The sequence below is a fragment of the Psittacula echo genome (assembly GCF_963264785.1).
Source record: "Psittacula echo genome assembly, chromosome: 2".
Lineage (NCBI taxonomy): Eukaryota > Metazoa > Chordata > Aves > Psittaciformes > Psittacidae > Psittacula > Psittacula echo.
In genome coordinates, this window is record NC_137737.1 from 141,685,873 (window position 1) to 141,830,051 (window position 144,179).

At 39.5% G+C, this 144,179-nt stretch overlaps 3 protein-coding genes across 4 annotated transcripts; 2 read left to right on the forward strand and 1 right to left on the reverse strand.

Annotated features, from left to right (window-relative positions):
* Positions 1-30,781: 30,781 nt before the first annotated feature.
* On the forward strand, positions 30,782-74,481 carry OXR1 (oxidation resistance 1; the record flags this gene model as incomplete). The annotated part of the gene is made up of 9 exons (XM_080611722.1): positions 30,782-30,935; positions 42,031-42,113; positions 49,919-50,026; positions 51,232-51,351; positions 55,805-55,957; positions 63,844-64,028; positions 65,793-66,586; positions 70,844-71,012; positions 74,140-74,481. 9 exons carry the CDS (start codon positions 30,782-30,784, stop codon positions 74,327-74,329), a joined length of 1,956 nt encoding a protein of 651 aa, XP_080467848.1. The 3' UTR covers positions 74,330-74,481.
* An 11,125-nt stretch (positions 74,482-85,606) lies between these two features.
* LOC308218088 (oxidation resistance protein 1-like) lies at positions 85,607-103,737 on the forward strand (the record flags this gene model as incomplete). 2 transcript variants are annotated; one of them, XM_080611723.1, is made up of 7 exons in its annotated part: positions 85,607-85,672; positions 93,710-93,790; positions 97,074-97,199; positions 99,315-99,467; positions 101,799-101,894; positions 102,464-102,537; positions 103,302-103,737. In XM_080611723.1, the coding sequence occupies 7 exons, from the start codon at positions 85,607-85,609 to the stop codon at positions 103,435-103,437; spliced, it is 732 nt and encodes a 243-aa protein (XP_080467849.1). In that variant the 3' UTR covers positions 103,438-103,737. The 2 variants fall into 2 exon arrangements, with proteins under 2 accessions (XP_080467849.1, XP_080467850.1); XM_080611724.1 differs by lacking the exon at positions 93,710-93,790.
* Positions 103,738-110,344: 6,607 nt separating this feature from the next.
* Positions 110,345-115,759, reverse strand: ABRA (actin binding Rho activating protein; the record flags this gene model as incomplete). The annotated part of the gene is made up of 2 exons (XM_080609586.1): positions 110,345-110,822; positions 115,008-115,759. 2 exons carry the CDS (start codon positions 115,757-115,759, stop codon positions 110,345-110,347), a joined length of 1,230 nt encoding a protein of 409 aa, XP_080465712.1.
* Between the last annotated feature and the right edge of the window lie 28,420 nt (positions 115,760-144,179).

The window sequence follows — 144,179 nt, forward strand, 5'->3', positions numbered from 1 at the left end:
TTGTAGTTTTAGGTTTTGCAGCTAGAAAGAAGCTTAACCTATATAACCTTTTCAAAAGTAAATCCTTTCCTTCTAGCTTTTGTTTTGTTTTGTTTTCTGTTTTCCTTCAAGAGTCTTTAGAGGTACATGGCACATCAGTGCTTTTTGTCTGGGAGAAAATGCTAACCTAGCAAACAGGAAAAACTTACAACAGGGACATGGACCAGCTGGTTCCAGCAGGTTGGAGTTGTGCAAATGAGATATATGCAGCACTTGAGTGGTGGCCTGTGACTTTTCTTATATGTTGATTTAGACGGATTAGTCTAAAGTGTACAAGATGTAAGGTGAATATATAATATAAAAACTCTTAAGTCTTCCATGTTCTTCCTGCTTAGGCAATGAAATGAGAATCAGAAATATATATGGAAGAGAATGTTTTGATCTATTTATAATCATTGCTGTCTCGACAACTAGCTTTATAAAAGGAATATTTTTTGGCTTTTTTTTTTTTTTTTTTTTTCTAAATGGAAGAAAAGGTTGACTCCTGGGCTAGTTGCTAAAGACAGGAACCGGGGTAGCATACGTGTAATCCATGAAGCTGATACCGCAATGTCTGTGAATGATAGTGGAGTGTAAGCAGGAAGCAGATTTTGGCATTCAACACAGGGCTAAAATATGAGTAGGCTGCTAACTTGGTGCACATACAGGGTATGCAGGCTTGTTTGGGAGAAAAGAGAAAAAAAACTCAGACTTGTATCTCTTTCTGAAGACTCTTGTATTTCGAAATATGTCAGAAATGTGTGTGGCTCTGCTACTTTCTGGGACAAGTTTGCCGTGGTTCAGGTGAGAGATGCATGCATTTTAAATTACTAGAGCCCTCAGAACAGATTTAAGAGGAATTTAGACACTGCATTAAGCCTCTTCAAAGAAGTGCGTAACTCCCGTTCCCTTTAAAGCTTCTGGTTGAAATCCTGGCCCCAGTAAAATGTATAGAAAAATTCTGTAGATCTCATGAAATTAGGATTCCAACTTCAGAGTTTCATCTTGTCCCTTTCAAAGTGAATGAGTAATGCTGTTGATTAGGGTGAGATCAAGAATGAGTCACTAACCCTCTGTAGTCACTAATGGTAAAATTAGATGATACCCTTTCAGGACTTTTTAGGAACTTTTTCACACGAACTTCAAAGAAATGTTGATAAATGTCTATATAAATAACCTTGGTAGCATCAGAAGGGATGAGTTTTCTGCCCTCAGGAAAGTGTATGGCATATATGACACATTTTTTACTAACCAGAATGTATATTTTTTGAGGCTGTTTATTGGGTTTTGATTTTTTTTTTTTTTTTTTTTTTTTTAAATGGGGCATCAGCTGGTTATTGAAGACTAATTAGAAGAAATTTGTCGGCATTTGTGGATTTGTTCCTTCCATGATTCAGGACATAAGCCTGCTTTGTTCTTTCTCTTTTCCCCTCTCTCTTTAATGAAGTGTTTCTTAATAAACTACTAATTAAAATCTTCTTCTTCCATATTTGATGATTGTTAATTTGGGACAGAATGCCCTCTTACTGAACCTATTTCTGTCATGAGTCCATCTTGCAAACAGATTGGCCAACAGGGTGTGTCTAGATCGAAAGTGTATCTTTGCACATCAGTGCACACGCATGTGCCTGGGCAGGCCAGGATAAAGGGTCAGTGTCCAACATCCAGGAGGTTCCCAACACCAAGTCCTGGGCACTTGCAGCGCCAGAAGGTTCCCTGCACTGATGTGGTCTTCAGGTGTTTGAAAGTTTCTGCTCCAAGAGCCAAGACTCTGCTGGCCTGACACTTTTTGGTAAGGTGCAGAAAGGAATTTATATGCTCATAGCAGTGCTTGGAGTTGACTCATTGCATTGGCACTGGTGCTGGAATAATCTACTTCTGCAAGGAGAAACAAACATATCATTTCCAGAAAAAAGAACAGGACTGGGTCTTGTTTAGGTGTCCAATTAGTGTGGCTGGGTTTACTTACGGCTGGTGTGACTTACACTTGGGCAGCCAAAGAGAAATAACATATTTAACATGGAAAAAGTTTCTCTAGCCCTGATTTGATGAGCTGAACCATTACTTGGATTTGGAGTGCTTACTTGTTGGAGATCCTGAGTTTTGATTATTCCTGACTTGCATCCAGGAGTAAGTACATTTGTGTTGGAGAGATTTCTTTCCATTAAGCAGCTGAGCTTTCAGAATGTTCATCATACTCAGATGCTGATCACACTCAAATTTAAATACAACAAGCAGAGAGTGTGTGTCTGTGACAACCCATTTACATGAGTGCACATAGTTTTCCTCCCTATTTCTTCCTGGAAGGCCTGACGTGCTGTCAGCACAGGGAGGATGCAGGGATTATCCCCCTGTGGTCACAGTTTGGATGAAAGGTGAGAGGAACCTGCCCTTCACTTCTATTTTCAAAGAGCCAAACCTGTGCCCCCCATTACATGGTTGATACCTGCCTGGCGGTGAGGGAGGATGAGCCTCTGGTGTCGGGCTGCCCCTCCTGCCATGAATAATTTTCCACCACTCAGGTCTTTCACATAAAAAGGAAGGGAAAAGAGAAATAATTTCTTTTAAATTCTAAATCTTACATTTTCCTGATGGGTTAGCACTAGCAGGGTGCTGCTGTAGTGCAGCTTTCAGTGTTTTCATTGGCTGCAGCAACAAAATAAAACTGTGATTTTTTTTCTTCCTGCATAATGCAAGTTTTAGACTTTGGTTTTCAGGGTAGATAAAATATGTTGACAGTAAGTTGGAAGCTTTATTAATACTGAATAATTCCTCACTGTGCAAACTCAATCTTTTCCTTTTGTTGCTCAACCCCAGCCTTCAGCTCATCAGATTAACAAAGAATTTCAATGTTTTACAAAATGGGAAGGGAATTAGATAACTCTGCAATGATGCACTGAGTGAGCCTACAAAAGTCATTTCTGCCTTGCTCTTCTGCTTGCATTTCTGTTTTGTGAAGGCAGGAGGTGGACAGAGAGTCTGCTTTATATTGCAAAATGGGTAAACAATCCTAACACTATCAAACCTAGACAACCCTCAAAATAGTCACAATTAAAGAAAAAATGTGGTGGCTCCAGCTGTACAAACTTTACAAATCAAGACTGATACAAGGAATCTTGGGATGCTGACTGCAATCCTACCTTGTAAATTCTCAGAAGAATTTCTTTTCTCAGTTCAGTGAATTGAGTAAAATGTTTCTGTAATACTTCCATTTCTGAAGTATGGACACAAATACTGATGTAAACCAGGGTCTCCCTCAAAGGAGGCCTCCTTGGACTTTTAATCTTTCTTCATGCTCCCATACCACAGTCTTTTTGTTGTTTGTTTTCCTCAGAGGTTGCCCCAGAGCATCTCCCTCAAGCAAGGTCCTGCTCTTATCTTCTCACTACTGCCCTTTGGCTTTCCTTTGCTTGTACCCCCAGATGGGCTTTTCCTCTCTCAGATATGTTGTGGCTGCCAACCCACAGGCAGGAGAGGAGCCCCCCAGCCCCTTATTTTTCCTTTGTGCCTATGCTATACTTATGGCAGTCTCATGTCTTGTTCTTGTGCCTGCTCAGGACAGATGAGTGGATCAGTCTGCTGCCACTTTCCTCTTCAGGCCTGCCTGCCAGGTGGCTTTCTCTGTTGCAGGAGCCCCAGAGGATAAAATGTGGCTCTTGAATGTGACTTAAGTTGATCACTGCTTATAAAAATATGACTCAAGAGTGTCATAAGGGTTGTATTTATCACAGATCTAACTTTAGGGAAGTGAAGTGGTAGGAAGAAGTTTGGTGTCCATCAGCTGAGTGTAGCAGTTGCTGTATTTTACAGGGAAGCTTCCTCTGCAAAGAGTTCCTTAGGAAAATAGGAGGAATATCCTGGGTCACTCGACTGTAAAACCCTCTGCTCCTGTGGGTATACGGATTTAAGTTACCATTTCTGAAAAGCCTGGGTGATTGCATTTGGGATTCACCTTCAGTGACAGAGGTGGATGCATAGTGATACTTGTGTAAAATTTCAGTGGAGATTAATTAAAGGAAATTCAGGCAAGTCCAAGTTTGCGTGTGATGCTGGTCTTGTCTACCTCCTCAGTCTACAGATGGTAGATACTTCTACAGCAAATAATCTGTAGATACAGTTGGCAATCAGGCTCAGTCCTAGCAGGCGGCATATGTAGCCTCTCAGTTTCTCAATTAATGTAGACATATTGCAAAAGACTAATTCAGTATCTCTTTAAAACATCTTCTGTTTCACTGCTAGCTGCTAGTTGTTGGGTAGATCTCAGTTCTTCAGTGGCTCCAGCTATATTGCTCATCACCCATTCCTCACCTCACATGTGCACTGAGGTGCTCACAGCTTCAATCACTGCTGTCTCCCTCTGGGGACGTGGTGGTGGGGCAGGTTCTTCCTCACTGCATGTTCCATAGGGTGTCAGTGGGGATCCTTGACGGGGTGCTGGTGGCTCTGCACACAGGCAGCTTTTCCACTCAGCCACTTTTTCTTGCTGTGAGCATTCCCTCTTTGAGCCTTTTGCTTCCTCTCATGTACCACCTGAAATACAAGCTGATGGGTACTTTTGTTGTGACTCTCCCAAGGCATAAAAAGGCACTCAGTGATGGTGACACCATCAGGGATTCTGCTTATGGGGTGCTGGTTGCCATCCACTGCTGCTGTTCCCTGTTACAAGACACCAGTGGGGGCAGATTTCTGCTTGTGTAGATGATGCAAGCTCTTTTTAAAATGAGTTTTTCCATTATCCCTTTGTATTTGTTAGTAATTGAAGTTTGCCTAATTTAGATTAGACTGTTTCTCAATTTCTCAATTATCCTAAATTTTTGTAGCAGCAACAGTAGTATTGACGTGCAGTGTGGTTAAAGCCCGAAGGGATGTGAATGCTGAGTAAGAATATGACTTTCCTTTCGCATTTCCAGGGTTTGAACTCTGCCCTCTACTTCTTTCTTTGATGTCCTGCCAGATTATTTCTGATGCTACTTCCTGACTTGTCTGGTGATTCTTAGTGTACTGCTTTGCTGTACTTCACTGGAGACATTGTTATTTTAGGAGAATCATGGCCCTTCAGATTAGTCATTTAGAATGTACCGGAGAGACATATGTTTATGTGTGCGTGTATATATATATATATACTGGTATTTATATTTTTAACTTTAACTTCGAAAGCCATGCAGAAAAAAACCTGAAAAAACCAGTGTTTTGTGATAGGCATAGAGAATGAATCATTAGAAGAAGAAATTATCACCTTTTTCACTCTGGGAAGTAAACAGATACATGAAGGCAATATAACTTACCAGAGAAATGGTATGGGTCATCACATGAGATGGTGATGAGGTGCGTTCAGGCGAGGTTGGTTCTGATCAAAACAGTGCTGAACACTTTAGGATTCAGTAAGATTCTGTTATCATTTATAATTCTCCCAAATTTCTATATGACTACATCTTTCCAACCTCTGTCCCTTGCTTCTGCTACTGTATGAGCTGGTAAATCCTAGTTAGGAATGGGTCTGTTCTGGTGGTGTCTGCTTCTCTCCAGAAAGCAAGTCAGTCAGTGCAGAATCAAGCCAAAGATGTCTATGGCAAAAATTGGTTCAGATCAACTGTACAAGAATCTGAGCATAATTCAATACAAATAGGGTCAGTACACAAGAAATAGGTGACTCTGTAAGTAGTGTCTCTGTTTTAGCAAGTCTGTGTTTTACCAATTAAGGCGCAGGTAAGAACTAGAGCACTTAGGTTGCACCCTGCTCCTCTGCTCAGAGCCTTCTCCTTTACCAGGGCATCATCATCTTCACTTGGGCTTCTTCATCTTCACTGCCTTGTACCCATCCCTTCCAACATGTATCTGGGTGCCTCAGGCTGGTGCCTGGTCCCCGCTCTGGGTCTGAGGGAAGGATGGGCCCACTGCAGGGTTCCTTGTCAGTAGGCACCCAGTGCCTCAGCCATTAGCTCTGCTTCAGCATTACCTCTGCCTGCTACACTGGTGCTGGCAGCACACCCATGATTACAAGGAAACTGCTACACTGAAAATACTTGTACCATAAATAAGAGGTTTACTACATTATGCTGGACCCTGGAAAGAAACAAAAGATCGTTCCTCTAAGGACAGGGAATTGCTTGAAAGAGTCCAGCGCAGAGCCACAAAGATGATTAAGGGAGTGGAACATCTCCCTTATGAGGAGAGGCTGAGGGAGCTGGGTCTCTTTAGCTTGGAGAAGAGGAGACTGAGGGGTGACCTCATCAATGTTTACAAATATGTAAAGGGTGAGTGTCAGGATGATGGAGCTAGGCTTTTCTCAGTGATGTCCAGTGATAGGACAAGGGGTAATGGGTGTAAACTGGAGCATAAGAGGTTCCATGTGAACATCAGGAAAAACTACTGTGAGAGTGACAGAGCACGGGAACAGGTTGCCCAGGGGGGTTGTGGAGTCTCCTACGTTGGAGATATTCAAGGCCCGGCTGGACAAGTTCCTGTGTGATGTACTCTAGGTTACCCTGCTCTTGCAGGGGGGTTGGACTAGATGATCTTTTGAGGTCCCTTCCAACCCTCGGGATTCTGTGATTCTGTGAATAAAGAAACAGGACAACACTATTTTTTTGCTGTGATTTTATACTGCAGGATGCAAAGATTATAAAAAATAATTTGATTTACTTTAGCTGAAACAAAAGAGCTGTGTGGAAAATTTCAGACATTTGAATGTAATTTATCATTCAGTCGTAAGTGGGCAGGAGAGCTGCAAGTTTCTCTTCAGTAAAATTGTAAGGAAGTGGCTGCCTTTAAAATCAAGGACCTTTTTGGCTGAAGGAAGACAACATTATGCATCTCTTATTAAAAAGTTGAACTCTGCTTTATGGATGTTGGTGTCTAAATGAGCCTGAACATGTTTTATCTTTAAAAAATTGGGAAATCATTCAATAAGTGCACATAAAAGCAGTTTGCAGCCTGCCCTGCCAAAGAGTCAGCAAGTCCACTGACAACAGTTTTAATGGTCTTTTAGTAAAGATCGAGCAACACTGTGACTGTTCTATTATTGTGGTGGTTTTGATTGGTAAAGAGAACAAGACAACACCAGCTCAGTACTGCTAACTCCATTCTCTGTTTTGTTTCTGTTTTTCATCTGACTCAGCACTTGTTGGATTTCCAAGATACAAAATAAATTCTTTACCAATAACTTTGTGAACATATATGTAAGAAAATCTGTTATTACCTTGATTCTCACAGAAAGGAACACTAACTTTGCTGTTGAGTGAACTTGCTTACTGTGAAAATGAAAACTTACTTTCTGATTAGTAACTCTTAGAAGTTTGTTGAAACTGTGGAGAGGGAATTGGTGCTGATTCATGAAACTGCAGTTGATTCACTGACGTATTTGGTGCAGGAAGGTGGGGGCAGGATAAATACATACAGCCTTTGGCTAGAGCAAACCAGAGTTTCTGCATGCTGCTGGTAGAATTTACCCAGCTGTGAGAAGAGGGAATGAACATTACATGGGGTTGCATTTTTTTTGTGTGCATAATTTACCACCTTTCCTTATTCATGGAGCTGTGATGGTGCAGTCCATGATGCTGCATTTGCTTTAGTGGAATTTTGCTTCAGCCCATGGCCCATATCCTTGGGAGTTCACTGCAGACCAATGTGCTGGGATATTAGAACTTAATGGACTATAGACGGTTTTCTGAAATGTAAACTCCATTAAAGGATATTGAGTTCTTTGGAAAATTATTTTCCTTACATGAAGAAAAGTTTGACTTTTTGGTTTTGTTCCACAGGCACCTATATTTGGGGAAAACAGGCTCGTCCTTTGCATAGTGCATGCAACCAGGAGATATGTTTGTAGCAGACTTAGTTTCTTGTCAGACTTGCTGCTGTTATTTCCTTTCCGCATCAGCCATGCAAACTGGGTAACAAGAGTTAAATTTAGAATATCAAACAGGGAATTAAGTAGCATAAATACCTGCAGAAGAACTCCATTTAAATGTGCTAAATTGATTAGTTCTGATATAATTGTAAATCAATACTTTCAAATCCCAAAGCATGTGATGTTTGCTGGAGCACAGAGCAGAGTGTTGTATATGCCCTGCCTTTTCAGAAATGCTTTGAGATGAACCACATCTACATGTTAATGTGTCACAGTTCAGTATGAACTTTGGAAACACACATGATGAAAAATAAGTTCCTACAAATCACACATTCTACCAGCTAGCTTCTTGTTCAGGCCATGTATTCTGAAGAGCATGTTAGGAATCTCTTGTTACGGTGCCTTGAGCCCACTTGGTGAGTCTTGCAGTAAAGGAAACATTTTCTTGTTATCACGCCTGCTTTACATGTGATACCCTGTTTTGTCTATGATTCATCACCAGTATCAAGATCAGCCTCGTGGCCTCTACAGAAGGCCCACCTTTCCCCCAAAGAAATCACAGGTTTCTGGCAGCATTTGGCCATGATCATCAGAGGAGCCATCCAAAGAAAACCATACTCTGTATTTTTAGCATCAGCCTCCAAGAAAGACTGAAGTAATGAGTCCTCTGAACAGCCTGCCAGAGAGGCCCTGTTCCCAGCCTTGCCAAGCATGTGTGGCTAGTGCAGGACATCTGTCCCAGCTCAAGACCAGGCTCTGCTAGGGCTGGCTTTCAGGATAGTCCAACACAAGCTGAAGAAACTTTATTTTAACCACCTCAGCTAAAACTGACTCAAGGAGAGAAGTTCGGGCCATTTCGTTTGTTTTTTTTTCCAAGACCCCTCCTACACACAGAGGTTTGTGAGCCCTGAGGGAGCACAGTGGGGGTCATGGTATTTTGTGGGTCACTACATTGGAGCACCCTGAGGCACGTTTTTATCCCAGCTTGCAGGTGAGTATCCAGTGGAGAGTGTTGCAAAGGATCGGCAGTCCTCAGGTCTAAGTTAGCCCCTTACGCCTGTTGGGATTTTCTTCTAGCACTATTGAGAGCCCAGGCTTATGTATGATTGTATGACGATGTATGATGTACTGTTAGGGTGGTGAGGCAGTGGAATGGGTTGCCCAGGGAGGTTGTGAATGCTCCATCCTTGGTGGTGTTCAAGGCCAGGTTGGATGAGGCCTTGGGTGGCATGGTTTAGTGTGAGGTGTCCCTGGCCATGGCAGGGGGGTTGGAACTAGATGATCTTAAGGTCCTTTCCAACCCTAACTATTCTATGATTCTATTCTATGATTCTATGATTCTATTCTATGATTCTATGATTCTATGATGTGGATGCTCAGGGACTGTGGCCTTGAAAAGTGCTTTTACATGTCACTGTGCTGATGTGGGTGAAGATGTAGACATAAAACACATCAGAAGTGGAAAGCTGGGAATAACCTGGAGCCAATCAAAATAACAAAAGACAGTTTACAAAGTTAGACAAAATGCTAAGGACAGAAACTCATAGATTAAATAATGGTTTTGAGGTAGGTTTGGTTTCGACTTTGGTTTTGGTTTGGTTTGGTTTTTTCCTCTGAAGGAAACTGGAGGAACAGAAAGGATCAGAGCAGTAGCTATAGTGCTTTAGCTGCTCCCAGCTGGTGAGTGGCTTTTTAGGAGCATTTCCAGCAAGCATACTTCAGAACAGTGAGTCGATTACTGCTGACTGGGACTCTTAATGAATCAGCCTTAGAATAGTAGAGATTCAGCCATCTCTAGAGGTGATTTAGAATTTAACCCTATTTTTGTAAAGTGTCTAAACACAGTTAATTTCTATAAAAGTAATTATGGTAACCAGAGCTTGCTTTGGGACTGTGCTCCAGGATTTCAGGAATATCTCTGGAATTTCAGAGTTTTATGTAGAAATTTCATCTGCTGTATAAAGCTGGTAGCTATGAATGGAAAAAAAAAAATATTGAAATACATATTTCCAGAATTCCAGGCACTACAAAAGATTAGCAGAACAGTTTAGTGTTCAAAATATTTTATTTAAATATTCAGAAACAATCTGCTATAGGAAAAAAGATATTAAAATATGAATCTGCATGAGTGTATAACCACCTTACCATTGATTATTACGATATTCATTTATAAGAGTGTCCTGGGTTCAGCAGCAGCAGTCAGTTTTTCTCCTTCTTAGTAGCTGTTGCAGCACTGTGTTTTTGACTTTCAGCCTGGGAACGGAGCTGATAACAGCGATGTTTAGACTGACCAAGGATTTTGTGAGTCTCATGCTCTGCCAGGGAGGAGGAGAAGGTGGGAGGAAGCAGGGACAGGACACCTGACCCAAACTAGCCAAAGAGGTATTCCATACCATAGCACGTCATGCCTAGGATGTAGAACGGAGAGTTCCCGGAAGGGCTGGATCATGGCAGGGTGGGGGTGAGGTACCGGTCGGTGAGCGGTTGTATTCTCTTCCTTGTTAATTCCTTTATCATTATTACTATTAGTGGTAGCAGCAGTGATTTGTGTTACACCTTAGTTATTAAACTGTTCTTATCTCAACCCGTGGGAGTTGCATTCTTTTGATTCTCCTCCTCGTCCCTCCAGAAGCGGAGGGAAGAAAGGTGGGGGGGGGGGGGGAAGTGGACTGCGTGGTTCTGATTTACGGCCTGGGCTTAAACCACGACAGTTCTTTTTGGCGCCCAACGTGGGGCTTGAAGGGTTGAGATAACAACAGATCTGACCAAGGCACAATGCTGATTTATGGGCTCTCAAAGTTGTTTCTCTTGATATCACAGTTTCAGTATGCTGTAGCTTACTTAGAGCTGGTATTTGCTGTGTTAGTGTTTATGAAGTGTGGGCCTTGGGCTAAGGTTCTTGTTTCATTGTATTTTATGGTAATGGCTTGTAATGCGAGCGGGCTCCGGCAGCAGGGCGGGATGGACGTGGCCGTGGACTTGTACCTGCCCGTCCCGCTGCTCTTCACTGTCCTGGCCCTCGTCCTCGCGTCCGTCTTTGTGAGGCTGCGGGGAGCTGAGGGGGAGCGGCCCCGGGAGCCGGCGGCGGCCGAAGCGGCCCGGGAGAGGGGCCCCTGGGACCAAGCGGCGGCGGGAGCGGGGCCGGAGGCCGGGAAGGAGGCGGCTGCCGAGCAGCGGGAGGAGGCGGCGGAGGAGCCGAGCCCCACGGCCAAGCCCAGCCCCGTGGCGGCCGAGAGCATTCCCCAGCAGCAGCCCAGCCAGCCCCGTGAGTCTGAGCCGCAGGAGGATGCAGGAGACCCCGCAGCATTTCCCAGCAAGGCAGAGGAGGAAGATCTGGACTCAGAAAAAGGGAAGCTGGTGGTGAGAGAGCCTTCGAGCATAGCAGCATCATTTGAGAGTTCTGAAGGGTTTGAATGGCCTTTGGGTACCCTTGGAACCTGCCTGCTGATTGTGATGGGGATCACCATGTTGGCACACACACAGAGTGTGTTTTACCCACGGCCATTTTGTCTGATCTCGAAAGTTAAGCAGAGTCAGGTTTGGGTCTTATCTGGGTTTAGACAATACAGGGGGACCGAGAGGTTTTCCCCAAGGCTGGACAGTCATGAGTGTCACGGTGTGTGGGACAGTATGGGCGAGTATCTAATCCACTGGGCCCCTCCAGTGCTTTGGAAGCATCGGAGATGGAAGGCAGCTGTGTGGAGTCCCCAACGACAAGTTGCAGAGACTGCTGCAGGGGAGGGTGAATTATTTTGAGCCTGATGGGCCCATGACACTTCAGGCCATCAGGGCAGAGATGCAACATAGAGATGGACTCATGATCGAGGGGTGGACTTAGCAATGGGCCTCTCCTGCTCTGAAAGACTGTTACAAGAGATGGAGCCCACCATCATGGACCGAATGAACTCAGCAGCTTTATAGGGATTGGTCCGTGCACTAAGATAAGAGTGCACTGAGATGAAAGTGATGGTATATTGAAAATGTGGGATCTGAGCATGACGTGAATGGTATGGAATAAGGGGTGGATACTGTCCTGGGTTCAGCAGTAGCAGTCAGTTTTTCTCCTTCTTAGTAGCTGTTGCAGCACTGTGTTTTTGACTTTCAGCCTGGGAACGGAGCTGATAACAGCGATGTTTAGACTGACCAAGGACTTTGTGAGTCTCATGCTCTGCCAGGGAGGAGGAGAAGGTGGGAGGAAGCAGGGACAGGACACCTGACCCAAACTAGCCAAAGAGGTATTCCATACCATAGCACGTCATGCCTAGGATGTAGAACTGAGAGTTCCCGGAAGGGCTGGATCATGGCAGGGTGGGGGTGAGGTACCGGTTGGTGAGCGCTTGTATTCTCTTCCCTTGTTATTTCCTTTATCATTATCATTATTAGTGGTAGCAGTAGTGATTTGTGTTATACCTTAGTTATTAAACTGTTCTTCTCTCAACCCGTGGGAGCTGCATTCTTTTGATTCTCCTCCCCGTCCCTCCAGGAGCGGAGGGAAGAAAGGTGGGGGGGGAAGTAGACTGCGTGGTTCTGATTTACGGCCTGGGCTTAAACCACGACAAAGAGATACCTAAAATGGCAAAGAAGATCTTGGGGCAAAAGGAGGCATTACTGAATGACTGTTTACTTTTTTTAATTATAAGCAGCAATGTTGGAAACATCTTCTAAATGTTTTTCTTCCTTTCCCAGGAGGGAATGTTTATTTTGTTCCCTAAACAACGGGAGGTTGTGAATGCTCCATCCTTGGCGGTGTTCAAGGCCAGGTTGGATGAGGCCTTGGGTGACATGGTTTAGTGTGGGGTGTCCCTGCCCATGGCAGGGGGGTTGGAATTAGATGATCTTAAGGTCCTTTCCAACCCTAACTATTCTATGATTCTATGATTCTATATGTTTCATTATTTTGTTCCATTCCAGTATGTGCAAGTTTCCCTTAAAAATGATTGTGATGTCTATATACATTATATTTACCAGACACCTCTAATCTAGAATAGTCTGTGGTGGATTACCGTAGAACCACAGGATAGTGTTGGTTGCAGAGGACCTTTAAAGGTCATCTAGTCCAGCCCCGTTCATCTAGGGACATTTTCAATTTCTTCGGCATCTGGCAGCAGGTCTGAGTGTGAGCTTAGTGCCATCTATTAGAAAGAACTCTTTGCAAAAGCAGCATTTTCAAATGTGAAATCTTAACTGTACGGACATATTAACTCGAAATTATTTTCCTTGGTAAGACAGCAAGAGCAAGAAAGATAATGTAATTATTTAAGTTCAGCCAGGTCCAGCTTTCTAACATGAAGTTTCAACTACAAGTTGCTGTTTCTCATTCCTCTCCACGTCAAAGCAGTAAATTTTCACTGGAGAGTTATTCAATTTACCTTCAAAGGATTAAAATATATCTTAGGGTTTATTGAGGCAGCTTTTTAAAAAACAAAACCACCACTTTTGCAATTTACTGAATCACCGAGAATGAGGGTATCAGGTTTGTAAATATGAATTAAGGATTACAGTGCTACTGGTAATGTCACAAATAGTTGCAAGCATATAATCTCTCCAGAAAATGTAGTTTTATTGCAATATGTAATTAGAAAAGTTGTATTTGTGGCTTTGAATTGCTCACCTCTCTATAGATTTATTACTTCAGCTCTGTATTCTTATGGTTTGCATTTTACATCTCTAAGATGTTTGGATTTAATCAGAATGTCAACAGTGTTACGTTCTGTCACAGAAGAAAGACTGAGGCTGAATTTTAATATTGGAGGTGTGGCTAGTTAATGAAATTGATGTGTTTGCTGGAACATCCACTTGAGATTCCCTTGAAAGCAAGCCCAGAGCTAAAATTTCCAAGACAACTTGTAATACTCTCAGCCAAAGACTCACCAAGTGGGCTCAAGGCACCGTAACAAGAGATTTCTAACATGCTCTTCAGAATACATGGCCTGAACAAGAAGCTAGCTGGTAGAATGTGTGATTTGTAGGAACTTATTTTTCATCATGTGTGTTTCCAAAGTTCATACTGAACTGTGACACATTAACATGTAGATGTGGTTCATCTCAAAGCATTTCTGAAAAGGCAGGGCATATACAACACTCTGCTCTGTGTTCCAGTACATCTGTTTTAATTGAAAGCCATATTTTGAAAGGGAAAATTAGTTACTTTGTGATTTTGTACACTTTCTAATATTGTTCAGTGGTTCTGTAAAGAGTAAGATTTCCAGGTAGGAAGTCTGCAGTTTGTTTATTATCATACATGAAAACACTTTGTCACTTACAGTTTGCTGCTGATTTCTTGCTGTGATAGTTTTATCAGTTACTAGAAAAATCACGTTCTCTCCCCAGCACACCATAAAAGCGTGTGCAATGCCACCTTTTCACTGAGCGCACCATCTTTTCATTACAGAACAAGCCCACTGAACATCTGAAAACTTAATTTAGACAAGTGCAATGGCACTAGTTTAAATATTTCGTATGTTTTATATAAGTGAAACTGCAAAAGAGGAAAAAAAAAGAGACTTCTGGGGAATGTAAATTACTAAGGTACAACTGAATGAATCACACGCTACTTTGCTGTAAGTAACGAAGTGGCTCACAGGGTCATTCAACTGAAATTTACTTCTTTTCTTCCCCTCCTAAAAACAGTATTACTACATGTAACAGAGAGTAAATGTAACAAGCAGTGTCTCAGGTAAATTTGGTTGTGGTTGAGTGTCTATCTGTATGACAGAAAGGAGGAACAGCATCATCTGCAAACAGTTTGAAGATCATCCCTATGGATCTACTTGCAGATAGCCTTAGACTAATATTTGGATTTTCTAGTTGAAGTAGTTCTGGAAAACAAAAGGCAAAACCCATACAAAGTACTTTCAAACACTAGAGATCAGCCCAAAGATCCTTATATTAAAGAAATCCAACTCTCTGTATTATATATGTAGATGGCAATAACGTATCTTTTCTATGGAGTGCCTTTGACTCACAGCAGGGCTGACCGGCCAGCATGGTTACACTTTCATTGCCTCAGAACGCATGCAAAATTTTGGTGACATGTTTTAGTGCAAGGTGTCCCTGTCCATGTCAGGGGGGTTGGAACGAGATGATCTGAAGTGTTTGACACTAAGTCTAAAAAAATGTTAGAAAGTCTGTTAATTTAAAGGGGAGTGACAGAGAATGTAGTGGTACTAATATCTGCTTACATGAATGTTTTTGTTAAGACAAGGGAAGAATTTATTTGAGGGGAGGAAAGGACAATATTGCTTTGCAATAAACCATAGCTGCTCTGCTTTTTAGTATTTATAAGAATTTTTACCCTCAAATGATGCAAAATGTCTTTTTGAAATGCAAGAGGCATGGCAGACCACAAAATGGAGCAAGATTTCCTTATCTTCAACATGCCACGGCAGTCTGCCCTCTAAGACTTGTGTGATTGTGCAAGCTGCACACAATTTCTGTTCCTAATTCTTTTTCTTTTTAGGGTAATAATGCTGATACTTGAAGAAATATTTTGCTATTCAAATCAATGGAAAAGCATTTAAACAGTCAAAACACTGCAATGGATATCAAGTATGTATAATATATTGTGTTTCCCAGCACAGAATGTTGTCTGGTCTAGCCATGCTGTGATGCTGGTTTGTTGACTGAGACACCATTGTCCTGAGTCAGACAACCAGTTTGCAAAATGGAAAGACAGCTTCCTCATCCAGGCCATTTGGTCGTAGTGTGTCATAGGCAGCACTTAATTGTGGTGACCACAGACCATTACGTTGCTCCTGAAATCCTTGTTTATATCACCACTAAAGGCTTACTCTCCTCTGCTACTTCATTCAGTAAAAATCTTTTCTAAGCATCTGCCAAATCACTCATCCAGGGCCCTGCAGCACTTGCAAGCTTGTTTTGCAGGCTTACGTGCAATCCATGTAGGAGGAATGGGCAATATTTGTGGTACCAGCAAGTCCTTGTGTCATCCAGTCTCAATAACTTTGGAAAGTGAATGCTTGTTCTCCCTGATGTCATCATGCCCTATAAAAGTAATATTAAATGTGAAGTCTGTTGAGAAATAGTGAATTGTAGTGTGCTGTCTACAAGTCCTAATTGACCTCAACATTTCTGATCTCATAAGTAAACACTGCATTCATGAAAAACATATAAAGCACACTTCATAAAATCAGACTTTTTGCTGTCCTGTTTTCTACCTGCTGGCTTTAAAAAGTAAAGGCAAAACACTAGTCTTCACAGAAAATAAGGAGAGGCAATAGTATTCAGTGTAAAACTTACTATACTTCTCATTTGAAAGAATACTGTTTATCTGTGACTTATAAAAACAGAATACATTTGATACGAAAAGAATAATAGGCTGAAATAAAATATTTCATGTCAGAAATGGTGTTGAGTTTGATGTCCTTATGAAGAGAATGCTGAACACAAATTACATAGTAAAAAGCCTGGACACTTTATGTTACTGAGGCTAAAAGAATTCTTTAGAGGAGCATACCTTAATTTAAGAGCTGCTCGTAACATACAAATGGAAAATGTGCACCATGTGAAAACAGCATTTATATTTATTAAGGCTTCTGTCAGTTGAATTTCATAAGCAACAGAGGAAATACAGTGCCCTTAAAAATACAAATGAAGTCTAATAGTCAAATAAGGCAGTACATACAAAACAGAATAATCATGTAGAATATTCTTAATCTAGAGACATGGGAAGCATGGAGAATAATAAGAATTTAAAATATTTGTTGGTGAGTGACTGTTATGCATCTACCAAATTGCACCTACGATGTCTGCATTCACCTTTGAAGCAAAATCATTAGAATGATTTGGGCATCAGAAAATCATGATGACTTTAATTTGCAGGAATCTGCTTAGCATATTAATTTTTGGGACAAATGGTTTGTTTTATATGTGTGCATTTTAAAGATCTGAATTCAATCTCAATGCCAAACAAATACAAATTCTCTGCCTCCCCTCACTTTTCCTAGAAGTGTTGAAAGCAGAAGTCAGAATAATGATGGTATTTATTAACATACCTTATTCATTCTGACAATTCACTATCTGATTCCTGTGTTCTCCTGTAGGATCTGCAAGGGGTAGTTCTATGCTGTAACCCCGGTTGCACTGCACTGCTGAGCTATCAGAAAAATACTCTAAAACCCTAGCCAGTACTCTCCATATATCCCATACTGTCCCATTAGCAAAAAGTGTGTCAAGAGAGAAAACGTAGTAACAGTCAGAGAGGTAATGTAAAATGTGGCCTTCTACCAGTTGATACAGCTGATAGTTGAACCAAACCCAGAGAAAGTAAACCATAGTGCACAGGCAATTTCTTGAAATGCTGAGCAATCAGAACACCTGAGTGTTGGAAGCTTAAGTCACAAGTGATCAGAGCTGTTTGGCACGGCCCTCAGGTTTCTCTCTGCTTGGGCATGGAACACAATTTGGGGGAAAAAACTGTGGTCATGCTCATAGTCTCTGTGCTTAGCCAAAGAAGGCAAAGTAACAGCTCCTAGTGCTTTGCACAGTGCATCAATAGCAGGAGTATCTCCCCTCTGACTTGTGTTTTAAACTTATTTTAGCTCCATCTTGTACATTTTGCAAGCAGGAATTTTGTAGCCTATTACAGACCTGATTCTGATGCATCTGTAAGCCTTTGGTAAGCAAATCTTGGGTATTGCTGCTGCTGTCTTCTGGTAAAGTATCATACTCTGTTTGCTAAGTCATACATGAGTAGACATTACACTTGATAGATTGTTTCCAGGTTCATTTTATAAAAAAAATGAAATACCAGGTTACAGGCTTTTCTCAGAAACACTCTTTGTGAGCCACTTCATCTCCCAATCATAATAGCTGTTCCATTCCTGACAATAACTTTGCATGACAATCAAGTATTATTTTGGACTACAAAATAAATAAATAAATATGATCTCTTTTCCTAAAAGCTGTGCATTCTGAAGATTCACGTTAATTTTTGAAAACCAAAGAATACCTTATCCTGTGCCTGCATGTGGAAGCACAGCGCTGTTGTGCCAACTATTTGTATTAGAGAGTGTGTAGTGGCATCTGCAGAGCCAGGGTGTGGGCAGGCTCCTCGCCCTGCCTGCCAGCAAGCTCTGCAGCGCAGCTGAGCCAGCACAGAGGGACGTTTATTGTGCTAAATCCAAAGCTGTGGTAGGGCACATTCTCTGCCCTTTCAGAGTCACAGTTTGCTTCCCAGGCCAGTCTACAGCCAGTGTAACATACCCAGGATGTCTGGTGGTCGTCATTCAGTTCTTTTTTCTACATTTGCTTTCCTTTGTAGAGCACAACATCAGAGCTCTTAATGCTTAGACATTTGAGAATTTCCTGACAATCCATTTGGATTCTTTTCCATGCAGGTTCCTGACTTTGTCACCCCACAAATGTTCATGACTCTTCCTTAAATGCGGTCACCAACACCAGCAGTTGGTGAGATGTCTGATTTTCTGGATAAGACAACTGATATGGAGAAGCCACATCAACTCCTGTTCACTTCAAGAGATCAAAACAGGGAGTGAAATGAAGGCAAAGTAATAACTTTTCTCCATTTGTGCTTCAAGATCTGTAGCAATTGAGGTGTCTTATATCTCCGAGTCCCCAGACCTGTTCTTCTGAGCTAGCTCAGTCTGTAGAGGTCACCCCCTTCACACTGCAAATGACCCAAGAACTTGTGGAGGACTTCACCTGGTCCCAGAACAAAGGGACCAAAGAGATGTGTCATGCCAAGTCCTAACATCAGAATGGCCAGGCAGGACAAGGCATAGGTAGTGTTTTACTCACATCCAGCCTAGTGTCCTATTTCCCACAGCAGCCAGCAGCAGGTGGCAATTAGGGAAAGAATACTTAAGAGGACAAGTACGTAAAGACGCCTTGCTGGTATTTCCTCTGAGCTTCAGGCAGTTGGTGGCACAGGGACTTCTACAAAGCAGAGTATGTATCTGCATTCTTGTGCTTAATGGGTCTTGATGAACTCTATGAACTTTTCTGATTGCTTTCTGAAGCATTCATAGTTTTGGTTTACAGAAAATCCTGTGGTAATGAATTCTGTGATTCAGTTATCATAGAACCATAGAATGGTTAGGGTTGGAGAGGACCTTAAGATCATCTAGTTCCAATGCTTCCTTTTCTTTAAATCTTATTAGTAATTTCATTAGGTGCCCCTACTTCTCTTATCATGACAGTGAATAGTTTTTCTTTGATCTATTTTCTACTTACCCACATCATATTTTTTTCTCTGCTTTCCTAGCAAGAAGCAGCTTAATGCTTTTGCTGCTCTTTTCTGTAAAATGTCTGGATACATTGCATCTTTTGTTTTTTGAGACAGGGTGTCCAGCTACTGATTCCAGCTACTGCACCAGCTATTAAGAAGGAGAAAAAATGACTGCTACTGCTGAACAGCGTGACCAGCAGTACTCTATATTCATGACAAGAATTTGAAGAGTAGTGTAACTATATTTTTCTAATAATTCATATTTATTTGGCTTTTCAGGTATCTGTTGACTGACATCTTCATATATCTCTTTACTGGATGGTAATAGCTCATTTAAAGCTCATCACTATGTATATGTATAAACATAGTCATGCACTCAGGAAAGCTTGTCTTTACTCTGCATTTATAAACAGTGAATTTCACCTGCCTTTTTTTTTTTATGATCTGTATTATGGAACAATTTTTAACTTTTTTTTCCACTAGATTTGACTTTCCCACATAATTTTGTATCATCAGCAAACTCCAGCATCTTCTTGTTCTCCCCTTTTAGACTAATAATCCAGGAAGTTGAAAAGCATTAATTTCTGTTGGGCTGCACTGATAATCATTCTTCCTCTGTTGTGAAATCTGATTCTTGCTTGTGTACTTTAAAATATATGAACTGATGAGTCCTCTCATCCTACAACAGCTTCATTTCCTTGGTGAGGGACTTGAAAAAGCTATCTGAAAATATAAGTACACTGCTATAAACTGATTATTCTTATCCATACACTTACTGACTCCTTCAAAGAACTACAGATTTACAAATGAAGACTTAACAGTTTTGTTGATACTTTGCTATTTTACTTATCCCGATGTCCTCTAATTCTATTATTAACAATTTAATTCCTTCATGAAGTCTTTAGTAACACCGGAGGTCCTTTACTGCCACAGAATGTAGCAAGGCTTTCTGTGCAAAAAACCCCAAAGTTACGGGGGATATAAAACAAGTCTAAAACATTAAAGTGTTTTTTTTTCAAATTGCTTTCAGGCTCCTAATAAAGATTACATTTAATTACAGCAATTAAGAATCTCTCAGCACTACTGAACTTTAAAATGAACAGCTGTAATTTTGGTGCGTGAAGAGACAGATGAGAAAGACCACAACAGCATATTTAATACTCTATATTTAAGAAGAACTGAATCTTTATAATCAATAAGTAGTATGGTAGATTACTAATAAAAATTAAGCAATCGCATTTTATGCAGAGTGAGACTTACTTATGTGGCCCTGGTTTCCTGCAACAGCATCAACATCTCAGCACTCAACACCACTACCTTATTTCTGCACCAGTTCACCCAGCCCAGCTGATTAGCTGGACCAATCACTGCAACTTCTGGAACAAAAATGAGACAGTTGCACTACACTACAGTTAGGGTATTGTGCTACTATCAGATTTTGTGCTACATCAGATTTGTATGAACTTGAGAGGCAAATTCCATCATTATTCAAATATCTGATTTTTTCCCTTTGTATTTTGTAAGAAAACAGATCAAAGCTAAACAATAGGGTTTTTTTATCCCTTCTATTCTAATCATCACCTTTCCATTTGTCGTGGTTTAAGCCCAGGCCGTAAATTAGAACCACGCAGTCTACTTCCCCCCCCCCCAACCCTTTCTTCCCCCTGCTCCTGGAGGGAAGAATTTCAACTCCCACGGGCTGAGATAAGAACAGTCCCATAACTAAGGTATAACACAAATCACTACTGCTACCACCAATAATAATAATGATAAGGGAAATAACAAGGGAAGAGAATACAACATCTCACCAACCGATACCTCGCCCCAGCCCAGCAGTGATCTAGCCCTTCCGGGTAACAATCAGTTACCTCCTGGGCATGACGTGCTGTGGTATGGAATACCTCTTTGGCTAGTTTGGGTCAGGTGTCCTGTCTCTGCTTCCTCCCAGCTTCACCTCCTCCCTGGCAGAGCATGAGGCTCACAAAGTCCTAGGTCAGGCTAAATATTTGAGCAGTAACTAAAAACATCGGTGTTATCAGCTCTGTTCCCAGGCCGAAAGTCAAAAACACAGCGCTGCACCAGCTACTAAGAAGGAGAAAAAATGACTGCTGCTGCTGAACCCAGGACACCATTCACCAAGGTTTGTTGGCCTGACTAAGGTTTATGGCTAAACCAGTATGCTCTATATATTTCCAACCTGGAACTGGTATAATTCATTAACATTAGGACCAATATTTGGGAGAAATAAGCTTCTGACTTATATAAAACATAGCAACCTGTTTCCTTGATGACAAGCATGTCACTAGTGCTTCACACTTAACCACTGTCAGCCAAATCACCTACCAATTCTGAGTCTTGATCCTGAAGCACTGGAGTAAAAAAACTTGACAGATAACCATTAATTACCCATCACTTGTGTTTCTTTGGGATTTTATATACAGTATGTGTACACAGTATTTCATTCTCAGATGAAATACGAGGAAGATTGGAAGATATGCCATTAAGCATTTTAAATGAGGCCTACAGAAGAGCCCATCTAAACACATAGAAGGAAATTAATCAGAAAGGCAAACAGGATCTTTAAAGCTGTGTATGTGCATGGGTTCTCAATGGTGTGTATACAGCATTGCAGCTAAATGTGGCTGAATGCAAGAGAGACAACAGACTTCAAATCATTTCTGGGGATAACTGACAGTAATCAAAGACAGAGAGAGAGGTGAAAGTTAAGCTGCTAAATCTCAGGGTGAAAACTAGTGTGTAGATGATACAGTTTCTTAATTCAGAAATAATATAGTAATGGACAGCTTTCAAATGATTTTACTAGGTAGAAGTGATGTATTTGATTTTTTAGGATAAATTGTAGTAATTATCCCCAAAAGGACAGAGTGAGTAACCATCCACAGGTTTTCTGCATGATACTATGGGAGCAAATGAATCAGGCATATGTTTCTGATGTGGTGCCAGTGGGGGAGGGAGGGAGACAGAGACCAGATGTTCCTTAAGAAGCAAGATTTAACATTAAAGAAAAAGCAGAACTTACTCCGAATAAGATCAACATACTCCCTCTCGGTTTTCATTCAAAAGAAAATTTCAGGAATGTCCTGCACAGATTTAGATGGCTCGGGAAAAGGTATGTAGAAAAGGCTTTCATACACTTACTTTACTTAAGGAGAACAAGCACAAAACAGGTAGCAAGGGATGGAACAGAATTCACTTTCCTTTTTTAACTAATCCTTAATCCTAGAATGCACTGCCTAAGCAGGAGTAAATAAAATAGAAAATTAGTAATCCTTGTCACAAGAATAGAATTGCAACCAGAAGGATCAGCTGTTGCCATTAGCTTTATTCTGGCTCCTGATAAAATTCTGATCATATTTTTGACCCATTTATCTATAAAATACCACTGTACTTCAGATGGCATTCCTACTTAGAACTGGCATTGTGTGGCTGCTCATCAGCTGTCCTTAAGTCTGCTTTTCCCAGATGTCTGAGAAAAATCACTTTGTTTGAATCCATTAAAGGGATCCTTGTATCTTAGATATCTTCATGTCTAAAGGTTACAATGAAAACTCATAACCTGTAGCTAAAAGCCATGATGAACTGGAAAATGATTTGATGCCAACTGAACACAGTGGGAGCATGTGAGAAGCAGTCGATTATGTCTTCAAACAGACTGAACCTTTAGTATCATACAGAGTCACTTCAAGTGAGCTTTCCCCCCCCAAGACAGGACTAAGGCTTTCTAAAGTATGTGGATCTTGCTATAACTATGAGAAATACCCACAAGTCGTAAGTCATGGTCATGAGGTGGCAAGATACTGATCAAAACCAGACGTTTTTTGTTTTAATGAACTGTATCAATGCTTTGATTTGAAATGTCAATTGTGATATGATTGCTTAGTATTCAGAAATGGTATATGGCGGAACTGAATTTTAACAACTCTATCCTACCAGAGGGACATTCTATTTTATTATGAACCAGTCTGGCAATGTAAAAAGGTCTATTGTGAATTGGAATCCAGTTCTATTTTTTCTGAGCAAGTATAAGTAACCTTCTTACAGGGATACAGTACATTAACAACATGATAAGCATTTAATGACTGTAAAGGAAAAAATAGTTACAGTTATAAAGCAAAAAGGAAAAAAAGTCAAGACCGTTTGCTTTAGATTTAAATACCTGAGGAATAATAAATTTTCTGATCACCTTTTGTAAGCAATTATTTATTATTTGCATAATTTATACCTCTGTGGAGGACGGGATTAGTTAGTAAATACTACGGAGTCATCAGTTTATACTGTCAGTGTTTTCCACATCGAGTTTCAAAACACATGATGAAAGAACAAAATGTCAATGAGATGATGAAATTAAGATGGAGACATCTGTGTCTACTGAAAATTAACTTTGTTCAGCTAGTGTTTTATACCTAGTGAGCATCCTTAAACTGCACAGGCATCTGTATATGCATGCACACACATGCATACCTCTTAGGGTCCAAATTAATTTTCATAGAATTTCCTGAACAGAAGAGAACATTCTGTTTATAAGAAGCCACTACTGACCAAATAAGTATGAACTGAAGACCTGGAGGTCATTTCATGTTTATTTGATAAGGCAGTCTATATAGAGAGCTTTGTAATTGCAGTTGAAACTAAAGTTCTGCCATAAACATGGAAAAGTCCCAGTATGATACTCTTTTGTCTTCAAGGCCATTATTTGAAAATTTCTGTGTTGGTATCTTTGATATTTAACAAATGCTGACATGATATGTTATTGTAGAATGTGCCATATAGTCATCTAACCGTAAATATACTTTTTTGGGAAAAAATACAGATTTAGCTTTAGAATACACATTTTTCTAATGTTAATTCTGACACAGCTTTTTTTAAAAAAACTTATAGCATCAGTGACAGTTGGATAGTGACTCTGGGATATATTTTTTCAGAGATGTGTAACTGCAGGCAGCAAAGGTTATTATTTGCTTGAATACTTGAAAATTCAGACCATATGCAGCTGAAATTTGGTGCTTCCAAGTGTCAAAAAATTATGGCATGCTTTTGATATCTGATCTAATTATTCTGCAGGATGCAGTTAAGTGTATTTATGGAGTAAGATACACTCACTCACTTCTATTCAGTTTCATACGCTTAGTATGCATTTTTGTAACTATGCTGTGTGTGCCAGTACAGGACACTTGTGAATCAATTAACATTTATTTTTTTCCTGTTTTCAGTAATGTCCTAGATTGGATTGTACATTTTATTTGTATGGTATTCCTATATTTACTCTCCAATTTAAAGTGTGGTATGAAGAGTTTTGGAATCTGGCTAGAAAAGCAAAAATTGCTTTATCCTCAAAGGTGACAAGGATTTGTTGGGCTCTCCCAAATATAGTCTGACTTGGATTAGGTTAGGTACCAACCTAACAAACAAAAACATTTATGTAACTGTAACCTGTATCAGAACATACAAAGCACAAACAGGTCAGATGTTGCAGTGACATCTGACAGCAGTGGCTTGTCCTCCTGAAACTTTAGATTTGATGTGACATAAAATAAACACAGGAAATGTTACGGTACTCAAATATTATGAAATTAAACCTAAGGAACAGCCTTTAGGACTGCATGTTTCAATGCTTAAATGCATTGTAAGGGGCAGCTGAGATGCCCCAGGTCCAAATGTTCTCAGCCTGGAGAAACGTAATGTCTAGTTGTGGTACCTTTCTACAGCTTCCACAAAAGGAAATGGAAGATTTATTGAGCCAGATTTGAAATATTAATAAAGTAGGAATTTGATTCAGTTTCCTACTGAGAAAGCAGCTCCCCTAAAACAGCTGCTGTAGTGGCTTCCTGTCTCAGTGTTATTTCACAAATAATCAGATACAAAACATAAGCTATACTTGAAGTATCCCAGCCCAGAGCCAAGGACTCCAAATTCCCTTGGTGCCCGTGTTTATTCTGTCTTGTCCCTTCAATGTGACATTTTCTGCTGGACAGTGAACAGCATCAACGGTCAAGACAGAGGCTGGCCCCATTTCATTCTAATCTTACAGGGAGCAGCTTAGTGAAAACAGAATTATATCCCTACCTGGTGAAGTCTGAAATTCCAGGTTTAGCATTCCTGAGGCTAGTATGCAGATGACAGCTTCCTTCTTGCCGAGTGTCTAATCTGAAAAGAGGATGTGGTATTGTGAAACCTGTACGGACAGACACATGTAAGCCACAGTTTTCTCTGAAGAACCTGCTTTAAACAGGCTCATTGACTCAGTCACCTACTGGTTATCTCTTTTCAACTTCTCTCAAATATATAGTGACACTGAATTGCCCTTTGGAACTATTTGGACCTTCTTAATCACAAAAATAGATTTGTGCCACCATTTTTACTTCTAGAACTGTGTACTTCCATACTTCATCATGCAAATTTGTGGGTTCATACAGAAATATGCCTGAGAATGTGGGAGTTCTGCATGCCTCAGTTCTAGTCTCTCTTTCAAGGGCTGCATGTGCATTCTGCATTGTAATTAATTTTCACTGAAACAGCACGGAAAACAGACTGCAGTTTGGTTTTCTGTGTCTTAGAAGTTTCTCTTTTTCACTAGGAAAAAACAATTCCTGGATTATTTTACATTACTAAAAATAGGTTTCATTAAAAATTGAGGGAGGGGATAGGCTTTTATGAGCGTTCTAATTCAAATCCCTATTTTAGCCACTCATTATGGGTTTTGCAACCACATAAATGGTGAGGTCTTGACCAGACATGGTAATTTAGACTACTTAACAAAGGCGTACAGCATCCTTCTAGCATCACCTGAGAGAGTTGATGCCTGCAGAATGAGTAAGGAGGCTTAAATGAGGCATTTGGTTCAGACTGTCAAAATTACATACTTGTGTATAAGTCGCTTATATAGAAATGAACACTGACTGATTGACAAATGACTGAAATCAAGATTCTCACCTTAGAAAGCATATGCAAACCTTGTTTCTCACAAAATTAAATAGGGGGTTTGTGTTAGTGCCTGATGTACTTCTGCTGACTGTTTGGGGTAGTGCTGGAAATTTGGCAAGATGAATTGCAAGAAGCCCACATCCTGTACAACTGGCCAAGGCCTAAGGAAGCTTGCACAGCATCTCCTGGCATTCTGCCTGCATTAGCTGCTGCAATTTGCACTTGTTTTCATAAGCAACAAATCTGTCCCTAAAGAAATTATAGGTCAGCACCACTTGCTGTGTTTTTATCTTTTTTTCCTCTCCTTTGAAATATTCTATATATATTCTTTCCTTATTTTGTTGTGTTTTTTCTTCTTTTTGACAACTGATCCCTGTTCTCCCTTCCCTACACCACCTGTTCTTTTAGAATGCAGCTCAAGCAGCTCTCCCCCTGCTCTGGTTTGGTACTTTGGGATCTAGCTACAAGACCAGGTTGTGCCTTTATATACAGCAGCAGATTAGCATAACATGTTATTAAGTGTTGCATCATAAATGCAGATATATTCTGTCAGACATTTCTGTAGCTACTGAAAATGGATTTGTGTGTAATACAAGGAAGGCATCTCCATTTGTGCCACAGTTGCACTGTCAGTTTGAGCTAACATAGACTGGCCCTGAAGACAAATAGGCTGGCTTGCACTTTCCTCCCTTCCTGTCCTCTCGTCCAGCCACTTCTGCTCTTCTGTTTCTTTGCAGGTTGTGCTTCCACAGGTGTTTACAAACTAAAGTTTAATTAGCTTTGTCTAAACTAGAAGATGCTCTTAAATGGATCACCTTTACTGCAGGTTCACCAACATGCTAAATGAATGTTTGTGCTCATACTGATAGCACAGGAACAGGCACAAGCTCTGGAACTCCCAACATAAGAAGAACACAGATGTGTTAGAGTGAGTCCAGAGGAGGCCACAAAGATTATCAGAGGTCTGGAGCTCCTCTCCTGTGAAGACAGGCTGAGAGAGTTGGGGTTGTTCAGCCTGGAGAAGAGAAGGCTTGAGGGACCTTAGAGTAGCTTCCAGTGTCTACAGGGAGCCTACAAGAAATCTGGAGAGGACTTTTTACAACAGCATGTAGGACAAGGGGTAATTGCTTTAAACTGACAGACGGGAGATTTAGATTAGATATTAGGGAAAAAAAAAAAAATTACTATGAGGATGGTGAGGCGCTGGCACAGGTTTCCCAGGGAAGCTGTGGCTGCCCCATCCCTGGCAGTGTTCAAGGTCAGGTTGGACGGGGCTTTGAGCAACCTGGTCTAGTAGAAGGTGTCCCTGCCCATGGCAGCAGGGGTGCAACTAGATGAGCTTTAAGGTCCCTTCCAACCCAAACCATGCCATGATTATATGAAGAGCAGGTGAGGCCAGCTCCTTCTTTTGGAGGGCCAGTTTTAAGTGATTGACTTACAAGCTCTGTGATATCAGTGATGCTAGTTTCTGCACCTGGTATCACAGGCCAGAAAATAAACCCAGGAGAGATCCTTGTTGTGCATTCAGAGATCAAACAGAAACACTAGCCCACCCCTCAGTGAAGTCCTCGTTGTTTCTAGACACTGAGCACATAAAGGCAGCAACAGTCAAGTTTCTATAAAGGTGTTCAAGATCAGTGTAAGTGTGTAGAACATATTTACATTTGGTTTCGTTCTATGGCAAAAGGGACACTCATTGCTTATGTATGTAGTATTTACATCTTTACTATCCATGAAGAAGTTGAGAAATGTTGCAAAGCTTTTCAGAGGGAAATGTGGCCTATAATCTTAAATCCCAGTATATTAGATGTTATGAATAACATGGGATTAAGCCTTTCAGACTGGACATCTTTGTCAAAAATCTTGCTATCATAGGCATGGCACAACAAAGTAGAAACAGTATCTTAAAGCCCACAATAGTACTACTGAATTTTTGTGTTGAAGAGGCCTACTGAAGTAGTATAGCTCTGACTGTATTCTTCACAATGTAATAACAATGTACTATTAATAATTGTATTACCTTAATGCCTTGAAATTTTATCAGTAGTCAATGAGTGTCTCTGATCTTAAAGAGTACTATTATCTTTTCTGAACACAGATACCTAAATCTTGTTTTTACAGTTAAGGCAGTTCAATTGAAGGATTTGTTCTTTTTAAGTAAAAACATTGCTAAATGGATGCTTTTGAGTATGGGCAATGATTTTAATGAAAATTGTATTGCAGTAGGTGATTGTTTTATACTTCAGTTAGACTACCTGTGAACAAAGCAGATGAAGACAGGTAAAATGTAACTAATTCATAGTTATCAAAATAGTTACCTTGAATGCTTCAGAATGTTAGCTGAATCTGAATCTGTAGCTTCTATCATTGCTATATAACAATAAACATAGCCTCAGGGGCCAGGGGAGGTTTAGATTGGATATTAGGAAAAATTTCTTCCCCCAAAGGGTTGTCAAGCACTGGAACAGGCTGCCCAGGGAAGTGGTTGAATCACCATTTCTGGAAGTATTTAAAAGACGCGTAGATGTGGCACTTTGGGACATGGTATAGTGGTAGACTTGGCAGTGCTGGGTTAAAGGTTGGACTCAGTGATCTTAAAGGTCTTTCCAACCTAAACAATTCTATGATTCTATAACACAGGATTGGAAGAGAAAGAAAAAACCCAGAACTATTTCAAACCACAGAGGAAATACGTGCAATCGGTATAGAGAGGTGTGTATGTGGCTAGAATTCTGATGGACAAGCTAGCTCAAAGTTTCAAAAGCACAGAGCACAACCTTTGTAAACTAATGCCCAGTTTAAAAATGTAGGTCAATTTTGCCTAAAATAGGATCAACAGGTCTAAAGACCAACCATAGCTTCTCCACAGCAGAAACACTGTAATGAAATGAAAACTAATTACAGTGTTTAGGGCAAGACAGATCTGGTAGGCAGAATAGTTTATATACCAAACATCGAGTGGTACTTAGACCATGCAGTGACTCTGATTTATTCATTGCTCCTGGAACAGATAGATTACATACCCATTTCTATTGGCAGGTCTTGGGGGGAGAGAGGGAGGGAAAGCTAATTCTGCTGAAAATTTCTTCTTCTGTTTCAGAGAAAACATTTTATTTTGGGAAAAAAAAAAAAAGTGTTGAGCATCATTATCTCCTGAGCAGGAACTGATTTAAGTAGTAGAAAGGTTGATTTCAGTGTACTGTTTACATCAAGTAACCCTCAGAAATAAGCGCTCCAAAATGCTGACGTTAAACTGATTTAATTGAGCAGCTGCTACAAGTGAATAGGAGTTGAGATAGCTCAGCACTTTGTTCCTCTGTTCTGCATGTACACAATAGATTTGGCTCTACAAAAGCATTTTTTATTAAACAATACTTTCATTTGCAGCTAAATGCAGTATATAATTGCATCATTCTCTGTTTAGAATATAAGCACATTATAGTTCTGTTTGTCAGGTCTATGGCACAGGTATTAAATATAACGATATGGCTGTTCTTCCAGCCTCAATACTTGCTAGAACACACATTGTAAAGCAGATTTTAATAACAGATTCGAAGTCTTAGGTATTTCTTTCTGTGTTAAAAGGCTGGATCATGCTCTAACTGGTCTTGTTTCTCCAAACCTTAGAAGTCCCAAGAACTGCGAGGACAAAAAATGCGAGGGCACAAATGAACACCACAAACCAAACGTCTTTTTAAAAAAGAAAGAAACATTTGTGTATCTAGTAGGTTCTGCAGGAAGGCTGAACTGACATAGTCAGTTCAAAGGTTGAGTCAGGTATCAACATGGGCAAATACTCTTAAGGAGAGCAGGGAGACACGGGCTGGCCTAGCACAGCAAGGAGAGTGTCATCCCAGATGACAGGAAACTGAGAGCGTGAGGGATGAAAACAGAACAGCAAAACCAGACAGTGTCACTCACAGCTGGTCTTGTTTTACAGTTACAGTGGTAAAAATCTTAGTATCAAAAACTGGGAGAAGACTTAAAAGATGCCTTGACTCTTGATTTCCATGGTTCTTAGTAAAGGAAAGCTGGAACATAAAAGTTACAAAGTTAATAGAAAGCTTTGCAGCACATGCTTGTTAAGCAGTGAGCTTTCACAAAACATAACTATAAAATCCCAAACTGGAGGTAAGTTCATGAAGATGTACAGGTGGCCGTCAGCCTGCCTGAGACTGAAAGGCAGCGATGTCCCAAGTGGTCACACAGTCGGTGAGGAGATCCAGGTGCCCACCCGTCCTGACCTCGGGCCTCACACCTAACAGCCCTGCCCACGACGGGCCATCTTCCTGCAGCAGCAGAGCAGTTCGGAAGGCCGCTTCCTCGCTCCGCCGGCCTGTATTAAAAACAATGACTAGCTGGAAAGCTATGAGGCTGCTGTGGAGGCGCCTCCGCCTTAGGAGCCGCTGTCCCTCCGCCGGAGGGCGGCCTCACACGCACAGCCCCGCACCGCGACACCCGGCCCCACGTGGCGTCAGCGGATATGCTCTGGCCCCGGCAGAGGCCCCTGCTCCGGGTCCTGCCCCGGGCAGGCGAGGGGAGCAAGGGTGGCCTCAGGCCCCCGTGGCCTCGGCTGTCGCGGCCCCCTCCCCACGCGGCTACCAGGTCGCAACCGTCCGCGCCCAGCGCCGCCGGGGGCGGTGCGGCCCCTTTAAATGGAGGCGGGGCCAAGCTCCAAAGTTTGCCCAAGTAGTGGAGTGGGGCTGGCGGAGCTGCGTGTCCGGCCCGGCAATGGGGTGCCGCGGCCGTTAATAGCTGGCGCCATGGACTACCTCACCACCTTCACCGGCAAGGGCGGCCGCCTCCTGCGCGGCACTGCCAGCCGCCTCTGGGGCGTCGTGCCTGGCGGCTTCCGCCAGGTCCGCTTCCAGGACGGCCGGAGCCGAGGGGCACAGAGTCCCGCCGAGCCGGCGCCAGGTACCGGCTGGGAAGGGGGGGGGGGGGGCCGGCGCCGTCCACGGCCGGTCAGGAGCCTCCCCGGTAACAGGTTCGGCTTTTCAGCCCCTCCGAGCTTTCCTGGAGAGGAGCGATCTCTGGGAGAAGCGCGAATGGGAGCAGGAGGGGGAGAGGAGAGGACCACTTCCCCAGCGGGGAGCGGCCCGCGTGGCCGGGAGACTTGCAGCGGGCTCTGGGCCTCCCTCTGGCGACGGGGCTGCGCCGAGGCAGCTGTGAGCGGTGGCTGAGGGAGGAGGCGGCGGTCGAACACCGCCAAGGTGGGGGGAGCGGTACGTGGGCCACGGCCTGTCCCGCTGCGGGCTCGGGGCTCCTGCATGTGCCCGGTGGCTGCCTGAGCGGAGCCTGCGCCCCGAAGGAGTGGTGGCACAGGACGGGTAGAGTACAAAAGCCAGCCTTGCTCTTGCTGTACGTCTTCCTGATTTCACGACAGTCCTGTTTCACTTACTTTCATTACCTGCTGCCTTCCCACACACACTTTCCCCTGGTACTGTTACTGAGCCGGGTGAGGGAAGGTGACTGAAACACAAGCTCCCTGGAGTGAGAGCTCTGTTGTACGAGGTGGTGTCTGGCTCCTGTGTGCTACTGAAGAACAGGCAGTAGTACTTTGGAAGTAGGTTTGGTGATGGTAAGGGCAGAAGTAAAGTGCTGCCTGGCTTTCAGTGGTCCAACAGGACAGTCAGGAGACTTTGTCCTGTGCTTGAGAGCAAGAGGCCTTTGGGCTGTAAGTATGGATATTGTAATGTACTCATCTGAAGTGAGCACTCAGGTTGGCAAGCAATACCATGAGAACTGGAGGGTGGACAGCGAATGTACGCAGACTGTATGCAGAAGAGGACTGGTCCATAAGGACTCTAGGGAGGTAATGCTACTGTTTGGAAATTAAAAACAAACCATAATGCAGCTTGTAAAAGTGGCATGGCCTTAGGACTGGTTGGAAAGAGTGTAAAGTTAAATTTGTGAAAGTACTTTATAAAAATATCAAGAACTGTATACAATGAATAGTAAATCTTGCCCTTTTTTCCATTTCAGGAAGCTCTGTGCTGAGTGGTTGATTGCATATTTATCATAGTCTGTAGGTAAGGTTGAAGTCAGGTCTCTACTGAAAAGTATTATTAAAGACAATAAAATTTCTTAATTCCTTCCATGTAGAAGAGTAAAATAGTTTTTTCCTCAAGAGATACAAAATCTGTTACTTTAGTAGACAAGACAGTAGGAATTCTCATGCAGCCTGTCAGATGTAGATGATGTCTCCTTGTGTGCCTTAAATCACACTTCTTGCACAGAAGAATAATAGATAACTACCTATATTTACAGTACCTCTTTCTTTATTCGGTGTCCCTCTTCCCCAAGACATACAGGGAGAGAAAGAGGCAGTAAGTTGGTTTTCAGCAGTGAAATTAAGTACTTTGAGTAAGGCCTGTACAAATTGTTAAAGGCTTGTTGACAAAGATTGCTTATGTTCTTTTGCAGAAGTGAAATATCAGTAAAACTCTTAAGCATCTGCTGGCCTTTTAATTATTACAAGGCCATGTGTTCAGCTGTTGGTCTGAAGAGTCTGCTGTGATAAGTGTGATTTCTTGAAGCAAAAAGATCTCTATGATTCTTCTTCCCCTCTTGCCCTGGGACAAAGGATCAACTTAGACTGTTAACAATCTTTTGGCTTTTCCCTGGCTTTGAGCAGGAACAGTATTTCCTCAGATACTTTTATAATGTAGTACTTAAGATTTGTGTTAATGAAATATGGCTGCAGTTCCGGAAAGAGTGTAGGTTTCTGTGTATATATAATTCGATGTGCCTTTTTGACAGAACCATGCTGAGGGGTTTTCCTCACCTAGGCAAAGCACATTGTGCAAGGCAATTAGATCTTGACTGCCCCATTCTGTCTTCTCCTTCACAGGGTCAGTTACGGGCAGAAAAAAATACTTGTGACTGTAGGATTCTTCTTTGGCAAATGTTTTGCTGGCTTCTACAAGCTGCCTGTACCCTGGTAATGAGTGCTGTAGAAGTTTGTAACAATAATTAGGATACTTCAGTTGAAATCCAAACTGTTTTAATTAGAGATGGGTCCCCTGACATTAACTAAAACCTTAATGGCAAATCCCAGCTACTCCGAATGTTCAATCTCTGTGTGTGGTGTTCAGGATCCAGGCCTAATTTTTACTCTAGCTTTTTTCTCCCCACTTAAGACTTTCAGAAAAATCTTGTCAGTGTTCATTGTTCTTGCATGGTTCAGTTTTGACTATGCTTTACTTCTTAAAAGAACAGTTTTTCACAAATACCTTAAAGCCCTGTTTCCACATTTCTGAAACAAAACAACTGGGTTTATTCATACTGTATTGTAGAAGTGAAATTAATTCTCTTTTTTTTCATGTAATATTTGTAGATTTAAGTTCTACTGTTTTCTTGCTTGTCTTTCTAAACAGTTGAGCAGCTCTACAAGGATTCCAAGTCCAGGAGGCAAGTCTGTTCAAATGCTGTACCTTAAATCACTGTTCTGAGCCTGTGTACTACTTTGGGTATGTGCAGAACGGTTTATAGTATTTCTTCGTAGGGAGAAGGAGGAGAAGCTGGGAGACTGAGTAGTGCCACAGGAGGCTGTAAACCTGTTTAACCAGTTTACATTGCTTGTGTCAGCAGCCAAGTCAGTGAAATAACTTTAGGAAGGTGTTTTATCTGTTAATGATTGTGGTGGAGGATAAAAATGCAAGGAGAACCAGAAATTCTGGAGAAACTATCTGACTTTAGTAAAAGTGCTACCAACGATTTCAGTGTAAAATTCCTTAACAAAAAAAAAAAAAGGATGAACAAGCAAACAAAAAACCCAACCCAGAACAGCAAAACAGCCTTGTGGGCTTTGAAATACTTCTGAAGGTAGTCTCTTGATAATTTCTAGAAAGAGCTAGCATGTATGTATGCATAGATTCACCTGGAATGAAATGTAGCTTTCTTGTTTATTGATAATATTGTAGATGTTAGCATATCGAAGTTGCATGCATTTTTATTTGCTTGAAGATGCAAGTGAGGTGTTAGAGACTGTGTGATTGAGGGTTATCTTTGCTGCAGAATTAACTTGAATGTTCAGTTTAATTTGAGTCTCGTGTTATACAAGCCTCTTAAATGAGCCAACAGCATGTCTCAGTTTATTGTGCTGTTTGTGTTGTCTGCTTTGAAAGAGGGACTGTGGCCAGCAGTAAGGGACATGTGTTTTCTTCTTTTCAGTGACACTGCTGGGGCCATACTATGAATATGCACTTTGGTTTGGTGTACCATTGTTAGAGAATGCTTCTGAGAAACTGTAGAGGTTCCATGTTTAGGGGCATATGACCCGTGAGGAGGGATTGAGGGAGCTGGGCTTTAACCTTGCAAAGAGAAGACCATGGTGGATTAGAGGCAATCTAATCATGGCTGCTGCCCCTTCTTTTCTCTTCTCTTACTCCTGAGAAGAGAGTAGGTCATGAATTTCAGCTTGGGAGGTCTTGGGGATAACAGAGTAAACTTCACATAGGGTAGTGGTCCATCCCTGGCACAGCGTACAGTTTTAAGTTGACCTAATTTGATGGTGACAGTATTGCTGTTTAAGACTGGAGGCTGAAGTAGATGTACTCAAGATGTTTTTCTAGATAACACTTGGATTCTGTGAGGATATGCTTCCATGCCTGGAGTCTCATTCTTCTTCCCTCCTAAGCATTTTCATTTCGCTTCTGTCTGCAGTCACTTCATAGAGGGAGAAAATATACTGCACAGCCAATCTTGACTTCCTGCAGTATGTCTCTCAAAAAGTACAGAAGTTAAAGAAATGAAAACCAGTCATTCAGAACTACTTGCTCAGAGAATCCTCTTGACCAGTCTGTCGTACAAATTGTTCTAGCTGCCTGCTATTAAAGAATTTTTGTTGTTTTTCAGGCTCAACTTGATCAGTTCTGAACTGTGTGGCCTGTGGGTTTATTTATTTCTGTTTTTCCTATCAATTTTTGAATTGACCAGTAAGATAACCATACACAGTATATCTGTTAAGCCTTGTGGCTTGTCAGTCCTCTGTACTATGATGAAGGCAGCAGCAGTGCATTTGAAAGATAAATGTGTAGGGCCAAGTTACGGTACTTCTGTCAAGTCCTCCTGTAAAAGTTAGTATCTTCTAAAAGTCTGTCTCAGAATAAAGCAGACATAAGAATAAGGTAAGTGATTTCTTCACTTCATCCTTACTCAGTACTTTATTTTCAAGAAATTAAGAGGTGTATGATAAAGTATGAGAGAGGCTTTAAACTGGAGAGACAAATTTCTGCAAGTTTTCTTGTACATACTGTTCCTGATGAAGCACATGTGAAATGTACTAGCACCCTTTACAAAAATGCTAATGCTTCACTTTCATGTCTGAAAATACTTCAGTGGGTACAGGCATAAGAAGCAAATGTAGTCTTGGAATGTATCGGGCTGGTGACTCAGTCATCTTGTGATATGTTAATGTATGCACAATCTTCTGACTTATGCGCTACTAGTATATAGAGGTGCTTGACTATTCCCTTGGTGCATGTGATGCTAAATGATATTTTACTTCATGTTATGGTTTGTACTGCTACATCTTGCTCTGTTGGGTTTTTTTATTGTTGTTTTGGTTTGGTTTTGGGTTGGGGTTTTTTGGGCGTTTTTTCCCTCCAAGCTTTGGGACTTTTTCTGCAGCCTTTGTTCTTGATTGTGCTTCTGAGTTTGTTTGCTGATGAACAATTGAACTGGTTTCAAAACTAGTCCATTGGGAACTCATTAATAGACCCCTCCATTATGCTAGTTTCTATTTCACTCTCCCCTCTACTGAATTTTTGACATAGTTTACAATTCTTGGTCTGCTCTTGCTGTTCAATGGGATTCTTATGTATCAAATGTTTTACTGAAGTTCCGTTTATAGGAGCTCCAATTACCTGCCAGGTTAGTTTATAATCTAAATATGGTTTATTCTAGTAATCTAGTGTCCTTTGCTTGCATTTTTGTTTTAATGCATCATATTTCATTCATGTCTTATTTTTTCCGGTTAATTTCCATTTCTAGCATTAAAACAGTTTTGAAGCTGATGCTTTATGACATCCCGCATGCACGTGGCTGCTTTTCAAGTTACTACGTGTATGAATGATAAATTTCTGTGTGTCAGTAAGCAATGGACCTCATTGTGTTACGTGTGTGGATCTTCCTCGGGCTCGGTTTGGTGGTGGCCTCGTGCATCTGCATTGCCTGCCAGAAGAATGTGAGAGGAGTCATAGTTATTGATAACTGATATTGCAAGCAAGATGGTTGAGTCCCGCATAAAGCAGGGAAGGCAATGTTCTCAGGTTAGGTTCTCAGTGCTTCATCAGCTGGGCCTTGAAAATGTCCAAGAATGGAAACTGTAAAACTGCTCTGGGCAATTAGATTTTTACCTTTTGTCCAGTCAGAAGCTCTTCTGTTGGTCTGTTATGTCTGTTGTCTTTTGTTCTTCCATGGTATATTGCTGAAGAGCCTGGTTCTGTTGTCTTGATATCTGTGTGGAAGTTGGCTAGAAGGTATGGGAGGGCTTTTTCAGCAGAGCTACTCCCTGGCCAGGCGGTGGCACCCTGTACAGCACAAAGGCTCTTCCTTCCCATGCGGAGAAGTGTTCTGCTGAATTTCATAAGGTTCCTGTCAGCTTGATCCTCCATCCTCTCCAGGTCCACCTGCATGGTAATCCTGCCCTCAAGTCTGTTGACTGGGCCCCCTAGTTTGATGTTATTTGCAAACAAATATGTAAAATGCAGTAAACTTATAAAATGATTAAACTGTATACATGCATATTCCAGATGGAACAAGAAAGGAGGCTTACTGTTAGGGGGAATCACAAAAAGAATTTGAATCGGTGCTGAATCTGTTGCAGGAAAACTATTTTGATGTGTTGAGGTGCTGATGCAGTATTAACGAGGTCTTGGATGCATTTAGGTTGGGATTTTGGTTGAGCATCATGTGGAGAGCAGTGATAAGGATCAAGAGTGTTGAGAGCATGACTGTCAGAAAGTGAATTACAAATAAGTAGCAGTTGCTTAGCAAGAGGACATTAAAGGGGGCATTGTTTATGATGCCTTGGTCTGAAAACCTACCATTTTGGCTAGAAAACTGCAGGCTGTGAGGATCTTGTAGGCTACTATTAAGGCCTCTTTATTTCTGATTCTTAAGACACTGGAAGATAACTGAGAATATTTCAGTAATTAGCATAAGCATATCTATCTGCAGGAGAGGGAGGAGGATCAATGAGACAGTCCCTCTACTGAGATGTAGCTCCTGCTGTTAGAAAGCCCATGTCACCAGGCCTTGTAGAATATGAAGATTTACTACGTTAATCTTTTTTGTTTATATTAAAAGAAGTTAAAGATCTAATGGCTGTTAAGCAGAACTAATCTTATAAAGATATAATATGTGTGCCTCCTCTGTTTTAGCAATTAGAAACTTGCTTCATGTGCTGCTAAGTAGCAGTGTATTTGCAAATATTTTTAAAAAGAGACTGCTTTTCCTTGCTTTTTTATGACTCAGTTTTTAAAAATCTTTATCCCATATGTGCTGCATGGGTTGGGTGGGTTTTTTTTTAAGATCCTGTGAAAACTCTGTCCTAGACAAGCACTTAACAAGGTTACCATCTCTGCCTTTTTCCTAACACGTGTAAATCTAATGTATAACTTGCAGTTCTTGTTGGGGGATAAGAAAGGGAATAAATCATCTTTCTCATCTAGATCATATTAAGCTCAGTTATTACTTACAAACAATTGGCATTGTGTTGACTTTTCCAGCTACTTGCTTTATCTCGGAGGATACCTGTTTGATATATCAATTTATTCATCTGGAAAAAGTGATCCTTGTAATTGCTGTTAACATAGAAAAGAATGGAAAATCAAAAGCTGAGAAGCATTGCAAGGTATTTTGAGTTTTAAGTTTATCATGCAGAAAAATAGTAGGGTAAAGGAAAATTTAATACATTCCTGCTCTATGCAGAGCTTGAAGATACTCCTAAACAGTTCTTAGCATGTATTATTGCATTGTTAGTCACAGTACAAATCTTGAGTTCTCTTTATCAGCTCTTATTGCCAGAAGGATGTGCTATAGAAGCACCAGCAAACAGAAAAATGAAGGTCTACCATTCACCTCAGGTGACATGCTAAGAAATTAGAAATGTCACTCTTGTCATGTCAGTTTGAACTAGCAGTGCCACAGGAATATTTCCAGCCATCCAAAATTCAATGGCATAAGACCATATAGAGGCTGTTAGTTGATACTCCTCCACAAATATTGGAATTTAACTTCAGTTGTCTTCAAATTTCTGTTGAATAATGCCACTGACTGTTACATATTCTAAGGCAAAAGATGCCTTATTTATAAACTGTATGTTCCCAAAACCCCTTTTCCTCTCTTGTATGTTAGAACAGTTCGTCCGTCTCTCTGGTTATGCTGATTATATGTAACCATTCTTATGCTACAGTTGTTTAATTTTGAATTTCTGCATGCGTTCATTATGAAATTATGACTAAATATTGGTCCCGTGTCATTTTGAACACTACCTTCTGTGTATTTCTAGTTATAGTCTTTTAAATCCTAGACAGTAGAAATATTTTTTTGTCATTTGTGGATCTGGTATGTACTTTTTCACTTCAGCGTTTCAAAATGCTGTGAAGGCCCAGTCCTGCAAAATGGTAGTTCAGAATTAAAGTATCCACCCTGATTTTATGGAAGGTCTGGTCTTGTTCCTCTCTGAAACAGCCCAGCTAGACATCTGATAACCTAGCACCACAGATCCCATGTCCAACAAGTTACTGGTGACTCTTGAGGTTGTGTGCAGCTTGTTCAGTGGTGTCAGGTTTTTCTTGTAGTCTGAGTACATCAGCCTTTGGTAGTCTCTGCTGGCAGACGAGATAATGATTGTGTGTAACCTAATGAGATGAGCTTTGTGCAGCAGTTGCCATCAGGAAATGAGTAAAATGAAAGGATGACACTGATTCTTGTTGATGTTGAGGTCTTTTCAGACCACTGCTTCTTATGCTGTATCCACTTCTGCATGCTCCCTAGAATACTAGGAGAACAAGAATGGCTGAAAGATGTGTTTACATATCTCTCAAAAATAAATACCCATCTCATTCAGTGAGAAGTAGTTGGAGGCTTTGCAGTATGCCATCAACGAGGCTGAATTCATGTCTCTGCTACTGTGACTTATTTTCACAGTTGAAAGGCCTCCTAGTTTTGTTTCTAAGGTGTTAGGTGAAATGGATGTTTTCTGTAGGAACTGGCAGCTCAAGCACTCAGCCTGTGAACAAAGGTGTGGGCTTTGACAGCTGTGGCCAGTACTGTCAAAGCCCTGGTTTGTAATTGTCTGTACAAAAGCCCTAGTTTTTGCTTCAGCCCTGCCTGCCTCCAGCTCTTCTTGACTTGGGGGGCTTTTTTCAATAGGTTATGAAACACCTGAATCTGTATCCATATAGTGAAGGCGAAGTAATGCTACCACAGAGGGAAGGAATGAAAGTGGGCACTGATGGGAAGGGTGGGAATTAGTCTTAGGTAGGGGAGGGGATAACATGAAATAAAAGTAACAACCTACAATAAACTGCAACTAATAAGCTCCTGGTGAATTTGTGGTAGAAGTTCCTCTGGCATCTGCTTTCCTCCAGGGTGCCTCCAACAGGGACCTTCCTTTCCCACCCCTTCCCCCTGGTTGTTCTTACTTTCCTGAAGTTGAGAGTGCCCTGAAGTCTAAAGCAGCAGGTCCTCCTGCCCTGAAGAACAAATAGCTTTCCTTCCTTTTTTATTTCTGGCATAAGAAACAGAAGTGGTTATTTGTGCAAGCCTTTATTCTACTGCTCAGTTACTGGAGAAGTTAACTTACCTTGACTTCTTGATTGGCACCTGTCTGCAGACATTTTAGATACTTATACGTGAACTAACAAGAGGAAAAAGGAAGCTTAAATTTCAGTTAGGAAAGAAAATGAACAGATACAAACAACATTGGGCTATATATGGGTGAAGTGTGTATATACATTTGTAGTATAGGGCTTCTCTGTTTCTATCGGGGGGGAAGGGTGGGCCAGCAGCAGTGCAAGAAGATGCTTGTTTTACAGTAGGGATGCTCCATGTATAATTAAGGCATATATGGAATTCTGGATGAGGTCCATCGTTTTTCAACTACATTCTTTGACTTTTGCTTAGGAGTATGTGAACTAGACTGCTGTTGCAAGTAAATGATTAGGCTACTGGCAAAACTTTGATATGAGATGAAAAATTTGGAAGAGCTACAGTCAAGCAGTTGTTTCAGTTTTTCAGTAGCTTCCGGGGGGGGGGGGGGGGGGGGGCATCTGTTGTTGCAGTCAGGTACAGACTTCAGTAGCAAAATATTTGATGTGGAAGAGGAGAATATTGGCTACTGTTAAGTCTACACACAAACTTAGAGTGATGCCATTCATTACTGAGTTGGCTTAATTTCCTCTAGAGATGTTACTTGTGCCTTTAAAAGCTACTAATATAAACAGAAATTAATGTTTCATTTATGTAACTTTTTAAAAGCTGCAATAAGTAAATAAGGGAAGAAATAGCTTTTAATGCTTTGAATGAAGACAGGAGGCGGAGTTACAGTACCTCAGTATTCAGAATTTAAAAATTGTAGAAATTTTTTAAAGTAGGTTTAGGGTCTTGACTGTCATTCATAGCTATATTACCATAAGTAATATAATCTATAAATGAATTTTTATCTTGTAGGTATAGGAACATTCTCCATCAGACTTTTTTCAAGATATAAAAAAAGTAGAATTAGTCAAATATTTATTCCCTTATATAAAAAAATACCCCAGGAGAGTACTTACGTTGAGTCTGCTAGAAATCACTTTTATTGTTGTCCTTTGCAGATTGCCCTATTGTAGCAATTGTAAGATGTTTCTCTCCCTCTTTCTTGGCAGTGCAGAACTTCCTATATAATTTGTTTGGGGGTTTTTGTCTGGTTTTGGTTTGGTCCGTCACCCACCCCACGCTGTATCTTGATAGTTTCAGCTGTCCATGAAGAACTTTGGGAGGGGATATATGAAATTCATGCCAGTATTTGTCAGTTTTGTAAGGTTTGTTTCTTCTATTAATTTGTTTTGAAATATTTGACTAAATATATTCAGTTATGGTAGCAAAAATTTTAATGTATCATAATGGGAGTATAACTAATCCCATTGTGGCTGGAAAACATATATCTCATGTAAATATTTTGGGCTCCTTAATAGCAGGTATTTAACTATTTAAGGTGGAGTCTTTGTGACAGAGACCTAATTTAAGAGATCAATTTCAAAAATTAATGTGTATATAATTGGATGTCAAAATCCCCACTTTTTTCTGGAGATGTAAAATTAAAGGCTTTATGTTGAATCATGTAAGTACACTGTTGCATTGTGTTTATCATAAGTATCAAGCCAATTAGTATAAAAAGGTAGAGTATGGTTCAGGCATGTGAAATGGAAGTCATCAAAATACAATGCCCCAGTAAAAAGAACAGTTCTTAACTTGTGATGTTTATTTATTTAGAATCTATATTGTATATGTACAGGCTGTATGTATTTGCTATGACCAGGATAACTCTGAAGTTAAACACTAGCGTTGTTTTATACAAAAGCTTTAAATGCTCTGTTCTTACCAAACAGTGACAAAAAATCTGCACTGATTAGATCAAATATACAGGAACTCTAGATCACCCCTGTTCTGGACAAAAGCAGGATGGGAGTGATATAGCATCTATTAAACCCAGTAGTCCAGAAACATTGCTTGCCTGTTGGGGTCAATCTCCTATTTAGTCCTCCTTCATCAATAGCTTCCTGGAGAGCAGTTAGTTGATTCCTAGTTATCAGTGGTTTGTATTGGTCAAATCCTTAAAGCACTGCAGAGGAATGAAGTTCCTATTACAGCAGCCGGTTGTCTGTTAGACAGAGTCACCGGGAGCAAGCTGTTTAACTGGTGAATTAGATGTCTGCCCACGGGGCTGTAGTCAGCAGCCTGTGACAGTACTGAGAGAGTAAAATGAATTTAACACGCACATTGCCTCAATTTTTTTCAGACACTGGCCAGAAGAAGACCCCAGACAAGAAAGATGGGCGGCGAATGTCTTTTCAAAAGCCTAGAGGGACTATTGAATATTCTGTAAGTTACTGTTTTATTGTTAGAATGTCATTGCATAGCAAGTACAGACTTAGTTTCATTACAAAATATAAGCAAAACAATCATTTGCATTACCTTTTAAGCTTAGAATTGTATGTATCTAATAGCTTGTTTTGACAGGTGTTAAATTGGAAATTAGCTAATAGTAGCTAAGTAATGGGTTTGGGGTTTGGTTTTTTGTTTGTTTTTGTTTTTTCTTCAAAAAACAAGCTAATCGGTCTGATCATTCACTTTTAGGTAACTCGTTAGAAACAGTAAATAACAATTATAAAATCGTGCAAGTTCCCTGCCTTCAGCATTATTAATAAACTGTTGATATCAGGAGAAATAACAGAATGAAGTTGGGGGGGAGCTATATCTTGATACTGACCTTCTGGCATTCTAATGATTTTTGTAGATCTATGCCTTCTACTGCACAAATCTGTTTCTGCAGCAGTATCTGAAAATGGAGCCTTTCTGTGCCTGTTCTGTTCTTGAAATGACCCTCAAACTATGCTGCAGTCAGCTTTTCACATTTGTGGTTACTAAGGGAAACTAAAGTGAGAAGTATCTGTCATGTTATATACTGGAAATATAATTAAGCCTATAAATAACATTTATAGGGTTGACATGAAAATAAGTAAGTCTGTAACAGTTAGCTTTGAGTGCTTTAGAAGCTGGACAGGATAAAGTAAAACTGAGAACTTCTTTATAAAAGATCTTTACTTGACCTCTTGGTGTTCTCTTATTCCAAGAGTAAGATACGGGAGAGACTTAACTCTTAATCTGGCATTAAGCCAAGCTGTAATATGGCTTAACTATGGTGCAAGAATGGTGTGAATAATCATTTTGAGAGGGGCAGAGGATTTGTGTATTGGAGCTAGAAGCATGTAGTGTGGTTTATATTGGGAATTTTAATATAATCCTAACCTATACAGAAGACTTCCTTGAAACTGAAATCCAAAAAATTCTGCTGCTTAGATTCTAGCAGCTGAAGAATGGTTAAGTAAATGTGACTGTTGTTTCTGTTACGTTAACCCTATTTTGTCTGAAATTATTGGAAAAAATGCTAAGGTGTAACTGTAAAATTGGGGTTCCTATTCAGGCAGTAAATCCCTCAAGTTTTCTCTTGCCACCATGCATATGCTTTTACCTTGGTATGTAACATTCCAGGAAAAGCTAAAGCACCAAGCTTTCCTTCTTAAAATCAGTATATTTGTGTCAAGTTGCCATGTACTTCTGCAGATTTTTGTGTTCCAGTAGGTGGGGTTTTGGTTGCAAAAATAACTTTTTTAGTACATACTGAAGTATGCATCACTTCCTGGTGAGACGAAAAGGCAATTCACAAGAATCGAAGACTTTTTGTCATGAAACTTGGTCCAGTTCTAAAGGAGCCTGTTGCGTGTGTGGAGCATGCTGCATTTCAGCTACACTAATGCTCTGTTTTGTCTGGTCTTGGTCATTTCACTCATGAAGTGCTTAAGTAACATAAATTTTCAGAGCTTCGGTTATATGTTGCGCACATATGTTTTAATAAAATACACAGCTCTAACCTTAAGAAACTGAAATTATGTTCACTAGGTCTAAGAGAGGTCTGGTAACTATTGTGATACTTTGGTACAGTTATTATTTATGACTTTAGTACATGTAGAGAATTATTTATGTCTGATTTCTGCCTTAGTCTGCTACCTCTCAAAGCAACAGCACATACACGTGTATGTCTGCATGTGTTGCTGCTCTGAGAAGCAGAAGAATAAAGGCAGACATCAGACACACACACAAACATGAGTATTCTTGAAGTTAGTGGGCTTCTACTTTATTTTGTGGGTTTGTTTTTGTGTTTGGGAGGGATGTACTTTTTAATTAATGTGTTTAGTTTTTCCAGTGGTTACATGGTTTTAGGAGGGAAGGGTTTATTTGTATCCTGAAGTTTGGAGCAAGATGGCATCTCACTGATGCAGGCTACGGATTTTTAATGTGAAATAGACTTCCCACCAGAATTTTTTTAAAAAATAATATTACATTGGGGATAAATAAACAATCAAATGCATTTTGTCTTTAACTGCTTTTTGGCCTCAGCTTTAATATTAAAGATTTTATTCTGAAAACATAAAAACTTTGAACTACTGTTCTGTAAGAAGTGCCAGCAAGAAGATGTCAACAGATGTGGTATGAAGTGAAGGAAGCAAGTCCTAAGCTGCCTCTAAAGGATACAGAAAAGTGGTTTATTTTCACTGTTACTGTCTAGACTGTGAACAAATATTTTTTTTTAAGTTAATATAGTTTCTCATTTTCTGCATGTCAGTCAACAGATAGATGCAAATTTGTATTATCTGTTATTTCAGAATTCACAGTCAGTTCTCCAGGCGAATTGTTACCCCCTTTTTCCTCACCTCTCCTTCTAGTCTTCCCACGTCTTCAATTTTGTTAGCTCCTTTTAATCCTCTTAAATTATTGTTCTGTTGGTTTCTGGTTCTTGGACAACTAGCCTTGAAATTCTTTTAAAAAAATTATTTGTGTACTCTGGTTTGTGGGTAGTCAATGTCTGACTTTTAATGGAAGAATGAGTGAACTCCAGTTGTTAAGATGCAGTGACAAAAAAGTTCATTAAAATGTCAATAGAGGGATTTGGTTTTAAATAATTTTTTTAAATAACTTTGCCAGTTGCTAATCTAACAGAAGTGGAGGCAGTTTGAACCATGGTCAGTGGTGATTCTGAAGCTGTTTCTCTACTGGTGCACACAAGCACACCTGTCAAATCTGGGTGGAAAAGTAGTGCTCTGTTAACAAAAAAGGGATAATGAGGTGTAACTCTGCTCAAGTAGGAACACAGTGATTTGAAAAGAGTGTTCAATTTGAGATTCTGTTGGAGAAGAAAGATGGAAGCTATGGATGTTAAGCGGCTCTTTCTGTATCTAGTCGTATCTATTAAAAATTATTTTAGTTAACTTAGGATTTTAGACTTATTTGTATACATATGTAAGTGACTATGGTAGGAGTAGCTAGGTAGTAAGGTCTTGCGTGTCTTGTCTCTGCGTAAGAGTTCATGACTAGAAGCTCTTGCTATTGAGTGTAGGAAACTACTTAATATTCTAAGAAGCTCTTTTTTCAACAGCAGTTGCTGTACAAAGCAGTTTGTGTATGTTAACACAATCCTGAATAAGTGATTCTTGTTTTCTTTTTACATTTTCATTAATCAGTATCTTTCAGTCTTTATATTCAAGTCAGTACACTGAAGGAAGCAAAGCGAATGCATGGTATGTACTGAACCACTTCAAGACACCAGCTGGCCAGCTCGAGTCTATTTTGAGTTGTTTCAGGGAATAAAATAGTGTTTTCACATGTCTTGTGGTGGTTTAGAGGTTTACTTGTATTGGAACAAATCTTACCATTCTCTTAAAATCATGAAACAATGCGGTCACTGTTCATCATTCATGACCCCCCTTTCATCTCAAAAGGGGAAATAATCATATGAAGATTCAGCATAGTGCTTTAATATTTGAACATTTACAAAGTTCATTTATTTATTATGACTTTTGCCCTCTCTTCCAGTATTGAATCGATGAGGAAAAACTGATTGGAAAAGCTGGGGGGTGGCTGTGGTATATGGTGGCATGTTTTTAAATTGATAATTCTTAAGCTGTGCTTTTCCACAAAATTATTTTTTCAGCTTTTGGCTGTTCAGATTTTTTTTTTTTTTTTTTTAAATGTCAGAAACCCTGAGAATTGGAAAATAAGGAGATACTTCAGGAAGTCTTTATTACGTGTACAGTTGCTTTGTTTTAAGAAGGTATCAGTGCTGGTCTCCGAAAATCCCGTGTAGTGCAGAGATTTGCTTGTGCAAATTTTACAGCCAAATAAGAAAAAGAAGCTTATATTTGCCATTCTTGTGCTCCTGATTGTGAGATAAAACCTTCAGCTGCCAAGAGATCTCACCAGATGGTTTTCTTTCTGAAGGCTGAAAAGAGTGAACGCACTGTTGAAGTGCTTAAGCTTTATGGGTTTTAATTGGATGCTTTTAATATATTTTATACTGTGGCATGAGTTACTCTTAAATGTCTCAATCATTAAGTGATACCTAAGGAATACCTACGTAGCAGCTAATGTACTCCAACATTCATGTAAGAGCAAACTTTGGATTTGGGCAAGGCTTTTGCATCTCACTTTACAGTTTGTTTTAGGAGACCTTCTGAACTATCATAGAACTGTAGAATAGTTTGGGTTGGAAAGGACCTTAAAGCTCATCTAGTTCCAACCACCTGCTGTGGGCAGGGACACCTTCCACTTGACCAGGTTGCTCAAAGTCTCTCCCAACCTGGCCTTGAACACTTCTGTGGATGAGGCAGCCACAGCTTCTCTGGAAAACCTGTTCTAGTGTCTTGCCACCCTCACAGGGAAGAACTTCTTCCTTGTATCTAATCTAAATCTCCCATCTGTCAGTTTAAAACCTTGTCCTATCCTTACATGCCCTTGTGAAAAGTCCCTCTCCAGATTTCTTGTAGGCCCCTTTAGGTACTGGAAGGCTGCTGTAAGGTCTCCCCTGAGCCTTCTCTTTAGGCTGAACAAGCCCAACTCTCTCAGCCTGTCTTCATAGGAGAGGTGCTCCAGCCCTCTGAGCATCTTTATGGCCCTCAAGCTTCTAATGGGGACACCACTGTTCCTTATTTTGGTTGCAAATTTTGATATCTGTGCAACAAGTAGTACATTTCTGGTCAGGTTATGGTTCTAATTTAATTTCTGCTTTAGAACCAATTAAAAGTGACATATGAGAATATTCTTATTTTTTGCATATATACATGATCATACCGTACTGAATTAATAAGAGCTACTACAATAGAGTCATATCTCAAATACTGCTGGAGAGAGATGCTTGCTGCTTTATTTAGCTTAATGGCTTCCTATCTAAAGAATTGTTATAGAATTGGAAAATTATCTAAAATAAGCTAATTGCCATGTTTTTGGCCGTACCCTGTCTTTTTGCTTGAGTGAATCTAGGCTGACAAACGCACCTTTATAAAATGACAATGAACTCTGTATGGCAGGAAATTCTTCAACTCTTATGAACCTTAATTATGCTAGTATCCCAAATTGCCCTCTGTTTCTATCTGTTGAACTGTAATAGCGTTTGAAATACATTGTTTGTAGCTGATATTTTTTTTGCAGGACAATGCATTTGTCTTTGTATCTGTCAGTGTCCTGGGTTCAGCAGTAGCAGTCATTTTTTCTCCTTCTTAGTAGCTAGCGCAGTGCTGTGTTTTTGGCTTTTGTCCTGGGAACAACGCTGATAACACCGATGTTTTTAGTTGCTGATCAAATGTTTAGTCTGACCAAGGACTTTCTGAGTCTCATGCTCTGCCAGGGAAGAGGGAAAGCCAGGAGGAAGCAGAGACAGGACACCTGACCCAAACTAGCCAAAGAGATATTCCGTACCACAGCATGTCATGCCCAGTATGTAAACTGAGAGTTACCCGGAAGGGCTAGTTCACTGCTGGGTCGGCCTAGATAGGTCGGCGAGTGGTATTGTGTTTTCTTCCCTTGTTATTTCCCTTATCATTATTATTATTGGTGGTAGCAGTAGTGATTTGTGTTGTACCTTAGTTACTGGACTGTTCTTATCTCAACCCGTGGGAGTTACATTATTTCAATTCTCCTTCCCATCCCTCTGGGAGCAGGGGGAAGAAGAGGGGGGGGGAGTAGACTCCGTGGTTTTGATTTAGGGCCTGGACTTAAACCACGACGGTCAGTTACACTTAGTTATTCCTGTACTGTTGACATGTGTTCCCCAATATGACATAACTTTGAAAAGTTAATAAAAAGAGAGCATTTATTTTACAGAATTCTTTTGGGATGACCAGTCTGTTCAGTGTTAAGCTTTGAAACATTTAAGTGGGAATGTGTTTTGAGGAGCAATTATTAAACTTTTTATATTCTACTTTTGCATTGCAGCCAATAGGAACTGTATTTGCCAGCTATTCTCACAATGCAAATAAAATGTTTAAATATTTCATCACTCAATATTAACTACCACTCTAACCTGTAGATGCATATTTTTTCATTCTGGCAAAATGTTTGCTGCTTCTGTGAAAAATAAACGTGCCTTGTTATAGTCTACCGAGAGCAAAATGTATAATGCTGATTAGTTACATGGAATGTATTAATTCAACTGGTACAGTCCACCACAGAGTACAGTTGCAGGCAGGCTAGCCCAATGTATGTTTTATTACTTACCTCCACTGTAGCATGGTTATGAAAGCAGAGTGGTTTAGTCTTTTGGTTTCAAACTCTGCCTTTTTCTCTGTAACTATGTAAGGCCAAGGTCCACTCTTGGGGCAAGCACTACAAATTCAGTGTATGCTCCAAGACTTTTCCTTTCCTTCATTCCCTTCACCCTAGCCTCAGTTCTGTTTTCTGCCCCAGTTTAATCATTCAAACAGAAGTAGAGGATATCTGTTGTTTAATTCTAGTAACAGTTGACAAGGCATACAAGGCATGGTGCTACACATTTTTGTTAAGGAAGTGAATGGAGAGCAGAAGATACCCAGTGGGTATGCAGAGTCAGCTAATGATATCCACTGGCTTTTGCTATGAAGAAAAATGTGTGTTTGACTTTAACTCCCACCATTCCCTACTTTTTCCCGTGAAAATTAAGTAGAGGGAATTTAAAAGAGAAAGCAGTCTTTTCTGTAATTATCAAATGAAGTTAGTTAAGAGAACAGCCTGAAAATAGGAGGAAAATTTAAACCTGTGAGTAAATAGTCTAATACTTGCTACTTACATAGTGTGGAAGGTGTATAGCTTCTGCAGATGTAATTAGAAGGACACCTGGGAAGACATTTAAGGCAGGAGACAATGGAATTTTTAATTTTCTAGCTGTGCTACATGTTTTGCATCACAAGCATAGTTTTGCTCGTATTGGTTCATCTTCTGTTATTTTCCCTGGTACAGTGTTCATGAAGCCCTATGCATTGTGCAATCAACTTATTTTGGTTGTACGCTACCTTGTCATATCCCTGTTCTCAATGCCTCCTGAGAATTCTTTATTCTGAAATATTCTCTGTGAGTAAAACTTTCTTCTGTTGGTTCATACTGAATGCATTTTAGAAAATGAGGGTGAAAATAACTTGGAAAAAACCCTGTCTTTACTTGGGAATCACCTACTCAAAATGCTTATGCTCCATCTGCTATCAGCCTACTTGACCTGTTTTGCTTCAGTACTTTTGCTTTTTATCTCAGTGAAGGTTTTTACTTGAAAGTCAGGTTAACAGAAGCTTATTTCAATAGGAAGAGACTGTGTTTGCATTTAGAGATTGATTCAGCTTTTCTGTAAGTGAAAATCTGAGGTTTTGGGGAATGAAGGGTTCTGTGTAACCAGGCAATTGTGCATTGGTCCAGTGGTACCCAGAAATGAATTTATAGACCTGAAGTTCTGGTGCAGTAGCTGAGCCTACAGCTCAGTATGTGTGACTGACACTTCTGGCCACGAGGAAGCATAGTAGGAAGGCAGGTGTCTTGTGGCAGTATCCTCATGGTCAGGGGTAGGTATATTTCTGGGAGTTTAGTTTCTTGTGGGGTTTTGTAGTTCAGTTTTGTGATTGTTTGGGGTGGGTTTTATTGTTCATTTTTCTTATTTGTTTGGTTTTGGTTTTATTTTTGGTTTTTTTTTGGGGGGCGGGGTAGGGGATGACAGTTGTGAAGACTTGCAGTTCATCAAAATCCTGGTAAATCTACACATGATAAAATTTGTAAGCCACTATTTGAGCTAACTTCTTACAGGTTTGTTTTTCCTTTTGTTTTCCCAATTGATACAGGTGGAATCAAGAGATACTTTAAACACTATTGCCTTGAAATTTGATACAACACCCAATGAGCTGGTTCAGTTAAATAAGCTCTTCTCCAGAGCAGTCGTTCCTGGACAGGTATTACACTATACATGTTATTTATCTAACAAAGATTGGTTTTCTGTTGTTTCTAATCTCTACCAGAGGAAGTGTTAAACTGCTTCTATTACTGGTTTTCCTATTGGCTTTGTAAAAGAGTTTTTCATTTTTCTCTAGGTTGTGAATTCCTTATGCCTATTAACTGCCTAGAAGGGGAGCGTCTCATGAAGCTACCTGTCTCTCTTAAATAAGATCAGAGGACTTTTAAAACTAAATATGCTTAATGGCATAATATAATTTGAATACAAGCTAAATTGTTACTTTAAATATAGGAGGCTGTTTACCAACTTGAAAGACAAATTCAGGCTACAACTTACAAACAGCATTCCTGACTGCATACTACTGCCTGCAATTCTATTTTAATAAACTGAATAATGTTTCTGTTCCAGTCTGAAAACTTGCTGTCTTTACCAGTAGTATATGAACTTTCATTCACTTCTTAGAGGTCACTATTGCTTATATCTTTTTCATTTCCTTCTTTTGGCTTAATTTTTCACTTGTCTTTGAAAGTCAGGCCTGGAATCAAGTGAAAACTATTGGCCATTTGATATTAGACCTTTATTTGAAAACATCCAGTGTTTATTTCTGATTGCTGCAAAACTGTCTAGGTAGCTTGAAAGCCTACCATGTCCAAAGTAATGTATGTAAGGAGGGTGAATAACTACAGTTGTTTTGGGTTAATTTTTTTTTTTTTTTTTTTTGTTTGAGGATTTTGGTTTGCTTTGCTTTTGTGTTGTGTGTCCCGTCCCATCCCCTCCCCCGTCCTCTCCCCTTCAGTGATAAGAGCTGTTTCTTGGTTACTCAAATAGCACAGAAATAATGAGAGAAATAATAGGGCAGGTCTTCCATGAACACTGTATTGGGTGTTTCTGTGCAGCTATATACTTCTAATGCTGTCTATGTGAACTCTTTCCTCTATTGTAACTATAAAATCAATCTTTAATGACTAAAAATCAATCTTATCTCAAGATAACTGTTTTAAAAAACTTTAAAAGCTAAAATTTAGTAGTATTTGGTGTGATGTGTATTCCCTCAACTCATAATTTTTGTTACAATTAGTGGGAACAGGAATGGTTTTGTATAGCTTATTTTGAGAAAACATAGGAAATACATACCTGAACTGCTGGGAAATCTAAAGTAAAGCTGAAAGCGTAACTTCTAACTACGTTATATTTTCTTTATAGATTTTGTATGTTCCTGACCCAGACTACATTTCTAGTGTGGACAGCTCCCCCTCTCTAAGTCCTATAAGTCCCCTATCACCTACATCTTCCGAAGCAGAGCTTGAGAAGGCTACAGTAAATGTAGGTATACCTGTTGTCCTTAAAATTAATTTTCCCTTACAAGAGAAATGTTACAGGTGCTATGCTTTCTTCTTATACTATTCTTTCATTCTGGGGAGAAAGTATTTAACGACACTAAGTTGAAAAGTAAAATAGTACCTTTTTAGAAGTAAATATAAGCTTTTAGTCTTTGTAAATGACAGTTTTCTATGTGAAAACTGCTTTGAAGGCAAGCTATTTCTAGCAAATTACTATCCTTGCAGACTGAAGTCTTTAGTACTAGTTCCTGTTGCATTTCTGTATTTGTTACTTTTTCAGAACTAGTTAAACATTTGTCTCTAATCTTACTGACTTTCTGTAGCAGTGATACATGGGCAAGAATACTCAAATAGCTGAAAGAAAAGGGCTCCCCTGCTTCCTTTAGCAGTGCAGGAGGGAGTTCTCTGATTTCATTTAGAAAATAAAGTAAATGGAGAGGGAGGGAAGCCAGTTTCAGTGAAAGGCTTATTCAGTAGTTCTACCTTTGTGGATTTTTTTTTTTTTTTTTTTTTTTTTTTCTTATACTAGAATTATTTAGCCATCAGAGCTGCTCTGTATTTCAGCTTGAATGTAGATTCTTAGGTAGCAGCTAGCTTTGTATAAGTATGTCTTTCCAGGAACACTGACTTGCTGTCAACAGAATTCTATGGGGAGGACTCCAAGCAGGAAATGCAGTGTTGGAGCCTGAGCTTCTCTGCAGTTTGTGCAATTATGACCTTATCCAGGTGTTTCTTTACCTGTTACTACTATTCTTTTCCCAGATACTGTCTTTTCTCTCAAAACCCAAGCTTTCTTCATAGTGCTCAGTCAAGCTGTCAAATGTCTACTCCAGCAGACTACTCCGGCCTAGTATTCCTGTTCTCATAATATGTCTGCTGTCATTTGTGTTGAATAATTTCTTTTATGTGTTATGGCAGACTGAATGTGCTGTAGCACAGTAAACAGACTAGTCTGCAAGAACACATTTGTCTGTATCAGTCTTGGAGTAACTGTAAATGTTAGAATAGACCTTACCCATATAGCCTATGTCATGAGAAGTTAGTTGATGGAAAATAGTTTTTCTACTAGAAATCAGAGCTCTTCCTACAATGCACTAGATCCTGTATCAGAAAAATATCTTATGCTTCCTCTTGTGCATTATTTTGTATATGCTTTTTTGCATATAGTAGGTAAGGAGGCTTGATTGTGCAACCATACCTGTAATTTATCTGAAACTTTGACTGTATGCATATAATAGATAAAAGCTTGAAAGTGTAGTAGAAACCAACTAGATTAAGATCTTTTAGAGGTTAGAATCTTCTATGCAAAAGGTTTTGTCTAGTGTCGGCAGTTCAATGTTAGGAACAATTTGGGTGTTACATGTTTAACTGACACACTGTGGTGTTGCAAAACTATTTTGTGCACATCGTTACATTTTGTGGATTACTACAAGAAGTTCTTAAATGCTTCAGGGAAAGTAAAACATGAGCAATGTGACAAGATAAAATAAAGTGATTATGGAAGTTTCTGTTTCTGAGGTCTTTCAAAATACATGGAAGGAAGGAAAGGATATTTGTAGATACAGTTTGTCAAAAGAAAGCAAAGAATGGAAATCACTTGCATTTATCAGTGTGAACTCAACGTGTGTTTGGGTTTGCTTTTCAAACAGTCTTTCTAGGAACACAAAAGGTGCTCAACTTCTATTTGAGCAGTTAAGGCTGGAAAGTTTTGTTCTTAATCATAGCACCTGTTTGCTGTGTTTCTCTTCTCTCTTGGCTTACTGCTGTCATTATGAATGAGAGCATACATTCTCTTATCTTCTGAATTGATAATCTGTCATCTTAGACTCTCCTTCAATTTTGACTCCAGATGTACAGTTTAAATTTAAGCCCATTTCAAGGTAAAGAGGCTATATTATGCTACCTGCATAATATAAAAGGTCCTCTGTGCTATGGTCATTTAAACTGATGCATTCTTGCTAGAAACGGAATAAGATGGCTAATGAATAACTGAACCTGTGTTGTGGTAAGATAGTATATAATAATTTCTATGTTCCTTTGTTTCTGTTTTATCACACACTAGAGTAGCTTAACACAACCATATTGCTAAATACAAACCAGCATGTGGCTAATGTAAGACCTGCATTGCCCTGTTAAATTTTTGGAGATTTTTTTTACATTGCTACTGCCTATAAAACTTAAAAATCCACTTCAAAATAATATGTAGTGACAAGGGAGTCATCATTAAATTTGAAAGTCTGCCACGAGTGTTATTCCTGTTGTATATTGCATGGCAATATAAATGAGAAAGAGATGGCTTCTTCACAGTGGACTTGGATATCAGCTGAGGATTCCTGTAGCCACTTGTTATGTGAGTCACGAAGATGACCACATAACTTTTAGGAGAAAGGCGTATATAGAATGATAAATCATTTCCTGGAAGTTCAGTTTTTAGCTTTTCCAGCAAAGTTCAAGTCAATGTTCTCTAAGATGCTTTGGATTTTTTGCTTTCTAACTCAAATTGTAAGATGCAAACAAAGGCTACATTAGTGCCAGAGATGAACTGAAAAAAACCTGTGTATAATGTTCCTGAATGTGATTAAAGGTATTTAACTTCAGTCTGTACTAGTGAACAGAACTGAACAGAAAAGCAGAAAACAAAAGGGAACATAGACGTTCACATTTTTAACAAGTAGTAATATTTTATTAGTAACTAAAAGTAGCAATTATGTATGAAATGGGAGTCTTTAGATGTTGGTTAAGCTCCAAGACAGGGTTGCTGTGACTATAAAATAGGATTTGGCGCAGTCTGTCTACTGTACGTATAGCTTTTATTTCACTGTGTGTCCTGTCCGTTGTAAGGTTCCATATTCGCTACTTTGGATGTACTGTTAGACAGCAACATAAGTAAATCTTCCTATTGTCTGCCCAGGAATGTCACTGTCCCAAAGTAACCTTGTTACATACTGGGGAAATCTGAACTGAATGGGTAGACTACAAGATGGGCTGGAAGAATTAGCTGTATCTTTGGGCTCAAAGGTGATTCAGCATTTGTGTGTGTGTAGCTGGTTATTTTTGTTGTTTGTTTTCTGTGATGGTGGACAATTGCAAATCCTTAGGGTCCATATTGGGCTAATAGTGTTGATAATCTGCTCATCAGTAACCTGAATAATGGGACACAGGACAAAACACACTGTCAGCAAGCTCGGGGTGAGGAGGAGGGGGGAACAAAAATTAGGGAAAGTGGGCAGTACACTGGAGGGAAGGGCAAAGGCTGCTCATCAGAGGGGCAAGAGTCTGGAGAGATGACGTAACAGAAATCTCATGAAATGCAACAACAGCCAAGACCTGCCTGGGACAGAAAGAACCTCGTGTAGCAGTACAGGGTAAGGATTGGCTAGCAGAGATTGAGGAGTAGTGTCCTGGTGGAGATGTTGAACAGTGTTCAGTTGTGATAGTAAAGGCTGGTCATATGCCAGGTGGCAGATGAAAGAGGAATGCCAACAGGTTGAGGGAAATGGTTGTTCTGTCTGCGGGGATGGTGAAGCTGCATTTGCAGTATTGTGTCCACTTCTGGCACCTCCAGTACAAGGTAAAGATTGACATGCTGGAGACAGCCCAGCGGAGAGCCATTAAGAGATCAGGGAATAGAAACATCAGGCACAAGGATTGCTGAGAGTTGGGGCGGTTTTAGTCTGGAGAAGAAAATACTAATGGACAGCCTCATTTCTGTGTATGTACTACCTGACAGGCGAGAGAGGAGTTTGGGGTCTTCTAGAGGTTTGTAATAAAACAGTGGGCAGCAACAGCTTCAAGTTGCTGCAGAAGAGGTCCTGGTTAAATGACAGGAAAATATTTTTCACAGTGAGGGTGGTTAAACACTGGAGCAGGTTCCTTGGAGAGGCTGTAGGATCTCTAGCCTTGAAGACTTAAACTCAACTGGAAAGGCTATGAGCAGCATGATGTAATGTAATATACGCTTAGGCCCGCTTTGAATACAAGGTTGGACTTGCTGACCTTGCAACAAAGTAGTGAGTAATATTATGGAAGGTAAACAGAGGATGTTCAGTAGAACTTCTGTTGAAGTTAGAAAATAACCTTTTCTGCTAACTTCTGCTCAAATCTTGCATGTGACACTGGGCAGCTTCTTTATGTGAGCTCTAATCATTGTTTTGCTTATTCCCAAGTTGGTTCTGAATACCTCTGTCCATTTGCATTTCTTACGGGCTTCTTGAGCTGTGCTTTGTTAATTGCATAAACTGTCAGATCAAAGCAGTCCTTTAAACTGCAGTGGATCTGGACCCTATTTTTACATTTTCTTTATGTCAAATCAAAATAAGAAAAATTACACAACAAAATCTCTTGAAGTTAATATTGAAAAAGACAGGTTGATAAGTTTGTTTGGTTTTGTGTTTTGTTTTTTTTTGTTTTTTTTTTTTTTTAATATTCCCTTACAGGATCCAGATGGAGTCCAACAGAAAGAGTCAGCTGCTTCACCAGCGCACCCCTGTGTTCGTCCTACAAGAGTGGTATCGTCCACCTCTGAAGAGGAGGAAGCATTTACAGAGAAATTTCTAAAAATCAATTGCAAGTACATCACTAATGGCAAGGTATTTAAACATTCAGGTTTTACTGTTACTGTATGGGATGTAAAAGTAAAGTACACTTAAACCAGAAACAATGAGTGAAATTTAGTTACTGATAGGTAGATGGATTGTCTTATATGCATATGTATGTTTATATAAGCATACTTTTTTTTTTTAAATCAGTTTTTCCTTTGGATTCTCAGACCACTTGTTTCTTAGATGTGATGCAAACAGTTAGCAAGTGATTAACCTGTGACAAACTTCCCTGTAGCCATCCTGTTAAATGATTCTCTTGTGATAAGACCATGAGATCTGTTTGTTCCTTAGGTTCGTATCTCTCATAAGTAATTCTCTTTACTTACAGTGGAGAAGAACATGGCTTAAAGTATAAGGAAATAGGTAGTTGGGTGGCTTCACTTCCATTTTCCTGAAGCAGAACACCATGAGCAGAATTAGCTTCTAATTCTGTAAACAAACACTTCTGTATTTGGTGTAGTCTAGTAGAAATCTTGATTTTACTTTGAAGCAGTAGTTACAGATCGGAGTAGTATCATTTCACAAATGCCTTCAGATAATTCACTTCCATTCAGCTTATAGGTGCACAAGTTTTGCACAGATTTTCAGGGGCAGAGATAATGTCAAAAGATGTTACCTCAGAATGCTTTAAGAAAACACAAAATGTATTCCTCTCCCACCCCACAGAAAAGTGAATGACTATTAGGCACTTTAATCAGGCAAAATCATGCCTTCACTCAAGCTGAATGAATGCAAAGAAACAAAGTACTTGTAGTACTTCCTCCTTCACCTGAAGTTTAGGTACATATATAGGAATAAGGCTGAATCTGTTGCTCAGCAGTAGGTTTGCAGGTAAGTTATGCTAATGATAAAACTGATTAATCTCCTCCAGCTCTTTTTTTTTTTTTTTTTTTCTCTGATGGGAGAGACTGCAGATCTGTATGAGTCTAGACTTGAAGCCTTTTGACAGTAGATGTATATTGGCAAAAGCTGTGTGTTAGAAGTTGATGAGACAAGTACTGGAGAAGCTCTGTTTGTAACTTTGTTCTAGTTTGCAGTTAATTTGCTTCACTCCTTGCAAGAAGTCCTTAGGTGACTTTTTTGACATTGATCCTAGACAAGTCATTACTTACCAGTTTTAAGTGCTCTGACACAGAAGAGTTAAGCACCGTGAGCCTCTGTTAGAGACTGGCTGTACTGGAAAAATCTAGGGTTAAAATTTGCTGTATATTATTTATGTGCTGTTCCTCATCAGAATATTATGGGAAATGTTTGCAGCATCTGTCTTTGGCTTGCATCTTTACACCTGATTTTCAGAGCTTCAAGGAAAATTCTGTTTAAAGAGTTGTAACCCACTGCAGTATCAGCCCATACTTGGGGAGATAGGGAGAGGAATGAATGCTAACATGCTCAGATTGGAGTGCCAGATTTCATAAGTTTAGCATTTAATTTAGCTGTTGTCACATGTGATAGGAATGTCCTTTGGCATGTCATCTTATCCTCTCCTTGATACATTTCCTGATGATGCAAGATGATAAATCTTCAAAGATTTTTCTGGAGAAAGGCTAACAGATTCATCCTCTGCTTCCCACTCTAGAAATGATTTTGAAGGTCATAGTTAACTGTCTTAAAGGGCTTCAGGTGTGAAATCTCAGTCATCTGATGCTTGTAAACTGCAATCTAGTGAAAGCCTGTCTTTCAATGTGATTGATTTCACACGTGAAAGGGTTTGCATTCGGTTAAGACAGTCTAATTTCTTCTCACTTTTCAAGACTGCTTATTCTGTCTGTGTGTGGAGTTGGTGTTAGTCATTCATGTGAATTCTTTGACAGCCGTATAGGAATTCTCTGAGAGGCAGTGGCTGGAACTTGGAAATACTTTGTCTATTACAGTATTTGCTTTCTGTTACCTGTTGAAGGGTACTGTTAGAAGTAGGGTATTGGGCATGGTTAAAAAGAGGGTGGTGTCAATATGCCACACCCTGGTCAGATAATAAATCAGTGTAGCCAGTGTGCTGCAGAGCAACACCTTCACTCACCATTTATTGCGTATGTAGGCATGCCCTTGCAGTCACACAGTTTGCTTCCTTTGTGAAAAGGTGTGCTGCTGGGTTTTTTTAATTCATAGAATCATAGAATAGTTAGGGTTGGAAAGGACCTTAAGATCATCTAGTTCCAACCCCCCTGCCATGGGCAGGGACACCCCACACTAAACCATGCCACCCAAGGCCTCATCCAACCTGGCCTTGAACACTGCCAAGGATGGAGCATTCACAACCTCCCTGGGCAACCCATTCCAGTGCCTCACCACCCTCTCAGTAAAGAATTTCTTCCTTAGATCCAATCTAAACTTCCCCTGTTCAAGTTTGAACCCGTTACCCCTTGTCCTGTCACTACAGTCCCTGATGAATAGTCCCTCCCCAGCATCCTTGTAGGCCCCCTTCAGATACTGGAAGGCTGCTATGAGGTCTCCACGCAGCCTTCTCTTCTCCAGGCTGAACAGCCCCAACTTTCTCAGCCTGTCTCCATACAGGAGGTGCTCCACTCTCCTGATCATCCTCGTGGCCCTCCTCTGGACTTGTTCCAACAGTTCCATGTCCTTTTGATGTTGAGGACACCAGAACTGCACACAATATTCCAAGTGAGGTCTCACGAGAGCAGAGTAGAGGGGCAGGATCACCTCCTTTGACCTGCTGGTCACGCTCCTTTTGATGCAGCCCAGGATAGGGTTGGCTTTCTGGGCTGTGAGGGCACACTGAAGCCGGCTCATGTTCATTTTCTCATCGACCAATACCCCCAAGTCCTTCTCTGCAGGGCTGCTCTGAATCTCTTCTCTGCCCAACCTGTAGCTGTGCCTGGGATTGCTCCCACCCAGGTGTAGGACCTTGCCCTTGGCATGGTTAAACTTCATAAGGTTGGCATCAGCCCACCTCACAAGCGTGTCAAGGTCCCTCTGGATGGCATCCCTTCCCTCCGGCATATCAACCGAACCACACAGCTTGGTGTCATCGGCAAACTTGCTGAGGGTGCACTCAATCCCACTGTCCATGTCACCGACAAAGATGTTGAACAAGACCGGTCCCAACACCGATCCCTGAGGGACACCACTCGTTACCGGTCTCCAGCTGGACATCGAGCCATTGACCACAACTCTTTGCGTGCGGCCATCCAGCCAGTTCTTTATCCACCGAGTGGTCCACCCATCACTTGATGTCTCTCCAATTTAGAGACAAGGATGTCGTGTGGGACAGTGTCGAACGCTTTGCACAAGTCCAGGTAGATGATGTCAACTGCTCTGCCCCTGTCCATCAGTTCCGTAGCCCCATTATAGAAGGCCACCAAATTGGTCAGGCAGGATTTCCCCTTAGTGAAGCCATGCTGGCTGTCACCAACCACCTCCTTGTTTTTCATGTGCCTTAGCATGTCTTCCAGGAGAATCTGCTCCCAAGAGTTTGCCAGGCACAGAGGTGAGACTGAGTGGTCTGTAATTCCCCGGGTCATCCATTTTCCCCTTCTTGAAAATGGGGGTTATATTTCCCTTCTTCCAGTTGTCGGGAACTTCACCTGACTGCCACGGTTTTTCAAATATGATGGCCAGTGGCTTAGCAACTTCATTCGCCAGCTCCTTCAGGACCCGTGGATGGATTTCATCAGGTCCCATGGACTTGTGCACGTTCAGGCTCTTAAGATGGTCTTGAACCAGATCCTCTCCTACAGTGGGCCCAAGGTCTTCATTCTCACAGTCCCTGTGTCTGCCTTCCAAGACTTGGGTGGTGCGGTCAGAGCCTTTGCCAGTGAAGACTGAGGCAAAGAAGTCATTAAGAACCTCAGCCTTCTCCAAATCCTGGGTAGCCAGTTCTCCTGATAGCTTCCGAAGGGGACCTACGTTCTCCCTAGTCTATCTTTTACTCACTAAGTACCTATAGAATCTCTTCCTATTATCCTTAACATCCCTAGCCAAGTTCAATTCTAACTGGGCCTTAGCCTTCCTCACCTGGTCCCTAGCTTCCCGAACAGCATCCCTGTATTCTTCCCAGGCCGCCTGTCCCTGCTTCCACCTTCTATATGCTTCTTTTTTCCCTTGAATTTTCCTGAGCAGCTCCTTATCCATCCAAGGAGGTCTCCTGGCCCTCCTGCTGCACTTTCTTCTTGTTGGGATGCAACACTCCTGAGCTTGCAGTAGGTGATCCTTGAATATCAACCAGGATTCTTGGGCTCCCCTGCCCTCTAGGGCTGTATCCCGTGGAACCTTACTAAGCAGGTTCCTGAAGAGTCCAAAGTCTGCTCTCTTGAAGTCCAGGGCAGTGAGCTTGCTGCACGCTCTTCTCACTGTCCTGAGGATCTGGAACTTGACCATCTCATGATCGCTGCAACCAAGGCTGCCCTGGAGCATCGCATTTCCAACGAGCCCTTCCCTGCTGGTGAGCACGAGGTCAAGCATGTCACCTCTCCTTGTCGGCTCCTCTATTACTTGCAGAAGGAAGTTGTCTTCCACACAATCGAGGAACCTCCTGGATTGCTTGTGCCGGGCCGTACCTTCACTCCAACAGATGTCAGGGTGGTTGAAGTCCCCCATGAGAACAAGGGTCTGTGAGTGTGAGGCTGTTCCTATCTGTCTATAGAGTGCTTCATCCACAGATTCCTCTTGATCAGGTGGTCTGTAACAGATCCCCACAGTAATGTCCCCCATCGCTGCTCTCCCTTTAACCTCAACCCACAAACTCTCTGTCGACTGCTCACCTGTCCCCAGACAGAGTTCCATACTCTCCAGCCTATCCCTAACATAAATACTAACTCCGCTTCCCCGTCTGCCAGGCCTGTCTTTTCTATAGAGCCTGTAACCTTCCATTCCAACACTCCAGTCGTGTGTTCTGACACTCCAGTTGTAGGAGCCATCCCACCATGTTTCTGTGATGCCTACTATATCATACTCCCGTAGTCGTGCACACATCTCTAATTCCTCTTGTTTGTTTCCCATGCTATGGGTGTTTTTACAGAGGCATCTGAGCCAAACTCCAAATGAACTGTTTGTTGGAGGCAGAAAAATGTATCTGAAACAGGCTACTTGATTGAAACTGAAGCTAATACAGAAGCTTTGAAATTATTTACTCATTCTTATTTTTGCTAATTTACTTACCCTGTTTTGAAAAGTAGCAGGTGAAGGAAAATTACTAAGGTTTTAAAATACAGCCACCAAAAAAAGCCAACCTGGAAACATGAGCACAAAAAGTACACCTGGTTCATGAAGTGAAAAGGAGGACACTGGCAAGGTTCAAAATTTCTACAAGGTGTGGGGGGGAGGGAAAAGAATTAATTATTATTATGATAAAAGCACAGTCAGATGTGCCCTGGAAAAAGACTACTGTCTTGGATATGATAACATTTCTTTAAGATATTACTAAGCCTGGCCTGTGAGGTTTGTGAGGGGTAAGTTGGTGTATTCTGAATTGTTGAAAATGAGGCTGAAGCATGATAACTGAAATGAGAAGATGTGCAGCTGGTTCTTCATACATGTTATTCTGATGTTGTGATTCTCCAGTGTTCAGATAAGCAATGTAAAATTGACCTAGGAAACTTACTGTACTCTGCAATAAAATATCCTTTAATTGATTTTTTGACCTGGACTAACAGCTGAAGTAGTCTAACTTACTTTTGAGAGGTCAGATAAAGCATTGGACCTTGTTGATGTGAATGATATATCAGTAGTGACAGCTCATGCCTTGGTAAGAAAATGGCATCTCTTTATTGCCTCACGAGCTTTAGGACTTCCTGTATACTTAATTTGTTAAGGAAGGTTCATAAAATAGTGAATATGTGAAGACAGGATCTTTGTTTGGAAATTGAGTTATCTAATGAGCTTGATTACTGATTGTTTCTACTTAGTAATACATAATTTTAGAAGTTGGTATTGAACTCTTAAATCCTTTGGCTAGAGCAGTCATACAGCCTTACCTTTTTCTCATGTCTCTCTCCAGCCTGACTGTTGTTGATGAAACATGTGGTCAGTGAAAGAGTAGAAGAAGTATTTCAGTTGGAAGGGACCTACAGTGATAATATAGTCCAACGGCCATCAAGGCTGTGGCCTTGACTTTTCTGGGTCAGATGCAGAGAGCATTGATAAAATACTTTCATGTGGAGTCATTAATGAAAGACTTCAGATCTAGAAATGCTGCTGCTTTTTTTCACGTTATGTACTGAATTACAGAAGTAATATTTCTTTAAGGAGAAGCAGTGTTCTTCTGAGTAGACTTATAGACTTCTGAAGTCATGTTAAATTTATTTTCTAGACTACAGTGGATATAATAACCAAATTTAGACTTCTGTTGACAGTCATTCTCTTGAAATCTTTTGGACACCTTGAAAGTCTGTTTCCACAGTACATGCTGGGAAAGAAATGCCAGTCACAGTTTTGTTTCAGTGTCTTAAAGACCTTGGATTTCTGTAAATAAGTTCTGCTGATTTCGACAACTGTAAGCATATGCTTTTTACTCTAAAAGGCATGTATAAAACCAGACAAGGCACTGAACAACTAACAGGACTTAAAAGCAGCTTAAGAATGTGTACCTGAGACTGTTTTCATTTTTCCATAATGGCAATACAGTTGGTCATTACTGTAGGCTTTAATACTATTTTTGGTTTGTTTTTTATAACTTGGGAATTGCCTGCTGAGTATGTCATCGTTGTTTTTCTACTGTGAAGGTCATCAACCATCATAATGCTGGGAACAAATATCTGGAATTGGGGATTGTAGTTGTATTTCACACAGTTCTGATATGTTGTCTTAAAACAAAACTGAAAACAATCAATCACCTCCCTGATACACAATGGTTGTAATCACTGTGAACATTTTTTCACACAAAGCAACTCTTGTGATTGTTGCACAGGATTTTTGAATGTCTTTCTGAAGTTGTACAGTCCTTAGGATTCAAGATCTGTGACTGAAGGTTCACTATCATTCTGCTTACAGCTAGACTTCTTCCAGTTCATAGTTTTAGCTCAAACTCTACCATTGAGACAGTTTAATTAATTTTTTAGCAGGCAGCTGGTGTTGTGTTTGCATGTGTTTCTAATGCTTAAGAAAAAAGGGAGAAAAGTTCCATGTATAGTAAATTATCTTGGTACCTGTATTGTGTAAAACCTACAGCTTATGGTATGAGTATCAACTTTCTTTAAATGTTTTGATACTAGAAGCTTAAAATCTACTTGTATTCATGTACTGCAGCTATGATGAAATCCATGTAAAGCTGCATCTTGGTGCTGCCACATCTTTAAAAATCTTCAATATTTTTAATCTAGTTGTATTCTATAAGTATGCTTCTCCAATCAGTCAACAGTCCGTTAAGTTAGAATGACTTGTATTGCATACTACTGTTGCTTTTGTGTAAAGATGAACGATTTTTGAAGATTGTTCTTTTCTTGTTCTTTAATTAAATAGTAGCAAGTGAGAGGAGTGAAAGGTCAGGATTTAGGCAATGCTTGAAGTTTATAAGTTATTTGTAAAACTAGTAATAAGCCCTGTGGCTAAATGGGAAGGGTGTATGTTTACCTCGGAGGAGCTGCCTAGCATATCCTTTAGGGTGCAGGGGTTTTTGGTTTAGTGGTTTTTGGGTTTTTTTAGTGTGTATTTTTGGGTTTTGTTGTTTGGGGTTTCTTTTACTCAACCTAGATGTTAAGTAGCTGCAAGGACCAAAACTGTTCTTTTGGAAAAGTAGGTGCAATTAACTTGTTTCCTCAGAAAAATGGTTATGCTTTTCTAGATGACTGAAAAACACAAGGAACTGTACTAAGTTGCTTAAATATAAAAATGCTTTACAAACATGTTTCTTCTACAAAAAATGGAGAATAAGCGGAAATACAAAGGAGAAAAATTACCACGTATTTTCCCTCTCATTTTAGGGCACGGTCAATGGTGTGCTGCTAGTGACGCCAAATAATATAATGTTTGATCCTCATAAAATGGATCCTCTGGTCCAAGAGAACGGCTGTGAAGAGTATGGCATCATGTGTCCAATGGAAGAAGTAATGTCAGCTGCCCTGTATAAGGAAATTGTGGACAGCAAAATTAAGGATTCATTAAGCATGTAAGATAGAATAGTATTTGTAAAACTTTGAGTAAATATGAGCAGTAGCCATATTACTGATCGTGCAAAACTAGCAAAAATGTATTTTCTTCTGTTTTCTGTTTTAAGAACATCATTGAGGATTGACTTGGAAAGATCCATGAGAACTTGCTTCACCTGAAGTTCTCACATTTTATATTCTGTATAGAATATATCTTCTTCTATATACACAGATTCTAATTTCCTCCAATAGTCTCCTTTAAAAATACTATATAGCAAGAAATACTACACCACTTCGTCTGCCCCATCCCCACTATGAAAATGGGAACAGATGTGTTTGATCCCTCAGTAATTTAAAGACACATGAATAGGAAAATCTAACTTAAACAGCTTTAGGTGCAAATCTTTATTGTTCACAATTTCTCACGTGCTGCTTAAACTCCTGTTGCTCTTAAAAATGATTGTGAGACTCATTTTCTAAGATGTATGTGTATTTTTATGGCATTAGGAGTACAATTTTTTTCCCTTTTTGGGTAAGACAGGAACTGCATGTTTGCCTTCGGGTATAGCTTGTTAGAGGTGGACAGGGTGAGTCTGGGTCACTGATGTTTAGTATAGTAGGCATTTAAAACCGACTTTAAACAGCTTTATGAAAAACCTTTGTTCCATTCGGTCAGTTGCCTAATTTTTATACTGTCTTCAGAAATAGAATGAACTCTTAACATTAAAGCCAAAAAGGATTAAAAAAAACCAAATCATGCCACATTTACCTGTCGCAGCTCATAAAGCACAGATATTTGCAAACTGCCTTGATCGTCTAACTGCAGGGAAGTGGACTTTTTTTAAACAAGGTAGGGTTGGCTGTATATATGAGAGAGTAAAGCTTGTTTGCCTGATATGTAAATTTTAGAGTTGCATTTTTTAAGTGAGGTATAAAGATACTCGGTGCTCTTCTAAAACTCATACAATTTCTGATTAGCTTATTTTGAAAGGCAGGTTTTAATAAGATTATGTTGAGGAAAATAAGTTCTTTTATGCTTGCTTTTTTTCTTACACTATTTATCAACATCTGATGTCTGCTCTTTAAATCATTCAGTTGTACCAAGTAGTTTGGGATTTATTTTGCCTAACAGTGGTATCCTCAAAGATAGGTACCTGACTGGAGAAGACACTGATCACTGGTTTAGGTATTTCGCATGGGTGAAATGGTAAGATCTGCCTTAATGTGTTCCTGTTGTTCTGCGTTGACTAGCTTGGTTAAGGTTAGACCAGATAGATGGTTTTTGCCATTCCGTTCTTATCAGAGAGCTAGGGGTCAACTTCATGATAGGGTGGGACAGACCTGTACAATTGTACTGGCCTTTTTGGTCAGCAGAGCTTAAAGGATTGTGGATGGTTTTGACCTTTAAAGGTTATGGTTCTATGTAGCTTTTTGTTGTTCTTTTCCTCTGTTGTTTTAGTGTTTTCTTGAACTTTATACTTCAGGCATCTCAAACAATCTTGTTAGCTTCATGGAAAGCCCTGTGAAAGTAACATAATGAATTTGGGAAGTCTTATCTATGTCATGCTGGTAAAAGGTCTGCCATAAGTTTGCTCTTACAAGAACATATTTTATGCTTGTTTCTTATTGTTGACGCTGCGGCTTAAGGTTGCTTAAGGGTTGTTTTATTAAGAGCACTTTTAGGGTTGGTTGTTTTTTTTTTTAAGCATTAAACAAAACTTAGTAAAGAAAAGAGCTTGATGTAAAAGGCACCTGCTATAAGGACATTCTTTTTTGCTCAACAGAGATGTAGAACAGCTGTCTCTAAGGGAACATTGCCATTCCAAGAAAGGTGCAAAGAGCAATACAGATGAAATGGATTCCAGGATTCAGGATACAGGCAATGACAGTGCTAGTACTGCCCCAAGGAGCACAGAGGAGTCTCTTTCAGAAGATGTCTTCACAGAATCAGAACTCTCTCCAATACGTGAGGAACTTGTATCATCAGATGAGCTTCGACAAGACAAATCTTCTGGAGCTTCATCAGAATCTGTCCAAACAATAAACCAGACTAGTGCTGAATGTTTAACAGTCATTTCAGACTCAAATGAAGCTGCCAGTGACTTAAAACCCAGTGTGGAAACGGTTGCGAATGTTAAACAGTTTGATACCCGCAGCTTAGGTTTAGAGAGAGCTGAAATGTCTAGAAAGGGGGGAAAAGAACTTGGTGAAAATATTGCAGATGTCCTCCCGCAGTCTTTACAAAGATCACACAGTACCAAAGAGCATGACAAAGAGACAGAAGTGGGCAACAGTCAAGATTCCTCACTAGGAAAAGAACCACAAGGAGAGAGTAAGACAGGAGAGGAATGTCAGCATTGTGAAGATACCACAGACTCTCAAAAGAAAGAGACAACTAATAAAGAGAAAGTAGCGAGAGAGCAAACTCAAGACTCAGAGACAGAAGTTGAGGAACTCCGCAAACTGTGGAAGACCCACACTATGCAACAAACAAAACAACAAAGAGAGAACATGCAACAGGGTTCACAAAAACAAACTAGTCAGAAAACTGGGACTGCAGGAGATGGGCAATTGGAAGGTGAGTCAGTATCTATGGATACACTCTTAACCTTCAGATTTGCAATGTGTCCCCCTCTAACTCATAATAATTTTATTGGGTTTCATTCTGTAGAATACATCTTCCTTCATATTGCTTATATTTCTCATTGGTTTGAAGATATGTTAAGGTATGTTACTTTATATAAACCAGTGGGGAAAAATATTGCTCAGGAAACTGAGAATGTGGATACATTTGTTACTGTCATTTTTCCTCACTGAAATTATATTTATTATCATATTAAAGCACAGTATCTTTGTAAGAGAGATATAAATGAGCTTCTAAATTTGATCCATGATGCATTGGTCACTGTAGAGCTCAGAATTAACAATGTTCTTTAGCAATCAGTTGGCTGCCACTTAAATTTTTACCCTAGTATACCTGTGTATGAATGAATTTCAGAGACTGAATTTCATCTTACTTATAGCATGCCTACCTTGTGGTTATGATTTATGTGAGCAACGAACACTAAAATCGTAATATTCCAGAATTTTGTTCACTTGCATCTTGTCACTCTTTCATGCTGACTAGAACAAGGTTAAGCATACAGAAAGACGTTTTTCAGGACAAATAACAGCTAGATTGTAAAAAACTAATGCTATAAATATGAGGAACAGCTAGGATTATTTCTTGAGTACCTGCGCTGCTCTGCAAAAATCAGGTGTTAGTTGGAAGTTATCTTGAAAGTCTGTTGAAGTTAATTAATACGAAAAATGTGTTTTTTCTTTAAGTAACTGAAAGATGTTTCTGTATTTGTGATTTTTGCTTTTAAAAAAAAACATAGGTCACTTTTTGATGCCTTAACATCTTTACTAATGAAAATAAACCAGTTGTTTTAATTGTGCACTATTTTGGGGGCTAGAAAGAAAACATAGTCTATTTGTAACAGGCATTATAGATATATGAAGTACATTTGAAGGTAAAGTTCATTATGTTAACTTAAAAGTTGAGATTGTGTTGAAGAGAAAGGTATATTCTGCATTTGACAGAAATTCATCTTACATTTCAGAGTTCTTTGCCACAATTGCTGCTTTTCTTCCAATTGAATATTATTTGTAGTTCAGTTGTATTATATCATTTATTTTGTCAGTTTCTAAAAGATTCTGTGATTGAGTGACTGCAGGTTTTTCATGTGGTCAGTACAGTGACAGACTATATATGTGTATAGTCAGAAGAGTACGTGCATGCAGAGGCGTGCTGACCAGAAATCTGCACATGGTGATACACCCTTGCTGAAGGTTGTGGGGGCAGAATAAAAAAAAAAAAAAAAAAGTGAAGCACAGGTTACATTTTTGGAGGTTTGCGCCAATGATTTCAGTCCAGTTTCAGCTGGAATTGTATGCTGTTCTTGCATGTTGTATTAGTGGAATGCAAATAAAATGGTAAATTACGGGTTATTTCCTGATCTAGATAGATTTGGTGAAGCTTCTACTGCCATTGTCTACAGGCAAGTTTAAATAGAGCATATGTAAAAGCATAGATCTATTGCTTAACTCTTGAAGGTCATCAAAGACTAAATATGACAGATCTGCTAACTAGTAGGTGACTGAAAACACTGTCAAAATTGAAACACTGCAAACACTTTTTAATATCCTGTCTATTAGACTAAAACTCGGAAGTAGTCATACTATGAGATTTGTATCATTAAGTTACCTAGATCATTGTTTTATCTTCTTCATACAGCAAGGACTTTGAATTTCTTTGCTCTTGTGGGAGTTTTAAGTATCTAGGCTTTGGGGAACTACCATTTCTTAATCTTCGCAGAGCTTAAATGTTTGACTTTGGAATTAATGGTCTATTTGTTCTAAATGCTGAACTGGTGATGCAGTGCAAATTGAGAACAAGAGTAGACTAGCTAAAAAGGTCTCCCTTGGTTTTTTGGGGGTTTTCTTTGGTGGGTTTTTTTTTTTCTTTTTTTTTTAATTATTGTCAAGGACTCTCTTATATTCTCTTCTATTTTTACAGACACTTATGTCAACCACTGGACTGCAGTAAAAGCTAGATGTAGTTGATAATTTGAAGAAATTGGTAGCTTTGTGTGTGTATAAACAAGCTGGAATCTCATTGATGGTAACATGTATATTTGCTGCTTAGCTGCATATTGGCAGAGATATAAAACAGAAAGGCATGAGAAACACAATAGCCATTAGTAAAATACTTTTTAATGGTAAATTGTGTAAGAAATTAACAAAAATATATTGGAGAACACATGAAAAAAGAGCATCTTAAGTAGCCCTTTTGAGATTTGAGGGTAGGACTTAATTGTTTTCATTCTCTGCTAGTCGGAAATATCATCTCACTCATTTGTCTTTTTTAACGTATTCAAGTTCAAATCCAATTTCTCTGAGCTCTAGGTCAGAGGAGTTCTAAACTGCTGCATCTAAAGGATCAAAATCCCAAATATCAGATAAGTTCCAGAGTAATTCTCTAACACTGCCATGAAGTTCATGTGCCAGTCCAATGAAATAAGTGTTTTGTTTATCTAGGGTTCTTTTGGGGATTGTTTTTAGTCTGATAATTTACCATTGAATTTTGTCCTGGTTTAGCAACAGCAGTCAGTTTTTCTCCTTCTTAGTAGCTGGTCCAGCGCTGTGGTTTTGACTTTCAGCCTGGGAATAATACTGATAAAGCCGATGTTTTTGGTTGCTGGTCAGAATGTTTACCCTGACCAAGGACTTTGTGAGTCTCATGCTCTGCCAGGGAGGAGGAGAAGCTGGGAGGAAGCAGGGACAGGACACCTGACCCAAACTAGCCAAAGAGGTATTCCATACCATAGCACATCATGCCCAGAATGTAGAAGGGGGAGTCCCCGGAAGGGCTGGATCACTGCGAGGTCGGGGTGAGGTATCGGTATCGGTCTGTGAGTGGTGAGGTAGCAGTCGGTGAGCGGTTGTATTCTCTTCCCTTGTTATTTCCTTTATCATTATTATTATTAGTGGTAGCAGTAGTGATTTGTGTTATACCTTAGTTATTAAACTGTTCTTATCTCAACCCGTGGGAGTTGCATTCTTTTGATTCTCCTCCCCGTCCCTCCAGGAGTGGAGGGAAGAAAAGTGTGGGGGGGGAAGTAGACTGCATGGTTCTAATTTACGGCCTGGGCTTAAACCACAACAAGTTTACAGAGTTAAAAGATACTTCCAAATCATACATATTCTGACTATTTTACTATCCTGTGTACCACAGGCATCATTCTAAAATGTGCAACTGCACATTTATTTACTGGGGGAAAGAAATTATTTTGTGCAACACTGTTGTTCTCTAAACTTTATTATAAAAATCTGATTGAGAAAACATTCAGGAGAGATGATCCTAGATCAAGGTGATGTTTTCTGTACTTAGTGTATCTATAGTCTGCATAGACACTAAAGGAGAACTTCAATTGTAAAGAAAAGATGAGTGTCCTAGAAAACTGGAATATATCTGTATGTACATGTAACACCAGAGGTAGGATAAATTCTTTGTTGTCATAGCTGATCATAACTCTTAAGTTTACATTTTCCTTCCTTGCTTTAAGAAGTCTCTTGTGGCTGGAGCTCATGTTCTAGGATTTGGGTAATTAATCTAGTAAAGAAACTGTTTTTGAGAAGCCTTCTTCCTTTACCTGGTGCTGACTTGAAAATCCAGACCCTGAGTTTAATTGTGTAATTCTATTAGTTCAATTAAATACACTGCCGGAGGTAAAAATCCCATACCACAGCATCCAATATACTTTATCTTGAAGTGATGTTCATACCTTTGAAGTGTTTGATATAGCTAATAAATTAAAATTATCTCAACCCCCAATTAGTAGTGCCAGAGCTTTTCTTTTTTTAAATGAAAAGTAACTAATGTACAGCTTTGCCATTTGTGAATCAAGACTAAGTACTTATTTAACGTAGTGTCTTTTGCCATGTATATGGAATATCTTTTTAACACCGGGGGAGTTGTCTGGTTCAGTGTTGAGGGATATGCATGGAGAATACCTTCTGAAATACTTTTAAGCATGGATGAAAGGCTTGTATCTGGGATTGGAAGCAGAAGTGAACGTTAGAATTATTTGAATGTGTTGTACTCTGAAGTTAGTTCTGCTGATGCAAGTTAATGTCACAAAAAAAGGGCAGGTAATTATTACTACCTGTGTTACCTCATCTCATATTCCTAACTTATAATATGTCATGTATACCTGTATTGCCTAATACAAAACAGGCTAATGTTTTTGGTTTGTACCTTGTGGATAGCTTACTTTTTCTTTACTAATAGGTTCTTCTCACACAAAAGAAAAAAGACGACATCGGTCTCACAAGTTTCTGTGTCTCAGGGTTGGAAAACCCATGAGAAAAACATTTGTTTCGCAAGCAAGTGCATCAATGCAACAGTATGCACAGAGGGATAAAAAACACGAGTACTGGTTTGCTGTTCCACAAGAAAGGTAAGAAGAAGGCAGACTATAAAAATTAGCACTTTCCGATAGGTCTTTGTGCTTTTTTACCCTGCACCATTTAGCATTCTTCACTGACTGTGTCTATAAAGCAACACAAAAAAAAGGCCAACAACTGAGCGTATTGATGTTTGGCTTGTATGTAACACTGGAATATCTCATTCCAATATAGAAGCGTTACATGTAGGTTCAGCTGGTAGTTTCTCACAGTATTACGTAAGACTCTGTGTTTGTAGCATATAAATGATGAAAGATTCAAGTAAGTGGTGTATGATGAAGGAAGTGAGTTCTGCAACAAAGTTTTTATTGTCATTATCTGTGCTTCCCATTATTTGGAAACTTTCTAAAAATTCTCTCTACTTCTTCAAGCTCTGAGTTCAGAAGAGCTAGCTGGGGTTCCTTTGTCTTATCTTTCTATATGGAACATAAAACTTTTCCAGGAAGCAGTTTAAACACGTATGTCGGAAAAATGTCTAAACTTGTTGCAGTGATTCAAAGACATGAGGTGTCTGTGTTCACTCACTGGTAAAATCTTGAATTCTGAAATAATCTTTGCTTCTAGGAAATTGTGACTTCTTTTCAAGTTGAATGTGATTTTTGGGGGTGTTGGAGATCATTGCATCCTTGTCAGAAGAGGGGGGGGGAAAGAAAGAAACAAAGCTATCAGATATCAGCTTGTATAAATACCTACACACAATGATCAAGTCACTTTTCCATCTTTTCTTTTGAGCTGAATGGCATAGAATGTCCAGTTGGGGCACTGCAGTTGAGGACAGATATGGATCAATTGGAGAGAGTCCAGAGGAAAGCAGCAAGACTAATTAATGCCTAGAAAGTGTAACATATAAAGAAAATTAGAAGTAAGTGGGGTTCTTTCATCTAAAGGAGCAAAGGTTGATGACAAACATAAAATCATTTCATACTTTAAAGTTGGCTGCAACAAGAAAGACAGTAGGTGTTGGGTTTGGGGATTTCTGTATTCACTGTGAATGGAGATGTGTAATGGACTGAAATTACATAAAAATATTTGAATTTTCCAACAAGGACATGTGAGTCTGGTAGTGCATCACTAACTTGCTTTTAAATACCACTACCCCTAAGTGGCAGAGATTATGCAGTTTCTTGAGACAAATGTCTGTCACACGAATTCTGGTATAGTTAATCCTGTCTGGGCCAGGTGAGCTCTTGTGGTTACAGTCAACTCAAATTTGCTTGTTCTTTTCATTTCGTATTTAATTTGAATACAGCTAAATGTTCCTATGACAGTGATGTTTAGATCAGCTGATTAAAATGGTTACTGTCTCTTTGGTTCATTTACTAATGCAGCAGAACAAATACTTATTTTCAGTATAAAGCAGGACTTATCATCTATCTCAGAAGAAACAGTTCTTTAGTTTACAGTCTTTATCTGATCTTGGAAATTGCTCCACCTATGCAGGGTCTCTCTCTCTAACTGTTTAGAGAATTAGTAATCTGTTCTTTATCAATCCAATATGTGTCCTAAATTTTTGTATACAAAATGTCCCATGTGTGGTAGTAGGGTGTTTGTTTTCTTAATTCAGTGTTACTCTTGAGTGCTACTCTGCATTGGTCAAAATGTTTAGCGTTAACTCAGTTGTATTTCTTATCTAGTGGTAAGAAAGAGGGGAAACAAAAAGTAGTTGTCTGCCAAACCTGCATCATTTCAGTGTTCTTAATCTCAGATGAGCCAGTCTGGGAAGGAGTGTCTTTGAGTTCCTTAAACATCAAGTTTTAGTTACTTTAACTGCTATAATATAGACTGTTTCAAGTTCTTAAAGTTAATTTTCCTACTTGTAAGATCTTTTTAAAATCTATCTTGTTCAGTGTCTGAGAAGTCTGCAGCTTCTTGTTCCGACTTTGTCATAGAACTTATCTAGCCTTATGCATCTGAAATGTTTTATTCTCTTTTACTGTCTTTTTCCTTTCATCAGTGTTATTCAGGAACTTTAATTTTAACAGAGGTGACTTTGAATAACTGACCCTGTTCAGAGACTTATTACATGTGTTTGTGCTGCACCCTTTAACAGAGGCACATGAAAATTATAGCTGCAGTTTTGAGTGATTTTGCTGCTCTCTATCTCCTGCTATTCTTCCAGTATTCAGTTTTACAAGGATTTAGTAAGGGGGGTGGAAAGTACTGTTCTGCATGCTGATGAGTGTGTAGATTCACTATAAATGTCTCTGAAGAGAGACATAAGGAATATTCAAACTCTTGGTAACCAGAGTCATAAAGCTCTGGCTCTGAAGCTGTCTTTTCCATGATGAAGAGGTATTAGTGGATTCATTGCATGTCCTTTTTCTAAATGCTCCATCTGTCCACCTACAGGAAATGCTTAAACAGTATAGACTGACATTTATTAGGTTTATAAATTACTTTTAGGTTTGTAAATTACTTTCTTCTGGGCGTTCTCTTCTTCCAAAATGGAGAACTGTGCCATTTGTGGCAGATAACTTAAAAAGAAGTAACTTTGAATCTTGGTACTTGCTACAGCTAGTATAGTCTGGAGTTTATGATCTAGATTTGATATATATATATATATATATATTATTTCTGCTATCTGTAGTAATTTTGAATTTGTATTATCTTGGCTACATGTCTTGGAAGTGTTCAGCTCTTCTTCAGGGGTGGGGGAAAAAAACCATGCAGACACCTTTAAATTCCAGTTTGTTCATGTTTCGGTTTTTTGTTGGTTTTTTTTCCACATAGTTCTTTTTAAATTTTTAAAATCTCAAGTGTTTTATTCTGGAAGCTACTACAGTTGCAAGCAGAATTTTCCCAACATTTCAGAAGTACTTGAAGGATTATACTTGTGTATGAAAGCACAGCTAGTCAATTGCCAACTTGTTTCCTTGTGTTTCCTCCAGTGTTGTCTTTGTTTTTAATTACATGAAGCTAAAACAAGAAACAAACAAACAAACAAAAAAAAAACCCTAGCATTTTAAATATTATTAAATATGTCTCTAATACCTAGTAAAACTTGAAATAGTAAGTATTTTTCATTTTAACCTTAAATACTTCATAACTATTAGGCATGACCCAAAACATCAAAAACTTACCTTACTTATTCTTTTCTGTATCATTACTTGACTTCTCTAGGACAGATCACTTGTATGTCTTCTTTATCCAGTGGAGTCCAGAGATATATGCAGAAGATACTGGGGAATCTCTTCGAGAACCTGGATTTATAGTGGTAAAAAAGAAGGAAGAACCTGAAACTAGTGAAGAATCTGCTACTGAAGATGCTGCTAAAGAGTGGGAGGTAAGGAAGAACAGTGTCAAAGACTAGTTTTATTTTTTTTTTAATACTTTCATAGGAATATACTAAAAGTGTTAAATACTTTCCATTAAGATAAACAAAGCAGTGTGCTTATTAGGCTGCTTACTATGATCATGACTGTTTAATTTATGTCATCCTAATGCTTTGCTCTAACATCAGGGCAACATTTCACAATTACAAGTCATTTTGTATGGAGCAAATTGTAACTTAAATCTCAGAGTTAAAAAGATTGAGAGTACAGCAAAGAAGTTTTAACTCTGATGAAACAGACTTAGTTTTCAGTCAAGTAAACTGACAGTGTTCTGATACTTATCATCCCTGCTTCATAAGTCTCAAAACAGGGGTGAGAAAAAAGAGAAAAAGCAATCTGTTAATGACATTTTTTTGCCAATAATCCAGTAATTAACTTCTCAGTTATAACTTCTTTATACATTAAGATGCTGTTGCATGGATTTTAGTAATATATTGTAACTGGAACTTTTCTCTATTTTTATAACCAACACACTTCTCCCATGTGAATCTGTGTCCACTGTGTTTATATGGACACATCTTTACATGTCTACATGGTTTTGTTTTGTAGTGTACATACAGTTAAAGCACTTGTAGTCTTGTGCATTCAAGTGTCAGTCAAAGTTTGATTCTTGTCACATATATTGTAGAAGTAACTCATCAGCACTGTTTAACTTGAGTCTTGGGAATTGCTCTCTCTGACTGTAAGACTGATTTCCTGGCCACCCCCACCTCCTGTTTTCTTCCATTCCTCCCACCTTGCCCCACAGTGGAGCATGTTGAAATTAAGGAAGTCTGTGTTTTATGTAAAGTGTAAAAGGAATTTTAAAAAGCTGCAGTAGTCTAACTATGAGTAATAGTGTTCTTGGCTCCAAAAGTCAGAATCATATTAGAACTCTGACCTCAAACTTCTCGCTTACTTAGCCAAAATATTAGGCTGTGGCTACAAAACGCTAATTCTGCAGTTCAGTGATTTTTGCATGGAGGATTTTTGCTTTGAGACATTGACATTAGTATCATAAAAACATGTCTTTTTAGACTTCATACTGAAGTATTTTGAACAGCAATGTATTTTGGTGGCATTGTATTTTGATGCTGACTCTTGCTCAAAGCCTTTACAAGTATCTGATGTTTTAAAACTTGGCCTTTTGGAACACAGAAACTGCTGGCAAGTGATCAATATAAGGTTTAAGGCACAGTATGTCTCCCTTTTAATGAGCTCTTAAATGACTTTGCACCTTAATATAATTACAGAATAATTTCCACAGAAAATAGACCAAAATTTTTTCAGGACTAGATGTTGTAACTTTTTAGGAGTTATTTCTGAAGAAGGTACAGGCAGTCCATTTCTTACATATATTAAAATCTGTAAGATATTTACTACAGAGTGAGGTCAGGCTGTAAGCCTTTATTTAGGTCTCCTTTGGAAGCAATTGTAGAACACATATTTAAAAAGTACTTCCATATGTGTTATGTGAAAATTATATCAAGTTTGTTTCTCTTAAGATTATAAAATAATAATGTTCTAGATTTAGAAGTTAAAGTGATTAGTGAGGTGGATAAGTTTTTTAAAAGATGTTATGCAAGTGTAAGAGAGATGCTAATGTGGTTTTCTGTGCGTTTTAACTGAGTAATGTGGCTTCTTATGACTGACTCTTAGCACAAATCTGGAAGCTATTAAAAACTTTTTACTCAGAAATGTTTGATAGTACCAGATGGTTCAACCTGTCATTACATACAACTTCAGTTTAGTGACTTTTTAACATGCTAGAAAGTATCAGTACATACAGGGAATTGTAACTGTTGTCATAGCCATTATTCCCGTTGAATTTTGGTCATTATGTTGGGTCAGTATATTTCCTTCTTTTAAAGCAAGAAGCTTTTTCTCTGTCAGCTCTCGATCCAGATGTAAAATAATTAAAGATAGAAAGTGAGCAGTATCATCGAAGCCTTCTTGTGGCTATTGGGATGAAAAATAGGTTGCTGCCTTCAGAACACAGTGATGGGAAAACTCTCGGTGGAAAGGAAATGTAAAGCAAAATCTTGTTGCACAAAGTCATCAAGATCTACTGAAAGAGGAAGCTGGTAGAATAGCTTTCTCTTCCGAAAAGTGTTCTCTCAGCTATAAGTGTACAGTATCTTAAAACTGGAGAAACAGGGAAGAGATTTCATCATATAATTGTAGAATCAACTAGGTTGGAGAAGAAATTTAAGATCTTAAAGTCCAACAATTACCCTAGAACTGCCAAGACCACCACTAAACCTTATCACTAAGGGCTTTATCTACACATTTTTTGAACACTTCGGGAACAGCAATTCCACCACTTCCCTGGGCAGCCTGTTCTAATGCTTGACAAGTCTTTCAATGAAGAAATATTTCCTAAAATCCAACCTAAATCTCCCCTGGCACAACTTGAGGTCATTTCCTCTCATCTCATTGCTTTTTACTTTGGAGAAGAGACTGACCCCTACCTCACTACATATATAAGCTCGTTTCTTGTAGCTGTAGAGAGTCATAAGGTCCCTGCTGAGCCTTCTCTTCTCCACACTCAACAGCCCCAGTTCCCTTAGCTGTTCCTCATAGATGTGGTACTCCGAGTCAGCTTTTTATTCTTTATTAGTCCTTTCTTAATATGTTCAGCTGCAGATTTTTATCAAGACACTTTAAGGAAGTACTGTGCTTTTTTTAGTGGAAAAGGAATTACAGGAAGAGGAACAAGCAAAAGCAAGGATTAGTAACATATGAAACAAGTAGTGGGGATTGGTTTGTAGTTTTCTTAAATGCTTCACTGAGTAGGCCTGAACTCTTACTCTGAACCTAGTCCAGGTTTTCATCTGCATATGCTTTCTTTATCTACCTGTATAGAGTAGTCCATTTCCCATCAGCCTTCTTCCTGAAGTAGTCCAGTAAATGTAACCGTAACTGATCTAGTAGCAAAGAGATCAAGACCCCTACCATCATACTAAACAATAGTTTGATCAAACACTGCACTGTATGAAGTGTCAAAAAAAGAACCAAAAAACAGCCAACAACCAGGGAATCCCTTAGCAGATCCTTTTTTATGGTATGCTACACACTTTATAGATAGATAACTGACTCATTAGAAATAACCGTGAATCTACTACTGTCTAATATTACCATCAGTAAAGGTGGCTGATTCATAGTAGTCAGTGACCTAAGAGTTTAAAATAAGGTCTGTGCAGGGTATCTCGTAGCTCCTGTTGCTGCCGATGTTCTTCAGTATCTGACTTTCTGAGAGGCCTCTGCCACTCTCATTAGCAAAGTTGTCTAAAAAGTATACTTTTTCACTTAAGATCGATCCATTCTCTGATGTCCACTAGACATGAATAGACAAGACTTTAATGTATTATGTAAGAAATGAAACTGTGCTGCTAGCTTCTTATTTCTCATACCTTTTTTTACCTTCTTTACTAAAGTGAATGGGCATGCACTAGGGAAGAGGGTGTTTTGGGTTGTGTGTGGGTATAAAAGTACATTTATCATGATACTCTTTTCCTTGGTATGTAAGTTCAGATGGGCGTTCAAGTGCTAATGGCTTTCTTTATCTGTTAGCACAATTAATTAATACTGTTTAGAAATCTGTGTTGATAAACAGCTGCTTTTTCCCAAGCATATTCTGTACTTGCATTTAGACATAGTAAGATTTGACAGTAAGCTAATTGTTTCTGTTGTGCAGAGCCTCAGAAGCAACTTCTCTCAGTACTTTTGTGGTCTGATTTTGTTTCTTTAAGTTCAAGTTGCTTTTAGAAAAGAAGTGTTGTTGATATTCCCTGTGAAGGATGAATGTTGTTCCATTGCATATATGTTGTGTATTTTAAAAAGATAAAACCAACCAACCAAGAAACCCCAACAGATCAGAGCGCAAATTGCGAATCAGACTTGGTCACAGAACAACTTGAAGAAAGATTAGAAGAGCTACCAGTGCATTATTTTTTATGATCTTTCTTGCAGGCTCTTTAACTTTTTTAGTTCCGGGGGGGTGGTGGGGGTGGGAAATCCTATTTTCCTAAAATGGATTGTAAAACTTTGATGGGATTGCTGTTGCTATCTGAAGTGTGGCAGTTGGCATTTTGAAGTTGGCCACTTGAGAGAAAAAAAAGACATGGAAAACAAGGGCTCATGTAAAATGCCCCCCATATAGGGGATCTAGTGTAGAGTTAAATGAGGTAAATCAACTTTCCACTGAACTTACGTGCACAGAAAGTGTGCTGATAAGATCAAATAGTTTTCTGCACAAGTTGGCATGCACATGTAAATAATTTAAGATTTTTAGAGAACCAGTTTATCATATCTGGGGGGTAAGGACAATGGAAACTAATTTTACAAGCAAGGTTTATACAGTTCTAGTAATGCTAGGTGCAAAGGAAGTTGTTGTGCTCTAACAATTTAGCACAGGGAGGAGAGCATTAGAGGGGAAATAATGGAAATGACTACTTTTGTAGGAAACATAATCCATAAAGGAGAAATGACACAATTTGTGCTTTCCCGTGTGAGTTTTATCATAAGAATTTTGCACCTTATATTGGTATCTAAAGGACTAATTGGTATCTTGGGGGATGAAGGGGAGATGGAAAAGAAATTAAGAGATCAGAATTCCTTACTTAGTGCTTTCAGATGGTCTGTGAAGCTAATTCTCAAAGTTAATGACATAACTTGAAAAATATTCTTTAAGTAGTTAACTTTTTCAATGGGAAGCTGGAAAACTGGAATGCTCCATTGTGTTGATTGTATGTATATAAATGCGGTTTTCTGTTACATGCAGAAACATAGCTTATTGACATAGACTGTTCACTTAGCTTTAGATTCCTGATTTGAATCTAGAACATCCAAAACAATATCTGTGTAAGGTACTGCAGCTGTTAAGTGTCTTTGTCACCATGCAATGCTGGAAATACAGGATTTATGCTGATGTATCCAATCTCTGGTCATTGGACAGAGTATAGATGAAAAAAAAAAAAAGGAAAGAAGATGCATAAAATGCAGTTACTGAGTGTGGCCACAGCTAAATGTTTCAGAGATGTTAAGGAAATTTCATCTTGGGCACTTGTGAAGAAATCAGTTAAGGAAATTGGTTCCTATTTAAACCTGAAGTCTGGTAAGGAAGCAGAAATAATTGCTCTGTACTAGAATAACTCATATAATTATTTGAAGTACTGGTTCTTTCTCTTCCCCTCCTTCCCCTGTCATTTGGTTGTATTTATTACTATTATTCAGGATTAAGTCATACTTGAGGTTCACACAAATCTAAATACTCATCCACAAGATGTTTGAAAACAGGAAATTTCTTGTCTTAGGACCTGCAAGCTGGTCCTAAAGTAGTTGGAAGCTCACCTGTTCTATTGTTTCCATTAGCTTGTCAGTTGTTTGAAAAATACAGAAGTTTGGTTTCAGTTAAAGTTGTCTAGAAGTTAACTTCCAAAATGAAGCATGAGTTGATATATATTTGCAGACTTTTTTTTTTTTTTCCCAGATTCACTGGATCATGTTCTGGACTTATATTTCATAATCATTACCTTTGGTTTTGGATATTTGATTTCTATAGAAAACAAATACTTCTGAAAATGAAACAGGAGGAAGAAAAACTTTATATTGAGTATGGCAGAGCGCTGGAACAGGCTGCCCAGGGAGGTTGTGGAGTCTCTGTCTCTGGAGACATTCAAAACCCACCTGGAGTAAACCTGCTTTAGATGGCCCAGCCTTGACAGGGGGTTGGACTAGATGATCTCCAGAGGTCCCTTCCCACCCTAATGATTCTTTGAAAAGCAATACTTTGTAGTAACTCAACTGTGTCAGACTGATGAGTTTCAGTTGGAACTTGAGACAGCTTGAAAATCTTTCCTAGATAAAGGCATTAGTTGCAAATGAAGTTCTGCCTTCCAGAATTGGTGTTTGAGTTGGACACTCAACATTTCAACATAAACAAAACTAACTTCTGGAATATCTTGAAATTCTTTTTATGTATGTTTGTAAAAAGATGAAGGTCACAAAGAGTGATTATGTCTCCTGGTCAGGTAACATCTGAAGAAGGTTTTTCAAGATTGAGTACTTGACATAGCTCAAGTTCTTTATTGGATCTGGACTGTAATCTACAACATCTCTTTATTAAAATGGGCTTTTCAGTTTCAGTATACACTGCTGTATTAACTTTTTTGTGTGTGTTCTTAATGATGTTTTTTTTCTGCAAATCTTCTACTCACTACTGTATACTTCAGTGCTTGAATGCTTAGTGAAATGGCTGCTTGTTGTGTCTTACACTTGAAAATGTCATATAGCATTATGATCATACCACAAGCTGAATAATAACTGAATCAGCAGAGAGAAGAGGAAGCCTGGAAGTTGTAGGCTTCATGAATGAAACAGTGCACACGCTGTGTAAAGATGCACTGCATTAAGAGTGCTCAGAATAAGATTTTCCAATCCATTTTTTTTCAGTATGTTTTTTAAAAGATTGTCTGTTTATAATGGATATACAAGCTAGATTATTGCTTGGCTTTTGCATTGTGGTTGTCTGTTAAGAACTGGGATGCGTCACTGTATGTGTTACTATGCATTAACAAGCATGTTTAACATGCCTTTGTACTGGAGGATGAGAGACTTTTGAATTTCAGGAGTCACATGCAATACTAGAAATGTTTCTGTTAAACTTCCTGTGATTGAAGAGAGAGGCTCTGGTGCCCATTAAGATAATGCAGTGCCCTTTGTAGAGACAGGTACCTTTCGTTCTGGCTTTTGGTATTAACTTGAGCAAATACTGACTTTCTCAACTTCATGCGTGGGTATTTCTTGCTTTGCTGTCTTTATTTATTCTACTTACTCTATTTATAACTTGTAAGTGAAAATTCATATGTTTTCACTACTTGGAACTGTCCTGTAATTGGAATCATGATTGTAAAATTGGAATTTATGGTTATTTTGTGTATCTAATAGGAAGAACTGGGGCAGTCTCCCTGCTATGAGCTGAAGCAGAACCGTTCAACTATAAAAAGCTTGTGCTTTTGAGACCCTGAATGGCTTTTGGTGTATCTTTGAAAATCCTGAAGAAAATTTTGTGGATGGAAAATGCTAACTTCCCGTAAATTGTTGAAAGGAAACAAATATGATGTCTCTAATTTGACATCCTTCCTTATGGAAACATTATCAGCCAACTAAGAAGCTGTGCCAGTCCCAATGTACAGGATACCACAGGTGGTGGCTTTTGTAGTGCTCAGGGTGTTTCTTGTAGGAGTAAAGGGAGAAGAGATCAGACCTCAGTTAGCTGTAATATTATGTTAGTTTCACCTGCAACAACTCATACCAAGAACCCATTCTTCTAAAAGTCAAAGTAGTAATGTAACCAGTACCTTTTATTTCTTTACTGCATTCTAACTTCATTGCTCCTAAATCTGCCACTCTTTTCTAGTCATCTGAAGTGCTTTTTGCACCAAATAGAACTTGTCTGCCTTTTACTAAAGATAAACCAGACCTTAATTCAGCTAATTTTTGTATGCCATATAATATCAAAATGTCAAACTGCTTTTCAGCTACTGGGATTCCTTCCAATGATGACAGGTTAGGTGACCTGAGCATCTAAGTTGGGTGTCTTCATGAATTTAAAGTTCTTGGCGGCTTACATCCTAAAACTGTAATACAAGGAGTAAATATACAGATGTACATCTCTTATCAGAGCTGTAAAATGCTATTCTAAATTTAAAAACATTCTAAGACTGTAGCAGTTATATATCTAGAGTTGGTTTCTGCCTTATTATACTAATGTGTATTGAAACTATGCTATTTTAAACGTTACTTGAGGCAGCTTTCAGAGATTTTTGGGGAGTGCTTTGGTGATGGGAGTTCTTTATTATCTGTGCCTGTTAGATATAATTAAATAGCAGACTTATCTTTTTAAAAATACATTCTGACAAGTATAGACATGCTGCTCAGAGAGTAACTGATGTCATTGCTTATTGATTTGTTTGTTCCCAGGCAAACCACTGCAACAGTATAAAAACAAGATTTCTTCTTGTCAGTCAAAAATGCAAATGCTGTATGAATTTCACTGAGGCACTGGAGTTATACAATCTGGTTCCTGTGATTTGTTTTCCTTCAATTTAGTGAAATTGAAGAAGCAGCACTGAAAATTGAGTATTAAATCTTCACTTCATGCGTAGGCCTTTATAGATAATCTCAGGACATGCTTGGGGATGCTTGCCTTCAGTGCATCACATTTCTGACTTTTCACCTCAAAATCTGGTCACCCACATCGGTATTTCCTGTGGAATCAACAGTAATGTATGAATAAACTGAGTAATTGTGTCCCAGCCCCCAATATCTCTCTGGGCTAACCTCCCTCCCTTAGGAGGGGAAGAGCAGGGGAAATAAATTACTATTTACTAATCTAATGCTGCTTAAAAAGCATGCATATTAAATACAGGGATTGTAGAATTCAGCATCACAAAGTTTCTATTGCTGTGATATCAGGACACTGTATGAATTCCTAGGTGAAACGTAATAATGCCATCTAATCAAACTACAAATATGTTCTTTCACACTCAGCATCCAGTCTTTCTACTGAGGTTTCAAGATAGTTGATCAGGTTCAGAGTTTTGAGATCTTGTCAGCTGATACTTTAAATCTGGGATGACAAAAGGTGTAAAGGTAAAGTGGAAATAAGACATTTCATAAGTTGTACCTGTATTTGTTGGCACTCTCATTTTTCTCTGCTGCTGCTTTTAATATTTTTCAAGACAGATTAATTTATTAAAAAAAAGTTGCAGATAATTACTAAAAGGACTATGGCGTTCTGCCTTGAACATTGGTTGTGTACAGATATTGAGCTTGGTAGCAAGCTAACAATGACATTAGCAAGATTATCATTCAGTGTAATGAGATACATTTTGTTTTGCTCTGTTTGTTTAGATAGCAAATGGGTGGATGCTCTGAAGTGTTTGAGCTGTTCTGCATGTGTGTCAGGTTGGAGCTGGTACTCCTGTCTAGAATCTTTTAATTAAGAACTTTTATGGCAAGGCATATATCAATTAGCAACAAGACAGGAGTTTCTGATTCAAATTAACAGATCAGTAGTATAACCCACAAATGCACAAAAAGGGCAATTTATTCTATTTATCCTAATAAAGGGATGCTCCTAGGGTCAAGTTTCTTGTGTGGGCTTCTTCCTCTGGTTAATAGAAATATATCTTTCGCAAGAGGTCAGTCACAAGAAAGTGCTGTTTCCGCTTTCAGACTGCACAGATCACTGCTGGTGCTCAGGCTGTCCTGTGCTGCTTGTCCCACACACCTGCGCTGGGCAGACATCCCCAGCCGCAGAGCCAGGGACTGGCTGGTGGGCTGGCTGCTGCAGGAAGCCTGAGCATCAGAACAGGCAGACGGGGGGGCTGATACAGGGGGTTACGAGTGCATTTACTCCAATGAACTTTACCTCTGTAATTGGGTGAAAAAGTGAGTTGCTGGATGTAACAATGAAGTTTATTGCTCTCTGCTTTTCAGCAAGTCTTATAAATCTTTTTGAGAAGCTGTGGGAGGAGCCAGTTTTATTTAGAGGAAAGCTAATATCCTCCAAGTAAGTTGTTTGGATTGTTTAATTTTGAATGTTCTAGAATAAATAATAAAGTGTAGTGACTTAGATTCTTTATTTCCTCCCCAGTTTTGGAGAAACACTGTGTTGGCTAGTATTAGGGAGGAATTTGTTCTGAGGGGGGAAAGAAAGTGGGAGGAGGAGACTGCTGAAATAGCTTATGGGGGGAGTTAGTTATGTGGCTAGCTTTTGCTTTATGGCTTAGAAGTTGCATGTCCAGAGATAGTTTGGAATAGTTTTTCTGCATACTATCCATTCCTTTAAGGTTTGCCAGACTTCCGTGAGAAGGGAGGGAAAGGCTGTAGCTTGTATTTTTTTTTTTTTCATATTGATTGTAGTTCTCATTTGAAGCAGTTTTAAGGCTCTCCATTTTCTGTTCTTGTTTTTCCTCTGTATTAGCTAGCTTGTTATTAAAAAAAAAAACCCAAACAAGTAAATGGGTTTGAATTGTACACTCTTGACTGTGTATCTAGTGTGTTACTGTATATTTGAGTTTCCTGAATCCCAGCTTCCAATGTCCCAGTGATAAAAATGTTCTTACTTGCCACCTTAATAATTCTCGTAACTTAGAACAAATAGAGTTTTAGTGTTATCAGCTCCTGAGAAAGGTTTTACTGAAAAGAAAAACACTATCCATATAAATTATATTGTCAGATACTAACACAAGGTGAGGAGTTCCAGTGCACAGTCTGCAGTATAGTTTTAAGTAAAGTTCTGGCACTGCTTTTCTCTGCTTGTGCTTTTAGATCATGGTGCAACAACATGAGTGAGCAATGTTCTAATGTTGTTGTGATGCTGCCTGCCGCAGCCCTGGCCTATTTTATACTTCTACACAGCACTCAGAATGCTAGGGGTTTTTTAAGGGGGAAGTTCAGGAGGGAAAAAGTCTCTTAAGCACCACTACAAGGAAATTCTCAAAGGGCTGGTATGCGTATTACTTCTGCACATGCCTGTTTAAACAAACGTTCTTCCTCAAGAAAAAAAAAAATTAAATCATGATTCCAAACATACTTTATTGCTGGGACTGGCATTTAACCCATAGAACAAGCTTAGCTTATAGACAAAAGGATTCATTTTCTTCTCTCAGCTTACAAACCTGAAAATGCTGTGAGGCTGATCTTTAAAATGAAGCATTCAGGAACTGAATATTTTTTTTTTAAGACCACTTCACTGACCACTGTTTTAACTGGTTCTGGACTCTGAGAAGTAACTGACAGGGTTTATATACAGTTCTCAATGTAAACTTTAATATTAGAATGCAAATTTGTTACCATTAGAACTTGTTTATGAACAGTGTAACAAAATATTGCAAGCACTTCTTGGGGATTTTTTTCTGTATTATTAATATTTTATAAGAAAAATTAATTTGTTCTGTACCTTTAAATACGTTAGCCTTTTTAACCAACTCGTGCTCTGCAACCACACTTGAATACAGGGAACCTTTCTTCTTCTGTACCGTCATCGTTTGCGATCCATCCCCCTACTGTACACTCCTTCATTTGTTCCCTGCCATGTCAGTCAAATGTGTGCATCTAGCAAACTATCCTGTCGCCGTGGTGGGGCTCTGCCTGTGTCTGGAACTGGCAGCAGGTACAGAGAACAGAAAATGCTTTCAAACAGCCTTGAATGATCTTTCTTTTTATTATTATTTCTTTTTTAGTCTCAGTTTATTTTTAGAAGGCAAATGTCTCACCTCTGGTATGGAAAGAAGGGAAGAAAGCACCAGCCAGTTAATCATAAATATGCTCTGGTAATCTTCAGTGTAGTGTGTTCATTTCTGTTATTGCATTCTTGTAATGTTTTGTGGTGGAGAGGCAGTTTCTGGAAGTTTAAATTTTGAATGTGTAAACAGGATGGCAAGTCACAAATTTTCATTATTCTCAGGTGCATAACCTAATTGCTGATGTTCTGCTGGCATTAGATAAGAGAAACTACTGAGCATTAAGGGGTTCAGCAGTTTTAGGGTGGTTTGGTTTTGGTTGGTTGTTTTCCTTTGGAGTCATGTGCTTCCCTAATACAAAATATTGTTTATAGCTAAATACCCTGAACAGTAACAGTAGTTTCGCATTGGGATTTAATTAGAAAAGTGTAAATCTCCTGAGTTACCATTTGTTTATACCTTCTCGGAGGTCATTCAACCATGTGCAGGTCTCATGGTAACTCTAAATTGATGGAGCTGAGTATGCTGTAGTCTTACTCTCATTTATAAGGAAAGGGGGGGCATTACCACTGGGCTTACAGTATATTAGATTTATTGAGAGTAGCTGTGGTGGTTTTATCAGTTTTTCCCAAAAAGACTTAAATGTAGTACTACGTAAAAGAAATAGTTCTGACTGAGACTTGCAAAACAGTAACATCCTGGAGATAGTGAGAAAGTGATTTTGACAGTATACTTGTATTTTTACCAGCTGGCAGATCTAAATAATGTTTTTCATTCAGACAACCTGTGACAGGCTTTTTACCACCTTTTTAAGAGTTGCAGATGTCTGGGTTTGGTATAGTCTCCTTTTAGAGGTGCTATTGACTTTTATTGATTTTAATCTTTATTTGTAGCCAGGTTACTTGCAGAATATGAAATTGTCATGTGGCAACAACTGGTTCTGTAAAGGTGCGTTGGTAGCAAAGTATTTTTAACATAATAGGCTATTAATTTTCCTCTGTGGCAGTGGAATGTAGCACAGAGAAGTAATTCTTCAATTTACTCAAACGTAATTTGAGCATACCCTGTAGCAGTGTAAAAGGTATCTGAAGTTTAATAAGAATTTGTTCTTAGCTATGTAGATATACCTTGCCCAGCTAATGAAAAAAGTGTAGTATCCCTTGTTATAATAATTTCCTGTAGGATCAACAGTTCATTTTATCCAAGGTCCAACTATGCTAATAAAAGCAATAATTATCAGCACTTAAGTAGAGGTTGAACTGATGAAAACATGGGAATATTTTTTTTGCTGTGGGAGAGGTAGAGAACAAGTTATTTTAATGTGTAAACCAAGTCAAATCATAAAAAGGGGTATACAAGTATCTACAGATGGGAATATTTTTTAAATGTTGCCATATTGACAAGACATTCTCTGTTCTTGAGGTTGGGGGTGTTTTCTTCAATGAATGATCAGGAAGTTAATGTGCAACCTTACAGAAAAGAGGGAAGGAGTATTGGTACCCTTCTGTGTTATGGAAGACAAAGTGAGAAGCAAATTAAAGAGACTGGCAGCATATATTAAGTACAGGTTTTTGATGAAATCTTTTATTAGTGGTTGTTCTGAAATTTGGATGAAAACCCATCTGACAAGAAACAATATAATTGCTGAAACAAATAGAGTGATATAACATACCAAGAACGTTTGCTTGGAGCAACTACGTCACCCTGGGTTACTTACCTGGAAGGCCTTTGTTATTTTTGTGCTGATAGACTAAATTAGAGCTGGGTTCAATGCTTTCCCAGGATAAGAGATCAGAATTTTGGTGACTAACCAATGCATTATGTTCCCCTTTCAACAAGCCAGTCATGTGGGGCTTTTTGGTAAATCTGTTTGGTATTTACTGTATGAATTGTACTGCCAATAAATTTCTAGAATGTCAAAAATGCAGGCAGCCATTCTTCCTGTCAAAGCACTTTAGACAAAAGACATCAGACAACATAGGAGAAGAAAAGGTGAATTGCCTTCTTTGGGAATGCTTCTCTGAATGCTTTGCAGAGCTTGGATAGGCAGTGTAGCCAGAGGGGACAAAAGCAATGAAATCTTAATCTTTGGCTTTTTATATTCTTAAGGTATTATAGAAAGGGAATTAAAATGGTAGTGGTTTTAATAGCTTGGATGATTTGAGACTTGCAGGACTTCTGAGGTTCTTGATTTATTGGTTAGCTATAGTTGGTAAGTGAATAGCTGTAGTTCTTTGACTATTATGGAGATCTAATAATAGGGGCTTATGTGTGTAAGATGAGAATTTAGTACTTCATCCCTGTGGATGTCAAAACTGTGAGGTTTCATCAGTCCAATTATATTGTTACAAAGATCTTTTTAAAGTCAGCTTTCCGTACTAAGTTTTGTTTTAGGCTGAATGAACTGATGATCTTGGTCTCCTTAAAATATATAAATAGCGTGATCCAGTACTTTCTTACACTGTGATCACCAAGCATAGAACCTTTTATTGATGTCAGATATTTGCCATACCCACTGTGCTAAGGGGGTTTATGCGTTGACTTATGCGTTGATCCTAAACTAAGATTTTCCATTTAAGTATTAGGCTTACATTTTTAACAATAGTGAAATATTAGGCCTCACTACAAATGCAAGAAAGCATGGGGGTTTTGGTAATGCTGCTACAGATGCCTTTTATTTTTTTCTGGGGGTTTTTTGGTTTGGTTTTTTTTTATTATTTTTATTTTTTTTCAGGGTTTTGGGGTTTTTTTAAGTATTTTGTTTTGACAAAGTAAATCAGTCTTCCTTACCTGCCTTTTTAAGAAAGTAGTTTTCGTAAATCCTATTCTTGGTTCTTTGCACAAACATCCTAAACATTGTTTAATGTTTGCTCATGTTAAATTTAGTTCTCTTGCTGACGTTATCATATTGCTCCAACTAGTGATTTCTCCTATCTTGAAAAAATAGCTTCTTAAAGGTTTCTGGAGCCAGTGTGACACTTTGTGAGCTGCAGTCTTTGACTGCTCTTTCTGAAGTTTAGTTATGAATTCTTGTTACTGCAGATATTTTAATTTATCTTCAGTATATGTTAATTATGGCTTGGTACAATTGCTGTGGGTTTCGAGCACTTTGCAGCAGATGCTTAACCATCCGTCTTGCAAAGCTGTGGGGACAATATTGATCACAGGGTGAATATTGCTCTCATGTAAGGTACTCAGATCTTCTGTGCCTACTCTGGAAAACACATTGGTGTGCAGAACACCTTGAGACAGGCAGTTCTAAAGGTACTGAAAGAGGAAAAGGAATGCAGCGCCAGCCAATTCAGGGGACTGCTGTGATTCTCTTGATTCCCCTTCTCTGCTTAAAACAGCCAGCTTTTGTACCTTGCCTTCCTTGGCAGTAGTGGAGTGACAGGAAGCTGAGCTGGTTGAAAACCACACAAGACAGCAGCAAATGGCTCTGCAGCCATGCTCATTAAAAAATAATAAAATTAAATTAGTCTTGGTTTTAGGGTTTTTGGGGGGTTTTTTTGTGGTTTTTTTTTTTTTTTTTTCTTTTTTTTCAGAATGATACCTTGTAACTGTTTATCTAGTGTGGTAAACCCCATGTATTAATGCATTATTGTAATGTAATCAGCGTGTCCCAAAGAATTGTATTTGTGATAGAGAAGACTGCTTCTTCAATATTGCTTTTTATTCAAGCAGTGTTTAGCATTTTGGGAGCAAACTAAATTTCCTGAAACAGGAAGTTAGTGTTTTCTCTTAAAATAGTAGTAACAGCATTCAGTTTATAAATGTTGATTTTTTTCTGTTTGTCTTTTATTATTATTTGTGTTGGGTTTTGTTTTGTTTTTTTCTTCAATTAAATATCCTGTAACTTTAAAGGTGAAACTTTTTTGACTCTCAAGAAATAATGTTTGTGAAGCTTGCAGTTTTCACCTGGTTTTACACAGATGTATTAAGTTTTAAAGTAAAATTGTTCAACTTTCTTTCTTGTAGTGTTTATTTCATATTCACAGTTAATAATGAGGGTGTAGATAACTTATGTTGAAGAGAGCCACTTAGACCGTTAGGCTTTCTCCAATCTTATCTTTCAGGAGCACTCTTCAGCTCTGATAAGATCCTTCCTTTCTCTAAGGGGACAGTTTCAACTACTTGTTAATTCTGAAAGTTTAGCTGTATTTGGTTTGAGGACAGCAATTACACAGCCTAGTCAGCAAATTGGGTATTTGGGTGCTTGTGTTGATTTCTCTGGCTTTGTTAAACTGGCAGAGGAATGCCTCAGTGTAAGCAGTTTCCATGTTTATGGCCATCTATAGCACACTGATATGACCAGTGCCTGAAAGGGCTGATGTGTTACCTTCTGCATGGCAAGCTGCCCTTCATGGACATTCAAACAATTGTAACTCTGTTCTCATGTGTATTGTTGAAAGACAAAAATGTTCTGTATTAGGAATCTCTGGTTTTCCCAGTATAGCTTGCAAGAGTTACATACTGTGACATACTTTCAGAAAAGCAAGGCTTAAAAATGTAAGTTTTTCCAAAAGGAGAATCCTAAGCCTCTTGATTGGCTGAATCATTAGTATGCAAACTCTCAATTTGACTTACTTCATTAAATATTAGCTGTTGTGCATTCATACACTCGTATGCATGGTGTGGAGAGTCAAGCTGAAAGGTACACTACAAGAGTCAAATGACTCATCCCATGTTTTCTCATCAATGTTGCTATTATGAAGAAAGCAGGTAGTATTAGATCTCTAAGGATATATACCATGTCATTTCAAACTTGATTAGCCCTTGGAGTTGTCCTCTGGCAAACTATTCCAAGTCCCCAAGCAGAATATTTTTTGCCCTGAAGCACCTTAATCTCCTGGCCATACACATTATTTGTTTCAGTCTGTTCTGACCAGTCCCCAGATTAACCATGGAGAGGTTTAGCTCTTTCCTCCTGCATTCTTTCTGAAGCAGAAAAAACTAAAGAGAGTTCTTTTGGATTCCTCATCAAGTGGCTTTGAGTATCAAGGAAACTGAATGCTGATAGGGGATAGTGAAAAGAGCTCAGTAAATAAAGTACATAGCAAACTCACATAAGTAGGTCTGCATTTTAATCTTGAATACTTAGATTGCTACAATTTGGAGCAATTTGGCAATTTCTGTGTGAGGACATGGACTGTACTGGAATTTGGAAAGCCTTGTCATATACCTTAAAGACTCGGGACCTTGCTCAGTCAAATGTTGAAAGCCTCCAAGGATGGAGATGGTTCAGCCTCCCTGGGAGGCCTATTCTAGTCCTTAAACATAACAACATCAACCCTTTGAGCAGTGGTGCAGCCATTCACTTTCAGCCTTCTTCTCATGCATAATGAACATGCAAGAAAATTAAAACTGATTTTATTACAAAGCTACTATAGGATAGAATCAACAGCCTTGGTGAAACACAGAAATACAGATAAATGGTATCCACTGTTCCCTGCCCAAAAATGAAAGGAGCATTCAGTACTGAAAACCACAGTCCAGTATGATACATACAGACAGAACTGCATTCACAAATTCATTTAATTAATTTTCATAAATGAAAGACCTTGCTTTCTAGGTATTTCTAATGTCATGTGAAAAACAAATAAAATTCTGTGTATAAGAATGAAAGTTCAAAGTGGAATGAAGTAGAAAGTAGCTCCTGGAATGACCATGAGAACAGACAGCTGATGTAGAGGTGGAGCAGTAGGGAAGAAGGTCACTGGTTTATTCAGCTTGGTGAAGTAGAATAGTGGATGAATATGACTGCAAGTAAAGAAAATGAAGACATCTTGATGAAAGAGCAGAGCAGACTATGCCTATAATCTACAATCAAGTTATAAAGCGGAATAAACTTCTAACTAATGATACTGCTAACATTTCAGAAGTCCTCTCAAGTCTTACAGGAACAAAATGCTGTTTTCAGGTGTTTTCAGGATACATCTCAATCAATTCCTGAATGAAGTTGTAGAAGGTAGTTGCCAGTAGGCTTAGACATACTTGATTTCATGATTAAATGACTACATAGTCTTGTTCACTGCAAAGCAAAAAGAAGGCATGTTGACCTAAACTGTAAGCATTTTATAGAAGGTCAGGTACGGTAGCTGAAATGTTGAGGTATCTTAATGTATTTGTGTAAAGACTCGTTCAGTGATGAGATAGGTAAACTCTGTGAGACAAAGTATGGACTTTATGCTTAAAATCAGCACTGGTTTTGAGAGCATGGATTCCTTGCGCTTAATTTTCCTGCTGATAGTTTGACATTCTGTGACATGCTACTTTAAGATGTTTACCCATTGCATACCAATGGTCTGCCACTATGCAGGCTTTTTTTCACAAAACAAATGTAGCAAGGTGACAGTGTGCAGCAGGTTCAAGATGCCAAGGAGCTGTTACTGAACACATCTTGGAGATGTATTCATGTTTCTCTTGGGTAAAAAGTTGATCAAAATACTTTGTCCATGCTGTTCTGAGGATGCAGGCACCCCCAAGCCATATCAAAAGGTCTGTCAGGTTTTGACCACTGAGCAGAGAGAGGGGTTGATAAGCCGTTCCCAGGTGCAGGATGGACATAGAGTATGCATATTATGCATTTGAAAAAAAGGTGGCATTGCCTATGAAATTTCAAATGCATTCCAGTATGTGAATCAACAACTATATAATGGCGTCAGGAAAGATGAGATTTTTAAACACTCTTCCTTAAGTAACCGTATGTATATTTTTATATATATATAGCCCATTGTAAGTTAGCTGTTGCCTCTCATGTGATAGGTGCTGAGCTTAAAGAAGCAACAGGGCCAAAAGGTCCTCACATTATTGCTTTTCAGGATTACATAAGGTGCTGGTAATGTAATTTATAGTAAACTGTTGTAGCAAATAAAAGGATAAAATGACACTATCATTTACATGCTTGAGTGGAATACCGTTAAAACTTTGCCTGTAGCTGCTTGATTCCGAGAACATACAAACCAACACAAGTTATAACGAATTTCTTGATATTTTTTTAAGAGAATGTTAGAAAATGGTGGAAATAAATTGAGTGTAATTACTGATTATTCAGTAATAACTCCAGATGTCACAAGTATTCCTTTTTCCTTGCCTTGCAGTTGCATGGGGTAGAGTGAATCATCGCTGCTCAAGAGCCAGTCATGCATGACTGTGGGCTCTGTACTCAGCACAGTGGCGAGTATCTGGCCAAACTCCCTGTAGTAGGGGCAGGTAGATGGGGAACTCCTGGACTTGTGGTTATCTTCCTATGCATTGTGGTAGGCTCTAGACGTTTTTAATACACTCTTACTACATGGGACATCCATTTAATCTCTCCACCAGCTGTTTTAAGATGCTTTCATATGAATGATGATTTTGAGTCATTCTCAAAATCACATTATTTGCTGTAGTTAACATCAAAATTATGGCTGTAGTCCTTTAGACAGCTTGTTGCACCAGAGCAGCATGTTCTAGAGCTTTCTGTCTAAAGGCTTTCTGGCTTTACACCTCCTGCCAAAGTGGAAGTGCCGTTTGGAGTGTGTTGACAGATGAGCAGCTCCCAAAGCTTTGGAGGTGAACAGAAAGTCCAGGATTAAGATATTGTGAGGTGGTACTGGGGAGTTACTACACTTTAGTTTTTCTTGCTTGTCTTTAACTGTATTTTCACTGCCAGATAGAAGAGTCAGAACCTGCTGAGAAGCCTGAGGTTTGCTTCTAGTTTTCATCCAGTAAAGCAAACCAGGTTCACAGGGTTCATTAATCGGGGTGTAAAGAGTGTTTGGAGGACTTTGGGCTAAAGGGTTTTGATTAAGGCATGCGACTTGATTGACTTATAATTTAGCATCCTGATACTGGTAACTTTATGTGCTCCTACATCAGTTCTGTATTCATCCTAGAGCAGTGAGATACATCTGACTGCTAGTGCCATTTGTGTTTAATTTGTAATTTTTGTGTATCTACTCTTATGTCTAAAATCACCTTCATGCGCATTGTCCTTGCAGAAACAAGCATCTTTTGGCAGTTTTTGTCTGTGTGTTGCCATTACACAGTTTCCCTTCATTACTCTTTCCCATTTTTTTTCCTTCTTACCTTTTTACTTTTCTTCAACTGTCAGTGGAATTATTGTCTTCCTGTCTCCATATTCAGGTAGTGTCAGTGGCTGAGTATCACCGCAGGATCGATGCTCTAAATAGTGAAGAACTGCGCACACTCTGCAGACGTCTCCAGGTGCCCTCTTCAGTAGTTTAAACCCCATCTTCAGATACTAAAACATCTTTCTTTGTAGTGTCTTTGATCAGGGCAAGGCCTGCACTCAGTGGGTTTGTCTTATCTACAGCACTACAAGGATCCAGCAGAAAATTCCTTTGTTTTGGATGTATTTAATTGTGCAATGTTATGATGGAATCAATTTTATGATGGAATTATTATTTCCACCTTTTCAAACAGGAATTTTCTGTCAGAATTTGAAAAGTTGCTCTTAGTACTGCTTGACTTGGAGTGATGTGTTTTAACTTCCGCATTAGACTGGTGTGTTGTGTTAGATAGAAGCTTTCCTAAAAAGAATGCAAAACAGGTGAAGGATCCAAAACATTATTGCATGGGTGTTTAATTTTACATAGGAGTCTTTCAGGAATCTCACAGTACTTGGCAAGTATGAAGCTTCACAAATTCTGTGGAATAGGTAAGTATTCTTCGCATTATACAAGCAGGTAACTGCAATGTTCAACACAGCAAAGGTCATACACATGGAGCTGGTAATGGAACTAACTGTTCTGAAAACAGTACTTCAGTGTGGGTTTTTGAAGGTTTACTGATATGGACTTAAACTGGTGTTTGCATTCTCTTTAGGTGTTTCTTAGTTCTTTGACAACTATAAAATTGTTAGTTGCTGTGTATGTTGCACATAACATTGATGGAAAGCATGGCTTAGAACTTAGAAGCATTGAGTATTCTGTTTTCCTGTAGTAATTGGCTGCTTAAACTGTAAAAACTTTTCTGTTTTTTGACTCTGATCTTGGCTTTTTTTTTTTTTTTGCCTATCATGTAACTACATGTAAGAAAGCAGTTTCTCGGCTCTCACTTCTGCTTATTTAATAATCAGTATTTATATAGTGTTTTGTAAATGCTTTGCACAAATTAATGAGCGTGAACCCAAAAGCTGCACATGTATGGGAGAGTCCTGAATTTTGCAAAACAATTTCCATTCCCACTTGAGAATGAAAAAATCTGTTTCTGGCAAGTGGTGGTAGGAAATTCTTGTTTTATTACCCTGGAAGAGCTCTTTCCAAATACCTTTCACCTGGAATGCCTAAACTCAAGGTTTAGGCCAGCTTGAAAAATCTGATGTGCTGAGCTGGAGCCTATAAACTCTCTGCTCTGAGTCCATGTGAGAGTGTTTGGTATGGACTGCATGGTAGTTATGAACTTCTGAAGCTCCTGGAATCTGCTTATGGGTCATTCTGCTCTTTCAGAGTTTAGCGGGAAATAAATTTGCAAATTTCAAAACTTCACGGTGTTCTGCCAAACAGATACCTTTGAACAGACATACGTCTTTGTCCACTTCTACAAAGCAGTGTTCTTCATCGAAGAAAGCTGCTTTGCTGTAATAGTAACTTTAAAAAGGCAATAAAATCCAACAAAAAAAAAAACAAAACAAGCACAACAACAGGAAACCTCACAAGTCCTCCACAAGACTTGAATCCAAATTATTCATGTTTTGCATGGAGCACTTTAATCAGAATTAGAGAGTAAGAAAAGGAATAAGGTTTTTGCTGTACAGTTGAACTATGCTGAACTTTTACGGAGTTGAAGCAGTAGTGTATATTGAATGAAAGGCATTTAACATGGAAAAGAGTTGTATGATGAAATAACATGTTTTATAGAGATAGCACTCTATAATGAAGTCTGTAGGCTATCTTTTTTGTACTTGAAGCTGTATGGGTAAGTGCATATACTTTTTTTGTTGTGATATGGAAATTAGTGCATAGTTTGCATTGGAAATGCCTGTTGCCTTCCACTGAAAAATGAAAGGACTGAGCTATTTGCTTGCTTAGTACTCACCCTTTAAGCACGCCTTTTCTCAAATTAAGAATTAATATTATAATTAGGTAATTGCGTGAATATATAATGCAGTACTTTGGAGTTTGTGATAGTAACCTTTGTCATAGTTCATGAGGGAGATGAAAGGGATATCCTTGGTTTTTTGCTTGGGTGGATGTATTTGCTTAAATACTCCTATCTGTATTTCAGAGTCTTCTTTGATTTGGCTTTACTTTTTTTAAGCTAAGAAAGTTGTCTTCACAATGGCTTGGCAAAGTTTATCATGGTGGTGTTGTGAAATACTATAGTTGTGTTCTGTATGTTTAGAGTATGAGGTGTATGGCACACACTGGTGTTTATTCTGGAGTTCGCAGGTGGTTTTGGCAGGTATTTTCTTGACATTCTCAGGATTCAGGGTTTAAATAATTTGGACAGTTTGTTGACTTTTAGTGAAACTTGGTTCACTGATAAATTATTCAGATGCACTTGTTCTTTTATTTTTCTTCAGCAAATCTCTCAACATTTTAATAAGTCTTGCTCCAGTGGCTTAAGTTACTAACTTCCTTCACTTTGTCCTCTTCCTCTGTCAGATTTGACTCTACATAGCAAGTTTCAAATACTCCTGCAACAAGATTTACAGAAGGAAACCTGTTTGGGTCTTAGGTAGCCTAGTTGTCCACTTTACCTTGGTGGTAAAGTGGATGTGGACTGGGGTAGGAAGCTATGATATTTGATGAGTTTTATGGTCTTTTGCTGCCTCCACTGTGGTGATCTGCAGCAACTCAGTAGGACAGATGTTTGGGGCAGGTATTTTAAACTATGAATGGATCTTTGTGCATAGTGCTCACTATGCAGGATAAGTATTACTGCTGCTTTCCCTTCTCATTTTTTTTCTTCTTTGGTTCCCATAAGTACTCCAGCAGATGGGCTTATGGAACAGAAATATTCCTCAGGCTCCATTCAGTTGGTTTACTCAAAATACTTGACAGCAGGCTTTCCATGTGTCTACTACATGTCCGAAAACTTTTGCAAGTACTCTTTAAAAGAGTATTAAATGAGAAGCTACTGGGAAATATGTGTTGAACTTTCAATTTCTTTTCTGTCTGGGGGTTTTAATTAGATTTAGTGTGAATGCTATGTCAGTATTAAAATGTAAGAACTTTGTAAGATGACCTCTGAGAAGCGCTTTAAATCCTTCAGCTGCATGTGAGGACTCATTTTGTTGTTTTAGCATAATACCATAGGTTTCTTCTGTGAGTGGGTGACTGTAATTTATTGTTAGTATATAGTTGAACACAGGCTTGCTATTGGAAACAGTGCAAATTTTGGTCAGGTCAAATCTAAGGTATTTCTTAACTTTTGAAGGAGTTGCATAACCAAATTGGCAAGTGCATGATTTCTAAACCTACAAAATTTATCTGCCCTGCTAATAGAATAGCAAGTACTTACTTTATTATTGTTCTTGTTGTAGATAACAACAAGAGAAGACATCAGTTCAAAACAGGAGACAAATATCAAAACAGACCTGGAGCCTGAAGCATTCCGGCCAAATCTTAGCGATCCCAGTGAATTATTACAGCCAGATCAAATTGAAAAGGTATTAACTTGTATCTGTTACTTTTAGTATTGCATACTATTATATCACAAATGCCATGACCATAGTGTGAAACACACTAGTAGGAAGACCTTGTGTGATATTAAATAGTACAGAATCATTTAAGTTGGAAAAGACCCTTAAGATCAACTCCAACCATTAACCTATCATTGCCAAGTCCACCACTAAAACATATCGCTATGTGCAACATCCACACGTCTTTTAAATACCTCCAGGGATGGTGTCTCCACCACTTCCCTGGGTAGCCTGTTTTAATGCTCAGTAACATTTTTGTGGAAGAATTTTTTCCTAATATCCAGCATAAGCCTTCCCCAGTGCAACTTGAGGCCATTTTCTCTTGTCCTATTGTATGTTACTGGGGAAAAGAGACTGACACCCACCTCACTACTACCTCCTTTCAGGTAAATGTAGAACAGTAAGGTCTCCCCTCAACCTCCTATTCTCTAGGCTAAGCAACGCCAGATTACCTCATCTACTCCCCATAAGACTTGTGCTCCAGACCCTTCACCAGTTTTGTTGCCCTTCTTTGGGCGTTCTCCAGCACATCAGTGTCTGTCTCATAGCATTGGCCTTCTTGGTCACCTGAGCACAAGCTGGCTCATGTTCACCCAGAACCTTTTCTGCCAAGCAGCTTTTCAGCCACTCTTCTCCAAGCCTGTAGCATTGCATGGGGTTGGTTTGACCCAGGTGCAGGACCTGGCACTGAGCCTGGTTGAACCTCATACAGTTGGCCTTGGCCCATTGGTCCAGCCTGACCAGATCCCTCCGCAGAGCCTTGATGTCATCTGCAAACTTCCTGAGAGTGCACTTGATCCCTTTATCCAGATCATTGATAAAGATATTAAACAGAAATGGCCCCAGTACTGAGCCATGGGGAACACCCCTTGTGACTAACTGCCAACTGCATTTAAACTCCGTTCACCACCAGTCTTCAAGTTTGGCCATCCAACCAGTTCTTACCCAGTGAAGTGTGCACCCATGCAGGCTCTGAGCAGCCATTTTCTCCTGGAGAATGCTGTGAGAAATGCTGCCAAAAGCTTTACTCAAAGCTAAGGAGAAAACACTCTCAGCCTTTTGCTCATTCACTAAGCAGGTCACCCTCTTATAGAAGATCAGGTTAGTCAAGCAGGACCAGCCTTTCATAAACCATGCTGACTGACCCAGATCACCTTGTTGTCCTGTAAGTGTCACCGATGGCAGTCAGGGTGCTCTGCTCCATAACCTTCATCCCTGCCTATGGCAGGGGTGTTGGAGCTAGATGATCTTAAGGTCCTTTCCAGCCCTAACTATTCTATGACACGGAGGTCAGACTGACAGGTCTGTAGTTCCCAGATCTTCCTTCCGGTAGATGGGTGTCACATTTGGTAACCTCCAGCCAACTGGGACCTCCCGGGTTATGCAGGACTGCTGATAAATGATGGAAAGTGGATCTGTGAGTGCTTCTGCCAGCTCCCTCAGAATCCTTGGGTAGTCCCATCTGGCCTCATAGACTTGTGTGTGTCTTAGTGCAGAAGGACAGCACAATTTGCATCTAAAGTGTTGCTTTCTGTATTATCAGAACTTTCAGTACACTGTGACAATACTAGTCTGTGTCTTTACTCTTATTTCATTCTTCCTTGAAAATTCACCCTTGAAAACTTCATGGGTGTCACATTTGGTAACCTCCAGCCAACTGGGACCTCCCGGGTTATGCAGGACTGCTGATAAATGATGGAAAGTGGATCTGTGAGTGCTTCTGCCAGCTCCCTCAGAATCCTTGGGTAGTCCCATCTGGCCTCATAGACTTGTGTGTGTCTTAGTGCAGAAGGACAGCACAATTTGCATCTAAAGTGTTGCTTTCTGTATTATCAGAACTTTCAGTACACTGTGACAATACTAGTCTGTGTCTTTACTCTTATTTCATTCTTCCTTGAAAACAGCTTGGCTTTCACTGCAGTTCTTGCTGTCCAGTCCAAAGTCATCTCATTTAATGTGTTTAGTGAAGGTTTGGATTAAGGCTGACTGCATTCAAAGGCACAAGAACTGGAGACCAAACATCCTTATCACTTAAACTTGTTATATGTTACATTAAGAGCATTGTTATAATCTTGTTAACAGCTCACAAAGTCACTTCCACCACGGACCATTGGATATCCATGGACGCTTGCCTACAGTACTGCAAAGCATGGCATGAGCTTGAAGACTTTGTATCGAACAATGGTGGGACTAGACACGCCTGTGCTGTTGGTTATCAAAGACAGTGATGGACAGGTAGGAAAATTGTTTGTGTGAAGGCAGGTGACCTATCAAGAAAAAAAGAATATAAAGTAGTAGCTGACACTTCAGTCCGACATGGGAAATAAAACTGCGTGTATAAAGCTGGTTTTCTCCTTCATAGTTCTGTAGAGACTTTTCAAAACATATCAAGCAGTCCCCTGGCAGACTGTGTTTGTAGGAATTACTTCAGTGATACATGGTTGCTGTCACAATGCATGAGTTTCATAATCCCCAATTACTGAATTTACTTTAATTTTTTTTTTTTTTTTTTATGAACTTAAAGTATGAGAAATAGTTTGTAAAACTTTCTGATGACTGAAGATCTTGAGTTAGAATGTCATTGCCAGCTGCGGCCAGTGCTTCTTGGTACATTCTGTGACTGCAACTACCATCTCTTTCCCATTCTAAAGCTATTGGATCTTTGCTGCATTATTAAGTTTTGTTCCTTGAGTCTCTAGTTGTACTCTGTGCTCCTTTGACCCAGGTATGAATTACAGAAAGTGGATCACATCTCACCCTTTGAATAGCAAACATTCTCTCTTGAGTGTTCTAATAACATTACAGGCAGCATGACACTTTGATTCTTTCTTTCTGAAACTTCTGTGCTCTCTTGTGGAAGCAAGTTACTGCTGTCATGAGGAATTGACAGAACCACTGCAAAACCTGTAGCGTTTACTTCACTTACCCATTCCCCTGTGGTAACCACGGTTTTTATTTTTGGGAAGCATGGGCTCATATCACGTCCTGTAATTCAGCAGATCTGAAAACTACATGAAGTGTATATTTTCTAATTCAAGTAACGACTTGGGTTTTTTTCCTTCTGTTTCCTGCCTCAGAAATCCCTTAAAAAGAAAAATACCTTCTAAATTTTAGCTAGTAGAGCACTCTTTCCCAGAAGTTCTTTGAAAGGGTATTTTTTTCTTCATTCACTATTTATTCTTGAAGATAAAAGCTATTCAGTACACATGATGTCTCAACAGACCCAGCAGCCTTGTAAATGTACTTTGGTAATTTTCCTTCTCTAAAGGAAAAGCTTGAAGCTTCTCAAGATTAATTTCTAAGATATCTATTTCTTAGTACCTGGATACCTGTCCCAGAAAGAAAATGTGTAGGTGTAGGAATCATAGAATCAGCTACGTTGGAAAAGACCTTTAAAATCATCAAGTCCAACCATTACCCCAGCACTGACAAGACCACCACTAAACCATGTCACTGGCAGCCTCATCTACATGGGTTTTAAACACTTCCAGGGATCATGATTCCACCACGTCCCAGGGCAGCCTGTTCCAATGCCTGATCATCCTCTCTGTGAAGAATTTTTTCCTAATATCTAATCTAAACCTCCCCTGGCACAGCTTAAGGCTGTTACCTCTTGCCCTATTGCTTGTCTAGTTGAAAGTTGGAGTCTAAGACACCTAAATTGCCTGCTGCAGTCAATTCTAGGAGATTCTCTAATAAAGGTGCCTAAGAAATCTATAGATCTCTACATTTCAATTGTTATGGGCTATCTGTCTATCTACTGGCATATGCTGAACACACCCAAGTTCTGGTGTCTACTCTGACAGCCATTTAAAAATTTAACACCTAATTCCTGCTTTTGCAGATGTTGAAACCGTCTTCCTACTAGCAACAGAAATACTTATTTTGGGAGTGTTGTACTTCATGAAGTATAGTTGATTTTGCATAACTATGCAGTGTTTTTCCTAGTTATCCTAGTTCCTGAGAAATCTATTCTACTTTGAACGCCTTAAAAATCCAGTAATTGGTCCTTAGACCTCTTTACAACTCTTGTAATGTTCTTATTCCTGAATATTATAAATACTTTTACTACCCTGCAAAGGCTTAGTTAAAGTCTGTTGTAAGACAGAGTAAACAGTGCTTACCCGATACCTGTATTGGAATGAGTAAATTGCATGCAAAGTAACTCAGAGCTAGGAACTTGCTGAAAATAGCCTAGTTGAAGTGGAAGAGGAGCAAGAACCTTTTGGTTTGGAATTTTAAAAATACATACATTATTTCTGAGAATTTCCAGAGTTCAGTTTTTATCCCTTTGATTTTTTTTTTTTTTTAACTGTGTTCACTTTTGTTCGAGAAAGAGTTCTTTTACCTTCTTTTTCATTGTCATTTTACTTTATTGCACCACAGAGCACCATACCATCTCTTAATGCATTTGGAACCATGATGCCATGCAGGTGCTTATCCTGTAGCAAATTCCAAATCTGGCAGCGTTTACAACCTGATGTGTTTGTCAGTTATTATCATTAAAGAGTCTCAGATGCTGTGTAGTTTTTTTAAGTATTTTCTCTTGCATAATTTTTCTTCCAGGTTTTTGGTGCGCTAGCATCTGAACCATTTAAAGTGAGTGATGGGTTTTATGGCACTGGGGAGACCTTCATGTTCACTTTTTGTCCAGATTTTGAGGTAAGTAGTAATAACTGTATGCCTTTGGTTTTTTATTTCCATATGCATTATCTTAAAATACTTACTGAATAAATTTAACAGTAAATAACTTTAAAAAATCTAGGAATTGGCCTAAAAAAGTCATCATGCTAGTTCTGTCACAGAATCCGTAAGTGCATGGTAAGTCGGTAATGTTTGCATAGTGGAAAAACTTAACCCAACTCTTTCATTGTACTGAAGATTTTTCTACTAGTCTAAATTCTACTAGGTGTCTGAAAATTCACAAACTACATTCTTTCAAAGGGAATAAAATTAAGTGTATTTTCTGTTACTCATTGCATAGAGGTTTCAGTGCTCAATAAAAACCTATTTTTGAATGATTTTACTTTAAATAGTATGAAACATAAGATTTTTGTCTGTGTGTATCTTTTCTCTGCTTTTTCCATGTAAACTGTCTGACTTCATTCAGCTGGCCTCTAGCCACCCGTAGTCTTTCTTTATTGATATTTGATTTCTCTTCCACCCAAATGAAAAGTTCAGGTATTTAACTTGCTAATCTGTTCTGGTTGTTTGTTGGGGTTTTTTATTAGGTTTTCAAATGGACTGGAGACAACATGTTCTTCATTAAAGGAGATATGGACTCCCTTGCTTTTGGTGGAGGAGGGTAAGTTATAATTTCTTTCTGTCATTAAGAGCCTGTTAAAAGTGGGCATGTCTGCACACCTTTGAAAAGAAAATTTGGAATTGACTTCAGTTTGATAGCTTAGGACTCTTCCAGCCATGCAAGATTTAGTATGTCAGGTGTTCAGCTTCCTGTGTTGAGCAAACTTAAACAGGAGGTTTCTCTTCAGCATACTGTGGCATGAAGTTTCCACCCTCCAAGGTTATGATGCCTTACATGCTTTACTTGTGTCGTTGTCTCAGTATATTCAGAATAGACACATCCTAATTCTGAAGATATGCAAATGTGAAAACTATGTGTAACTAGAAGAGGCTTGAACTGAAATTGTGCCATCCTAAGACATACCAGTGTCTTCAGAAATCATACGTTGTGTAATCCCTTCTTCCCTCATCCATTCAAGTGCATAAGCTTCTGGGATATTTCTCTTATTTATCAGCATTCTCTTCACATTTAAGAGTACTGTAATGACTTTTTCTTAATACGTATGGAAGAGGCTGAAAACTGAGGAATTATGGTTAAGTTTTTTATTTCGGCATATCTGAATGAGGGGTATTCCAAAATTAATAAATAGTAAAAGAAAAATTAAAAAAGCCTTTGCAGCTTGAAATTTATCAATGTCTGAGGTATTTGTGTTTAAAAAAGAATTCCATAGTTCCTCTTTGTTCCTGAATGCTGGATGAAAGGTATATTCATAAGTTTAATGCTTACTCTCTCAGTCTTGCTTTAATATGTTGTCTGTCTTGCAGAGGGGAGTTTGCTCTTTGGCTCGATGGTGATCTCTACCATGGAAGAAGTCATTCATGTAAAACATTTGGGAATCACACACTTTCTAAGCGAGAAGACTTCATTATTCAAGACATAGAAATATGGGCTTTTGAATGAGTATTTAACTATTTCTACAGGGTGCTGTCCCAAACCTGACATGAATCAGTGCAGCTCAGAAATCCCTAGGAGCAATATAACACACCATTTTACCTTCCTGGTTTTTTTGTAAGTTTTCAGTGTGGCCATCTAATTCTTATTTTTAAATAGGAGACCCTTTTTCATGCCCTCACATCTGTAATATACTGTCCAACTTTTCTAAGCTGTAAATGCTTTTACAAAATAGAGACCACATGGATTAAAGATTAACATCAGTTACTTTAAACCTTGCAGTCTACAAAATATTCTTATCCTCATTACAGTTGCCTCACAGGTTTCCCACACACACCTTTCTGCAATCCTGCTAGGGGGCTGCTTCACTGAATATAGGTTATTATTTTTGTATTCAAATTAAGTCTATTAATGAAGTTGCCCTCTGTGAACCAATATAAGAAGAAAGCTGCGTGTGGGTATTTGGCAGCAGTACTGCAGGGATTGGGCCAGAGCAATGATCGGCTGGTTCATACGATGCCACAAAGAGATGAGAAGCCTAGCATTCCTTAGCACATACTAGTACACATATGCTTAAGTTAGAAGATATCCAAAGTCGACAGTGCCACTTGTCTTGTTTATTGTTCATGTTTAGAAAAAAAAGTCAGTTAATATGTGTTCTAGCTGCATGCTGATTGTATTAGAGTGTTTTGCACATGCTGTTAATAATCTGCAGGTTTGGGACAAATACTGCTTATACTGAGCTACGCGGCAAGGACTTACAAAATAGCAAGGGAATATGATAATTCCACAAAATTAAAAGGCTAAAGCAAGCAGAACTTGGTGAACAATTTGTAGCTATAGCAGGGCATTAAAAACACAGAAACAGCTGCATCCTTCTTCAACATAAAGTGTCAAATATATACTGTTATACTGTTGTAGCCGTGTAGCACATCAACTCCAAGGATATAGCTTATTCCTGTCCAAAGAAACAAATAGTTGTGATGTTTTTAAGTGGGTCTATGTTGTAAATTTACAGTTAGCACCAGCTCTGATTAAAATGAGATAATGTACTAGACAATATTGTAATTCAGTAGAGTTGTGGAATATGCAAACTTACTGTCATGTGACCTCAAAAAAAAAAAAAAAATGACAGGCTAGAATCCAGTTCCAGTAGCTCTTGTCCACTTTTGTAGGAAAAATGATAAGCCATTGTGGCAATAACAGCTCAACAGAACCATTTGTTTCAAAGCTTTTATTCTATGTTCTGCAAAACAAAACAATACAAAAAAACAAAACAAAAAAATTGCTGTTAAGTGTGACAGTGACTGACTTTGTGCTGAAATTTCAGCTATTTCAGATGAACATTGTATATTATCTTGTAAATTAATGTTCAAAGTAGTTTTGTTATTATAGAAAAGTGTTAATGGACGGGTTGCTTATAGCACTTTAAATTATTCTAGAAATGGAATAAAAGCCAAATGGGTTGGCTTAAGTAGATGTAGTTGTACATTATTTCAAAATATTTACATCTCTGGAAAGTTTTAAAAACTTATTTGAAGACAGCTTACTGCTATGGGAATGAGAAAGGGCAGATTTTTCATCTATAATATGCTAATGCTTAATATGAATAGAAATACAGGGCTTTGTTTCCTGTCTCTATGTATAGCTCTTTATCCTTATTAGAACTTAGTACAATGTGTAGACTATAAATGTTTACAAAATAAAGAACTGTAAATAAAATGAAATGGCTTTTCTCCCCTTTGGTCTTCCACAGCAGTATTATTGTCTTTGTGGAGTTGAGACTGATTATTATAACAACAACAACAACAAAGAATCCTGTACTGGATTTTAAGTACTATAAGGTCACAGTGATGTATAGCAAATAAATCTAAATATATGTAAAAATAAACTTGAGTTGGAGTTTATTTAGAAATTGGAGTTTACTTAGAAGCACAAATGGAGATTGTTGCTGTTCATTTAATAACTCTGTTGAATACATAGGATGTATTTGTTCATCCTTTTGTGGATTTTTGGTTTTTGAAAGCCCAGTGAGAAGCTATAAAAGATGCTTCTTCAGCCATTTTAAAGGGATGAAAAACAAAAGGTATCTTGCATTATCTTAAGGTCCTTTCCAACCCTAACTATTCTATGATTCTATGATTATCCTTGCCGGAAAAAAACCTATATGAATTCAAGTACCTAGTCTTTATCCTAAGCTTATATTGCAAAAAAGCTTATTCAGGTTTTAAATGCTACTGTGAAGAATTTTATGAAGAATTACACTTTGGAGGATTATATAAAAGCACAGGAAAACCTTCAGTAGCTGAATGTCTCGGAGTATTCGGAAAGCACATGGAGGGAGGGAGTGGAAATAAAGAACAGTATGGTAAGCAGTACAGTGGCAATCATGATTGTATAAATACTGAATTAGTTGCCAGCTGAGGTTAAGCCGCAACAACTGCTTATTGAATTTCGAATTAAAACATTAACTTTGATTTTAATACTTCCTAGTATTCCTCATTCAGGACATGAGTCTTGCATCTCATGTTTATGTTCTTTCTTTGTATATGAGCAGGTCATCAGAGTGGTTTACTGTTGTCACAGTAATAGGGAGCTCAGTTACGAGAACACACCTGTATTCTTTACCCATAAGAGTACATGCTACTACTATATGGAAGAGAGCTACAGTGTGGCACTGGAGCAAAGAGAGCATCCAGTTGAGTGAATGGTGTACCTGTAGTGCAGTATGTGCAAACCTCATACTGGTCCTGCTGGCCGTCCCACTGCAGTATCCCCAGTGGCAGGTCCACTTAAGCTCTGCTTTTTGCTGTCCTGGTTATCTGACAAGCTTTGTAATCCTTGTTTAGGTTCTTTTGTAATAGTTACACTGCTAGTAATACACATGCTATTGAACACTAACTACTTTGTGCCACATGATGGCAGGAGTGACTTCAGTTGAGATGTTGATGTGGTACGACATATACATAGCAGCTGGAGTAATGGGCAACAGGACTTGCCAATATTGTGCTTAGTGATGACTGAATGTCTCACCACAAATGTTATACTTTCTACTACACAGTTTTAAAAACTAGCTTTAACATTGAGCCCTTGGATGTACAGGAACATTTTAAAGGAGGAATTAATGCCAAGGAGGAGGAACCTGATTTTTACTGGGTGGCATGCCTACTCATTGATCCATCATCTTGCTTTGTGTACTGCAGCAATTGTTCTAAGACTAGAAAAAAAAATATAAAGGTGTGAAAGTCAAACTTATTTCTTCTGATACAAATAGGCATGTAAACTGCATTCAGAATACAGAAAATATTATATGATTATAATATATAAATATATATATAGTACCTTACAGCTCTTACAGGAGGACAGTTTCTTTCAGGACCAAGGAACAGACTTTGCTTTTCTGGCAAACTGCACAATATTTGCAAGAGCAACACAAGCCTCCAGCAGAAAAATGAGGGAGATCTGTTACTTAATGGAAGGAAATCAGTTTAAAATAAAACACTTAGGGGGTAAATGCATTATTTAAAAGAATAATGTGCAAGAGTAAGCTACATGGAAGGAACGAAGAGTTACTCACTCTTTATCTCAAAGGTTAAGGGTTTAATTTTTTAAACAAGTCAGAATTAGGAAAAGTCTTAAAAATCTGTGAAGATTGCTTTAATCAAGCAGGTTTTGACCTTTATTGTCCTACTACTTTGAATTTAAGTAGAATATTTAAATTTGGAAGAGATCACACCAGTTCTGCAGGAATCTAACACAACATAGTAGGAGAGTAAGACTGGATAATTCGGTTGGTTCTTAATTAATTCAGATTTGTTTTCACCTACTTTCCATGGATAAACTTGTCCCACATCTTTAAGTAAAAATGTTATAAAACATATAACCTACATGAAACAGTTATATCATAATGTAACAATATTTAATATTTCTCTTACACAAAACCAGTACCTGCTTTTCACAGTTCAGAAGGCGTTGCATGTTACTGCCTACTCAAAGGTGTGGAATCATGTGGTTTTCTTTTCCAATTGGAAATACTTTGGGGAAAATAGAAATTGTTGTTGTTGCAAAAGCTTTTAACATTGCATTGGGGTGATTCTCAATGGAGCCTTAAGAAGTTACCTGTAGTGAGCTGTAGACTGATCACGTATATAGTGATAACATTGTTACACATCTCATCTAAGCAATTAAGTGCAAGGTTTTTGAAGAGGTCTTGTGAGCTTGAGGGCTAGTCTTTTTTACCCTTCAAACGCCTTTCTTTAAAACTACAATCTAGTTTTTAACTTATATGGTAAGTATAAGTGCACATATATCTGGATGTTCTTATACACAAGAAGAAATCATTGTTTCTAGAAATACATTAGCAACAAAAAGAAGGATAAGGAGAATCTGCATCCTTTATTGGATGCGTGGGGGGAGGGGGGTGATAAACAGTGACAAAGGATGAGGAAAAGACTGAGGTACTTAATGCTATCTTTACCTCAGTTTTTAACAGTAAGAACCAGTTGTTCCAGCTCCCCCTGAGCTGGAGGACAGGAACAGGGAGCAGGATGAAGTCCCCATAATCCAAGGGAGAATGGAGAGTGACCTGTTATACCACTCAGCCACACACAAGTCTATGGGGCCAGGTGGTATCTATGCAAGGATACTGAGGGAGCTGGCGGAAATGCTCATGGAGCCACTTTCCATCATTTATCAGCAGTCCTGGGTAACTGGGGAGGTCCTGGTTGGCTGGAAGTGAGCAAATGTGACACCCATCTACCAGAAGGGCCAGAAGGAGGGTCTGAGGAGCTACAGACCTGTTAGTTTGCACTGTCAGGGAAGGTTATGGAGCAGACCATCTTGAGTGCCATCAGTGGCACCTACAGGACAACCAGGTGATTTGGGCCAGTCAGCAGGGGGTTATGAAAGACAGGTCCTGCTTGACTAACCTGATCTCCTTCTTATGATGAGGTGACCTGCTTAGTGAATGAGTGAAAGGCTGTGGATGTTTTCTCCCTAGACTTTTGTGAAGCATTCAACAGCATTTCCCACAGCATTCACCTAGAGAAGCTGGCTGCTCAGGGCTTGCATGGGTGCACTCTTCACTAGGTAAAAACCGTGAGGGAAGAATAACCCAAGAAATAATCAGTTACAGCTTTTATTTATAGTTCATGTATTCCTTTGACAACCACCATTCTCAAGACAATTCAGACAGCTTGCGAAAGTCATTGTATAAAAATGTAAAAGTAAGAATATGCAAGTAAATATTATGATATGTAAGTATTACACCTACAGGTCATTTTTGCAGGTCAGCCTAAGTAGTCTGAGATCTCAAGAAAACATAAGTTCAGCTGAATCCTGTAATTATTTTTTTTTCCTTAGATTCACAACATATAACTGTTTCTAAAATATTAATGATTTACACGGACTTAGCGATAGACATAGTAATCAGTTCTTGTATCACTAACTTATCAAATATATTTGACTTATTTTTTCTTGGAGCTTCAAAGTGGAGTATCTGTACTCATAATAAGATAGCAATACTTGTTTTATTACAGAGACAAGATGTTTATATACCTTTTCTTCTGTAAGAAGATACTTGCTCTTTCAGTTTGAAAGAATCTTATGGGGAAAAAAGCCACTTCTTTTTCATTGTGCATATTACTTGCCCAGCCATCTTGCTCTGAAACAAATGTTTTTCACGTGAAACACATGTTTACCAGGATAGCTGTTTGTACAGTAGTGGCTGAGAGAAGGGGTGATCTATGTAATCCAGTAAGTATTACAGACCTTTAAAAGGTCTCAGCTTTGTGCATAATGCAAACAATTTTGAGACCTAGAAGTATTAGTTCATTGGCATTTGCTCCTTTTCAGCATCACTTAGACAAAAATATATTATTGCAGTGGCATCAGAATGGTTCAAATGACAAATACTGTAAAATTAGGCCAGTGTTTCTGTGTAGTATGAAAAACCCTCAAAGGTAGTTGATTTCGGTTATGAACAGCTTTGTATCTTTTCTCACAGAGGTACATTTCAATGGAACATGCTGACTGTAGTCAGTTTTTGTTATACAGAACAGTACAAGTACCTGACTTTTTTATATGTTGCATGTTATTTTCCCCTGTATTTATAAGAATCATATTTACATAGATAATCTGATGATAAGTTGCACAACATTCATAGGAGGTATTTTCTATGTGGCTATCCAAAACATTTTTGTGTATTCTATTGGGTTTTTTTCTCTCCAATATTTATAGCTGTAGCTATACAACAGTCTAATAAATTAGCTATATAAATACATTAAATATAAAATGTCATTTATAAAAAGGATTTAGTCTCTGTATGTTATAAGCTGTATCAATAGTTGCCACAAAATAATACTGCAGTAATAGCTGTATACCCTACTTGTAAAGGAAACAAATGTGTTATCCTTGATTCTGTGATCAAATACAACTATTTTTACATGCGTTTAAATAAACTAATTAGGAAATAGGTTCACAGGATCACTTTCACAGATCAAAAACTTGGTCTGAGTTTATATTGTCATTTGTCTTCTGATCTGGCATGGTTTATGTTACTGATGTCCCAGTTAGAAGAATTGGGAAGATCTTGAATGTAGGAACAAGTAAAAAAATGGAGTTCATTCGTAGCTGCTTGTATTTCTATTGGTTTTTATGATCAGCTGCTTATATTCAGTATGGATTTCTCTATTTTTCATGTAGCAATTAATTGAAGTGTTCTGCAAGCCCTCCTGGTAGAGAGAAAAATCTATTTGCATGCTTGTGTTACCATGGAGTAGTTATAAAATACGTATTTAGAAAAATGGTCAATGTAATTTCTACATGATGAATCTTGTATTCAAAATGTGCAAATGCTATTAGCAAGGGAGAAGAGGAGAAAGGTTTTCCAAAACAAGTTGTTCTGGTTGTAGCATGCTTATTTTAATAAAGTAATTTCAACATTATCATCCCTTCCTTGCCATAACATTTCTCCCTCAAAGTCTAGTAGCCCATGTTTCCTGGCTCTCAGCAGAATCCCAACAACCTTATCTGAAATACGAACATATCTGTCAAAGAGTTCCCCAAATGTAACTTGGATCTTCCCATCAGGCCGTGGCTTTGCCATGGATTCAATGATGAAACACATGTCCCTAATCTCCCGGTGGATGTGGGCCTCAGCTTTCTTGGCTCTTTCGGCAGTTTTGGTTCCTTCCTTTGGACGTCCATAGCCTTCATCTCCTTTGTGCAGGCGTGTGGACATGGACAGCTCATGGTCAAATTCCTCACTGAAAGGATTGAGCTTCTGCGACATGATGTGCTGATCACTCCATTCTTGCCATTTGTCCTTCAGGCTATTGACAGGGCTGTATTTCCTCTGGGCTTTGGTGCGTGCTTCTTCATTAATCTTGTTTGTGCTGAAAGAAACAAAAAGGGCATTAATTACATAGTTCTGCTCTCTCTTCTCTTAACTTGGTTACATGCTTTTCCAGATGAGATTCTCAGCCACCAGGTGGCATGAGTTCATTACTTCTAAATTCTTTCTTTGGGGAGTTTTAGCCTGTTTCAGTTTGCACTCGAAAGCAAATTCATGGATAACAACTTGATCCCATGTACACTACCACCATACAACCTAGAACTGAGCCCATTTTGACAAGCTTTCACCCAGAATGACATAATTCTGTATGGGAGCAGAGCAGTATTGTTGCTGGTTACATGCATTTTCTAAACCTTTGGTCAGTTACACAGCTCCCAGGTTCTGCCTGCGTGGCAGAGCCTGAAATCTGTCCACCCTGATGTTAGAGATTACAATAACTGTAAGTGTATGGACTGGGTCCTCGGCTATTCTTGTCTGGAAAACAGAGGATAGTGTCTAGAAAAATCTGTCCCCTGCAATAGATGTCAATGTTTAAAATAACAACAAGGTTCTGAACAAGTACCAGAGTCCAAAATTCACATCCCCACTGGCAGGGTAAAAGCCTGAAAGAAACGTAAGGCTACTGAGATTTGTATCAAGGTCAAAGGATGAGGAAAGACTTTCAGAGATCTTGGTAATTTTGGGAGGGTTTGTTGTTTTGTGTGTGTGTGTAACAACATCATATTGTTGATACTCCTTCCTCTAGAGGCCAATCCCACATGCTGTGAGTGAGCTATAGGTAGTCTGAGCTAGTCTTTGTGCTGTCCACATCCTGTCATTGTGTCTGTACAGAGCTCTGCTAGGGAGTACGTTGAGCTGTGGCTGTGGAATGTAACTTGTTTTCTAATATTTTAGTCCCAGAAGGTTGCTCTGAAACCTCCCCAGTGATGTCAGCTGAATGTTAGCAGTAACACCGGAGAACCAGAATCCAGTTAGCAAAACAGCAGAGAGAACTCAAAACTGCAGGAAACCTTGTTTCCCTGCTGTTTGGGCATTTCCTCTATTGCTTAGCTTAATGACAAGTGAAATGTATACACATTGAAGCATTTTTTTTCATGTCTGTACCACACCTACACAATGGATTGTGGATCCGAAACAAAGGTTGTGAACATTAACCCACTGTAAGAAGTGCTTCACCTGTAACAACCAACTAATTTAACTTGTTAACTGGAATCATAGAATCATAGAATAGCGAGAGTTGGAAAGGACCTTGAGGGCAATGTCCATGTTCAATGTCTCCTATGATCCTTTCTGGAGGAGAAAGGTATGGATCCCTTTTTAATGTTTTGAGTTTCATGTCACTGTTGTATCCCTTTGGCTGCTATGCAGGAATGAAAGAGTGTTTCCTATGCCTGTTGGAGTTAATGTGCCTTCTGCTAAGAAACCTTATTCCTTTCTGGAAATTACGAAGGTGCTGGTGTGAGGGGAAAAAAAATAATACTGGCACTGATGCCTTTTTCCTGGAATATAGAGAGGAAAAAGGGAGATTTACTTTAATAGCCAAGTACTTTGGGCATTTTTGAAAAAGATTAAGCCACACTGGAAGATTCCTGAAAGTAGCAGGCTGAAATAATGTATTCTGAGGTTATAAAATAAATTAAATAAGAGAGTAGTTAAAAAATCCAGTCCTGATAACAGCACTGTGAGTGCAGAAAATTACTTCCAAGTCATATTTCACTGGAAGAGAGCTCTAAGTAATACGGAGGTGCTACTTCCATCATTTGCACCTCAGTAAGTATGGCTAATCAGGTTTTTCCTAGGTAGCAGCACAAACATTAGACATAATTTAACAGAAAAACAGCTGGTTTGTTTCTGTGATGGCATTTTTTAAATGAGAAATTTGTCTTAATTGAGGTTATTTACAGATTATAACTGCTGCAAATGTATTTTCTTTTTCCACTGTGTGAAATCCTGGTTTTGAGGTCCTAGCTTCTGTCAAAGGATGCTGCACGCGGTCTCTCCCAAAAGCAGGGGCCACAAACTTTCAAGCTCTAGGTTACTGGAGAGCATTTTTCACTATGGCTATTAATCATTTGGTCCTTGTGGGAGATGACTGGTCAGCCTACAGCAAAGCATCATTCTGATCCCCAATCTGAATAGTTAAAATAGCTCTGTGTGCTCAGATAGCTGTGCTAAAAAGTACCGTATGGTTGAAATACATTATTATGTTAGTCATGATCATGGTAAACGCTCATCAGTAGTGAGGTGTAAAATCCGAGCAGTGGGAATGGTGCTGCTGCCTGCCTGTCTGCAGGGAGATCGCAGAATTTGTTTTGACATCTTCATCAGTGCTGGTCCCAGCTCTCATTTCTGAAATTGCGATTAGGACATGGTATGAACTTACTGGTCCTGATCCTCCAATCCCTGTTGCTGTGCTCGCCCTTTACGCATAGGCTAGTTGGGTGGCTGAAACCCCTGCCTTCTCAGCTCAGATTTCCTCCTGCTCAGGTCACGCTCGCATTACATGTGTGCTGGTGATGGAAACGGAGTAGAAGCTGTGGAGACTCGAGCCTCACATGGGAATTGCTCCTGATAGGAACCTATGTCCTGGTGCCAGCCTTTTCCCTCCTTGCAGGCTCAGGAGGATGAGCTCTGCTGGGCCCTGCTTTGGTTTAAGTTTCACCTTCAGCTGTCCTCCCTGCCCAGCAAAGCCAGCAGGCAACACCTGGGCTGCCTCTTAGCCATAGCCTAGTGCCCATTGGCCTCAAAGGCTGAACTCTCCTTCATCACCATTCCACAGCTACATGTGAGCTTCTACACTGCAACAGTTCAGGTAAAACCACACGTTCCTTTCTGCTGTCTTAGTTCAAGGGCATTATCTAGTCTGTAAAACTGAGGGTTGGAGTGGTGTGTTATAACAACTGCCTACAGCTGTCCATGTTGCAGCATTGGGTATATGGATCTCTTGATATTTTACCAACAGAACGGGGATGAATTAATTTGGCATCTGCTCACTGGCAAGCCTGGCCACCGCTCAACTGTTTGTAGCTGTCTTCTAGAAAGGTGTTTCTGCTGGGTGTCTCTGCAAAAAGAAACTGGAGAATTTCTAAGAGACTCTGCTGTTCCTCTGCCCTTCTAGGAGACTTGTTTACTGCTCATTTACTACCTGGGCTACAAATTTTACATGTCTGCTTTTGCATAGCAATCTTCAAGTAGGAGCCTCTTACTGAGAGAAGTATTACTCAGAATTGTTGGATGCTATTAATTTGCTGCTTAATTCAAAATTTAAAGTAGAACCTGTAATAACCCCATAGGTAAGTATTAGAGTCTGTTTCCTTTTTCTTCACACAATTGACAGGCACAAGTAAGTTTGTATCTAGGACCTTATACTTCCACAACGTATTCAATGAATGTACTTCCCCCCACTCCACCCCTTATGGTAGCATGCCCGAAGAGAGACGCTGAATTTGAAGAATATGTTGATGATTCAAATGTTCTTTTTGTCAAATGATCTATAACATATAGCATGATTCAAATGAGTCCTGCAGATGTTGAGACAGGCTGGATGCTTTCTAATGTACATTTGGGGTCCCAGCTCCTGTGAAAGCTTCCATTCTTTGACTTCATGAATTCTAAATCTATAAAAGCTTCCAAAGAGAAGCAGTGAACCCAGATTTTGTTAAGATCTACTTTAATTCCTTCAATTACTAACTTGGACATTCCCTGCCAATTGCTCCTGGGAATATTTACAATTTATATTAAGCACAATACTGAATAAGTATTAGGAAATATTATTTGTCAGGTCTATTGCTTTAGACTTAACATTTGCTGAAACAAATGAATAGCTGTAGGCTCTTGATGAGATAAAAATTGTTACTATGAAATATGGACTAAAGAATTAAGAAGTAAGTAGTGATTTTGTTGAACCAGTGTGAGAGCTAAATATAATTAACATTTCCCAAACATATTTTTTTGTTTCTATTATGTATCTATCTGTTTCTATTATGTATCTAGCACGTAAAACCCACGGCTATAGTGAGATGTTGTTGACTGACTACTAAAGCACAAGGATATGCGAAGGGGTATTTCAAGGACTTTTTCTTCTTATTTTCTTCAAGACTAATATGTTATCTTTTACCATTTCCTGCCATTCATCTCCCTCCCTCTCATCTTCCTCATGGAAACTTGTACCTCTCTCAGGGGCTGCTGACCATTTGTGATAATGTATGAGAGATATTTTACTTACAGAGATGGCACAGGTCGTTTAATCCTCACAGCCGTCACCTCTCGGTCACTGTCTTCTGGCTCAATTTTGTCCTCTGCTTCTCCATAGCCACTGTCCTCAGCATCCAGGCTGTCATCATGACACTTAAGCAGCAGTTCTTTCTTAGCCCCTTCTCTGTCATCTTGTTCCACTTGTTTCCAGCCCTTGGTCAGCTCTGAAACCATATTTGAACACTTTCTCCTTATGGTTGGAGATAATTTGCCACTAAGAATTTTGTCAATAGCGTTTGATTCTTCTTTGAGCTTGGTCATCTCTGAGCTGCTATTGTTGTTCTCATATCTTTCACTGAGGAGGCTAACATCACCTCCTCGTTCATAGGCTTTGCTTACAACTGTTTTGGTCACCTCTTTCCTTTTAATGCTGAACTTTTTCAGGGCTTCATCTGATTCCCTTGATTTTTTCTCAGCTTCTCTTATTGTTACTGATTCCTTTGCTGAGGATTTTTCATCATCTTTTTCTTGGTCCTTCTTGACAGGTGGCATTGGCCATTTTTCAAAGGATCTTTCTTCTACAGGCTGGGCTGATGAGTCTTCTGTAGGGGGGACCCATCCAGAGGGCTCTTGGGCTTGCTTTACGTGGTGGTCAGATACCCACTGCTGCCATCCTCGCGCCAAGCTGAAGACCATGCTGGCCATTCGGATCTTGTGGACAGCCCTTTTTCCAGGAGTGGTGCTTGCCTTTCCTTCAGGAGCCATGGCGCTGTCTGCTGCCATGCTGGCTTTTCCCCTTCTTATGATAAGCACCTTCTGACTGAATTTCCTGAAGTGAATAATGCCCTCTGAAGAGAGCTACGGAGATTTAAATAGGAGCTGGGGCAGTTTGTGCCCGTGGAAAATATGTGAAACATTTCTCACAAAGATATAGTATCCTCACTGGTATGGAGGTCTTTTTTTAACATGCAGGGTTACATTTCATCACAGCAGATGAATGATGCATGATGTAAACAACATGACAGACCTGCACTGGAAATAATGGGAAATTAACAGCTTCTTTAGTCCCCCTTCCCAGGGACTGCTCTATTCTTAATTTGTTGGCAAGGGTCTTATTCTTCTGGAAGTGCAGAACATGGGTTAAAGATACTGAACAGAGTGTTTGAAACTGCTAAATGTGAAGTGCTGTCGGTTGCTGATATCTTTGGCCAGAGACGAGACCCCTTGTCATCAGAAGTAAATAGTGGCCTTCATCACACAGCGTAAAACCAGAAGCAGGCTATGAATGAGAACTTTTTAAATACATTTTCCAGGCTATTTCTTCTTATTGCTTGTATGTCCAAAGAAATCCAGGTTTGTTAATTTTTTAACAGGTATTTATGTGCTCTGTTCCCAGTCATTATCTATTAATGTCCATCTATTTACAACCTACCTTCAAGGGGGTCTGGAAACACTATCATGTTTGGTGTCAGTGCTAAGGATGAGGGAACCACTATCTCTAGTCTGAAGATTATATAGAAATATAGAAAATCTGACTTGATCAGATGGATGAATGACCTCCCAGGTTTAGGATTTTGAAAAAATAATGTACAGCCCATTTAATTCCTGACTGCTTTTCAAAAAAGTTATCTATAAAACTTCTTTACTTGTTTATTATTTACAGCATAATTATGTTTATTAGGTACAGTATAGAAAAAAAGAAAATTTCTTAGGGAACTTTGTGATTTCTTCATTCCAGAGGACTTTCTGGTGTATGTATACAGTAGTTTAGTGAATTGATACGTACATTTTCACATCATAATAATGTCATTTTCCATAGATACGGTCCTGTGGGATCTTATTTCTTAGTGTAATGTTTCCTAAATAGGAAAGGAAAATGGCATTGCTTTTTCCATCCATCATACCTTGCAGCTTACAGGATGACCTGTGGCACTTGCCGTGTGGCACTCTGAGGCACACTGTACTTCACGGAATTCTCTTGGCTTCGTCAGTGTTACGTCAGAGATAAATATGGGCTTTTGGTACTCTGCCTTTTTCTTTTCTCTCTATTAAAGGCTGGTGTGTTTGAAGTAGGTTAGATCCTATCTAGGATTTGCTTCGTAATATAAGACTATGTCATATCTTTGACTTCTAGGCAGAATTCCTCATTAAACTTTGAGGTCATTTCCTCTTCAAAACTACTGACATAATCTAAGCTAGTGCTGCTATTAGATGTTTACTCATACTTTTATTTTAGAAAGATATGTGTCACCCCGTATACTGTATAATCCCAGCTATTACCAATGGCATCATAACTGTGAAATGGCATTGTGAGGTATACTGATGCAACTTGATTAAGAAGCATGTGTTACCAAAGGTTTATTTCAGTGGCATTTTAAGGTTAATCAGGAATGGGAGTTTCTTGGGTTTAAAAGGCACGAATGCTTACATGCATGCACAAAGGATGGTGTATGTTTCCTAATATACAAGGAAAATGCAAATGAAAGACAAAAATAACGCGCATGCAGACAGGAGTATGACATCAGCTGGTTATATCATTCCCTTTGATTTCTTGAGTATAAGGGTGGCCAAGGCTTTCAGAATGAGCTGAAAGCTAAATGCAGAGGTAAAGGGTGAGGCCAGGGAAGGAGTGCAGTGAAACTTCAGTGACTGTGGAAGGGCAGCCATGGAGTGTAAGGCCAATAGGAAAACCTGTTGTAAGGTAGGATCAGTTCCACCTGAATGTGCTCAGGTTCCTGCTTTACCTCTTTAAAGACTCTACAATGGCAGTCTATTCCAGTGGTTAACTGGCTTAAATGAAACCTTTTCTGAGGCCTAACCTCCACCTCTGTCACAGCACTTTAAGCCTCTGTCACCACTGGGAACAGACATATCCCACCCTTTCTGAGGCAGCCTTTCTTTGTGAAGACTGCTATATTCCTCAGCCTTCTGAACGACCCTCCTTCTTCCTAACTTTTCATGTTCTTTCATGACCCCTAATAATTCTTTTGCCAGTTTCTGGGCTCCCTATGCAAAGTCCACATCTTTCTTCAAACGCGATGCCCAAAATGGGAATAGTATTCTGGTTTAAACTTGTGCATGGTGCGGAAAAGAAGCGTCTTGTATGTTTTCCTCCACGTTCATATTCTACTTTGCAAGCCTCCAAATTTCCAGCCTTTCCTGATTAATTGCTGTCTGTATTCACAGAGCTGACTATTCACTCACATGTGACCATCTCTGTGATTGTTAAATTGTTCAAGTAACATTTTCAATTTGTCATTACCAATTTGATTTTTAATCTCTGTTCCAGTGTTTTCATAAATCTCTTGTCTATTTCACTTTTGGAATCACAAATCTAAATAACAGGTAAGTATAAAGTAGACTCAGATAATAAACACATTAATTTTGATAGAGAGATATTGCTACTTATTTTTGTGTGTCTTTCCACTTAATTTTGGAATAATCCAATGAATTTTGCATATGAGATAAAAATACAAACCCCCTTATCATTATCAAGATGTATAGCACCTGCTGCTCTTGCTCATCTTTGGGGGTTGGACCAGATGACCTTCAGAGGTCCTTTCCAACCTAACCAATTCTGTGATCTTCCAAAATCTTCTACTCTTCTGTAAAAAAGAATTAAGATTAATTTAGTGTAATTTGTCAAAATTGCTGTGTGTCCTTGTTACAAAGGCCTCTACTAGGTTTATTGCAGTAATTACTGTTGAGGTTCTTGGACACTTTTGCTCTCATACCATCTTTGCAAGTAGTTGTATTAAAATTCATGGCACTAAAAAAGAATTGCATGCCCAAGAAATGCTTGGAAATTACAATGCATTTCAAAGAGCTTGTTAATAAAGAGACCTTTTGTCCCTAATGGTCTTGGCCTTGGTGTACTGGTCATAGTCAACAGACTTAATGCTTACGTAGTTTAGATAAAAGACAGTGAAAAGTTACAGACTAATGAAAACCACCAAGGTTACAGAACCGAACTACTATTATATCCATGTTGCATGACAATATGTTAAGCAAATGTTTAGTTTAAAATCGGTCACGATTTTAAGCTAAAGTTATAACATCACAGACTGTCCAAAGTGCCAGTGAAATTTTAGTGTAATTATTCCAAGGATAACTAAATTTATGATGCTTAATTTTAGGGTGTGCAATGATGTTGCCTTGAAAGTGTTGAATGGTGCCTTATTTTATATGGTGATGTTGCCAGCAAAAAGTTAATCATAAGAAAAGTATAAATAATGTCTGAGTCATCCAGTCAGATTCATACTTTAAGGGTTGCTCACTTTACAAATGTTTTACAGCAGTAAGAGTAGAATTTATTACTTCATGGGTTTTAATTTTTATTCTTAGTGGAATAACAGGCCAAGACTACACCTACCTTTCTGTGCCTAATCTCCCTACTAACACTTCTAAAAGCCAATAGCCAGCCTTTAGAGCACAGGTGTGCTTTACACTAAGCTTGGACCACATTACATATGTGTCTTTCTATGTGTCTTCCATACCTCACAAGATCACAAGGTATACTCCAATGCACAGCAAGGCTTGGCGAGGGTGACTGCCATGGGCTTTCAGAAGTTCAAAAACTATGCTTGAAGTCAGAGTTGACGGACCATTTCTTGCAAAGGGTTCATAGGAGAAATAGCAGTTGGAGAAAGTAAATGGATGAGCAGGCTCAACATTTAAGTGTAAAGTTGTAAACTCCCTTTCTTTGCTCTTGGCTGCCAACATTTCTGGCATTTAGTTCCTTCAACGCCCTGAGACAAGTCTGCTCATGTTCCTAGGACCTTGTTGCTGCTTTTGGATTGCTGCATTTCACTTGATACCTCAGATTTCCTGGATTCAAAGTTTTAAAGGAGCTGCTGAGAGGATACCAACGTCAGTCTTAAAAGCTGGGATATTTTTGTTGTCTGGGGGTTGGTTTGTTTGTTTGTGGGTTTTTTTCCTTGCATGGGTTATTCTCTACATAATTGTTTTACTATTTAAAAATCTCTGGGAGACCAGTTTGTCACTGGTGTTTTTGTTGTTGGTGGGTTTTTGTTGTTTGTTTTTTTTTTTTTTAATCTAAGGATGCTTAATTTTAAAAGCAGGGCTGTAGTCTTCATCCATTCCTTTACCTTGTCAAGCATTCTTATATAAGCTATTCGATGTTTTTGATGCCTTAAAACAAGGAATTTAATTTTCAACCAATTGCAAATGTATGAAAGGTGCTGTCTTTCTCCTCAGGGGTAGTGATGAATAACAAGAACAAGCTGTGTTTCATGGTAAAGTATAACCAGCTGCCATTCTCAATAGGAACCTCAAGACTGAATTTTCTTTTCATAGAGCCATTGTTAAAGTACGTTGTGTCAGAACATCAGATGTTGCCGGGGATCACAGAAAACCTGGGCAAAGGGTTAGAATTCTGGATTTCCTTATTTTTAGAGTTCATGTCAAATATGCAATTTCTAACAGTAATGAGCAACTGTGTCTCATTCAGCATGCAGTTTCACACACAGTCCAGGTGCCTGCATTCTAAGAAATGGATTGCTGCCATGCCTTTGGACTGGGTCCTCTCTAGCCGTTAAGAGGAAGCAGTCTACGCATTCATTCGTGCAGTTTCTTATGTCTGTATCCTATATACAGCCATAGTTTGAGGTTTTTTTATTTCTGAAATTCTGTTGCACTGACAAAACTATCCCTGTATAATGAACAGGGAATCTTGAATCTGCATTTGATTATGTGTCATTTCAAAATTCAACTATATGAGAGATCAGTACTTATGCATGACCTATCATGACAGCTCCGCTTTCTGAAGAAACTGCCAAGAAAACTCTAGTCAGAACTGGGGTTGAAAGGCTGTTACTTGTGGGAGTACAGTACAGAGAGAGGAAAGACCCACTGTCCAGTAGCAGCAGCTATGGCTTGTAGCTATTGTAGAGCAGAGTCCCAGAGCTCCTCTCACTCTAGGTGAGACGCACTTGAATGTAAGCCAGCCAAATAATGGAAAACAGCCTGTGGAATCTGATTTTTCACTGTAGTCTGGTAGAAAGATCTTGCTTTTGGAGCAGAGAGAAACCCAGCTCATGATGCAGAGACACATCTATGTATAATGAAGTTCCTGTACAAGTCCTGCTACTGAAGTGACAAAACACTTTGCTGGTTTGAATATTTTACTCTTCTAAATTTGTCTTCACTTTACAGAATAAGAAAACTATGATTAGGTTGTAGAGCTTTGAAGCACTTTGACACTCTCTTTCTACTTTTCATGTAGTGCCCACTGCTTTCCTTGGGAGTTAGATGTCTGCAAGAAATTCATGCAGTTTAATCAAATTTATACAGGAAAAGAAAGCAGAGGTAAGCTCAGATGCTTTTAGTCCCATTGTATCTTCAATCATAAGTACACCTTTTGTCTGAATATATATGGGGAATGAACAGCAACAAATAACAAGCAATAATGAGACAATTTCATTTAGAAGTGTAAGCAAACATTTGGAGGAAATCATTTGCCTTAGGTGCTCAGTTCTATTCTCATTATGAGGGAATTTTTGAAGATCATGAGAACAACATAACCTTTAAAATATACCTACCAATATGTTGCTATTCAAGTTTATATTGATCATATCTTTCTGTAGTGAAGGTTTTTCTCTCCCTGATAAGAAAACTATTTATTATAAGCAATTTACTTTGAGGTTCCAACTTGCTGACGTATCTTAGTTTACCAAGGAACAGTTTTATATCTTTGAGAATATACCATTCTTAGCTGTTATTGAAACCTGTCCCTTAGCAGAACATTGGATACAAGGAATTTAAAGTTTTCACATAACTTTGCATACAAGACAAAAGGGAGCCATACCAGAGCAGGGGAGCCTGAAATCAGACACCTAGATGTAATGTGATAGACAATAAATGTATTTTAAACATCTGCAATAAAGAAAAATAAAAAGAGATGTTTCAAAACAGGAGATGAGTTATTATCAAATCATCATCTTCCAGGTATTAATAAGGCAGTGTTCCCATTCATTCTGGCTTTCTTTTTTTTCCTGTTAGAATTAACTACATGTTATTCTCTTTCAGTGTTTCTCAGATTTCAAGGCGGCAAATGTGAGACAAAACAAGAATTTCCCAATTTTCCAAAAATTTTTCCTTTCAGAGATGGCGTCTTCTGCTTAATTACAGCAGTACAGAATAGAACTGAATAATAACTTTACAAGTGTTTGTTTTATCATCGGTCTGTTTAAAGTTCATTTACTTCCAAGTATTACTGTGTGTGCATCACTTTGTTCTCCAGTATTATCTTTACAACCTACCATTTTTGTTTAAAATCTGACAATAAGGGATATAAAACATACACAGTTGTGCTTTTGATGCCTACAGTTGACCTACTACAGGTTTCTAAAGGTATGACAAAGAAACTTATCCTTAAAGGTCCTGATGCAAAGGATTGTTTCAAACAAGTCATGTTATGGCTCATGGAGGTATCCATGGTAGAAAGCAGAAAGCCTCTTGACTGTTTCATCAGAGTGTTTCTCTCAGTACAGGGGATCTCATTTTGAAAGTGATACCAGTATACTGAAGCTGTAAACTGTGTCTGTGATTCTTGACCTTTAGGTGATGCAAACGAAATCTCCTGAGTGCTGCCGGCTCTGCCTGCTCCCCCCACGCCGCATTCCACTGCAACAGGCAGGACATACTGTTATTTATTAGTTCTCACTTAACCACCAACTGCTTTAACAGCATGCAGCTGTGTTATTGTTAGTGGAGGTAGACCCCTAAACTTTGCTTGTCTTCAACCACGTCAAAGTCCCATGGCCAGTCCACAAGAGGAACGCTGCCCTGTGAAGTGACTTGCGTGAGCCCAGTTGACATTAAGTGTCAAGAAATGAGTGATGAGAATTGCTGGGAGACCAGGTGGTATGTACACTGTTGTGTGGCTATTTCCATGGCTCACAACTGGGCTTCAACTGCCAGTGAAGTTAGAGCTGAGATTCCCAAGGCTCTCTCGGGGTTAGTCTTTGATCAAAGACTTCAAAAACATGTTAGATTAAGTTACATGGCTACCTCATTTTTAAACTACTCTTCAGACATCTGCCTTATTTCTTACGTTACGTAAAAGTAATTAATGGGCCATGATTAAGATGTAAAATTCTTTGCAAGAAGGAGATTAAAGCAGAGGACTGGGATCTTGAGGGCATAGTACTCCACAGGCATTATTTTAAACCATCCTTCATTAGAATTGCAATATGGGAGCAATCTATGATTTCCTCTTGAATCCAAAGATACCTAATTGGTGGTAGCGGCACCCAAACTGGAATGAACTGTTCTGGGAGGGATATGACAGGAAAAGCAGTTCAATTTTCTTGTCAGTTTAGCATGCTAATTGTGTGGGTTCCTCATGCACTGCTGAAACACATGGACAGGTATGCTTATTAATCCAGTGAATGATTTAGTGATTTAAAATATGGATCAGTTTATTAACAGAGATTTGAAAGCAGAAATCAGCTCCCCACTCCCATTTCTTGACTGAACCAAATCAGCTTTCCTCAGAAGTGGCATCAGCTGTTTGTGCACAGAAAATTTGAGGAAGTGGTGCATTTTCAAGTGTGGCTTTCGATTTTTGAAAATGCATGACTGGTCTTCTTGATACGTTTTGCTTCTCAGGCAGATAAACTGTTTCTAGCTCTCACTAAACTAGACCTTTCTAGCTCATTCCCTTCTTTGCTAGTCACTGCTGACTTAATGCAGTGTTGGATATCTCAGGAGACTGTTAGGAGAGGGACATGTCTGAACAATAATAAATTCCGTATTATTTACCAGAATGCTTCCTCAGCTTTTCTAGCTCTTATCTTAAAATAAAGAGAAAGTATAAGCACATTATGTTTGAAGAATGTTATCATGGTCACATCACTTGACTGGATTTGGTAATTTTGGGGCTACCACATTTGTCTTTTTTGCTCTGTAGAGCCTGTTAAGGTTTGTGGCAGAATTCAATAAATCTGTCCTTCAGGGCTTAACAGATTTTCCAATATAATAGCAATGTCAGAAACTTCAGTCAGATGTAAGTAATCTATTTTTGCTCTTCTCATAGCCAGATGATTGCCGATAATTTTTATTTTTTTTCTGAAATTGCTGCATTATATCAATATTTGTTTTTATTTCTCTCTTGGTATTTCTCTTCACATAGCTTTTTATAAAGCTCCATCATTACTCAAGAAAGAAAGAAAAAGCGACTGGGAGATTTCGAATGATAGGAAAGAGGTAATAAAGATAAAAGACTTCTTGTCATACACTTTGAAACTCACTGGGAATCACATGAGATGCATTTCAGTGAGTGGAATCCACAGGCAAAGGCTGGCACCAGGTAACACACTGAACTGGGATACGTACATTCAAGCCCTCTTTAAGGGCTTTCCTATTTTGTGAGTTGAATAATAAAAAGAGCAAAGTGTAGTTGAGCCCTAGGGCTACAATATTCCACACATTTGGCAACCAGTTTATGACAAATCCCTAACAGGAAATATATCAGCTGTGCGTACATTAAAAGTACAATAAAAATAGTTGGATGTAGGAAGAACATTTCTCATTGTCATTGTTCTTGAGGTGCTGATTATGAACCTTCAAAGGCACTTTCTCATGTGATCACAATGGAAATATGTGATATAGGCCTTGTGCTGTGATGAACACTTAGTGCAGCTCTTACCTCTCCACCTCTGTTATCAATTTCCCCCATGTTACTCCCTCATGAGCCACAGAGTCAGAGAGGTGCATTTCCTCCCCACTGGTGCTGCTCATGAGTCCTGCCTGTGTTGTGTTGTGCAGGTGAGACTGGATCCAGGCCAACAAGGCTGAGTACTGGGTATGGTGCCAAGTTTATGATACCTGGTGCTGATGGTCTTTCAAGAGCGTCATGGGAAAAGTCAGGCACCCAGGGCCACAACAACTGCCCAGCTGTGGAGGTAAAGGTGAGGACAATCTTCTGTTGGTTATTAGTAAGAATTTTTGATTCTGAGCAGGTTACTGGGAATAATATTTAATAATAAATAAAGTAGGCTAAGAATACAGAAGCAATTCTAAAGGTAGACTTGATTTCTATGACTGAACATTATTTAATCTAATCTTCACTAAACAATTGTACTGAGCCATTGCACCTTCCATGTTTGTACTTTTGCCTGTAGTTTGGGATAGTTCCTTGACATTTATTAAAAATAGACCACAGACTAAAGTCCAGCTGCAAAACAGTACTTTTAGGAAATCTCAGTGTTAGACACAACTCAAAGTTCTGTAGGTCTCTTTTTTTCCACTTGCAAACTACACTGAATATCTTTATGCACATTTCATGGTTAGTACAGAAAGCAGTTAAAATCTATGGAAATCTGAAAGGGTCTGATTCTGATATCTATTGCTACTGATTAAGGCTTGCTGTTCCTACAACACCTATGAGCATACTGGCAAAAGAAGAGGTCATTATTTTATGTAATGAAGAGTGATGGCCCATCAGAAGATGAAAAACCTTGTATTTCATCTGACCAACAGACAAGCTCGTATTAGGACTAGAAGATGTGGACATGCATGGGCAAACCTCAGGATGACGGGCACAGAATGGAATTCACCACTCAAAAAGTTCATGGTCGCCCAGGTTAGAGGTGCAGAATTAGATTACGGCAGTGATGAATGCACATATCACATGCTAACAGAAGGGTAAATAAGCATTGCATGATCACTTAAATCTGAATATATGATCAATGTTTTATTGAGTGCTGGATCGATTTTCACTATCGAAGACCTGGTACATTTCACTATATCAGTTTTAGGAAAGCGTTCTTCCAGTTAATTTGCAAACTGCTAAGTTTAACTTGTTTGAGAATAACAGTGGCAACAGTTTAAAAGGTACCCTGGTGACACTGAGAATCAATGTATCATGAGTTACTTTGGAGATATCTTTGGAGGATATGAGTTAGCTCCTGCCCCCTCCATTCTAAGAAAAATGTAATTTGTCTATCTTCACTGTCATGGATAATCCTAAGCATTTTCCATTGTACATTTAAATACATGTCTAACTCTACGAGGACTTGAATCTTTCATCAAAATGAAGTTCTTGATCCAAGGTTGCTCAGGTACTTCTGTAATGAAAGTGCAGTTACTTCATTCAAACAGAATTTCTAGGAAGTGTGTGAACTTTGAAACAACAACCAGCATGCTTCTCTGCCAAATTCACCCCTGATTTTAACTTGGAAGGTTTGCGTCCTTTGAGACTCTAGGACAGAACAAGCAGCAATGGCTCTTGTGCCTGGTTTTACTTTAACCATGACAACAGTGGTTGCAGAAGAAATAATGACAGAATTAAGATACCAACACTGAGGCACAGCCCTTTTACTGGAGAAAACCAGTCAGAAATATTCTCCCATTAATGAGCTGGTAACTTCTGTGGAAGCATGGAGCTATGACTTCCCTCTCTTTCCACACTGGTACTGCCTATTCATTTTCATGCTCAATATGTTCCCAGTACAGTTTAGCTGTTCTCTAAACTTCACTTGACTTCTGAACAAGGGAATTTTCATACTCTCATCAGGACTAGTTCATATAACTGCATGAGTGCAGTAAATCTCAAGTGTCACTTTCCACATTTCTCACCATTTTCAGTTTTCTTGCTGAAATTCCAGATGGCAAATGAACTCACATGTTAAATATCTTTCTACAACACTGTTTGTCCCTCGTCTGTATTATTAGACCATTACAGCATCTCAAAAGAATAGATAATCCCTACTCAGTGTGACTGTCTTTAAAAAAAGATGCTGACCTCCAAGTCAATGTAAATAGATCATTTATGGAAATAAATAAATTCCTGTTGGAGACAGACTTGTCCCAAATTCTTCTGTGAGAGGAGAGTTGGACATAATTGAGAGATCAAGAGTCATGAGGTTAATGAGGTCATTCTGCCAGGGTCCAGTCTGGGCTTACTATAACATGAAAGACTCAGCTCTGATCCTGACTGGCACGTTCACTTAGTAGCAATACCATCCTGGCACCAATCTGCTCAGAAACTTGAAACCATCTTCCATGAGCTGTCATCTTGCTGCATGACACCATCAGGAGACATATGTTCCTCTGCATGTAAAACCACTTTCACCATCTTGCTCTATGGGTTTTGTAAACATGTTTGTTAAGGAGAAAAAGTCGCTAGTGGAGCTTGTCTTTTTTAAATGTGGATGGACTGGAGGGTCCATCCAAAAGGATTAACAGTGTTTGATAACTCTTACTAACTTTCCACTTAGCTGTCAATGAAGTTATCTGAACTATGTAAAATGCCATATTTTACACTGCACATTAGAAAGAGCTCTTACAATCACTAGCTCTTTCCAAAAAATGGGGATGATGTACCTCCTGCTGCTGAATGTTTTAAAAGAGCTGACCAGTACCAGTATAGATAGTTGCCATGAATATCTTTTTATTGATGATGTTCTCAGGATAGTGTGTGGTTAACAAACCTCAGATATCAAAAATAAAGTATGATGGCTAGTTGCAAAACCCTTTCTGCCTTATGCAGAATGAGGAGGGTTCTATGTAAGATGACAAGGTTCTTTAGTTGAAACATGCCTGGAACAGAGGAAGAGCAGAGCTGCAGAAGCACAGCCTTTTTTACTTTTATAAAATAGTTCTCCTAATAGTGTTCTTTAACAAAAGCATCTTTTTGCATGCCACAAGACATTTCTTGAACTTTACTAGAAAATTTTCCATGGAGTACTTTCTCTATTGGAATATTAAGTTACATGAAAATCAAATATTTCTTGAAAATTGCTCAGTTTTAACAAAATCCCGACAGAACATCAGGAATTTTCAACCTGCATCTTTAGCTGCCACATAAGAAAAAACCTATGTTTCACCTGCCTCACTGAAGCACAAAGATTTTGTAAGGGAAAACTGAAAACAGGTTATAAAAATTCAAACCCTTTCCTTTTCAGATCTTGTAAATAAAAAATACTGTGTTTTATTTTTCATTGTTTTATTTCAGAATGTACTGTATGTAATGTTGAATGTAACTTCACACTGTAAAACTTACTTCTGCAACGAAACAAAAATCAGCCATAAATATTTATTAAATGCATCCACTTCCTTCACTGTTTTTTCTTTTTGGAAGGGAAACATACTTTTCTTTTTTTTTTTTTTTTTTTTTTTTTTTTGCTACATTTAATAAAGGAATTAATTTATTTTCTCCCTGCATCTCCCATGTACACATATATCTCACGTGTACTTTGTGAGCAGGGCCAGCTGCTGAACTAACTCCTTGTCAGATTCACTGCCCTCTTTTTGACTGTCACACTGACCAGATTATGTCTTTCCAAAATAAAATGGATGAGAACTGCAGTACCTTCAGTCAGCAGTTGTCAGGCTCACTGAGGTCTCAGCAGTTCTGTAGTGTTCCAGAAATTCTGGAAATAACCTATTACTATGTTTCTATAATGATGTATGGTGGAACTTCATTTCCAGGCACATCTCTGGCCATTTTCTTCTTAAATTCTCTTTCTTGGGCTAATAAAGCTCTGTGAACTCCAACGTTTGTTACACTGAAATGAGGCTGCTCAGTAGTTCTGTGGATTAACATTTCTTTTGTCCTTCTCCTGTCTCATTGGCTGCACAGAGCAGTTTTTCGACAGACCTAAATAAGTCTTAGTGTAATTTAAACTTAATAATGCAGTGTGCATTAGTGCTGTAATGGTTAATTTAGCTTGCATGAAGTGCCATGTTTTTGTTGATTTTTAATTGTTTTATTGCACCTAACTGGCTCCCTCTTCATTGTTCATTGGCATTTCCATGTGATACAGTGTTTCTCTGGGCTGTTCAGCGCTAGTTCTTTGAACAAAGCTCATGGTAGCCTAGAAGGTTTATAAACAAAATCAGCATCAAAGATGAGGAGATTTTACTTTTATTTTGCTTAAATAGAGCCTTTGGCTTAAAATTTCCAATCAAATACTTCAAACCAGATTGCAAATGTTAAGCATCAACATATTTCTTTATTGCATTTTACTCCAAAAATGAACTGGTCCTAAAGTCTTCCAAATGCACAAAAAATTGTGAGAAAAGAAAGACCATGTGTGATGTGCTATGATGAAAGACTACCTTAATGGCATCTTAACCCAAACCTTGTGACTCTGTTCCATGATCTTTTAACTAATATGAGAATCATGAAGAACTACTGTGACATTTGATTAAAATAAGCACCACATCATTTGGGGAGAACTTTCCTATTCCTATTGCTAATGCATCATAGCAGGACCAACGCTGAAGATATGCCACCTAGCACTGCTATGGAATAGCAAATCTCCCATTCCAGCAATCATGAAGAAAATGCTAAGATTATTACAAGTTTCTTTAATTGAAGGTAACACTTTAGATCAGTCACAACATGGATTCAGGTCATGACAAGGAATGGAAATAATTTTAAAGTCGGTGATGGATGGTCCCCTGTTGGTAATAGACGCTGGGCAGGAACTGATCCTCGATTCTTAGACCTCTCTGCAGACCACAGAAAAACAGTAAGGCCTTGAGAAGTGTACTAAAATCTGATAGATTCTTCTTGGGGGTCCCCAAAAGGTTAAGAAAGGAATGTCTGCCACTAGACCTTGTCTTCTTCCTACTGCCATATTCTGTAAATCTCCTTTTTTCTCCACAGCCTCTCAAAACTTTTATGAAGCTGTGAGGGGAATAGAAGAAGGCTATGGCTGAATGTCAGCTTTTGAAGTCTGTGAAAGCCATGGCTGGTATCAGCTGTCCTGTTAGCATTCCCTCTCTCCTCCCATAGCTGTTTATCACCAGTTACTGAAGAAGGCAATACATGAAGGTGCCTTAAACAGTACAGTTCTTTCTCAGCCTTAATGAAACAAGTTTTCTACTGCTTGTCTTCAACCTAATGGATACAAAATTGTCCTCAGTTAAGCTGACTCATTTAAGGGCCATATGATGTACTGCAAAGCATATTGAGGAAGGCCTAGCCAGCAAAAAGCACTGCTGCACAGCTTGCTGACACCAAATGTTTTTAAATCACCTCAGATCTCTCCTGTTTCTTCACAATGCCTTTCCATAGAAAAGAAGTTGGATTGAAGACCTTGTTCTTATCTTGGGAACAATAAAAACTATTTTTAAATGTTTGCATAAAGCTTTAGGATGAGGGGAATCACCAAAAAATCATTTCCCTGGTACAAGAAACCTTCTATTGTAGTAACGCTGTGTGGGAGGCAGAGGACTTTCCTGGGGCTGTTCTGACTGTGAAATAAATTTCCACAAAAGCCAAGGATAAGCCTTGTTACCTTCCTCTGTAGATGCCTGATCATGTATTGCTCTTCCACATACAGTGCCTGCTTACCTTAACTGCTTCTCTAAGCAACACAGAGTAGCCTTTAAAGTTTAAAAGGCACAGGTCAAGGAAGCATGATCAATTTGGTGGAACAGTTTCAGTCAACATTTATTTGAAACTAAGGACAGAACTTGGTCAATAAACAATCACCCAGGGCTGTTAAAAATGGAAAGCTGCTCCATCTCCTTCCTAGAAAAGACACCAGTGGTTGTTTTGCTGGAGGCAGAGGATGACTTCAGACTGCATAGAGATTATGAAGTTGAACCGTGGGCAGAGCTAGGCACAGCTGTGCTACCTTAATGGAAATTGTTACTGCTCTCCCATTATCAGTGACTGAAGCTGGTGACTGGAACAAGTTGCTGTTGCTTCTCAGCCAGTGGCACATAACTCAGCATTGAGAGCACGAGCTGCAGCCTTTCTAGTCCTAACATCCTGAAATCATATTCGGGCTACAGAATTGAAGACTGAGTTCCACGTCAACCACAAGGTCAAATCCTAGCTGCTGTCATCTGAATGGTTTATCAGCCACAGACTGATCCTTAGATCTGCTCTTTTTATTTCTTTTAAAGACTTCTTTTTTTTTTTTTTTTTATAATTAGTTTCATTTTTCCCCAAAAAAAAGAGGGCTCTGATCTTTCTTTTCAAGGATCCAATTTGATCTCCTTCCTCCAGTTTTGATGAAGGAAGGGCATATGCAGAAACAGGAACTTATAGAATCATAGAATAGTTAGGGTTGGAAAGGACCTTAAGATCATCTAGTTCCAACCCCCCTGCCATGGCCAGGGACACCCCACACTAAACCCATGCCACCCAAGGCTCTGTCCAACCTGGCTTTGAACACTGCCAGGGATGGAGCATTCACAGCTTCCCTGGGCAACCCATTCCAGTGCCTCACCACCCTCATGGTAAAGAACTTCTTCCTTATATCCAATCTAAACTTCCCCTGTTTAAGTTTTAACCCATTACCCCTTGTCCTGTCACTACAGTCCCTGATGAATAGTCCCTCCCCAGCATCTCTATAGCACCCCTTCAGATACTGGAAGGCTGCTAGGAGGTCTCCACGCAGCCTTCTCTTTTCCAGACTGAACAGCCCCAACTTTCTCAGCTTGTCTTCATATGGGAGGTGCTCCAGTCCCCTGATCATCCTCGTGGCCCTCCTCTGGACTTGTTCCAACAGTTCCATGTCCTTCTTATGTTGAGGACACCAGAAATGCACACAATACTCCAAGTAAGGTCTCACAAGAGCAGAGTAGAGGGGCAGGATCACCTCCTTTGACCTGCTGGTCATGCTCCTTTTGATGCAGCCCAGGATACGGTTGGCTTTCTGGGCTGTGAGCGCACACTGAAGCCGGCTCATGTTCATTTTCTCATTGACCAACACCCCCAAGTCCTTCTCTGCAGGGTTGCTCTGAATCTCTTCTCTGCCCAACCTGTAGCTGTGCCTGGGATTGCTCCCACCCAGGTGTAGGACCTTGCCCTTGGCATGGTTAAACTTCATCAGGTTGGCATCAGCCCACCTCACAAGCGTGTCGAGGTCCCTCTGGATGGCATCCCTTCCCTCCGGCGTATCAACCGAACCACACAGCTTGGTGTCATCAGCAAACTTGCTGAGGGTGCACTCAATCCCACTGTCCATGTCACCGACAAAGATGTTGAACAAGACCGGTCCCAACACCGATCCCTGAGGGACACCACTCATTACAGGTCTCCAGCTGGACATTGAGCCATTGACCACAACTCTTTGCATGCAGCCATCCAGCCAATACTTTATCCACTGAGTGGTTCATCTATCAAACTGATGTCTCTCAAATGTAGAGACAAGGATGTCGTGTGGGACAGTGTCGAACGTTTTGCACAAGTCCAGGTAGATGACATCAACTGCTCTGCCCCTGTCCATCAGCTCCATAGCCCCATCATAAAAGGCCATCAAATTGGTCAGGCAGGATTTCCCCTTAGTGAAGCCATGCTGGCTGTCACCAACCACCTCCTTGTTTTTCCTGTGCCTTAGCATGCCTTCCAGGAGAATCTGCTCCAAGAGTTTGCCAGGCACAGAGGTGAGACTTGAGACTGACTGGTCTATAGTTCCCTGGGTCATCCGTTTTCCCCTTCTTGAAAATGGGGGTTATATTTCCCTTCTTCCAGTTGTCGGGAACTTCACCTGGCTGCCATGGTTTTTCAAATATGATGGCCAGTGGCTTAGCAACTTCATTCGCCAGCTCCTTCAGGACCCGTGGATGGATTTCATCAGGTCGCATGGACTTGTGCATGTTCGGGTTCTTAAGATGGTCTCGAACCAGATCCTCTCCTACAGTGGGCCTAGGGTCCTCATTCTCACAGTCCCTGTGTCTGCCTTCCAAGACTTGGGTGGTGCAGTCAGAGCCTTTGCCAGTGAAGACCGAGGCAAGGAAGTCATTTATAACCTCAGCCTTGTCCAAATCCTGGGTAGCCAGTTCTCCTGATAGCTTCCGGAGGGGGCCCGTGTTGTCCCTAGTCTTTTACTCGCTACGTACCTATAGAATCCCTTCCTATTATCCTTAACATCCCTAGCCAAGTTTAATTCTAACTGGGCCTTAGCTTTCCTCACCTGGTCCCTAGCTTCCCAGACAGCATCCCTGTATTCTTCCCAGACCGCCTGTCCCCGCTTCCACCTTCTATAAGCCTCTTTTTTCCTTTGAATTTTCCTGAGCAGCTACTTATCCATCCAAGGAGGCCTCCTGGCCCTCCTGCTGCACTTCCTTCTAGTTGGGATGCAACACTCCTGAGCTTGCAGTAGGTGATCCTTGAATATCAACCAGCAGTCTTGGGCTCCCCTGCCCTCTAGGGCTGTATCCCATAGAACCTTACTAAGCAGGTTCCTGAAGAGGCCAAAGTCTGCTCTCTTGAAGTCCAGGGCAGTGAGCTTGCTGCACGCTCTTCTCACTGTCCTGAGGATCTGGAACTTGACCATCTCATGATCGCTGCAACCAAGGCTGCCCTGGAGCATCGCATTTCCAACGAGCCCTTCCCTGCTGGTGAGCACGAGGTCAAGCACGGCATCTCTCCTTGTCAGCTTTTCTATTACTTGCAGAAGGAAGTTGTCTTCCACACAATCGAGGAACCTCCTGGATTGCTTGCACCGGGCCATACCTTCACTCCAACAGATGTCAGGGTGGTTGAAGTCCCCCATGAGAACAAGGGTCTGTGAGTGTGAGGCTGTTCCTATCTGTCTATAGAGTGCTTCATCCACAGATTCCTCTTGATCAGGTGGTCTGTAACAGATCCCCACAGTAATGTCCCCCATCGCTGCTCTCCCTTTAACCTTGACCCACAAACTCTCTGTCGACTGCTCACCTGTCCCCAGCCACAGTTCCATGCTCTCCAGCCTATCCCTAACATAAATACTAACTCCGCTTCCCCGTCTGCCAGGCCTGTCTTTTCTATAGAGCCTGTAACCTTCCATTCCAACACTCCAGTCATAGAAGCCATCCCACCATGTTTCTGTAATACCAGTGATATCATATCCTCACAGATGTGCACACATCTCTAATTTCTCTTGTTTGTTCCCCATGCTATGGGCGTTTGTATAGAGGCAAACTTGTCTTGAAAGAAGCTTCAAACTACGATGAAGGAGGATCTTGCACCTTGTACAGCACTCATGTCTTCCTACTGGCTCCTGTTAAACGTAATCAAAAAGAGTCTGACAATAAAGTGTCACAGCCACGGACTACTGAATCGGAGGTATTAGCTGCTCCCCTCCAGCATCATCAATAACACTGGACTATTAACATGAAAATAAATAGAACCACTTGATGCTTGCTGTGGCAGCTTTCAGTCTGTTTTCCTCCATTTTATCAACTGGCAGTGGCTAGCAGTCGCAGAGGAAATATTTCACCAGCAATCTGACAATTGATGTTGTCAGCCCTCAACCAGGAGGATGCCCTGCGGAGAGGCAGAGACTCTGGTGGCCAAGAAGGATGGTGTAGTCTAGATCGCATTAAGTACATTTGCATTTCCCTGAGGAAAGGGGCAGTAAACATGCCAGATCAGTCTAAAATCACTCTTAATGTGAAATGAGGCTAGAAGTCTATAGACAGACAGGCTGCTTTTGTAAATCAATTGATTTACAAAGCTGGAGAGGGGCTCCTAAATCAATCTAGGGACAAATGGGCTGGAAACACAATATCTCAATACATACCTGGTCTTTTGATGCAATTTCAGATCTTTGTTTGTTTGTTTTGTTAGAAGAAGCTGGTGGAGCTGAGCATTGAGGAGGGTGGACACAAACCGTCTCAAATGCCATGGTGGGTGTCTGATTCTTAAACAAGTCGCCTTCTCGCAGCATTGTCTTTGCAGATAATTCTTAGTGTTATATGGAGGATGTGTGGGTGTTGTACCACTGCTCTGCAGTAATATTCTCTTCTTGGTGTGGTTCAGATGGGAGACAGAAGTCTCGTGGTTTGTTCAATACAAAACATATGATTCTGTGCAGAAAGAACTTGCTCTTATCATTTAATCAGAGTTAGAACAGGGTTCTGCTCATTTTCATAGAATCATAGAATCAGAATAGTTTGGGTTGGAAGGGACCTTCAAAGGTCATCCAGTCCAACTCCCTGCAATGAGGAGGGACATCCTCAACTAGAATCAGGGTGCCCAGAAGCACATTCAGCCTGGCCTTGAATGTCTCCAGCAATGGCGCATCCAACACCTCATTATAAAAATGATTTCCTCACATCCAGCCTGAATCTCTTTCTTTTAGTTTAAAATAATTAACCCTCAACCTATCACAACAAGCCTTGCTAAAAAGTCTCTCCCCATCTTTCTTATAGGCCCATTGTAAGATCTGAAAGGCTGCAATACGGTCTCCCTGGAGCCTTCTCTTTTCCAGGCTGAACAACTCCAATTCTCTCAGCCTTTCCTCATAGGAGAGGTGCTCCATCCTTCTGATCATTTTCTTCTGAGAATTTTTACTCTTGGAAAATACAGAATAATTTCTGAAAACCATCAATCAGTGTTCTGTGGCTTCACAGAAATATTTCAGCAAGAAAACTGCCAGCCATCTGATGAGAACGCAGGTCAAGGGAAATAGTAATAGATCTGGGGCTATATTTAATAGGAATGAAGAAGGTCACACTGCAAACAGTGCTGCTGTGTGCAAATGGTGCTGCTAAGCTATTCATCCAGCTGTGGGGTGCTTGGCAGCAGCTTTGCTGCGATATTGCTGGTGAGGTACTCTGCAGTCACAGAGGGCTTTTGGTCACGCACCTGAGCTCATGCTGGCTGGGTGGAGCAGTGGGGCATGACTTGCCTTCTCCCCTCTCCATTGCCTATGAATCTGTGTGCAGTGCAAGGTGGGTGTGCAGGAGGTCATGCTGAGGAACAGGCTGGGACTGTAAGACCCTCACTGTGTTCTCTGATTGCTAGCTTCAGTGACCCATGAATGGCTGCCCAGTGTATTTCATTCCTGCACACAGATTTAGTTGTCTTGGTTTAGCAAAAGACACCAGTGGGCACTCCTGAAGATGACTACCTAGCACAGCTTGTGCAATGATGTCTCTGCCAGCAGTGTTTAAAGGTGAAAGCGTGCAATGTTCTGCCTCTTTTGCCTTTTAGAAGCAGCCAAAGGTTTTTTTGGCACATACAGCTATCGGCAACAAACAAATCAACTGGATGATAAAAGCAACAGCAGCAACTACAGCTTTAGCTTTTATTTTCTGTGTAACTTAGAAAGATGAAATATTTGATCTTTGAGGTTATTGATGTGTGACTGCTTGCCCATTGCTAGTTTTGCTTCTTTCTGCAAATCCCTTTAACTAACTTTCTGGAGTAATTTTCCATTCACGTTTATTTTCTTTCCTAGACACATTGCAGTTTAATACCCTCAGCTGTTGCTAGGGAAACTGAATTTTGAACCTGACTTGTCAAGCAAATGAAGGAGCAATTATTTTTGAAGTATTTCTATAAACTTGGATCAAAGATGATCACATAATTTTTAAGGTAGTGTTGGCAGCACTTTTTTGTAAGATTTCTCAACACTTCCAGTGGCAAGCCCCTGTATTGTAGCTCTTGCTGTTCATCATGATGCTTCCTTTGGGAGCCTTATTTGGAAAGTGCTACCAAACCTGGCCCAGCTGTTCCAAGCAGAGAGAGCACAGAAGGTTTTAGATGTGTTAAATTAATTCTTGCATTTCTCTCCTATGTGTTCAGAACTGCTGCTCCGGTGCAGCAAGGTGCAGTTTTCCAAGGAACAAACACCCCGTAGTAGAAGCTTGAAGGTCAGGGAGGGGAAATTTTCTCTCCTGGAGTCTGGGCCCACATTTCACCTTTCCCAGGTGAAGCTGTGGCTATCCCTTTAGGTGGTTTCTTCCCTTCATTGGCAGTGTGGAAATGCAGGCAGGCATTGGACACTGCAGGTGTGCTCCGGGAAATGCATTGTGTGGACAGCCCTGAGTGCTCTTCTTCATCCTCTGATGTCTGTGTGAGAACACAGCTTCTCTCTGTCCAGTGTAGTGGTAGGGCACATCATCTTAGAGTTCAGGAAGGCTCAAATACAGTAGATGCAGGAGGGAAATGGAGGAGTGGGCATGTTAACCTGACACTAGGGTTGGCTAGAGCCCATATAATGTCCTAGGGCTGTTCCTGGATTCTCTTCTGGAATGTGCAACTCCCCCTGAGGTCAGTGAGTATTTCCAGTGAATGGCTAAACCCCTGCACTTTGCCATGCTGACTGCACAGCCTTGTCCAGAAATAAACAGTTGTTTCTAGTTTGTAATGTTGCTGTCTATAGAGCCTTCAACTCTAGCATTAAAATATTAAAATCAGTATTACCTTTCACTTCATATAGCTGTCTCAGGGAAAGAACCCTAACACTCCCTCAGACAGACTTTTAAATGAAAACAGCCTGCACTGTTTTCTTCAAGCACTTCTCATACTTTATGGTATTTATGTTAACTTCAAGAGGATTTTCTTTTTTTTCATCAGGACACTGTCAATGAAAATCACTCAGAACTTCACCTTACTGGTGGAGCTGCTAAATTGAATAGGTATTGGATTTTTACTATTTGGTAGTGAAAAAGGATTTTTATTATTTGTCATTTTACCCTGAGAAAAAGGGAAAAAACATACACATGCACAGATTGTCAATAACTCATGGGTTGGTGTAAGGCAGCTGATATAAGGAAACATTTTTTTCCTTTCCCAGTGTGATTACACAAGTTGAAGGACAGTTTCCATTGTGTCCTGGTTACGGTGAATATATTACATGGAGCCTGACTGACTTATCAACACCCTGGAAAGTCTAAAGAGAAGTGATGTGACACCACTTGCACCCTGCTTAGTCTTCTTGAAGAGCTCCTGGAAGATATTATATCTACCCTCCCCCATCACAAAAAAAAAAATGCCTGAAAATGTCAGATCAAAATATTTATATGTTCACAACCTGATATTTTTGTTATTGAAATGGGATTGTTGTTCTTTTGTTTTCCTCACCTGGATTAATGACTTCAACATATTAAGGGCATGGACCTGTTGGAATGAGTCCAGAGGAGGTGCACAAAGATTGGAGGGCTGGAGCACTTCTGTAAGAACAGCCTAAGAGAGTTGGGCTTGTTAAGCCTGGAGAAGAGAAGGCTCTAGGGAGACCTTAGAACAGCTTCTAGTGCCTAAAGTGGGCTACAAGAAATCTGGAGAGGGACTTTTTACAAGAGCATGTTGTGACACGACAAGGGGGCTATATTTAAACTAAAAGAGGGGAAATTAGATATTAGGAAGAAATTCTTCATTGTGAGGGTGCTGAGGCGCTGGCACAGGTTGCCCAGAGAAACTGTGGCTGCCCCATCCTTACAGTGTTCAAGGTCAGGTTGGATGGGGTTTTGAGCAATCTGCTCTAGTGGAAGGTGTCCCTGCCCATGGCAGGAGGGTTGAAACTGGATAATCTTTAAGGTCCCTTCCAGCCCAGACTATTCTATGGTTCTCAAGATGTAACACTAGACCTACTTACATGCTTAAAGTAACATTTGGAGTGGTTGATAGTCAAGTTAATAGTAAATTTCACATTTTTGTTCAAAGTGGTTGTACTGCTGCCTTGCTATACTTCTGCATCAAAGAAAGAAAAGAAAAAAAAAAAAAAAGAAGAAAGCAAATAAAACCTCATTTAGGATCAAAAGTCCTCACTCATTTCACTAGAAATTAAAGGATAGATTTTCACCTGTCTGGTGCCCTGCTAATATGCTGAATGTGCTGGTGGATAGCAACACTGGTGGTGATGAGGCCCTTATGCCTCTTGTTTGGAACAAAAGGGATCCCTTTTGCTACTTGTTAGTAATTTCTACCTTGCCAGTTTATCAATGTGAAGCATTTTTTTTAGGCTGGATGGACTTTACGCCTTGTGTTGAAAACAGCAGAAACTGTGTCCTTTCTGTTTCTTCTCAATTACAGGGCATTTCTATTTGGCCATTTCCAGTACTTAGTGTTCAAATACTCCAAATGTGAAATTTGTTTTTTATAAAATGATCTTTCTACTGCTGTTTTGAGAATTAGTTTTGAAGGAACCTCTGTATTGATTTTGTTCTGAAGTGTTCTTTAATTTTGGCAATTACAGAAGTGAGAGCTGCTGTGCAGGACTCATGCAGAGGTCTGATGATTGACAGTTAATCTAGAAGGGCAGTAACTGTTAGGTCTTTCGAGCCTGACTTGCCAGGATTTTCTTTTGGAAGACAGGTATTTAAATAAAGACTTTGATATAAAAACAAGCTATCAAAGGACAAGTTACTACATGTTAGCTTCTCTATGGTAACTATCTTTGTGTGTTTTTCACTACCAGGTGCTCTTCAAGAGATGAAAAATATATCAGTTTGCACCTTGACTGAGAAGTAAATCACTTTCAATTAATTGGCTTACATTTGCCATGAGGTACATAGGCAGGATTGACTGGGGGGGTAAGGAGGAGAGCCAGGGTGGTTTCAACGTTCAGTAGAGCAGCACGTGCATCCTTATGCCCTTTCCACAGCTGCCTGTTCCCTTCCCAGTACCCTCATCACACACAGTGGGACTGGATCCGGGCTTGGGTTACAAGCATTCTTACAGGCAGTCCCCAAAACCACAGCACTCATCTGGCCTGTAAAAAACTCTACAGATTTTCAGTGTAAATTTGGGGCTGCCTGGACAAGCTCTCATGCCAGCATTGGAAAGAGGGTCTGTGCAGTGTGGCAGTGCTCTGCCTCCAGCTCCAGCAGCCTTTTGCTCCACAGCTCTCTGAAGTCAGCCAGAGGAAAGGGCTCCTTAATTCCTTTAAACTAATGACCCACTTACAAAGTCATTGTTTTTTATCAGTAAGCAGTCGGTTTTCCATCTGTGATCAGGTTCTGCCTGTCCTGCAGTCCTGGGGCTGCGTGTGTCTATCCCATTCCCAAGCTCTTGCTGACATCTGCTGGCTTCCCACTCTCACAAAACCGGGGTGCAGAGGCAGATTTGGGTGGGCAGAGTGGGCTAGCCCTGTTGTCCTCCTGCTGCTGCTGCCTTTTAGTCTCTGCATTGTCGGTTGCTGAACCTTTAGAGGAGATTAATATCTTTGGAACAAATATGTATTGGGATAAGCCTACATTACTTTATATGCATGGTATAAGAGTGAAAAACAACTCTCCTCAGCACCTGGGAGTACCATAAATATAACTCTTAGGTGCTTCAGCATGATTTTTAGGCTCTTCATAAAGAGGGACAGACCATGCTGGTGAGAATGGAACAGAGATCCATACTCTCAACACCCGACAGGGCCTGGCCCACTGAGCAGTGAGGCATCCCTCAGCCTACCCAGGGAGGAAAGAGATTCAACAGAGCGGAGATGTATGATTTAAACTAACTGATTCATCATTTGTTTCAAAATGAAACAGTTGTTAGTCAGTAGTGCTGGCAATTTAGCATCATTTATGGCAGGTAATTGTTAAGCATTAAAAATTGTCAGATTGACTTCAAAGTTTCTGACTTTACAGAGGCACTCAGTGAGGTCAGACATTAGACTTGATAAAATTCAGTATTTGTTTTCTAGCAAGCCTGAGTTATGCAAAGATGTAATTCTCTGTTTCTTTTCCTGGAATAGACTAATTTATTTAGTGAGTGCTAAACAAAACATGAAATGCAGATAACTTTACACTTCTCTAAATGACAGTACAGGCAAGGTAGTAGGAGATATGGTCCAAAAGATTGAGCGTAGTGTTACATGTCCTTATCTGCATGTGAGCATCCCATAATCTGAATTGAAACAAGAATGTTTCTTTTTCCCTTTTATGTGGCAGTTTCAAACCTCAAAAACTGTGACAGGCAGTACAGACGAGTCACTGCTATATGCTGGAATTAGACAAATGGAGTACTAATGAAACAATGCTGCTCCTCACATACCATGCTGTACTCTGTGAGATGCTTTTCTGGACTGAATAATGATTAGAGCTGCATGGCTTGTCCCTAATCTGGTTATACTTGTTTTATGGCAGGACCTGCAGTGCCAGGGTGAAAGGGAAATGCTTTTCAGTGTGCTGAGGAATAGCCGAACAGAAGGAAAGAAGAGCTGCCATCTTGTGTGGGGAACTGAGACTGCACTAAGTGAAGTTAGATTATGAAACATTTAAAAAATTATCACACCTTTGAAAACTCCTTCAGTAAAGATTATTTCCTTTTTAGTGACTAGTTCCATACTTGCTTTTTGTTTGATTTAACTAATACAAATAAGTCACTTTGTCCATAAGCTTTGTTTTTCTGACTTGAGCTGTACTGCAAACTCAGTGAGAGAATGCTGAGGCAGTGAGAGCATTCTTTGTCAGGAAACAGAGCTGACTGGCCACACAGGAGGACATCTTGTGGTGAGGAACACCAGTCATGGACACAGAAAATACCTTTGTGTAATTTTGTATTCAAAATATGGCAACCACAAACAAGTTTTTGGTGAGTTACAGGGTGTTGATGAATCGGATGGTAGCAGGCATCTTTCCTAAAAGAAAGATTGAATACAGGAGTTATAGTAGCAGTTTATAAGTAGACCCAAATGGACAAGACTGTACGCAATACCCTCACCTGCTCTCCCTGACTGTCCAGGTTAAGGAAAGTGGGAGTCCTGCTATGAGAAGGCTAGAACTGTCCATTGTTTTGTCATCCACAAAGCAATTGATCCTGAGTTCACCAGCAATGGCTGCATTCCCTGCCTCTGTCACCGAACAACTGTGGAGGGAGATGTAGAGTAACAACTAAAAAGGTTATGCCAGATCTGCTGTTGAGAACTTACTACACATCTCAGACGAGAGATGATCATCAGCATTGTGTTGCTGAGTAAAGGAGTATTCTCCTTTTGTTTAACAAAGCATCTTTTGCTATTACATTTCACAGGAATGACATTGGAATTTTCTCCAGCCACTGAGGCAGCAGCAGAAGTACGGCAGCATCCTTCCTTCCTTTTTGTGACAAAACTGAGTGTATGTAACACCTAGGCAGAAGAAAACAGTCCCCACTGGTGAATGACGGTATGGCAATGGAGTCTCTGACTATGGTAAGTGGAGAGGCAGAGGATGGTAAGACTACTAAAAAAGTTGGATTCTTAACCCAGGAATCTGGATAAAAATAACTGAGTGCATGCCAACATACATATTTTTTTCCCAGACAGAAGACCTCACCTTGCAAAGCAAAATAACACCTTAGCCGGGACACAGAGCATGCCTTAATGTTAGAAAGGTGGACTTTATATGTGTCCTGGGTTCAGCAGCAGCAGTCAGTTTTTTCTCCTTAGTAGCTGGTGCAGTGCTGTGGTTTTGACTTTCAGCCTGGAAACAGTACTGATAAAGCCGATGTTTTCAGTTACTGGCCAGAATGTTTACTCTGACCAAGGACTTTGTGAGTCTCATGCTCTGCCAGGGAGGAGGAGAAGCCGGGAGGAAGCAAGGACAGGATACCTGACCCAAACTAGCCAAAGAGGTATTCCATACCACAGCACGTCATGCCCGGGGATGTAACTGGGAGTTATCCGGAAGGGCACGCTCTCTGCTCTGTCGGGCTCGTTTTTGGTGAGTGGTATCGTATCCTCTTCCCTTGATATTTCTCTTATCATTATTATTATTGGTGGCAGCAGTAGTGATTTGTGTTATACCTTAGTTACAGGCCTGTTCTTATCTCAGCCTGTGGGAGTTACATTTTTTCGATTCTCCTCCCCATCCCTCGGGGGGGGGGGGGGGGGAATAGAAACTGTGTGGCTGACTTGCTGACTGGCTTAAACCATGACAATATGTGATGTACTGTTGTGAAAAAACTCCTTCAGTATTTGGGCATAAGCTGACTGGTTTTATCATGACACGAAGGAAGTCCAGAATTCTGAGGTGACAATCCTGCAGCTGCTAACCAGGAGACAGGTCAAAAGCACATGTCGTCATCTACTTCTGCTTGTTAGGCACCCAAAGGATACTGAAAGGTTTAAATTGTTCTGTCAAGCTTACTTTCCTCTAAATATCATTGTCAGTATTAAAACCAGAACTGCTATAAAGTTCCCAACGTCATACCCTTTTTGGAGATAATTGCCTTTGATGTTGCTTTCCAACTGTGTCATTGACAAACATGCTATTTTTTGTGACAAAAGCTTTAACAAAACTACTTCCCAAACCAAGCTTTGCAGGGGTACGCTGTAGCTCCTTGTTTTATCCCGAACTGATACCTTATCTTGCAACACTACCCACAGCTGTTTTCTGCCTTCCATAATTCTTCTATTGTTTCTGGTTTTTATTGTTTACTTATTAATGTCTCATTGTTGTGGTTTAAGCCAGTCAGCAAGTCAGCCACACAGTTTCTACTCCCCCCCCCCCCCCCCCCCCGAGGGATGGGGAGGAGAATTGAAAAAATGTAACTCCCACAGGCTGAGATAAGAACAGGCCTGTAACTAAGGTATAACACAAATCACTACTGCTACCACCAATAATAATAATGATAAAGGAAATAGCAAGGGAAGAGAATACGATACCACTCATCAAAAACGAGCCCGACAGAGCAGAGAGCGTGCCCTTCCGGATAACTCCCAGTTACATCCCCGGGCATGACATGGAATACCTCTTTGGCTAGTTTGGGTCAGGTGTCCTGTCCTTGCTTCCTCCCGGCTTCTCCTCCTCCCTGGCAGAGCATGAGACTCACAAAGTCCTTGGTCAGAGTAAACATTCTGGCCAGTAACTGAAAACATCAGCTTTATCAGTACTGTTTCCAGGCTGAAAGTCAAAACCACAGCACTGCACCAGCTACTAAGAAGGAGAAAAACTAACTGCTGCTGCTGAACCCAGGACACTCGTGCAATAGTCTATCATACTCACTGAAGTCCAGCTAAATCACATTGCCAAGAAAATCAGCAAAGAAAGACATGGGCTCCATTTGGAACAGTCTGCCCTTGATGAGCTCATATGTTAACCCCTTTAATGGGTACCTCTATTTCTTTTAATATTCAGTCTATCAAACATTTTTTGGGGATAAGAGAACAAATTCAGACACAAATGTAGGGGGACAGAAATAAGATCTATGGTTGTGTGTGCTGTTTTCTCCTTTTAAAACATATGTAATATACTTACTCTTCTGTACTATTATTAGATAAGTATATTAAAAATCCTCACTAGGCTGTGATTCTGTATTACCATTCCTTCAGCGTTACATGACTGTAGCTTATGTCTCAATTTCCTAATTTGAACATAAGGGCTATATTACCTGAGTGTGAGCATTGAAGAAGTATTTCAGGCTAGAACTAAAAGTAGTATCTACTGTGTCATTAGGAAATTTTCATTACTGTGCTCAGTCTAACCTGTTCTTAAAACTGTAGAGAAGCTCTCAGCACAAAGGCAAACATAAATTTGAATTACATCTGTGCAATACCCCATTTGCTAGTATACTAAATGCTTGTATACA